This window comes from Dendropsophus ebraccatus, chromosome 4 (genome assembly GCF_027789765.1).
Source record: "Dendropsophus ebraccatus isolate aDenEbr1 chromosome 4, aDenEbr1.pat, whole genome shotgun sequence".
Classification (NCBI taxonomy): Eukaryota; Metazoa; Chordata; class Amphibia; order Anura; family Hylidae; genus Dendropsophus; species Dendropsophus ebraccatus.
In genome coordinates, this window is record NC_091457.1 from 39,781,362 (window position 1) to 39,925,540 (window position 144,179).

Below are 144,179 nucleotides of genomic sequence, written 5' to 3' on the forward strand. Positions count from 1 at the left end.
TCCTTACACTCCACCCACACCTCATATTCCAGAGGGGTATCCATACTTGTCCATAAATCACTGAGGTGGGAGCCTGGTGCTACGCATAGGGATCCGGAGGGCAGGGGAGTGTTTGTACAGGCATGGATTGAGTCAGTACAGGTGGTGCTCATTGGATTATATTTACCACCTCCCGCATCAATGCAGATTGTACATGAAGCTGCGCGTTTTGCGGCGGCATACCCACAGGCTGCATTGTTGATCCTGGGAGATTTTAACCTGACTGTTAACCCTTTGTTGGACAGACTCTGGAGGGTTGCACCGGGCCCCACTGCCACTTCTACGTCCCCATTGGGACAACTACTGCTAGAATTAGGATGGGTAGATTTATGGAGACTGCGACACCCAGACACGTTAGAATTCACCTGTCATAATGTGACCCACCAGACGCTGTCTAGGATTGATTATGCTATAGGTAACCCTAAGACTAATGCGATACTGTCTACCATACAACAGCTACCGAGAGCCATCTCAGACCACTCACCATTATTATTAGAATTGAATGTGGGAACAGCGGGACTGAGAGGGGGAATCCGGAAGATACATCCGTTTTGGCTTACCCTTATACGTGACACGGATCGTATCCCCGCCCAACTGCAGTCTTTCTTGCATCATAACCTCCCCTATGACACACACACCATGTTTTGGGATGCCCTAAAGGCATTCTGGAGAGGCTGCTTATAGACATCCATTTCTTTTGTTAAGAGAGAGACTGCTAGAGAGGAGAATGAACTGGCCTCCAGGTGTGCTCAACTAGAGCGTACATATGTCTCTGACCCATCTGACAGTAATAGATACGAGTGGTTACGAGCGGGCCGAGAATACCTACATTGTTTACAAGAAAAGAACAAACGTAAACTTTTCTTTTGTGCCCAAAAGGGATTTGAGTTGGGAAACCAATCTAGCAGTTTACTGGCACACCTTATACACCTAAATACCTCATCTCCCGCAATTTTGAAAATATCCGACACAGATGGCAGAATTCTCACATCTAGCATTGATATTCTCCAGAGGTTCTCGGGGTACTACCAGAACTTGTATGAGACCCAGCTGGAATGCACTACACAAGATATACGGACATATTTGACGGACATTCCGCTCCCTGCCCTGCAGGAGGATCTATGTACTCTTTTAGAGGCACCCATATCACTAGAGGAACTAGATATCGCATTGAGTGACTCTGCGAGGGGAAAGGCATCGGGTCCCGATGGTCTTCCACTGGAAGCCTACTTACAATACAAAGATATATAACTCCCTGCACTTCTCTCGGTCTATCACTCCTCCTTTGAACACCAGATTCTACCTGAGTCCTTTTATGCCGCAACAATTGTACTCATACTCAAGCCTGATAAAAACCCGTTAGATTGTGGATCCTACAGGCCCATATCTCTCCTTAATTCGGACTACAAGCTACTTACCAAGATAATTGCAAACCGCCTGTGCAGAGTTGTCCCTTCTCTTATACACACTGACCAGTCTGGTTTTATTCTAGGACGAAGCACCTCTGACAATATCCGTAGAGCACAAATAGCGATACAAAGGGGATCTGCGCAGAAGAAAGACTGGGCTTTGGCTGCGTTAGACGCAGCCAAGGCATTTGATTCTATAGAATGGCCGTTCCTTTTAGAAGTATTGCAAAAGTTTAAATTTAGACCCAATTTCATTAAATGGATAGAAATACTATATAAGTGCCCGACAGCAGCTATATCTTTAAATGGCTTACTATCCCCTTCTTTTCCACTAGGGAGAGGCACCCGTCAAGGATGTCCTCTATCCCCACTTCTATTTATATTGGCGGTGGAGCCGCTGGCGGCTACCCTCCGTACTGACATAATATATAAAGGACTTGAGTACACTGGTGGAGAGGATAGACTTGGACTCTTTGCGGACGACCTTCTTCTTTTCCTATCTGACCCTGATGTGTCCCTGCCCAGAGCCATACAATTGATAGATGCGTTTGGTACGCTTTCTGGTTTGGTAATGAACTGGACTAAGTCTTTTCTCCTATACATGCACTCCTCGAGATTACACCTGCTGGACACTGCTGTACACGGTCTTCGGGTGGTGTCCCAGTTTCGTTACCTTGGTATACAAATTACTACTAGGCCACCAGACATGCTATCTGCTAATGTTAACCCACTCATTGCACACTTTAGAGATAAATTTAAAATTTGGAGTACACTTCCTCTCTCTGTGGCTGGAAGAATCAACCTAGTCAAGATGGTGGTGCTCCCCAAATGCCTATATGTCCTTCAGCACATATTTGTACCAATCCCTAAAATATTCTTTAAGACACTGGATTCAGCTATTATTGGTTTTATCTGGGGGGCTTCACGATCCAAGTTACAACTAGCGAAACTGCAAAGGCCGAAAGACCTTGCAGGTTTTGCGGTCCCAGACTTATATTTCTATAACGTGGCGGGTCAGCTGAAATATTTGCAGGGCTGGATGGAGGTGGAGCCTCGGATGGGATCTGAAGCCCATCTAGTAGACTGCTCTCCTCTATCCTCATTATGGTCTATTTTGGTGTCAGATGGCGTTTCTAATTCTAACCTTCTCCCGATCTGCCGTGTGGTGAGACAGATGTGGCAAGCAGCTGCTCAGATCTCTTCCTATACAGATACCCCAGCAGAGTCCCCACTATGGTGTAATGACAGCTTTGCTCATTTGCTTACATTCCATGATGTCAGTTACTGGAAGGAAGTGGGAATTCATTACCTGGAGCAGGTCTACGAGAATGGAACCGTAGTTACTTTTGATACCCTTAAAGAGTCCTATTTTATACCTAATCGCCACTTCTATAAGTATTTGCAGTTACGTCACGTGCTCCACGCTCAGTTCGGCCCTACCGATCCCCCGATTTCTAGTTACCCCCTGATAGGAGTCATTAAATCCAAAGGACCCAGTGGTTTAATTTCATCTATCTACTCTCACCTGATACGCCTCAAAGCAACTTCCACACCTCTCCCTGCAATTGAGAGGTGGAGGGAGCACGTCCCTGCTATGTCAGATGACACTTATGCAGTTTTATTGGAATCTCACCTTCATGTCTCACCTTCCATAAATAACAAACTTACACAACTATACATCATTCATCAAAGCTACCTAACCCCTATCAGACTCCACCGCATGGGCAGAATCCCAGCCCCGACATGCCCCAAGTGCCAGATGGAACCGGCGGATTTCTGGCATATGGTTTGGGCCTGCCCCCGGCTGCAGACATTCTGGAGGGAGGTGGGCAACACTCTTACATCTATGTGTCCCATGCAGGTCCCACTGGACTCAACGGTATGCTTATTTGGGTCACTGAGTGAGGAGGTGTGGACACACTACAACATTATCCTTCTACGAGAAGCATTATTTTTAGCGAGAAAGGCTATAGCCATGAGATGGATAGATAAAAGACCACCTACAGTGGCAATGTGGATAAACATGGTTAACTCTGTAGTTTCCTATGAGAGAATAATTTATAAACACAGGGGTTGCCCTGCTAAATTTGGGAAGATTTGGGACGCCTGGTGTCGCTCCCCCTTGACGCTTATAGACGAAACCGAATTCCCTAGATAGGGATAAAGAGTAGTGCTGTGTGGGGAAACACCTTCGCTTCTTCACAATCCTGATATATGTTGCTTACAGGGATGAGACTTATTGCAGTTCTTTTGTTGGTTTTTACGTTTATTTGTCTAAAACATTCTGATACCATACTTACATGGAACAATGATGCTTATGTGAATAATGGTCTCCTTCTTTTCTTAATACTTCTGGAATGAATCTGTATTATGATACTACTGTATATTCATCCATGTACCATTTACTCTGTACTTCTTCTCAATAAAACGAGTTAAAAAAAACAAACTAGTCATGAATGTGTATCAACATACGTGTACTGTATTAGTCACAGGCAAAGTTAGTGACATCCCAATTTTCCAATGTGCTGAATTAAAAATATATGTAATGTGGTAAATTAACTTTCACTCTCTCTCTCTCTATAGTAAGTAGTGATGAACCGCACTAAAACAGAAAAATGCCGGCAGTTGTTTAGTTGTTTTAGTCCAGTTCATTAAAGAACGTTCAGACGAAGCCGAACTTTGCTTCAAAGTTCAGTGAACCTGCAGAACCAAACTTTTACAACGTTTGCTCATCTTTATTTATATTCTAAAAATATTATGCTTATTTGATATCTTCTCAATGGATCAATGGCTGGTTCAGACCCAGACTGATTAAGAAAATAAGCTGAGAAAAGTGCAGTGTCATACGCCTCTCTCCCTGTCCTCTGTCTATGGGAGAATACCAGCTGCATAGACTTACATTATGAAGTCATCTCAGTCATGTGACAGGGAGCCAGGAGAGAATGCACTAAGCAAAGACTTCTCTTGACTCTTTCTTGTGAATGCTCAGACCCTGACTGATTAAATCTTTTGATATGCTTGTATGACATATCAAATGGGAGAGCAGCCTTTTCATTGGCTGGAGCGCATGACATGGCTTCCAGCTTTCTCAGCCAATCAGAGCTGAGCAAGCTGGAAGCCATGTTATGTGCTCCAGCCAATGAAAAGGCTGCTGGTGCGTAAGTGCACCAGCAGCCTTTTCCTCTCCCATTCACTGCTTTGGAAGACAGTGAAGAGGAATAAGACCAGGTTCGCTCCCTGCTGTGACGACAACGACCTAGGATGACGCCCGGGAGAGGAGGACGAGGTCGACATTTATTTGGTATGTATACTTTATTTAACTTCCTGGGGGGAGGGAGGGGGGCAGGGAGCGAGGCCAGGCAGCTTATAAACACACATTACAAAGTTATCTAATTTTGTAATGTGTGTTTATTTAGCTTGTAAAACAAATCGCTGGAGTACTCTTTTAAGGTGGCCCATTTACCCTCCAAAACTATTAATGGATTATACTATAGTAGCTCTTTATCAGTGTATGGATTTTGAAAACCCTTATAATGGAGTGTAATTGACTTGCACAGGCTCAGTATGTTCTTCCCCTACATTGAATACATGATTCATACTACATGAAAACACAAGATTAGAATTATAACGCTGTAGGCATGTGACATATTCTGCCACCAGTTGTTTACCTCCTTGTTTGCACTCTTTTCGATGTTGCAAAAGTATATGCAAAAAAATCAAACTCATTAGAATTATATCGCTGTAGACATGTGACATATTCTACCACCAGTTGATTACCTCCTTGTTTGCACTATAACATGTTGCAAAAGTATATGCAAAAAAATCAAACTCAATATATCTTGTGTGGGATTACCAGATTTTAGTAGCTGTGTGTAAACCCTGTGTAAATCTAAATGTGGAGACCTAGTGGTTGTTTAAATGAATCCTATGTGACAAGCATTTGACCTCAGCACTGCTTCAAAAAGTACATATTATACTGGCAGCTTGTGCTGGCACATAACACAGAGTACTCACATAGCCATTCAGGTGGTTCTTAGCATACAAGACAGAGTCAACTTCTAATCGTTACATTGTTTAACTATCTGTCCCAGTTCTAAAACCACCAAAAATCCATTTGTTGTGGGGGTCATATTTTGTTACTTCCTGGTTGTACAGTACTACTCCATGCTACAATTCTTTCCCTCATCTCTAGATCACAGCCCCCCACCTTGCCTATTCTCCTCCCACAGCACTCCTGCAAGCTCCTTGCTCATGGCTGTTGTAGAATTTTTTTATTTCACTGCAGCTGTACAATCTGAAAGGTTACAGCACCTATTGCATTCACTTCTGTCTGTTCTTTCTTTAGTATCATTCCTCACAAGGCAGCATGCTGAAAACACACCTCACTCTCCCTAAATGCCTCAACAAAGATACATATGTATCTGTGAATATAAGAGGGAAATGGTGATTTTGACTGTAGAGGTTGGTCAGAGATTGTGACATCACTCAGGGTAGTGGGTCTAGAGAGCAATATCCATCTAAAGCTCTTGTGACATCAGAGCATGATGCATTTTATATGAAGAGAGGAAAAATCCAAAAATATAAGGACAATACCCAATTTGTAGTTATCTTTCAACTTCCTGAAGAGTGCAGTATATTTAAACATTTTTGTTGTTAAGGTATACCCAGTAAATAATTGTGAAGAACACAAGTTGTTTGAGGAAGATGTTATGTTTAATTTAGTGCAATAATTTAGATGTCATCCTTGAATACTAATGCATAAACTTTGTGGGGATTTTAGATTAGCATAGTGGTACAAGTTCTACAAACACAGGAATGATCACAAAAATCTAACATTGTCAGCAAAAAAGAAAAAAAAATATGCCAGCATAGAGTGCATTGTTGAACGGACAGCACAGAAATCATGTAGCCTAATCTGTAGAATCAGTACAATAATAACACAGAGACTTAAGAACAAAAAGGAAAAAAAGATTTTTTACTAAAGGAACACCATATTCCTTGAATGTCATATTTTGATAACTTGGTGACTGTGTGAATACGAGGCAATCTCTATGGTGTACAGGTTGCAGCAAAGCATTCACATTTGGTGGCAGAAGACATGGTAATTCTAATGTTGTTATTGTCCCCGGGACAAACCAAGTCAACATTTATGTTTGAGGTCTCTGTGGCTATGCAACATTCACATTTTCCTTCCATTTGCAGTGACGTCTCAGAGAACCTGTTTAGAAACAGAACAGACACAATGATCATTAAACATAGTGGGGAGATTTATGTGCAAGAAAAAAGAGCCTTATTATCTGGGCCTTATATAGTCTTGGTAATGCTAGTCTTTGTATAATTGTTGCACTTCACTCCACTCCAAAACATAGGTAAAGTCACACCAAGGCACAGGTCACATCAGGTTTAAATGTAAAAAAAATATATATATATTAAAATACACAACGCGTTTCAAAACCAGACTGGTGATTCATTACTTTTGATAAAGAAACCAGTCCGGTTTCCACAATACTGAGCAAAAATACTGTGTGGGAGCCTTAGAGGATATTAATACTTCTAGTACTCATTGCAAAAAAAACGTCAGGCAATGAATTGATTTGCCATCAGATTCCACCTTGTTTGTTTATCTGTTATCTCTCCCGCCGCTCGTCCACCCCATACACAGGAATGTTAGGCTTGACTGATTGTTCCTCTGTTCGCTAAGGGGAGAAGAGAGATAAGCTGCATTGAGAGACCTCTCACCGTGGCTTATCTCTCCCTGAACAAAGGAGTTGGGTGATTTTCCATGACAACTGATCCCTGTCACCACTGAGCTCTTCTGTCTGTGGTTGCATGGAAGAGCCCCATGCACCTTAGATTGATGGCCACACCTGCCAGGAACAGTGGGTATGGCCAACTAAAGTCTAATGTGTATGGGGACCTTTGCTCTTAAATTTAGGACACTAAATGGCATTATCTTTTTACTGAGATTATGTTCTAGTCCCTGTGATACTATAAATGACAGTGGTTTCATACACACAGTATGGAAATCTGAAATGACTACTTACTTTTTAGGACTTGGACACCAGCCATCACAGTAAGACACAGTGACATTAGCTGAACAACCATTCCTAGAAATCTCAGTTACATTTGTCTTTACTCTGCATGCTTTTGGAGCTGAAATATAGAAAGAGTTGTATAATTCATGTATATAGTATTTTTTTTGTGATGCATTTAGCTGTCAATTAAACAATACACTTGGGATGATAGCTTTCAATCAAGGGGCGGAACAATATTTGCCTTCTGAGATGCACAGATCCTGTACTGTGGCATATAGGGGGGGGGAGTATTACCAAGACTTTGCTCTTTTGAGAAGGGGATACCTTCCAGTGTTTTGGGACATGAGTACACATAAATCATGATAAATGAGGCCGCGGAGGAGGCCATTCCGCCTCCCTGCCTTGCCACGACCCCCTTGCCTGCTTCTCGGGCAGGCAGGGGTTACGACTGGCATATGCATTGAAGCAGGTAAGAATGGAGCATACCCAGGGATCACCCTTCATAAATCTCCCCTTTTGTGTTTAATGACTGATTTCTATGTTCAGGAAGTTTTGCAGTCAAATGGTTAATAATAATATTAATTAAAAAAAAAAAAAACGTAATCCAGACAAATTATTACCTTTACAAATTTTACAGCAACCATCTGGAGTTTTCTCAAGCAAGCCCTACAAAATATACCTTTACTATTAATAATTTATCATCAAGTGATGGAAAAATAGCGAGTTAATCAATGTCAGCTATTTCTCAATGTCTATATTTTTAGGTTTTTATAGGAAATTTTTGATTTTTACATACTGCATAGAGATTTAAGGCCAGACTCACGTAGGCTAGGTTCCCATTATGTAAAAATGATGTCCCTTTTTCATAACAGCCGTAATTGTGCAAATAAGGTCATTTGCACAATGGCGGCCATTATTATGAAAAATGGACCTCATTTTTATATAGTGTGAACCTAGCCATACACTTTATTTCCGGAGGAGTTTCATTTGTGGAATACGTAGTGGAATCCACATCAAAGTAGAGTACAATGTGAGTAAATGGGGTTCCAACAAACATTCTAAAATATCTGCAATATCTGTACAGTATATACTACATAAGGGTTTCAATAACAGGTTTTAGTGCAGATTTTTGTGTGAGTCTGACCACATAAGCAGTTTTGATGATTTCTATTTTCTGACATATAGAGATAAATTATCTAAACAACTCACAGACGTACACTCCTCCGCCTCTGTTGTAGGACAAACTTTTGTAAGTGAAGATGTCACAAGAGTATTTCCTTTCTGTATACAAGTGTATTGCGTGCAGTTATCGTTCAGTGGGAACTGCGATTCTCCGGGCTGAAATAAAGAATGCCAATAATTGCAAGGTTTTTTTATAGGGCATCTAAATTGCCATGGACCATAGGGATGAAGGAGCAAATTAGGTTTCTAAGGAGAAAATTTTAGATAAACAAGGATTGGTTTGCTGCTTCTCATTGAAAGTATTATCTAGCCTTAAAGCGACTCTGTACCCACAATCTGACCCCCCCAAACCGCTTGTACCTTCAGATAGCTGCTTTTAATCCAAGATCTGTCCCGGGGTCAGTTCGGCAGGGGATGCACTTATTGTCATAAAAACAACTTTTAATCCTGCAGCGCTGTGTCTAACGGCCGGGGTTTACATTTGTATATGCATTAGGCTGGCAACACCTCTTCGTCCTTCCTCCCCACCCTCCTCATCATTAGGAATGCCCCAGGCAGATTGCTTCCTATTCCCCACCTGTGTGTATAATGAACATGGGCTGGATCGTTAATACACCTGTGCAGTGCTCAAACAGCAGTAAATATTCCTGGATCATTTCTAATGATGAGGAGGGTGGGGAGGAAGGACAGAGAGGTTGCGCCAGCCTAATGCATATACAAATGTAAGCCACAGCTGTTAGAAACAGCGCTGCAGGATTAAAAGTTGTTTTTATGACAATAACTGCATCACCTGTCGAACGGACCCCAGGACAGGTCTTGGATTAAAAGCAGCTATCCGAAGGTACAAGTGGTTTGGGGGGGGGGGTTCAGATTGTGGGTACAGAGTCGCTTTAAAGGGGTTGTGTCACAAAGTTAGTAAAATCAGATGTGTACAACATACATATATGTAACTTGGAATAAATGTGCTGTTTTTAGTAAAGTAGCTTAAAGTACTCAACGGAGCATGAGTGACCAAAACTAGGCTTGGTTACTACTGCATTTTTCCATCTGTTTCACTGAATATGTTTCGGTACGTTTTATTTTAATCTACAGAAAAACATGGTCAACACCATTTTTGTGTACATTTAGAAAAAAAAAAGATCCATTTTGATCCACTTTTTTAATAATCTAAGCAAAACTGCATAACGGCATAACTGCTATACCTCAACTCCTTTGATTCTTTTTTACTATAAGAAAATAAAGATTGTGCTGAATCTCCTCTATGGACAACTATACGATAGGTACCATGTCTACTAGGGGACTGTCACCTGTATTACACTGTCAGTACCTCGCTTTGGGTCCGAGTGCTAGGTATACGTTAAACTGAAAATGTCAATGAAAAATGTTAACCCAGCCTTAATGGATGGCCAAAACCAGAAATATTACACAGCCCTAACACTTTAGTAAACAAGTGCCGGTCTGCTAGATTGATGCTCATTTGCTGAGCCTATTGTTCAACTCGATAATCATTCAGCAAGGTCTGCACGGACATACAGTAGTTAGTGATACCCATGCAGCCCTTGCCCTTAAACCGTATACATTACCTCTCCCAGTGTTCTTCTGTCCTCTGCTCGCTGTAGCTTCGGAGCAGTTCTCTGAATAGACAGGCCACTCAGCCAATCCCTGAATATACAGCGGCGGACGCGAGCAGAAGAACCCAGGGAGCGTGGACACGTATATAAACAGTTTTTTTTTTTTTTACACATTCAGACACCTGGCGGCAGATAATTTTAGGCCAGAACCAAATAATTGTCATCAACTGAATGCTGTCTCTATTACATAGAATGATAATTGACCTAATCGGCCTGATTCGGACGATTATCGTTTTGTGTAAAAGGACCCTTAGTCCATAGCTCTCAAACAATTTTAATTAATGTTAGTATGTTTGAAAAGTTTCATTTAACATAATGCCAAGAACTCTGCTTTTCCTGTATCCTTACCATATGCATTGTTTCCTGACATTTTCTTGTGTTCATTTGCCTCTGGTTCTGATTTTGTACTGCAATGCTATTCTGGTTTTAAAACTTTGGCCTGTTTTCTAGATTACCTTTTTGTGTTCTAAGTTTGCCCTTTACATACCGTTTGATATTGACCTGTATTGTCTGACTTCACTCTGCCTCCCTGTGCATGTAGGGGCCGCTGCCAAGTTGGGGGTTGCCATTTAAAGTCAACCATCCAAGTAGGTAGACACAGTAGTTAGGGTGAGAGCAGGGACACACTGTTCTCTATCTGTTCTGACACACAAACTCCTATTGTCTATATTACTCAAGCAAAACATGCCTGGTTGGGATGGCAAGGTATGACAAGTGAGACAGCCAGACTAGCCATTCAGTCCAGTTTGCTGGTGACTGCTGCCCAGTGGAAAGCAGCAGTTGGGTCAAGAAGTGCTTGGCAAACATGTTATGAGGGGTCCTTTTTCTAATTTGTTAAATAGTTTTGAAGTTATAGCAGGTTTTTCCAGGCAGATGGTACACCTTGTATTATAATGAAAAGGGTCACGTCAGCCACATCTAAGACTTTGCGAATTTATCTGCCTATTGTCTTCACATGGAAAAGACAATGAAACCATATCAAACCTTTCATATGGTTCCAACTAATAGACAACAAGTCATCCAAAAAATAAATCCTCTCTCCCTTAAAAAAAGAAAAGAAAATCAAGACTTATCTCTCTCACGTGGGTTACTTGTCCAATAATTTTACCTACCGAGAAAGTTGCTGCTTAGCATCCTTAACATCAAAATGTGTTTGTTTTTTTTTAGCCTTTAAAACTTTCAAAGAGCTCAATAAAATCTGTGTAAATTTACAGTGAAAGGCATGTGGCCAAAAAAAGAAAGAAAAAAAATATTTAAATCTATAAATGCAAACAAAAACAATGGTGATGATAGTTGATCATTAGGGATCGAGAGGAAGAAGAGCTACTTAATGGTTTCTAGTCCTGTATATACAAAAGAAGGAAGAAGGAGCCAAGGTAGGTGCGGACAGTGGTTAGGGCATGTCTTCTAATGTACTGGTTTGTGTGGATATGGTCGAAGATAAATTAAAAATTGTCAGCATACAGGCCTGACCCGATTAGACCTAGTACCTTTTGTATAGCTGTCCATGGAGGAGATTCAGCACAGTCTTTATATTCTTAGTAAAGAAAAGTCAAAGGGGTGTGGCATGTTTGTGTAGCGCTCTGGCACGCCTCACCACTCATTCTCCTCCCTCTTCTTTTTTAAATAAACATTCCATCTGAGCCTCAGTCTGTTGATATCAGGAGCTGCTTGTGTGCTGCATCCTTTTTTTTGGTGTGGGAGGAAATGGGAGTACCTGGAGGAAACCCATGCAAACAGAGGAAGAATATACAAAGTTCTTGCATTTGTTTTCCTTGGTGGGACCCAGCACTGCAAGGTTACAATACTAACCACTGATGCAGGCTCCACAGCCAGGAAGAGCGGCCCACACATGTTGAGTTTCCCAAGTAAGGCTATTGGCTTCAGCAAATCTCAATGTGTCGTATGTGCTTGAGGCATGCCAGAGCACGGCATAACTGCTATACCTCAACTCTGTTGATTCTTTTTTACTATAAGAAAATAAAGATTGTGCTGAATCTCCTCCATGGACAACTATACCATAGGTACCATGTCTACTAGGGGACTGTCACCTGTATTACACTGTCAGCACCTTGCTTCCGGTCAGAGTGCTGACAGAGTCCCTTTAAATACACTGAATGTAAGCAAAGCTCCAGGACCTGATGAGTTAAAGCCAAGAGTTCTTAGAGAACTCAGTTCTGTAATTTTTATTAGTATTATAAGTGACATTTTGTGACACAAAGAGTCAAAGAGGCTTTTCCAAGCTCCTGCATAGCTCCTCCCTTCCCTGCTTGATTGACACCTGGAAGTCCCAAGCAGGTACAGATATGGAAGGAGGGAATAAGGAAGTTTTACAGCTTTTTGCACAGCGAGAGCTTGGGAATACCGCTTTGACTCTTTTTCCTATGGAATAAAAGCATTTTTCTATGTTATGGACGCACAGATAGATATATGAAGGATACCATATGTCTTCTGGCCCAAACAGCTATCTAACAATGTCAGCTGTTTGGAATGTAGATTACAGCCAACAGATTCTCTTAAAGTGTTTCTGGTTCAAGATATGTATATTTGTGTGTATATATATATATATATATATATATATATATATATATTCATATAAGGAACTGATCAAGAAAGCAATCAGGCACTATTTTTCTGCAATAAACTACTGACATCTTGAACAATATAGTGATAACCTATGTATATCCTTTGTTTCTGACTTGGACACTAAAGGAGCGCCTAGTTATGTACAACCACGGCCATGCTTCTCAATGTATATATTTTGTATGCTGTTTTTCACCAGTTTCACATTTATATTTCACATTTATATATTTTGTATGCTGGCAATACAACTTTAGATAGGAATTATTTCTCTTGGAGGTCCAATGACATAGCTACCATAAAGGCAGACCACACCACGGCTACAGGGCGCGTGCACTAAGGGGGTCCACAGGTCCCTGGCTCTTTAACTGTTAGCATTTATGATAAACCCTCACAGTAAAACGTTTTTTAGTGTTTTTTGCTATGACCCATGACCCATGAATCCTAGCTATGCTTCTGTAGAGGTCTTTCATATTCTGCCAGTAAAGAGTCTATTGCTAATGCTTCTACAAAAAAAGAGCTACAATATGGAGGGGGGATTCCAAGGTCTTCTCTAGCACCAATGGATAGCAAGTTATCTTAAATGTCTTTTCTAAGCAGTCTAGAATGTTTGAAGGCTTTTCATGTGTCAATAATTTTTTTTCTGTGTTTCCAACAGCCTAGGCGGCAAAAACCATAAGATGAAGAAAAAAACAGAGTACCTTTAAGAAATAGCTTGATCCGTCAGTAGCTACCACAATACAAGAATCTTGGATGCATGTTCCACAGCAGCTGTTATTAGATGTTTTATAGACATAGCCCTATGGTAGAAAGTACAATAATAATGCAACACATGTGGACTTCTGGAAACAAATAACTATTTTGTTCATAGCGATTGAAAATATTATAAAACTATTTATAACTAGTGATGAGCGAACCTGCTGAACCCAAACATTTGACTCCTGCTGGTTTGAGACGTTGTATGCAGTCATAGGGAGTCCTAGAAAATTTGATTACAGCCCCCGACAAGGACGTGTTAAGGAGGTCTTAGACTGTTCAATTTTTTATTTTTATTTTTTTGTTTTGTTGGTTTCTGTTCCATGAGTGCATGAATCATGTAAGTTTGGTAATGTTTTTAACATGTTTCAGACTCACCAATGGGCATTGCACAATGCAGCGGATATGTTCACAAACAACAGCATTAAAGCCGGTCTTGGGGTCTTTGACTCCTGAACATTTACATGTCTTGCAGGATGATCCTTTTACTAAAATGGCTTGCCCTATCTGTAAGCACATAATATAGACACAAAAATCAATTAAACCTATCTGTTTTACTTTCTATTATCAGCAGTTGTTACAATTGTCTTACCTGGTAGGCAGCCCCATCTACTAGGCAAACATTCATGGGTCCTGTCATAGAGGCATGAAAAAAATTATTATTATATACCTTTTCACTTTATTATCCTGAAAGAAATAATTTTTGTTCCTATCTCTTATGTTCACTGAAAAATAGAAAGTGATTGTATATTTATGCATATTTACTTAACCCTTAGAGGACCGGGCCAATATCAATTTTTGCATTTTCGTTTTTTCCTCCTTGTGCTTAAAAGGCCATAGCACTTGCATTTTTTCACCTAGAAACCCACATGAGCCCTTATTTTTTGCGCCATAAATTGTTCTTTGCAATGATAGTCTGATTTTGTTCATAAAGTACAATTCAAAAGCAGGAAAAAAATTAAATGTGTGGTGAAATTGAAGAAAAAAAACAACAATTTTTTTATTTGGAGGCTTTTTGTTTTTACGTCATTCGCCCTGGAGTAAAACTGTCTTGTTATATATGTTCCTCAAGTCGTGTTATGATAACAACCATATGTAAGGCTAGGTTCAAATTGCGCTTTTACAATCAGTTTTTTACATCCGTTTTTTGCGAAAAACGGATGCATTTGTGTGCATCCGTTTTTCCATTGACTTCCATTATAGAAACGTGGTCGACCTCTTTTCTGTGTCCGTCAAAAAAAAAAAATCCATTTTGATCCATTTTTTTTTTATAATGGAAGTCAATGGAAAAACGGATCAAAACAGATGCACACAAATGCATCAGTTTTTTTCATCCACACGGATTTTTTCATCCACACGGATTGCAAAAACGCAGTGTAAACCTAGCCTGACATAATTGATAATTTTTATTTTATCTGATGGCTTTTAAAAAATGTAAACTATTGTTAACAAATATATGTTCCTTGAAATCGCTCTATGAGGGTATGTAAACACTGAGGATTTTAGACGGAACCTCTGTCGCGTAATCCTCAGCTCACGCCGGCTCGCGGAGTTTAGCAGACGCGCGCATCTCCAGCGGTGTCATAGACTCCATTCTATGCATGGGCGGGTTATGTCATCTGTCCAAAGAATGATCAAGTTCATTCTTTGGACAGAGGAAGGAATCCGCCCGTGGATAAAATGGAGTCTATGACACGGGTGGAGACGCGCGCGCGCTGCACTACGCGGGCAGGCGCGAGCTGAGGATTACGCAACGGAGGTTCCGTCTAAAATCCTCAGTATGCACAGGGAAGGTCATGTGAAAACCTGTGAACCAAAGAAATTGATGGAAACACAAAGGAAATAGATAGGAAACAGCAGGGGCTGCATCTATGCATGCCTCTGAGGCTGCCTAATGGCACCATTATGCCTAATTCTGTGCAACAGCCTGGTTAAAACAGAGGTAGGCATAGGACCACCCAAAAATTCAGCCTGACACAGCATGGCAGTGAAAACACAGGGAAACATTAAAACAGAGATAGGCATATGGACCACCCAAAAACTCAGCCTCACACAGCATGGCAGTGAGAACACAGGGAACAATTAAAACAGAGGTAGCATATCATGAACCAGCAAAAATTCTGGTAGCCAGTCAGCCTTCCAAAAATTATACCAGACCTAGCATGGCAGTGAGCACACAGAGAACCATTAAAAGTGAGTGAGGAAGCAAGTGAGCCTCCCCAAAATTAGGCCAGACACTGCATGGCATTGAGCACACAGAGAACTCCCGGGAGCAGCAGTAGCCAACATGGAGGCCAGGCAGGAGCAACAGTGACCAACATGGAGGCCAGGCAGGAGCAACAGTAACCAACATGGAGGCCAGGCAGGAGCAACAGTAGTCAACATGGAGGCCAGGCAGGAACAGCAGTAGCCAACATGGAGGCAAGGGCAGGCCCAGCAGTAGTCAACATGGATGCCAGTGAAGGCCCAGCAGTAGTCAACATGGATGCCAGTTAAGGCCCAGCAGTAGCCAACATGGAAGCAAGGGCAGGCACACCAGTAGTTAACATGGATGCCAGTTAAGGTCCAGCAGTAGTCAACATGGATGCAATAACATGCAATAACTGCATCACCTGCCGAACGGACCCCAGGACAGATCTTGGATTAAAAGCAGCTATCTGAAGGTACAAGCGGTTTGGGGGGTCAGATTGTGGGTACGGAGTCGCTTTAAGAACAGAATACTGACAAAGTATACCACTCGGTTTAAAAATTGTAAGAAATTCTTAAAAGAGTGAGAGAGACAAACACAGAATTAGACAGCAAAGTTTGCGTTGTTCATTGTAGCACTGTTTGGTAATAAAAGAAACACATGTTTGTGCATTTTTGAAGATCCTTCTCATATTTCATTTGGAAAGATGGGCAAGGTCAGCTTCCTTCATTTTATTTCCCCTGTTCTTGAAAGGCAATTTTCTGCCATGTTCTGCCCCTTCACAGCCAGAGGAGTATATATCTCCTCACAGTTACTGGACAGTTAAGTTACTGGACACATTATCCCCTATCCACGAGATCACCTGTTCACACTGCTGCGATTTCAATATCGGTCTACCATGAGACCCCGTGAGTCTGTGGGATACAATCCAGTAGTGACTGCACCTATACACGCTCCGTGACACCACCTTTACTCTGTGCAAGCAGTTGTGAACTTAGATAGTAGTGATGAGCGAATAGTGAGATATTCGAATATTCCATGTTCGTACGAATATCCCGTGATTATTCGAATATTCGATCCCATTAAAGTCTATGGGAACAAATATTCGATTATTGAAAAACATCTATTCGACCACTTGGAGGCACAAACTGGGAGCTAGGGGATTTGAACACTTATTGAATATTTATTGAATATTCGCAGGATATTCTTACGAATATCGAATATTCAAATATCTCACTATTCGATCGAATATCTATTCGATCGAACAATATTCGCTCATTACTATTAGATAGGCCTTGCGTATGAAATACAGAAATCAGGAAAAATACTAGAGGTCCCACTAGTTTTGGGGGGCTATAGGCTACAATCTGGTAGTGGCTGGACCTATACACACTATGTGACACCCCCTTACAATGAGCAGTGAAGTTTTATGCAGGTGTACTACAAATCCCAGCAATACAATGTAATACCCACTAGTTTTGGGGGGCTGTGCTATACAATCTGGTAGCGGCTGGACCTATACACACTCTGTGACACCCCCTTACAATGAGCAGTGACGTTCTATGCATGTGTACTACAAATCCCAGCAATACAATGTAGTACCCCTTAGTTTTGGGGGCTGTGCTATACAATCTGGTAGTGGCTGGACCTATACACACTCTGTGACACCCCCTTACAATGAGCAGTGAAGTTCTATGCAGGTGTACTACAAATCCCAGCAATACAATGTAGTACCCACTAGTTTTGGGGGGCTGTGCTATACAATCTGGTAGCGGCTGGACCTATACACACTCTGTGATACCCCCTTACAATGAGCAGTGAAGTTCTATGCAGGTGTACTACAAATCCCAGCAATACAATGTAGTGCCCATTAGTTTTAGGGGGCTGTGCTATACAATCTGGTAGTGGCTGGACCTATACACACTCTGTGCAACCCCCTCCAATGAGCAGTGAAGTTCTATGCAGGTGTACTACAAATCACAGCAATACAATCTACGACAGCAGCACCACCGGCCACAAAATCATAAAGGGTACTGAGCACTTCTTAGGGATCTGTATGCAACACCTAATGTCCCCTTTCGTGGTAGCAGCACTGCAAGTCCCAGCCAGCAGTCTGTAGTAATACTATTAAAAAACGATTTAATAGATTTGAAGCCCTGAAAAGGGCTGTTTGTTTATATCGCTAGTATATTCCCTGCCTACTGGAACGCTAAATCCTACACTGACACTCTCCCTGACCAGCAGCAGCTCTGTCCCTGATCTCTCACAGCATGCATCTGAAGCGAGCACTACCGGCTGCGCTTTTTATATGGCAGGCTCATCTGATCTGGCCAACCAATCGCTGCTATCGACATGTATGGGTCCCACGTGATGGCAGGATGTACCAAAGAGTCTCCTGCATGTTTGTTGACTGAGAAATAGGGCCCAAACTTACAGGAAATGGATGATGAGATTTTCTCGAGTATCACGAGATACTCGTCCGAGTAACGAGTACCATCGAGTACCCTAATACTCCATCGAGTACCAAGCTCGGACAAGCATGCTCGCTCATCACTAGCTTTTATCCTTTGGTCTATGGGGCTGTGTGAGGTGTCATTTTTTGCGCCATGATGTTTTTATCGCTACCTTTCTATCGCTACCTTGATTGTGCATATGCAACTTTTTGATCGCCTTTTTATTACAATTTTTCTGGATTTGATGCGACCAAAAATGCCCAATTTTGCACGATTACGCACGCGGCGACACCACACATGTTAATTTATTTATTTATTTATTTATGTTTATTTATAACATAGCAAAAGGAGGGGTGATTCAATCTTTTATTAGGGGAGGGGGATTTTTACTAATAATAAAACTTTTTTCTTTTACACTTATACTAGAAGTCCCCCTGGGGGACTTCTAGTATAAGTACACTGATCTCTTATTGAGATCTATGCAATATAGTTATGCTGCATAGATCAATGAGATCAATTGCTTTCGGCTGCGATCCCCCCACTAGACACCAGGGAATTGGCTGGAAGTAGTAATCAGATGCAGCTGTCAACTTTGACAGCTGCATCTGATTACTTAATTGGCGGGCAAGGTGCTTAGACCGTGCCCGCTAATAGCCGCGGTCCCAGGCTACAAGCGGCACCCGGGACCGCGGCCCAGCTCTGAACTCCCCTAGGCGGCCCAGGACATACCTGTATGCTCAGGGTCGTCTAGGGGTTAATGGTAGTATAGCTTATTGTTACATAGGTATTGTTCACATTGTGTTAGAGACTTACTTCACATCTATGCCCCTGTATATGCCAGATATATACGAAGGAACATACCCCCTAAAGTTAGCATTAAATGAGCACTGAGTGTCGTATTGACGCTGATCACGGCTCAGCGCTCGATTACTATGGGTTCCAGCAGCCCATAGTAATCGAGCACTGATCTCTGAGATCAATGCAGTACATATTTACTGCTTTGATCTCTATGAGAAATCAGTGCAGTGATCATAGACGTTCACCAGGGAATTCAAGTTACTGTAAAAAAAAAAAATTAAGTTTTTATTAAATAAAAAATCCCATTCCATGTTAAACTTTTAAATAACCCCACTTTCCCCATTTTATAAATAAAATGAATTTTTTTTTTTTGCTATTAGCATATCCGTAATAGTATTTATAAATTATCACATTCCTGATCTCACCGAGTAAACGGTAAACCCACCACAGTGCAAAATTGCAGATTATTGGTCACATCACATCCAGAAAAATTGTAATAAAAAATGAAAAAGACGCATAAAAAAAGTCGCATATACGCAAGCAGGCTACCAATAGAAAGTAAAGATAATGGTGCAAAAAATTAAACCTCAATTAGCCCCATAGTCATAGTTTTTTCTTTTTAACCCCTAGACGACCCATAATGTAACTGTATGTCATGGTGCCACTAGAAGAGTTCAGAGGGAGGCCGCGTGGCGATCTGCAGCCCAGGACCGCAGCAATTAACAGACACGGTCCGATCTCCGTGCCCGCTAATTAGGCATTTAGATGCAGCTGTCAAAGTTGTCAGCTGCATTTAAATGCCTGTTTTCCCCCATCTGTGGTGGTCTATGCGATTGCGGAGGAGCGGTCCCTGCTCTCTATCCGTCTGGGCGTCTGCGCCTTAATGGCGCTGATCTCAGCTTAGTAATCTATTGCTTTCATCTGCAGCAGCCGAGAGCAATAGAACACCGATCTCATTGATCTACGCAGTGTATCTAAACTGCATAGATCTCAATGAGAGATCAGTGTAGCTATACTAGTAGTCCCCCAGGGGGACTTCTAGTTAGTGTGTAAAAAATCCCCTACCCTACTAAAAATCTGAATCACCCCCCTTTCCCCATTTTATAAATAAAAATATAAACATGTTTGGTATCGCCGCGTGTGTATTCACCTGAACAATTAAATCATATTTCTGATCTTGCATGGTAAACGGCGTTAGCGCAAAAAATTTCAAAGTGCAAAATTGCGCATTTTTGGTCGCATCAAACCCAGAAAAATTGTAATAAAAAGTGATCAAAATGTTGCATATACGCAAAAAAAAATGACACTGCAACCAGCACCATAGGCCAAAAAATAAAAGCGTTATAAGCATGGTCATAAAGCAATTTTAAAGGAGAAGTCCGGCCAAAATGTATTTTTTATATGTTATTACTTATGGAAAGTTATACAATTTTCTAATGTACATTAATTATGGGAAATGCTCATATACAGCTATTTCCCTTAATTTAGTGTATCAGGAAGTGTTAGAATTCTCTCAAAACCAGTGATGTCACGACGAAGGGTGTAATTCCTATGGAGTGTCCAGCAGGGGGCGCTCTATATATAGAAGTCAATGAGTACCATTGACTTCTATATATAGTGTGCCCCTGCTGGACACTCCATTGGAATTACAATGGATGTGTGTATGTAATGTAATGTACTGTACTTTGCGATTGAATACATTTATGGAATACTTTGGGGAGCAAGTGTCCTTGCTCCCTAAAGTATCCCATAAATGTAATCAATAAATACATTTGCAGCACATCCAACAGGGAGGGAAAGAAGTGCCATCTACCTCCCCCCTCCTTGCTCGGTGCTGGGAACATATACAAAGTACTACTCCCCCATTATCTGCAGATAATGGGGGAGTAGCACCTGTGCTATCTTATCGCCGCCCGCGCCGCCGCTCACACAAGTGCCGCCCGCTCCGCCACCGCCGCTCACATAAGTGCTGCCCGCTCCACCGCCGCCGCCGCCGCTCACAGAAGTGCCCCCTCCTCCTCCGCTCCCCCTCCTCCTCAAAACACTATGGCCCCGCTGACTCCCCGCCGCCCGCGCCGCTGACTGACCGCCGCCTGCCCATGCCGCTCCTCACACTATCCGGCCGGCCACCGCTCTCTGCTCCTGCAGGCCGGCTGTGTCAGCCCTCACCCACACCGGCCGGGAGCACGGTCCTCCTGGTGCTGTCCCAGGCCGGTGTGGGTGAGGGCTGATGCGGCCGGCTGGCCTGCAGGAGCCGAGAGCGGTTGGCGGGCGGATAGTGTGAGTCAGCGGGACCATAGTGTTTCGAGGAGGAGGGGGAGCTGAGGAGGAGGGGGCACTTCTGTGAGCGGTGGCGGCGGAGCGGGTGGCACTTATGTGAGCGGCGGCGCGGGCGGCGATAAGATAGCACAGGTACTACTCCCCCATTATCTGCAGATAATCAGGGAGTAGTACTTTGTATATGTTCCCAGCACCGAGCAAGGAGGGGGGAGGTAGATGGCACCTCTCTCCCTCCCTGCTCAGTGCCCTGCAAATGTATTTATTGATTACATTTATGGGATACTTTGGGGAGCAAGGACAATTGTTCCCCAAAGTATTCCATAAATGTATTCAATCGCAAAGTACAGTACATTACATTACATACACACATCCATTGTAATTCCAATGGAGTGTCCAGCAGGGGCGCACTATATATAGAAGTCAATGGTACTCATTGACTTCTATATATAGAGCGCCCCCTGCTGGACACTCCATAGGAATTACACCCTTCGTCGTGACGTCACTGGTTCTGAGAGAATTCTAACACTTCCTGATACACTAAATTAAGGGAAATAGCAGTATATGTGCATTTCCCATAATTAATGTACATTAGAAAATTGTATAACTTTCCATAAGTAATAATATATATAAAAAAAAATGTTGGCCGGACTCCTTTATTTTTTTTAAAAAGGTTTGAATTTTTTAAAAGCCATCAAATAAAATAAAAGTTACACAAGTTAAATATCATTGTAATCATGCTGACTTGAGGAACATACTGTATATAACATGTCAGTTTTACCCTAGGGCGAATGGTGTAAACCCCCCTCCCCCCAATAAAAAGAAAATCCATATTATTATTATTATTATTATTATTATTATTATTATTATTATTATTACTTCAATTTCACCACACAGAGGACAATACAAAAGTGCCTAAACGAAAAGTGGCTGAGAAGGGAAGGGATTAAAGCCTTGATTAACCTCTTAAGGAGCCATGTCGTACCGGTACGTCATGGATCACTGTCACTTAAGGACCCATGACATACCGGTACGCGGGTCCTTTAAGAGGGCGCCGGGGCCGGCCGGGTCCCGATCGGGGGAGATAGCCTGCTATAATACATAGCAGGCCATCTCTCCCTGTCGGCATGGAGGGTTGTTAACCCCCCCCCATGCCGACGATCGCCGCTATTGGCTGATAAGCCCATAGCGGCGATCGGAACCTTTCCGGGCCATCGGTGGCCCGATGACACGGAAAAAAATGGCGGTCAGTGCTGTCCGAGGACGGCACCGACTGCCATTACTGTAAGAAGTAATGGTGGTCACGGTACCACCGTCCCGATCGCCGTGAACGGCCGGCCGGCCGTTCACGGCGATCAAAGTCCCCACAAGTAATAAATACCTGCTCCGGACCCCTCAGCTAGGTAGCTGAGGGGTCCAGAGCAGGTATTTGTACATTACTCACCTGTCCCGGGGTCCTGATCGGCGTCTTCATCTTGTCGGGTCTTCGGCTTCTTCCGTGACGTCCCGATCGTCTTTTTTCGGCTCCAGCGTCGTCTTTTTTCGTATTTTTCCGGCTCCAGCGTCGTCTTTTTTCGGATCTTGCGCTCTGCTGCCCCTTAGCGGCTGATAAGTGTAATACACGTATCAGCCACTACAGGGATGTTCAGAATGTAGTAAAAAAAAAAAAAATTTTCCCAATTTTTTTTTTCTATTTTCCGCACCCTATCGCCGCTGAGTGTTGATCAGCATCGCACGAAAGTGCGCTGCTAATCAGCAACTCCTCCTTTTTGGCGTAGGGTGTTTTTTTTTTATATCCTACTGCCACGGTCTGCTGATAAGTGCCGAACATAAGTGCGGCATTTATCAGCAACACCATTTTTGGTGTAGGTTTTTTTTTTATACTTACTGTAAAAAACACGTAAAAAAACACTACATTACACCACACTACATTGAATAAAGTTTGACACTACACCACTACATACCCCATATACCAATCTCCATATAAAAGTGGCCCCCGGCGTGTTTTCGGTATCGGACGCATACGTTATTATTGCCTCCGACACTGGAACAGCTAGTGAGGATAAATGGGGGGTCCTTCTTTCCTCCATTCATCCTCATCCTCCTCATCATCCAGTGACGTGTCTGGGGGTAGCGTAGCGTACGCTGCTTCCCAGACACGTCTTTTCCGCCAGTACCGTCCCAATAAGAGATGACGGTATGGCGTGAAATTCTACACACTCTGTGAGAGTACCCAGTAGATTTAGGGTACGTGCACACTGCGGAATGGCGAAGGATAACCCTTCGTGCATTCCGCAGCTGGCACCCGCTGGCAGACTGATGCAGGCGCGCGTCTCCACCCGTGTCATAGACTCCATGTTATGCACGGGCGGATTCCATCATCCGTCATTCCATCAACAAGTTGGACGGAGAGTGGAATCCGCCCGTGCATAGAATGGAGTCTACGACACGGACGGAGACGCGCGCCTGCATCAGTCCGCCGGTGGGTGCCAGCTGCGGAATGCACAAAGGGTTATCCTTCGCGTTTCCGCAGTGTGCACGTACCATTAGAGTGTATGAAGGAAGGGACACCAGAATCCAGCCCCCAGATGCCCCCTCCCCCCCCCCATCCTCGGAGTTAGTGGGAAGATCGTCCGGGAACTGATATTCCCACTGCTGGATAAAGGTTACCACCTGTACGGGGATAACATTTATACCAGCACCCCCTCTTCCGGTCCCTCGCTGCCCGAGCTACTGTAGCTTGCGGCACGATCCATAAATATCAGAAGCAGTAGTAGAGCCCTGATATTTAGCAGCCATGGAGCGGACCCAGCGCTTCTGGATATGAAGGACCCCGTAACGCACCAGGACAACATTTTCCAGGTGACATCCCCCACACTGGAGAAAGGGAGACCCCAGAAGAAGTGCAGAGTGTGGCGTAACAGGGGGATCAGGAAGGAGACCATTTTCCCGTGTGACACCTGTCCTGATCGCCCCGGCCTCTGCATACTGGATCGCTCCAAGGCGCACCACACGTCACTGGGGTTCTACATTTTCTAAATTCTGTCCCTTATTCCTATTTCAGGGGTCACCCTGATCCAGGGTTATTCTGATCGCCATTATGGAGTCGGGAAGGAATTTTTCCCCTGTGATGAGGCTACTGTCGTCTGCCTCACGAGGGTTTTTTGCCTTCCTCTGGATCAACACAGGTTGAATTTGATGGACACCTGTCATTTCCAACCTTATAAACTAATAATTGGCCTAATACCCCCAAATAAATTAGAATTGTCCCTTTTCCCCAGCTAAATAGGTATGGCCGCCATTCCCATTAGAGGATGCCACGATGCAATTACAAAGCCTCTGTGCGGCCAGGACAGTAGAAACCCCCCACAAGTGACCCCATTCTGGAAACTACACCCCATAAGGAATCTAACAAGTGGGGCAGCGGGGATATGGCCCCCAAGTGACGGCCACATTTGGGACGTGAAAATGAAAAAAATTGTATTTTTTATTTTCACGGCACATGTTCTACACATGTGCCCATCACTAGTGGGGTCCATATGCTCACTGCACCCCTTGTTAGATTCCTTATGGGGTGTAGTTTCTAGAATGTGGTCACTTGTGGGGGGTTTCTACTGTCCTGGCAGCACAGGAGCTTTGTAATTGCGACATGGCCTCCATCCTCCATTCCAGCCTCTAAATGGCGCTCTGTCCCTTTGGTGACTTGCCCTGTGCCCATATGGCACATTATGTCCACATGTGGGGTATTTTCTTGTAGGGGTATTTACCCTACACGTTTTGCTTTTATTTTCTTTTTTAACCCCTTGTGGAAATGGAAAAAAATCAAGGCTAGACCAACATTTAGTGTAATTTTTTTTTAATTTTTACTCTAAATCATTGATCTTGTCTTGATTTTTTAATTTTCACAAGGGGCTAAAAGATTAAAAAAAACGTAATGTGTAGAGCAATTTCCCCTGAGTACGGAAATACCCCACATGTGGACATAAATCGCCATGCGGGTGCAGGGTAAGCCTCCAAAGGGAAGGTGCGCCATTTGGTTTTTGAAGGCTGGATTTGGATGGAATGGATTTCGAGGGGCCATGTTGCATTCAAAAGGCCCCTGTGTTGCCAAGACAGTTAAACCCCCCCACAAGTGACCCTATTATGGAAACTACACCCCTCAAGGAATGTAACAAGGGGTGTAGTGAGCATATGAACCCCACTGGTGACGGGCACAAATGTGGAACAATGTGGCGTGAAAATGAAAAATTACATTTTTTACACTATAATGTTGGTCTAGCCTTGAATTTATCATTTTCACAAGGGGTTAAAAGAGAAAAAAAAACACAAAATGTGTAGAGCAATTTCCCCCGAGTCCGTAAATACCCCACATGTGGACATAAAGCGCCATGTGGGTGCAGGGCAAGCCTCCGAAGGGAAGGAGCGCCATTTGGATTTTAGAGGTTGGATTTGGCTAGAATGGATGATGAACGTCATGTCGCATTTACAGAGCCCTTGTGCTGCCAAAACACTGTAAACCCCCCACAAGTGACCCCATTCTGGAAACTACACCCCTCAAGGAATCTAACAAGGGGTGCAATGAGGATATGGACCCCTGGATGACGGGCACATTTGTGCCATGAAAGTGAAAAAATGAAAATTTTCACTTTCACGTCATATTTTTCCACATTTGTGCCCGTCACCAGTGGGGTCCATATGCTCACTGCACCCCTTGTTAGAGTCCTTGAGGGGTGTAGTTTCCAGAATGGGGTCACTTGTGGGGGGTTTCCAGTGTCTTGGCAGGACGAGGGCTCTGTAAATGCGACATGGCCCTTGAAATCCATTCCATCCAAATCCAGCTTCCAAAAGCCAATTGGCGCTCCTTCCCTTTGGAGGCTCGTTCTGCGCCCGCTTGGCACTTTATGTCCACATGTGGGGTATTTCTGTACTCGGGAGAAACTGCGCTACATGTTTTGTGTTTTTTTTTCCTTTTATCCCTTTGTGAAAATGAAAAATTGAAGGCTAGAACAACATTTTAGTGTAAAAAATACTTTAGTCTTTTTTCAAGCCATATTGTTCGGAAAATCTGTGAAGCACCTGTGGGGTCGAGATACTCACCGCACCCCTTGTTACATTCCTTGAGGGGTGTAGTTTTCTAAATGGTGTCCCTTTAGGGGTGTTTTTTAGGTTTTGGCACCCCAGAGCCTCTGCCAACCTGAAGTGGTACAGTCAAAAATGACCAAAAATAACGGAGCCATTGAAATTCACTAGGCGCTCCTTTATATCTGAGTCTTGTGGTTGCGTCAAATAGCGCAATACGGCCACATATGGGGTATTTCTATAAACTGCAGAAACGGGGCAATCAATATTGGGGTGCATTTCTCTGGTAATAAGCTTATAATTATGAAAAATATTGGATTACAATAAAATCTCTGCACAGAAAATTAAAATTTTCAAATTTCTTACACACTTAGCTTTTATTTCTGTGACTCCCCTAAAGGGTTAAAAAACTTTCTGGATGTGCTTTTGCAGAGTTTAGGGGGTGCAGTTTCTGAAATGGGGTGCTTCGTGGGGCTTTCTAACACACAGTCTCCTCAAATACACTTTAGACCTGAACAGTTCCCTAAAAATATCTGATTTTGAAATTTTACTGAAAATGTGGAAATTTGCTGCTAATGTTTTAAGCTTTCTATTGTCTATAAAAAATGAAATATAGTTTAATAAATGCAACCAACATAAAGTAGACATGTTGCTAATGCTATTTAATATATAATTTATGTGGTATAACCATTTTCTGTATAAGCAGAAATGTTTTAAAGTTGGAAAAATGCATTTTTTCACAATTTTTCACGCTATTTTGGTTTTTTTCATAAAGATTCGTTATAAGTATCGACTCCAATTTACAATAAATGTGAAGTACAATATGTCACGAGAAAACAATCTCAGAATCAGCCGGATAGGTAAAAGCATCCCGAAGTTATTAATGAATAAAGTGACACTGGTCAAATTCATAAAATTTGCTCCGGTCCTTAAGGCCATTTCAGGCCCGGTCCTTAAGGGGTTAAAGTCTTGATGCCCCTTTTTGCTCTGAAATTTCTTATTATATGTATACTTTGTTTGTCTGGTGTTACCTTCTTCATTTCCCTAGAAATTTATATACATGGCACCATGCTACTGAAACTGCCAACAAATTTGTTCAGAAACATATAGAAAGGGTTCTATTTCCCTGCAGTGCCTCCATAGGTGAAGGAAGCCTTTCACAATTCTAATCGCGCTGCCTGTGACATGCACTGTCATGCTGGGCAACTAGTATACCTCCCCAATAAATAATAAATTAAGACTTCCTTAACAGAGCATTTGAAAAGAATATGTAATTAGACTAAAGTAATTTTAGTCAATATAATGTAAACTAAGGGGCACATTTATCATTTTCTTAGCGCCTCTATTTTGGCTAATTTGGTATTTTTGTGCATGGCGTAAAATTTTAAGCAATGCTTATCAAGGCACTTGCACTATTTTTGAGCAGTTTAGACCTTTTTTTAAAAAAAATTTTGGCTCAGAGAGGGCAGGGTGGGGGTGTGGCTTTATGCTAGCTACTTTATTAGCCAGAGTTATCACGCACAATTTTTTATTTTTTGTACAAAACATTGATCAGCAATGATTAGCAATTTTAGAGAATGACAATTTTTTGTTTGTTAAACCATCGACTACATACATCCCACCATCAAAAGGACAATTTTCATTTTGTAAGATTGTTGATTTTCCTAAAATTTTATACAATTCATAATTGGTACTTACTACAACTAATATTGGCACAGCATTCTCCCTCTATAACTGCAGGAATAGTTTCATAGCCCAATGAACAGGTTTGGTACTTACAACGGGGTGGATCACATTCTAGGTTGGGAAAAGAATGACAATTGATATGACTCAAAATGCCATGACTGCCACATAACAGGTTTTTCATGATTTTCATATTCAAAAAATTAATGTTACTAGCATTATAAATATTAATACATTTATATATTTGGAAAGATGTTGTGGCTTCTAAGGAAGTGTGAACTATAGTAAATTGAGTTAAAGTTGTCTAAAACACATTGAGGGTAGCTTCACACGTATCGTATCGCTGCATTTTTATCGCGTTTTTATCGCTGCGTTTTTGGTGCGATTTTTACATGCAAGTTTTGATTTTCACATGAAAATCATGTGAAAATCAAAACGCGCATGTAAAAACGCAGAAAAAACGCAGCGATAAACGCAACAAAAACGCAGCGATAAAAACGCAGCGTTAAAAACGCAACGATACGGTACGTGTGAAGGCACCCTGAGGGTGATTTCCCAGCACTAAATTGTCAGATTTTTGTTCTTTCTCCATGTCGTTTAGTGTACCCACACATTTACTAGACTTTTTATAGACAAGGGTTGTGTATGCCAAATACATACCCCCTATATGTAAAACATTTACATCCCCTGACTGTATAATCACAACTATCACCTGATTTTCACTAACATTATTCACTACCATAATTTCTACCATAATTCACTACCAAAGTTCACACCCATCTGACTAATAGTTGATTTGTCAAACCGTAACCCCACATATCTTGGTAACAGAAGAGCACGTCAAGAATTTGTAATTGCCAGCATTACGCCGGAGTTCTAATGTGTCTTGCAGTAACTTATTATATTTTTGTCATTCTAATTTTTGCATATTTACCTTCAGGGAATCCTGGTTAAATGCTTCAGTTTCCCATTGATTTCAATGGGGTTTGTTACTTGAGTCAAGCTCTCGAGCATTGTAAAATGTCTGAGTTAAGAGCATTTTAGTACTCACTCAAAGTGACACTGTCACCTAGTTTTTGCATTCTGACATCTCTACACAGGTGTAAAGGGTAAATTTAGCGTTTTTCATACCTTATTTCATATCATACGTCATGGTGCTTGTTCAAGTAAAAAGTCATCTTTTATCAACTGCAGATTGTGTTAAGTGGGCGTGGCCTCGCTGCATTAGCGCCACTTACCCCCGCCCACAACGCCACAGTTGGCTCCGCCCCCTCACTGGCCATTGGAACAGGCTGTCCGAAAGGATTAGACCCCACCCCCTTTACGTCGGCCAACTAATGGGCGGGGCCAACGGTGCTGTTGTGGGCGGGGCTAAGCAGCGCTACTGCCACGAGGCCAGACTCACTTAATACAATCTGCAGTTGATAAAAGGACATTTTTTACTTGAACAAGCACCATGACGTATGATATGAAATAAGGTATAAAAAACGCTAAATTTACCCTTTACACCTGTGTAGAGATGTCAGAATGCACAAAGGAGGTGACAGTGTCACTTTAAAGTTTCACTGTCGTTATAACTTTTAAAATCGAAATCAACTGTAGATGTGAAATAAAGCAAGTTTGCAATATACATTCATTATATTTTTGTTGTTATCATGCTGTAAAACAAAGCTGAACTTACCAGAAATCCAGGTCCAGTCTACTGAAGACAGATTTTTTTAATTGTGCTAGTTGAAAAAAAAAAACAGACTAAACACAGGAATTCCGGTCGGAGAGTCACGGCTTAATGCGTCCATCAATCACATGACTGCCTTTTCTCTGTGAGCGCTCAGATGGCCTGGGAAACACAGGACTTCCTGTTTTCTGACTGTTTACTGTTTTTTGAGGGGGAAAAAAGTCAGAAAACAGGAAGTGCCGTGTTTTCCATGATAACTAAAAAAAAAATATGAATGTAAATTGCAAACTTGCTTATATCACATCTACTGTTGACTTATGTATTAAAAGTTATAACGACAGTGGCACTTACACATTTTTGGGGGTTAGGTATAGATCTACTTTAGAGGAACAGTGGGAAAACTGATGCACTGTCCTTTGAATATTCATGTCTTTCAACATCTCTTTGGGCCTCACATAACAGTGAGTTTTTCATTAATTGTTTTCTTTAAATGTTTTGAAATTTGAAACAAAATAAAATGTTTACATACTACATATAACTGTTTGGCAGCAGCGATCCTCTTCTGTAAATATAAGAGAGGGAATAAGCCCTGGTTTGTTACAAACATCTAAATTTGGGGCTCGACATTTCGGAGGTTTACATAAAACCTTCACTTTTATCACATTGTTTTCCGAATATTGTTCACATACACAGGAATAACACTCATCCCTCCAGGTGTCGCCAGGCTGAAAAAGGTAAATAGGAGAACAAAACAGTAAAATGATTTTCCAAAAACATAGCTTAGCTATATATTTCTATTATACTAAATAAGGAGACCGAATCTCCAGAAACTACACAGCAGTAGCGAACATGTTCGTAATTGTTCGTGTTCGCCAACCACTAACAATTTGTTTGATGATCGCAATGGTTATAACGATCATTTTCAAACATCTGCAAATGTTTACCTCGCGATGTACGCATGTGCGTAACTCTAGACCGAAAGGTAAGCAACAGCGTAATTTACGCTTTGCACCTGATAATCTGTACGCATGTGTGCAAATCTAGATGGAAACATACGCAAAGGTGTAATTTACGCTATGCACCGTATAATCAGTACGCATGTGCGTAGACTGAAACGTACGCTTCTACTGAACGTTTGTTATTTGTTCATGAATGTTTAGCGAACATGAACACGGACCGATCACAATCCTTTTTTTTTTAATGTTCGTGTTCGGGATCCGAACCGAATAACAGGATGGTTGCTCATCCCGACACAGCAGTAACCAAACAGAACAATCTAAGCAGCAGAGAAAGGGAGAGCTGAGAGAAACTACACAACTGTATCTCTGCTCCATTCATTCTTTATTGGAGCTCCTAATATTGCCATGCACTAAAACTTAGCTATGTTTGAAAGTCCCATAGACTGTGGAGCTGAGGGGGGCATGTGTGCTAAGGCTCCATTCACTTAAAGCGTAACTGCCATTTCAGGGCCATTTTTTTGAAAACATTAAATATCTACAGTTCAAGCGATTTTAAGAAACTCTGTAATAGGTTTTATAAACCAAAAGAGTTTCCTTCTGGACTGAAAAAGTCCCAGCCTCCCCCCTCCCTTCAGAAGCAGCAGGATTTCTGTGTCCATTATGTGGCTATGGAGAGGGGAGGGGATGTTAGGAGTAACTGAGCACGGAGCAGTCCTGCACAGCACAACACCCTGCAATCTTCTCTCAGTAAGTTCATAGATAAGCACTGACCTTTCTGACCTCAGAATCCTGCGGTTTAGGTGGCCAGAGAGTCTATAAACAGCTGACCTTCATGTCCCCTCTTCCTGCTCCCTCATCTCCCTCGGCCCCTCCCCCCTCAATAAGGATAGAATGGGAGAGCAGAGCCCGTCTTCACTGGCTTCTCTGTAATGAAGACGTGTTTGCCTGATAATGCACAGATAAGAAGTCAGGGGGGGAGGATGGGAGATTGCTTCTTGAGTAGCAAAACTGAGCTCAAGAACAAGAGGACACAGTGAAAGGCTAGTTGGGGGAAAGATCAGAAGCAATATAAGAAAATATTATTTTACTGAAAGAGTAGTAGATACCTGGAACAAACTTCCAGCAGAGGTGGTTGGTAAATCTAAAATAACAGAATTTAAACACGCCTGGGATAGACATATATCTATCCTAAGATAATAAGAAAGAAAATACTAAAAAGGCAGACTAGATGGACCCAGTGGTCTTTTTCTGCCGACAATCTTCTATGTTTCTATGAGTACAGAAGGAGGCTTTTTTGGCTGATAAAACCTATTACAGAGTTTCTTAAAATCGCTTATACTACTGACTTCTGCAATAAAAAAAAAATAGGACAGTTACGCTTTTAGGCTAGGTTCAGACTATGTAACTGTGCGGCTGTATTTGCGGCTGTAATTGTGCTGCGGTATTTTTGGTGGTTCATGCGTACGCTGGAAAGTATACGATATACGGCTGCACAGTGCACACTATGTATGAATATACGGCCCTATCGTAAACGGACCCGTAAAAAATGAACAAGACCATTGTTTGCGGCTGGAAATGCGGACGTGGATTGACAGGCGGTCCGTACGGAGTACTTCAAAAATAGCCGGCAATGATGCCGAATGCCGATGCCTCTAATAGTTAATATATTAAATTAATAAAACACATTTTCTTTGTAATAAAGTCCCTTTCGTTGTTCAATAATTTAATTCTAACAAATCCATCGTTTTGCAATTAAATATACTGTTAAAATAAATATATATATATAAATAAATGTATATTTATATATATATTTATTTTTTGACAGTATATTTAATTGCACAATGATGGATTTGTTAGAATTAAATTATTAAACGACTAAACTGATTTTATTTCAACGAAAATGTGTTTTATTAATTAAATATTAATTAGTACAGGAAGCTCCAGTAAGCCATTAATTCATATTGCCGGCAAAAGAGCTTTCTGTACTAGTCATCACTTTACTTTAATTAAAACATCAAATGTTTCTTCTAATTATGTTATCACAATAACATTATTAGAAGAAACATTTAGAATTATATGTGTGCTCAGCTGATTGGCTGATCGGCTGAGCGCACATATAATTAGCGGGTCCGCAGCACAGTGACTTCATTGTGCTGCGGACCAGCGAAGAGACAACATCGGGGTGAGTATACAGCTCTCCCCACCCCCTCCCCAGCACTGCACCCCTCCCAGCAAGGAAGGGGGGTCACTTAACCCCTTCCTTGCTGGGATGGGTGCAGTCTGACATCAGTCTGGCCCCCAAGGGGTTAAGGGGGATGCAATACATCCTCCCTTAACCCCTTGGGGGCCAGACTGTAAGCAGCGATCTGTAAAGAAGCTGCATACTGTAAGGTGCACAACACCGCTCACAATGATGGGTGTTGTGCTCCTGTTTGTGTGTTTTTTGAGTGTTTCTCCCTTTTTTTTTTTCAGATATCGGTATCCTGGGGATTCCGTCGGATTCCGTGGGCTACGTCGATGACCAGCGGTTGTTTGTTGTTGTTTTTTAATAAAATGGTCAATGAGGGGTGTGGGGGTGTTTTTATTTGAATAAAAAAATTTTTTAACTTGTGTCTTGTCTTTATTTCTTTACTTTATAGACTTAGTAGTGGAAGCCGTCTAATAGACAGAATCCATTACTAAGTTGGGGCCTAGTGTTAGCCGGTATAAAATGGCTAACACTAACCCCCTATTATTACCCCAGTACCCAATGCCACCAGGGGTACTGGGAAGAGCCGGGTGCCAGTGGTCCCGGAGCGTCAAAATTGGCGCTCCTGGACCGGGCGGCAGCAGGCTGGTAAGATTTAGGCTGGGGAGGGCCTAAACCAATGGGTCTTCCCACCCTGGTGTTACCAGGCTGCTGTAGTTTGGTTTTTAACCCGGCTGTTTATAAAAATAGGGGGGACCCTATGCGTTTTTTTTTAAATTATTTAAAGGACGTTTCCTCCCACTGGGGGTGGCCTGGCCCGCCTGCTGTGCTTCAGCCCCGACCTGGTACCTGTGGATAGAATGGCGCAGTACACAGTAACCGGGCCACGGTTCAAAAAACGGACCACGGTACTGGCTTCTTCATGACAGCGCTGTTCTATCCGTGGGTCTTATTCTAGAGAATGTACCTCATCCTAATTAAATTAAAACAAATTCTTCTCAATAGCGAATTGAAACTTTCCTTTTATGTCCTTTAGGCTTGCAATTTCTGATCATATTTAGTAGTCATCTGCCTCTTATCTAATCACCTATAAAGTTATAGGCAGCTGTACCTTGAGCCAATACTAATTTATCTACTGCTGTATTTCCATAGCACTACAGTCTCTCCCCATATCCCCCTTTCCTTTAGTTTCTCACCAGTCTATGAAAATGGTATTAGGCCTGTGTTGTTCAAGCAAAGCCACAATGACTGGATTAATGATGTTATACAAGTAGCATGGGCTTGTCACTTTACCATTCACAAAGTGTAGGGTAGTTCTGTACTGACTAGACCTACCTGTCTATAGTGTAACACCACCACCAGCAACAGTGGCTGATGCAGGGGCAGAACTACCACCGTAGCAGCAAAAGGGGCTGCTACAGGGCCCGTCACATCAGGGGGCTCGTGCCCTGGTTAGCCTTGCAATGTCCCTGGTTAGCCATTCAGGACTTTTGTACTGAAGCTATTTGTCGGCCACTGTGTCTGTGGAGTGTGTGCCTGTGTCAGTGGAGATGTGTCTGTGTATGTGAAGCGTGTGCCTGTGTCAGTGGAGATGTTTCTGTGTATGTGGAGCGTGTGCCTGTGTCAGTGGAGTGTGTGCCTGTGTCAGTGGAGTGTGTGCCTGTGTCTGTGGAGGTGTGCCTGTGTCTGTGGAGTGTGTGCCTGTGTCTGTGGAGTGTGTGCCTGTGTCTGTGGAGGTTTGCTTGTGTCTGTGGAGGTGTGCCTGTGTCAGTGGAGTGTGTGCCTATGTCAGTGGAGTGTGTGCCTATGTTAGTGGAGTGTGTGCCTGTGTCTGTGGAGGTGTGCCTGTGTCTGTGGAGTGTGTGCCTGTGTCTGTGGAGTGTGTGCCTGTGTCTGTGGCGGTGTGCCTGTGTCTGTGGAGTGTGTGCCTTTGGAGGTGTACCTTTGTCAGTGGAGTGTGTGCCTGTGTCAGTGGAGTGTGTGCCTGTGTATGTGGAGTGTGTGCCTGTGTCTGTGGAGTGTGTGTCTGTGTATGTGGAGTGTGTGCCTGTGTATGTGGAGTGTGTGCCTGTGTCAGTGGAGTGTGTGCCTGTGGAGCGTGTGCCTGTGTCAGTGGAGTGTGTGCCTGTGTCAGTGGAGTGTGTGCCTGTGTCTGTGGAGGTGTGCCTGTGTCTGTGGAGTGTGTGCCTGTGTCTGTGGAGTGTGTGCCTGTGTCTGTGGAGGTTTGCTTGTGTCTGTGGAGGTGTGCCTGTGTCAGTGGAGTGTGTGCCTATGTCAGTGGAGTGTGTGCCTATGTTAGTGGAGTGTGTGCCTGTGTCTGTGGAGGTGTGCCTGTGTCTGTGGAGTGTGTGCCTGTGTCTGTGGAGTGTGTGCCTGTGTCTGTGGCGGTGTGCCTGTGTCTGTGGAGTGTGTGCCTTTGGAGGTGTACCTTTGTCAGTGGAGTGTGTGCCTGTGTCAGTGGAGTGTGTGCCTGTGTATGTGGAGTGTGTGCCTGTGTCTGTGGAGTGTGTGTCTGTGTATGTGGAGTGTGTGCCTGTGTATGTGGAGTGTGTGCCTGTGTCTGTGGAGTGTGTGCCTGTGGAGGTGTGCCTGTGTCAGTGGAGTGTGTGCCTGTGTCAGTGGAGTGTGTGCCTGTGGAGGTGTGCCTGTGTCTGTGGAGTGTGTGCCTGTGTCTGTGGAGTGTGTGCCTGTGTCTGTGGAGTGTGTGCCTGTGTCTGTGGAGTGTGTGCCTGTGGAGTGTGTGCCTGTGTCTGTGGAGTGTGTGCCTGTGTCTGTGGAGTGTGTGCCTGTGTATGTGGAGTGTGTGCCTGTGTCAGTGGAGTGTTTGCCTGTGGAGGTGTGCCTGTGTCAGTGGAGTGTGTGCCTGTGTCTGTGGAGTCTATGCCTGGGTCAGTGGAGGTGTGCCTGTGTCTGTGGAGGTGTGCCTGTGTCAGTGGAGTGTGTGCCTGTGTCAGTGGAGTGTTTGCCTGTGGAGGTGTGCCTGTGTCGGTGGAGTGTGTGCCTGTGTCTGTGGAGTCTCTGCCTGGGTCAGTGGAGGTGTGCCTGTGTCTGTGGAGGTGTGCCTGTGTCAGTGGAGTGTGTGCCTGTGTCTGTGGAGGTGTGCTTGTGTCTGTGGAGGTGTGCCTGTGTCTGTGGAGTGTGTGCCTGTGTCTGTGGAGTGTGTGCTTGTGTCTGTGGAGTGTGTGCCTGTGTCTATGGAGGTGTACCTGTGCCATCTACCATCTGTCTGTGATGTGCCTTTATGTGCCTGTGATAATCTACAACATTAGCTCTGTCGTCCCTCTATTCTGCCTCCTCTTGCTGTCCTTCTGCCACATAAAGTCCACTTCCAAAGATTTTCTGCAGCAGCTGCTATTAATGCTGGATTCATTATTACTTACAAGGGTCCCCACCACACATTTAACCCCTTAAAGACAAAGGGCGTATAGGTACGCCCTATTGCCGGTAAGGGCGTTCAGAGCGGGGCCGCACGGCGACCCCGCTTTGAACCGCGGCGGTCCCGGGTGCCGCTTGTAGCCCGGGACCGTAGGTATTAGCGGGCACGGTCCGATCACCGTGCCCGCTAATACAGTAATCAGATGCAGCTGTCAAACATGACAGCTGCATCCGATTACCGGATCCAGCGTCTCCCTGGTGTCTAGTGGCGGAGATCGCTCCTCCGGGATGTTATCCCGGAGGAGCGATCTCCGTTTCTGAAGCCGGCCGGGGACCGCTCCAAGATGGCGTCGTCCCCGACTCGGCACTCGTTTACTTCCGGCTGCAGCAGCCGAAGGCAAACGAGTGCCGATCTCATGGATCTCTGCAGCATATCTATGCTGCAGAGATCTCAATGAGAGATCACAGTGTATATACTAGAAGTCCCCCAGGGGGGCTTCTAGTATAAGTGTAAAAAAAAAATATATAGTGTTGTTGTCAATAAAAAGCCCCCTCCCCTAATAAAAGTCTGAATCACCCCCCTTTTCCCAGGTTATAAATAAAAGTAAACAAATAAATAAATAAACAAACATGTTTGCTATTGCCGCGTGCGTAATCGCCCGAACTATTAATTAATCACATTCCTGATCACGTACGGTGAACGGCGTAAGCGCAAAAAAATCACAAAGTGCAAAATTGCGCATCTTTGGTCGCATCAAATCCAGAAAAATTGTAATAAAAAGCGATCAAAAAGTCGTATATGCGCAATCAAGGTACCGATAGAAAGAACACATCATGGCGCAAAGAATGACACCTGACACAGCCCCATAGACCAAAGTATAAAAGCGCTATAAGCCTGGGAATGGAGCGGTTTTAAGTGACGTATATTTGTTGACAATGGTTTGAATTTTTTACAGGCCATCCGATACAATATAAGTTATACATGTTATATATCGTTTTAATCGTAACGACTTGAGGAACATGCATAACAAGTCAATTTTACCCCAGGGCGAATGGCGTAAAAACACATTTCCCCCAAATAAACAAAATGCATTTTTTTTTTCAATTTCACCACACTTTGAATTTTTTTCTGGTTTCGCAGTGTACTTTATGCAAAAATTCAGCCTGTCATTGCAAAGTACAATTAGTGACGCAAAAAATAAGGGCTCATATGGGTTTCTAGGTGGAAAAATGCAAGTGCTATGGCCTTTAATGCACAAGGAGGAAAAAACGAAAACGCAAAAATCTAAATTGGCCCGGTCCTTAAGGGGTTAAGGTAAAAGCCAATTTTTGTTTTTGCACTTTTGCTTTTTTCACTTTATGTTTAAAAGTCCATAGCACTTGCACTTTTTCACCTAGAGACCCACATGAGCCCTTATTTTTTGCGCCACCAATTGTAATTTGCAATGACAGGCTTTATTTTCCCATAAAATATGCTGCGAAACCGGAAAAAAATCATTTGCGCTGTCAAATTGAAAAAAAAAAGGAAGTTGTTTTTATTTCAGGGAGTTTCATGTTTACGCCGTTCGCCCTGGGGTAAAACTGACTTGTTATGCATGTTCCTCAAGTCGTTACGATTACAACGATATACAACATGTATAACTTTTATTTTATTTGATGGCTTGTAAAAAATTCAAACCATTGTTAACAAATCCCAGGCTTATAGCGCTTTTATCCTGTGGTCTATGGGGCTTTGTGAGGTGTCATTTTTTGCGCCATGACATGTACTTTCTATCGGTACCTTGATTGCGCATATGCAACTTTTTGATTGCTTTTTATTACATTTTTCTGGATTTGATGCGACCAAAAATGCACAATTTTGCACTTTGGAATTTATTTGCGCTTATGCTGTTTACCGTGCGAGATCATTATGCGCGCAGCAATAATAAATATGTTTATTTATTTGTTTATTTATATTAATAAAATGGGAAAAGGGGGGTGATTTGGACTTTTATTAGGGGAGGGGATTTTTTATTAATAAAAAAACATTTTTACTTTTATATTTACTTTAACTGGAAGTGCCCCTGGGGGACTTGTATATACACAGCACTGATCTCTCATAGAGATCAATGCTGTGTATATACACAACAAAGATCCATCAGATCGGTGATACATTGCACTGGCCTGCTGCAGGCCCAGCCCGGCCAGAAGCATGGATCCGCCCCACTAGACACCAGGGACGTGCGAGCAAAGCCTCTAAATGCAGCTGTCAGGTTTGACAGCTGCATTTAGAGGCTTAATTAGCCGGCGCAGCAACCGGAATTTTTGGGAGGAAGCTAACCCCACCAAATAACACCCTCCTGTTTTCCCTCCAGCCAGAAAAGTGACATTTACACAACGAACACTCAACAGAATCTAACAAGTCTAATCATTTGCATATAATAGGCTTATTCTACTTGCTCACATGTACACATCAATAGATATACACTCCATATACAGTATACTTACCTCCAAGACATACAGTAGCAGCTTAGTGCTTAGTGTAACACTTACCTTGCCCAGATGCTGCTGCTTCTTTCATTTCTGCTCATAGCACTGTTCAAACCTAGTGCATAAGTAATCTCTTCTACCACCACATAACATATACAGCAGTGAACAAACAATTTGTAAAAAATTAGCCCAGTACAGTGCCAACTTTTTTAGTGCAATTTCTGTAGCATTATGTCATGGCATAGCAAAAAGGAGTATGTGCTGTGATTGGTCAGAGAACTAAGGTAAAGGAAGTTAGTTTGTGTATGTGTGTATGTTTGTATGCATGTATGAACTACTTGCAAAATTACCTTCTCACTGTTTGGAAGGGTTTATCTAACAAACTATGCACTGTTTGTTTGTTTTTTAATAATTTGAAACAAGTATACTTGAAGACTTAACAATGACAATAACTAATTGTAAATGGCATCATGACGATAATGCTTTGAGATAAAGCTCTAGTCTATACTTTGAAAAACCTTGAAATATTTCTGTAAGTCTCTTGATGACTTACCATCTTAGAATACTCACATTTTTTATTTCTCCTTTTGACCCAACGCAATCTGAAAATACAAATAAATACATATTAAATTTAATGCCTAGTTCAATGAAAACAGTGGTGTATAGAGACTTTCAGGCAAAGCTGCATGGGTTTAACCCCTTCTGGAGTGGGTTGATTTTTGTTTTTGCATTTTCGTTTTTTCCTCCTTGTGCTTAAAAGGCCATAGCACTTGCATTTTTACACCTACAGATCCACATGAGCCCTTATTTTTGCGCCACTTATTGTACTTTGCAATGATAGGCTAAATTTTTGCATAAAATATGCTGCGAAACCAGAAAAAAGTTATATGCGGGGTGAAATTGAAAAAAAAAAAAAAAAAACCTGCAATTAGTTTTCTTTGGGGGAGGGGGCTTTGTTTTTATGCCTTGTTGGCCTTGTTGATGGCTCGCAAAAAAAAACAACCTTTTACAGAAAGTAAATGTTCCTTGCTCTATTTCCAGGCTTATAGCGCTTTTATCCCTCGGTCTATGGGGCTGTGTGAGGTGTCATTTTGTGCGCCATGATCTGTACTTTCGGAACCTTGATTGCGAAGATGCAAAATGTTTATTTATTTACTTATTTATGTTTATTTATAAAATGGGAAAAGGGGGTGATTCAAACTTTTATTAGGGTAGGGGATTATTTATTAATAATACAACTTTTTCTTTTTTTTATACATATACTAGAAGCCCCCCTGGGGGACTTCTAGTATATGCACACTGATCTCTCATAGAGATCTATGCAGTATAGTTATAATGCATAGATCGATGAGATCAATGTTTTATTGCTTTTGGCTGCTGTATGCCGCACCCAGGACTGCGGCGGTTCAGAGCAGGGTTGCCGCGCTGCCCCGCTCTGAACTCCCCCACCGGCGCGAGGACATACAGTTAAAAAGGGGTTAAAAAGGATTAGCTCTTCTTCAGAAGAAAGAAAACTGTCTTATGTTAAATCCTCCAATAAGTTACCTATCTATAGACAGCTGTTTTGAAGTTCTTGCACTTTATTCTTAATGGGAGTCATTCCCCACTAATACTTCCGAAGGGCTCACCTGCCGGACTCATGCTTTGTAATGATGATAAACAAGAACCCCAAAACAGCTGCCTAGATAAAGGTGACATTTCTATTTGGAGGAGACTCTGGTGTGGCTAATATGAAACTAATTTGTATACTTTCAAATGGGTTTTCCTGGCAAAGTGGTCTAATAAGCTACATATAGGATAGCTCATTAGTAACTGATTCAGGGTACACCCTGATGTGGATAGCTCATCAGTCCTTTTTTCTAGCAAAACCCCATAATATCTATAAATGATTAAGGCATGTATGCATGTATTCATTTTATTTTTTTTTTACAAATGTTTACATATGTAAACAAACTAACTTTATCACTGCCTAGAAAGCACTAGGCACTTCTAACATCCAGCAGAATACAGATTCCCAGCTGTCAGGTTGGGTCTGTAGGCTTCTATAAAGAGTAGGATCTGGGTAATTCTCCTGAGTAGACTGTTAAAATAACAGTTTATCCCGAGAACCCAACTCTCACCCCTGTACTGGATGGTGATAGGCAATCATTAGAATGCTTATACTGGTTAATGCAATGCTTTTGCATAGCATTGGTTCAGTTTACATCGGTGCTCTGCTGCTAAATCAGCAGAGGCACTATGGCTGATATGGTGGTCTAGTAAAGGCCTCTGTTTTCCATAGTGATCGTAATCCCCAAACCCTGACAGGCGCAGGACCTTCCCTTTCACTCTTTCCATTTAGAATGTAAGACTGTCTCACAAAAACTTATTTAATGCTGGGTTATAGAGAAAAGAAAAAAGAAAAGGGTCCTTCTCCAACCTCTCGTTTGAGACTTAGACAGAAAGACAAGCATCAATGGAATGGATGGAAGGATCCAAACAGGAGCTTTAGAAGAACCTTGGATTTGGGGGTCTGGGGGAAAGTAAAGATATATATTTTTTGTCTGCAGTCCCAGCATTATAAAAAGTATTGTGGGACACTGTAATACCCCTTTTAAACTACACTTATAGGACCAGAAAAATGCTGGCAAACTAGGCTAGTTAAGTCTCTCATTGCTCAGCTTTGTTTGTTCCTAGTTTCTTCATTACACATGGCCCCATTAGATTCTGGTTTCCACCCTAAAGGGCCAGGGTTTGCACATAATATAACTTATTATTAGTCATAGTTATATAGAGGTACTTACATAAACACTCAAAGTGAAAGCAGCATCCATTTTGGTCATAAATCTTCACAGGTGGATTATTATTTGCACATGTAATTTCCTCAATTTTTGGACACTCCACTTTTACCTCATGAGTGGTCCCATTTTTAAGACATGTCACATTAGAGCATAGAGTGTTATAAACTGTGGTTTTAACCTAAAGGAAATCTTTATAGTTAATAATAATTCATGATTACCATTGTTCTTCTAAGCTTCTAAAGTACTAGGTGTCTTTTGCAAAAACATGACTAATGTATAATAATTTATTAATAAGCAGTGACATCCAAGCCTCAATGTTAATGCCACCTATGACAGTACCTACACTGAAATTACTCCTTGAGCTACATTGTGATGCCTCTATGAGACATTATCCTCACGTGCTTATTATTGTAGGTTGAAACAGCAGGTGTTAGACCAAATACTGTTAACACTGCTAGGCACTGGCAAGTGTGTTTGCAAATGACGTAAATGTACATCACAGGTAGGATAAAGATTCATTATTGAAGGGAAATTTTAAAGGGGTTGTCCAGCGAGCAGAAGACAGCTAAAGCCTTCTGCTTGCCAGTGATGAAGCTTTTTTTTCTCCTCCCTTCTTTCCAAGACGTGGTTGTTGGGGGAAACTATGCCTGCATGCGATGTCAAATAGCTACACAGTATATCCAATATTTAGGAGACAATGTGCAGCTATTGAACATCATGCTTGCATGTTTCGCTTGCACGCAATGACTGCAACTTAGCCCTACCCCTTATGTCTAAAGGCTAAAGCCTTCTGCTCACTGGACAAACCCTTTAAACTGTAATGGAATATAAAACCTGAAAGTAGTGCCGTAAGTACAGGGGTCACAGTGCTGCATTGCTTGTGAACAGCACCAGGATAACTGGCATAATATAGGCTGTCTGCTTTTATAGGGACCGTGGTGACAGAGGACTTGGAATTTCGATGTGTGTCTGGGGGGGGGGGTTATTATATATCAGTGCAGATTCATTTAGTGGGGTACAGCAAGGATTGTTTAAGAGTCACTGTCGTGATTTTTTATTTTATTTTTTCAGAAATCAGTAGTCCAGGCGATTTTAGGAAACTTAAGAAACAGAGGATTCCTCAGCAAGGGAGCTATTGAGAGTGCTATTCAGAGGTCAGAGAGGTCAGTGGTGACATCAGAGGAGAGAGGTGAGAGTACAGAGCAGAACATCGCATAACAGTGCACTCACACACCCCTGACCCTGCAGAACATCGCATAACAGTGCACTCACACACCCCTGACCCTGCAGAACATCGCATTACAGTGCACTCACACATCCCTGACCCTGCAGAACATTGCATAACAGTGCACCTACACACCCCTGACCTGCAGAACATCACACCCACACACCCCTGACCTGCAGAACATCTCATAACAGTGCACCCACGCACCCACGCACCCCTGACCTACAGAACATCACACCCACACACCCCTGACCTGCAGAACATCGCACCCACACACCCCTGACCTGCAGAACATCACATCCACACACCCCTGGCCTGCAGAATATCACAGCCACACACCCCTGACCTGCAGAACATCACCCCCCCACACACACACACACACGTGGAGCCCCATAAACTATACCCTAACATAGAGTCCCGCTCTAGGACCCGGTCCCACCGCCAGAAGATCACCGTCGGCAGCCCTGCGCGTGTGTTATCCTAATAACCAGAGATGAGTCCAACGTCCATAGAAAATGACTGCTCCAGCAGACACACGTGCGCCAACAGCAGAGGAGAGGAGCAGGAGCGTGGAGGGATGACCGCGGCCATTGACAGATATTGTGAAAGTTAAATGGATTAACATTTTTGGCACTGTGAAATTTTCCCTTTTTTTCTGTATCATAGCTTGTGCTGCCTTTCAAGTTATACTCTGTAATACTACCACTAATATAGCTTCAATCTTCTATTATAATGCGATTTGTTTTGGTTCAGTTGAGATGGAACCCGAACTCAAAAGTTCCCTCATTTCTACTTTTAACTATGCATTATTATGTGTTATATATGACATCAACATCAACTAATCTGCCCCAATAGTTCTCAGGATAGGAGATAATATACATGCACAACCTATTAACCATAGGGTTCAGACAAACCCCACAACCCCTACTACTAAAACATACTACTAATAAATAATACTGTACCGTCATTAAAAAAAAAAAAAAACTTTTGATAAGTAACAGAAACATATCAAAAGTTTTTATAGGATGGGACTGAGTGTTCAGACCCCAAACAATTGGTTAATAGAACCAGATGAAGGGCCCACCAAGCATGTTCTTTCCCTTATCTAAACCACATAATCACAAAATGCAAAGACAGGGAGCAGAATGAGAAACACTTCCCTAGTTATTGGTCGGGGTCTGAAAACTCCGAAACTGACCAATCAAAATGTATGACATGTCTCTAGGACTTGTCAAAAGTTTATTAAAGTGACAGGTACACCTATGTGCATTCTGCTTATCAGGCTGTGGGCTTTGAAGTGTGCTCCGCTCCGTGCCATTCCTCTCCGGGTGCTGGGAAAAAATGGATCCAATCCTGGGAAACTGGGAGAAGTTTCCCAGAACTGGATCAATCTTTTCCCAGCACCTGGGGACGAGCGGCACGGAGCTAAGCAGCGTGATGAGCAGAATGCAGATAAGTACAGCACAATTCATGATTCCTACTGTAAATTCACTTATCTCTCTTTATAATACCACAACAAGCACATGTGAGCCTACTTAAAGGGGTAGATCACCAATTTATTTTTTTTAAATCCACTGGTGCCAGAAAGTGCCAAAGATTTGTAATGAACTTTTATTAAAAAACAAAAAAATCTTAAGCCTTCCAGTACTTACAGGTTGCTGTATGCCCTGCAGGAAGCAGTTTATTATTTACAGTCTGACGCTGTGCTCTCTGTTGGCGCCTCTTTCCATGACAGGAACTTTTCAGAGCAGTAGCAAAACCCCACAGAAAACCTCTCCTGCTCTCCAAAGTTACAAATCTCTGGCACTTTGTGGCACCAGTTCATTTGAAAGAAAAATTTTTTGGGGGTGAACTACCCCTTGAAAGCATATTAAAAACATGGCCACTTTCTGCAGAGACAACACGGCTCTTGCCTCCAGTTTATGTGCAAGTTTTGCAACTCAGTTCTATTGAAGTGAATGGAGCTTAAAGTGACACTGTCACCCCCTTAGTGCCTTTTGACATCTCTACACAGGTGTACAAGGGTAAATTTAGCGTTTTTCATACCTTATTTCATATCATACGTCATGGTGTTTGTTCAAGTAAAAAGTGATCTTTTATCAACTGCAGATTGTATTAAGTGGGTGTGGCATAGTGGCATTAGCGCCACTTAGCCACGCCCACAACAGCACCGTTGGCCCCACCCCCTCGTCGACCAGCCTGTTCCAATGGCCAGCGAGGGGCGGGGCCAACGGTGCAGTTGTGGGCTGGGCTAAGTGGTGCTAATATCGCAAAGCCACGCCCATGCAGTTATCTGCAGTTGATAAAAGGACACTTTTTACTTGAACATCATGACGTATGATATGAAATAAGGTATGAAAAACGCTAAATTTACCCTTTACACCTGTGTAGAGATGTCAGAATGCAAAAACGAGGTGACATTGTCACTTTAATTACAAACCACGCCTGAATTGAGACAGGAGTTGTGTTATATCTGGAAGACAGTGGCCATGTTTTTCTAATGCCGGATAACCCCCGGGGTACTCTGGAAACTAAGTAATTCTGTATTGGCGGCCCGGCCATCCAGCCTTCCTGCACAGAGGCTCCTGACAGCTGTACCGCACACTGCACCTTCCTGTCAGCCTGCTCACTGTCTCTATACAGTAATCGTACTATAAAGAGACAGGAAAGATGGGTGACAGGGAGGTGCAAGCAGGGCCCCCTCCTCACTCCCCCGGGCCCCTCCCCCGCACACTCACTGTTTTCTCTGCGGCTTCCTGCTCTCTATGATGCCGGGACAAGAGAGGAGGAGGAGGGGGAGGGGGAGGGGCCCAGAGCCGGCTGTGAGGAGAAGAGCTGAAGCTGAGACCTCATGGACCCCCTGTAGCTTCCTGCTGTTCACAGTAAGTATATTGGTGTATACTTGTGTATGGCTGTGTGTGTGTGTGTGTGTGTGTGTGTGTGTGCTTATATCTGTGTAAAGTGTGGCTGTAAGGTATACTGCATGTGTTGGGTGTATGTAATGTATGTAATGGATACAGCATGTGTTGGGTGTATATGATGTATGTAATGTATACATGTGTATGTGTGTTGTGTGTGTGTATGATGGTTCTAATATACAGTATGTGTATACACAAGAAGGAGCAAAGGAGTGTGTTATACAAAGAGTGCACATGAAAACAGAATCAGTGTTAGGCCATGTTCACACATGGTATAACACCGGCCATTCTGTGAACCAGCTGGCTCACAGAACGCCCAGTGTTACTGAAGATCATCCCGGCCAGTAGTGCAGTACTGGCCGGATGATCTTCATTTCTGGTGAATTCGAATGCGGGCACATCAGTGTACACCCGCATCCCAATTCACGGCTTCACACAATGGAGTATGCGGCCAGAGCCTGCATATGAATAGGGGTTGCAGAAAATGTGACATGTCAGTTTTTTGTGCGGCCGGTTGGAACCCTGGCTGGAGTGTATACTGTGTGTATACGCTCCAGCCAGGATTCCATTCATTCAAGTACAACCTATTTTCTGCATAAATCAGGGCCGTTGAATTTTCTCAGTTGCCTCTAGTAATCATTTTCCAAAGAGTTTGTGAGGAATAAAAAGTGGAATCTGATTGGTTGCTAGGGGCAACTGAGCCAGGTTCACTTTACACCAGTTTGATAAATCTCTCCCTATATGTATTTTTTTAAAGGTAGTCATACATCATAAGTAACTGTGATTAGATAGATGATTGCTATCTCTCTCGCCGTTCCCAAACATATGAACGGTCAGCACAGCCTTAAAGGGAACCTGTCACCCCCGTGCCGGGGTGACAGGCTCCCGACCCCCCGTTAGAGCCCCCTATACTAACCTAATCCCGCCGGGTCCCGCTTCTGGATCCGTTCGGGTGACGGAGATCTCAGCCGCTGCAGCCCGGCGCGTGCTGAGAGATGAGTCCAACACTCATAGAGAATGACGGAGCGCCGGACTCAGTCCAAGTGTTGGACTCATCTCTTAGCGCGCGCGCCGGGCTGCGGCAGCTGAGATCTCAGTCACCTGACCATCTCCAGAAGCGGGACCCGACGGGATTAGGTGAGTATAGGGGGCTCTAACGGGGGGTTGGGAGCCTGTCACCCCGGCACGGGGGGTGACAGGTCCTCTTTAAGTAGTGCAGTGCTAAACATTTATTCACTAAATAACACACATTACAAAGTTATACAACATTGTAATGTATGTTATGTATGTGAATGGCCCCTTTTCCCGTGTTCCCCCGACCCACGCTAGACCCGGAAGTGTGGTGCATTACCGAATCACTGTCGACCCCCGGCCGCCATCTTGGCTCGATCCCATCATCTTTAGAAGGCTAGCCTGACTGCTCCAGCCTTCCTCCAATTATCAGTCCAAGGCCGGCTTCCTGCAGATGACGTGTTCAACCCAAGATTGCCGCCGGGGGTCGACACGAATCAGGTGAGTATAATGCACCACACTTCCGGGTCTAGTGTGGGTGAGGGGAACACGGGGAAGGGGGCCATTCACATACATAACATACATTACAATGTTGTATAACTTTGTAATGTGTGTTATTTAGTGAATAAATGTTTAGCACCGCACTACCCCATTAAAGGGTACCTATCACAAACTTGACGTCTTCAGGGTGGTGTGCAGATGTATATGCTGTCGGGAGATTGGGTTACCGTGTTTTTTTTTTTTTTTTTTTTAAATAATAGGGCTTGTGCATGGAAATCAGCTGGCATGGGACATGTCTAAAGCAACCCAATCTTCCAGTGGCATCTGCCTCTGAACACCGCTCCAGTGACATCAATCAAAGATATGCCTCAGATTTGTTTTTGTTAATGGGGGGCCCAGACACTTCAGCTGTATGGGGTCCCGAAATTCCTGATGGCTGCCCTGGTGGCAGCAGACGGTGCTGTGCACTAAATGAAAGTGAGTCCAACACTCATAGAGAATGACAGGAGAGTCCAGCGCTCCATCATTCTCTATGAGCGTTGGACTCATCTGAGGAGCGCGCGCGTCGGGCTTCGGGCGCCGATATCTCCGTGACCCGACCATCTCCAGAAGCAGGACCCGGCGGGATCACGTGAGTATAGGGGGCTCTAATGGTGGGTCAGGAGGTCAGTGATGTACTGTATTCCAGAAGGCTGCATATACAGAACGGTTTTATGTATTCCTACTTGAAAACACAGTCACTACTAGTGATGAGCGAATAGTGAGATATTCGATATTCGTATGAATATCCCGCAAATATTCGATCAAATATTCGACCCCATTAAAGTCTATGGGAACAAGTAAAAACATCTATTTGACCATTTGGAGGGTGAAACAGGAAGCTGGGGGATTTGAACACTTATCGAATATTTATCGAATATTCGCGGGATATTCGTACGAATATCGAGTATTCGAATATCTCACTATTCGATCGAACAGTATTCGCTCATCACTAGTCTCTTTAGTCTGCTTCAGGGTATTTTTCCTTTAGGGTGGCAGATATCCTGTGCATTTTCCAAACAAAATGTCTGCACTTAAATTTACAAGTGCAAATAAATAATATTTTAACAACTCCCATCCACGTCCGCTATTATTAAAGGACAAGTGCCATGAAAACCTTTTTCCCAGTAATTGAAGCACATTACAAAGTTATATAACTCTGTAATGTGCTTCAATCACCTATCTGCCTCCCTTCCCTGCCTTTTCCCCCCTCCTCCCCCCACCAGGAAGTGTCCTGACTCACACAGACCTGATGACTGTCCTCACTGTCACCAGGCAGCTCCTTCTTGTGAGGATGAGTCATCAGCAGGAGGGCTGCTCTAGGTCCGTTACACCAGCCTCCCCCTCCTTGTCAGGTGACTCTGCTTCCTCAGCTTATCTTCTCTAGTGACATGACATCTTCACTGAGTCCACAGCAGCAGGAGAGAGGGGATGAGGGGAGGGGGGAGCTGCCTATGTGCTGGAGTCAGTCAGAGGGAAGATAAGCAAGTGAGATGTGACAAGTGATGGCTTGCAGTTGTTCAGCCAATGGGAGCTGAGCAAGCCTGTCACCTGACAAGGCAGGGGAGGGGGGAGGCTAGTGTAACAGGGGAAGGAGCTGAGAGAAGAGCTTGGTGACGGTGACGACAGTAATTAGGTCTGTGTGAGTCAGGACACTTCCTGGTGGGGGGTGGAGGGGGGAAAAGACAGGGAAGGGAGGCAGATACAGAGTTATATAACTTTGTAATGTGCTTCAATCACTGGGAAAAAGTTTTTTATGGCACTTGTCCTTTAAGTCTACTATTTATTGTATTACTACTATAGATTACTTTTCATAATGCTAAAGGACTTATAACAACTTATGATATATTCTGTTCATTTATTAACTAGTAGCCACCCATAGGTCATTGGACTCCTCTTACAACCATATAAAATACTGAGGATCTGGCCACTTTATATATTTACTAGTCTTTGAAAGTAATCTGTTACAGTCTCTGAAAGTAATCTGTTACAGCCTTAAAGGGGTTATCCAGCGCTACAAAAACATGGCCACTTTCTTTCCGAGACAACACGACTCTTGTCTCCAGTTCAGGTGCGGTTTGCAATTAAGCTCCATTCACTTGCAGCTTGGAACTGAGCAGCAAAACCCCGCCCACGCTGGAGACAAGAGTGGGGCTGTCTCTGGAAGAAAGTGGCCATGTTTTTGTAGTGCTGGATAACCCCTTTAATGTAAAGGCGTTGTGCACTACCTGACGGCAAACCAATATTTACCATCGGCAGCATCGCCTGGGTAACGCTCCTGCTCACCTCCGCACTTCTATCCTCTGCTGAACTCCATGCTAGTCCTAGGGGTGTTTTTCGGCACTGACATCCTTGTGTCTGCTTCCTCCTTTTGGCCTGCACTGGATTTAACCTGTCTCAACCTGCTACTTCTTTCAGTCAATCCAGAGATAGCGGCACCAATTTATACCTGCTCTTTTTTGCCTGAGTGTTATTGCTTTCCTGCATGGATGTTGTCTTTCTGTCAATTTGCCGATTTTCCGTGTATCCTGACCTGTGCCTATTTCTCAATTTATAATTCATGCCTGACCCGTCTGTACCGTTTGCCAAACTTGTTGCCTGTATACCTTATAGAGCTAACATCAGACTCCCTTCCTCCAGGCTGTGCTGTCCTGCTCTGTGGTGTTTCTGTCCATAAGATGGCCGACATGGAGTAGCATGTGACCATGCCCCACCCCCCAGTGTCCACCACTGAGCCTGTATATGTCTATGGACACTGGGGGGGTGGGGCATGGTCACATGCTCCTCCATGTCAGCCATCTTACGGACAGACTGACCACATAGCAAGGCAGCACAGCCTGGAGGAAGGGAGTCTGTTTTTAGCACAGGGAGCTGCTGTCAGTATATACAGTGAGTACAGTTACTAATACTGTACACTGAACTACTTTACTATAAAGTGGCCAACCCCTTTAACGTAACCAGGGAATCCAACTTATCCATTGGGACGCCCCTAGTTATATCATGATATACTGCTGTATCGTTTATCACCTGGTAGTAGAATTATGAGAAATTATAAAGTTGACGGCTTAAAGCTATCTTGTCTGCTCTCCTCTTTTCTATCTTTTATCCTTTACTTCCTCTTATATAGTACACACACTGGGTATACCCTCTAGAGGTTTGAATAGTGACCTCATACCTCTGAAACGGTGATAGACAGTTCTTAAATCTCAAACTACCGCTATACAACAGTGCACCATAACTTAACCAGCCGTACTCTAAGGAATGACACAAACTTATCTGATGACTACAAGCCAACAGACTGAATGGCCTATACCAAGCGATATCTCCTGCCAGATGTACCCTTACCTCCACTGGATCTCCCCACTTTGCAGCTATAAGAGATCCTCCCTAGGACGGTCTCTATAGCCGGATCACAGAGTCCCGACCCCCACTGAAGTGGCCTCTCAACCCCGACTTATATCCTGGGAAGGACCTCTCACGGGACATAACCTATCTATCACCATCAGTGAACAGCACATACTTTCTTTTCATGTGGACTGTTAATTCTCTGTTATGTAGAATGTTGACCTTATACTACTAATTGTGTTGGTTCATTGTGTACAATGAAAAGCCAAAATATCATATGTAATTGCTTTAATGTTGAAAAAATAAAATACAGATTTGAAAAAAAAAAAAAGCTACCAGAAGTGCTTCTTGAACGGATTCACGGGCAGACTCCGGCCGTTCCGTGTCCCGGCCGGGGTCTCGGAACGGCCAGATGTTCACAGCGTGTGAACATACTGTAGCCTTAAGGTGCATTTGTTGTTTATTGTGCATTTATAAGGGAGGGATTAGGAAGGTCAACCAGAGATGGGGAAAAGGGAAGGCGGGTGGTAGTGTGGTGTATCATTACCAGTGTATGTGTCCCTTTAAGCCCCCCTATCCCTCACTGTTATTGGTAGTCTACTTTCTGCCCTTCTATGTAGGTCTAAACATACTCCTTACTATAGCTCTACTCAGAGGTGTGCGGTTTGCTACAGTGCCACTGAGTACTTCCAATGGCCAGCCAAGGACTGAGGAGGAACACTAATTGGTAGGCTTCTAAGCAGGGGTAGGGAAAGTATTAGAGGAAGAGTGTGGCCAGAGTGGGAGGAGGTAGAGAGTCTCTGGTGCAGCTAATGTAAAGTGGCCTTCTGTGGGTTCTACAGGTTTTAGTGACTTTGTGTGTCCTTTGTTGGTCCCTCCTCTAGACTTGTTTGCCATCTGAAAAAAGGCTGTGAATGTAGGGGGAGACATTTTAGGAGGCTCCCTAATATTTCCTAATATACCTTGTCAGGTGTTTGAGGTCCTTTTGACGATATCTCCTGAGTAATTTCTTCAAAGGAAGGTGTTGTACTCCCAACCTGTGAAAACGATATTGTTAGTATAAGTTTACATGATGCTTACTTTGCTGCATGAGCAGCACTTGATGTAATGGCAGCCCAATAAACAAATATACTGTCTTGACCAATTTCTACAAAAGGGTGAATATTACAAACCTGCCACCGAGTTTAGCCAAGAGCCTATGAAATCTAATGATGAGTATTTCACAGTGTCTCAAGTAGCGGTGATCGAAATCTTCAAGTTGGATTCAGCGAATCAGACCGTCTAAATTTATTTTGCATTTGGTTCCAAATTCGGATTTAGAATTGCCCCCATTTTCTTGAAATTGCCTATGCAGAGTATGTACAGGAGCAGATAATTCCTGCTCATGTACAGTACAATGAGCAGCTGGGCTGCAATAATTTAGTAAAATTCTAAACATATCCAATTCACGCCAAATTGCTCATCTCTAGTACCAAGAAGTTGCAGGTTATGTTGCATGAGCTTCATTGAGTGTAGCTTCTTGCTGACCAATGTGTCACATATAGAGAGGGAATGCACCACTGCTATTGGTTAAAACTCTACCAGCGGCCAAGTGCGCTGGTAAGATAAATACCATCCTATTAAAGGGAAACTATCAATTGGTCTGTCCATATGAACCTGCTGATATCTTCTTTTAGCCGACACTGCTTTTGTTAGATTTCTATGTCCTGCCATTTTTGATACATTCCCTTTGAAAGCGGCTACAGGGAGATATCAGCAAGTTCGTACAGACTTACCTGCTGATAATTTTCCTTTAAGTCAGAGAGCCATTGGCCAGGCAGGTAACTGCAATCATTGAAGCTGCAGTGAGAAATTACACTTTGTACTATAGAATAATCTCTCTTTGGGAAAAAAAAAAAAAACCTATAGGAAGATAAGGTCACTATAACCAAAGATCTGCCTCAGCGGTCCTAAGCTGTCTATATGAAATTTTTTACCCACCTACAGTACCTTAACTGCAGAGTAACCTCTTCCTTTTCTTCTTTCAACAGGTAAATTCAGGAGATAGAGGCTCCTTCCTTGTGCATGAATTATTGGAGGAGGAATAGAAAACCGTGCAAACGTAAGGCACAGCAGTGATCTTCTATTGCTAAGGCAGAAGAGTTTCTTCTTACAGGTACCAACATTTAATAACTATGGGTTATGCTGCGTTTACAGGGAACGATTATTGTGCAAATTCGCACGATAACGATCAAATTCAAACGATAATAGTACGTGTAAACGCAGCGAACATTCAAACGACGAGCGAGAAATCGTTCATTTTGATCTTTCAACAAGTTCTCATATTGTTGTTGATCATTGGCAAAAAAAATGTAGATCGTTCCGTGTGAACAGTCGTTCGCCGACAATGTGAGATAGGCTTTAAGCGATTGCAAAACAATCGCAAAACGGATTTCCGTACGATATATCGTACCGTCTAAACGTTGATCGTTATGAAAAAAAAACGTTACTCTGACTAGTGGGAACTGCTCTAGGTAGTGTAGAAGTTCAAGGTATTTTGAGAACCTGCTAGGAGGGGGGTGGAGTAAGCTAATATGCTCCACATAAAAGGCTTGCAGAGACAAGGTTTAGCTGAGACAATGTGATTAGCTGTCCAAGAGTTGAGACAAGTTTAACAGCTGTCTATGAGACAAGTTGAACTAAGAACAAGTAGAAAAGCTGCTAAACGAGGGGAACAAGAAGTAACAGTTGGAGTTTAAGCTGAGCAGCAAGGAGGACGAGGGTTGGAGGTGAGACCAAGGGAAACTAAGGTAGAGAGTTTGTCAGGTGCTCTTTAAACAGCCAGGAAAGGGCCTGCATTTCTACCGACAGTGGGAATTCTCAGTTCGGGAACCCGAGTGGATGGACTTAAGTATATTGGGTAGCAGAGTTCTCTTATGACTCTGTACTGTCTCTTTCTGAGCTTGAAGGGGAAGTTGTACAAGGAACCATGGGTACTTCTAGGAACTGCAATTAGTGATTTTTGGCTGATCCTAGATACTTAAAGCGAATGTACCATCGATACATCGCTTTTCTGATATTTACATGGATAGACTGGTGTGGGGATGCCAGTGCCGCAATCCTTTTTTGAACCAGGGCCGGTTCCCACCGGTCTATTCTCGAGCACCGGCCATTGATTCTAATGGAGCCGCATGATAGAGGGGAGGGGGTTTTCTCCCACTGTGAAGGAAAGTTCAGACTCTCCCTCAACTACACCCAGCTAATAGGACAAAGGAATAGTTTCGTGTAGATACTGGGGAATATACTTAATAGGACTAGGAAACTCATATGGTGAAGTGTATATATATATATATATATATATATATATATATGCAGATACTGAGAACCATAGATAGTAAACAATAAATTAGACACAATAGTTGCATCTGACAATTCATCTAGCAAGTTTAAATCATGGTTAATCAGGTGCAGAAGAAGGCCACGCCTCCTCCCCACCTTACCGCAACCCCCATTCCTTGCCTGCCCATCAAGAGAGCAAGCTGTACTCCAAGAAAAAGGGGCAGACATGAATGTGCAGATCCAAAGAATCCCTGGTGTGAGCTCACAAGGAGATGGCTGGGGAAAAACAGACCAAATGAAATTAATGAAAGTGGTTTCATGTCCACATTTAAGATGAAGGGTCAGATATCCAATCTTATTCCCTCTCTTTTGCCTGTACAGAATCAGCAACATGCCTTCCAACGGATCTACTTCATTGGTGATGATCAGGTAGAGGCAAATGCCCATCACAGTAAATTTCCAACTATCAAGCAGGAAACAATACTTTAAGTGTCACTGTCATTATGCCTTTCAAAGTCTGAATCAACAGTAGATGTAATATAAAGCAAGTTTGCAATTTACATTTATTATTTTTTTTTTGTTGTTATCATGCTGTAAAACAAAGCTATACTTACCAGAAATCCAGGTCCAGTCTCCTAAAGGCAGATTTTCTGACTTGCGCTGGCTGAAAAAAACAGACTTAACACGGGAATTCCGGCCAGTACAGAGAGTCACGGCTCAATGTGTCCATCAATCACATGACTACCTTCTCTCTGTGACCGCTCAGATGGCCTCTGAAACACAGGACTTCCTGTTTTTAGACTCTTTGAAAAAAAAAAAAGTCAGAACACAGGAAGTGCTTTTTTCCATGATAAAAAGAAAATGAATGTACATTGCAAACTTTATTGCTTTATTTTACATCTACTGTTGATTTAGATTTTGAAAGTTAAAACGACAGTGACACTTTAAATTACAGGACAGGCTGCATTAGCATAATCCCTATATCAATCTGTTTAATGCTGCGTTTACACGTAACAATTATCGTTCGAATTTTCGCAATAACGATCGCATTTGAGCGATAATCGTTCCATGTAAACACAGCAAACCGACGAGCGAGAAATCCTTCATTTTGATCTTTCAACATGTTCTCAAATCGTCGTTCGCTAAAAATTAGCAGATTGCTTCATGTAAACAGTCTTTCAAAAATTCACCCTATGTGAAAGATGGGCTTAAGCGATCTTAAAAACAATCGCAATAATTATTTTTCTTACAAATTTTCTAATGATTTTTCTAACGATTTATTTGTCTAAACGCTTAATGTTATAAAAACCAAATTGTTGCTTCAAAATCGTTAAATGATTGATTGGGCGAATTATCGCTTTGTGTGAACGCAGCATATGGCAGCAATTGAAAAAATGGCTTAAGATGATCATAAGGTTATTATCAAGGCAGATAAAGCACCTGCATTGTGATGGTTGGTGATAACTTTGATAAGAGAGATAGCATCTTACAAAAGCATGATAATCAGCTTCGGAGCATATCTGAATTTCATAGGTCATATAATGCACTGCAGTATCCACTGATATTGTGGGATGGATGTGATGGATATCACTTTGGAATCCCTCAGGTCCAAACTCTGTTTCAGCAATGGACTTTTATGCTTCTATGCTCATGATTGGCAGTCAACATTCTCACATCACAAATCCTTTGTTGGTATACAGAGACCTGTTTCACTAGTTTATTGTAGATATGTATGCCAAAATTGAATTTGAGCACTTCTGTTACATCAGAGCCCACCCAAAAGAGCTCAGTGTGGAGAGTTATATGCACCTACGAGATACTATTCATAATGATAGATCTGTTGAGACTTTAGGAGGGTAAGTTATTTGGCCCTCAAGCTTTGTAGGAAGTTCATGTTACATGCATGAGTATGCCAAGGATGCCATGACTTATCTTCAAAACTATAGGACAGATTTGTTTATTACTTTCACTTGCAATCCAAAGACATTACATATTTGCTCTATTAGAATCAGTCTTCAAAAGATAGGCAAGACTTGATCGCTCTAGTCTTTTGACAAAAATGAAAGAGATTGGGTCAGGTGATTAACAAAGGGCACATCTTTCTAATTATTCTGTGGATCCTGTTTTCAACAGTTATGACCCAAATCATTAATGGGCCCTGCGGTCTAGACGGATGGCCATGGGTATCTGTTATATAGAAGTAGAAGGCCAGGAATAGGCGGCTATTCATTTACAAAGAAAGTCAACACTGTTGCAGGCTGTTGATGGCAAACAGGTTTTCAAACCTAATGACTTTGAGATTGATAACTGCTTTGTGGTGCCTTACAGTCCACTACTATGCAAAATGTTTGATGCCCACATAAACGTTGAGTTTTGCCGTTCTGTTAAAGCTATCAAATACATTTGCAAATACATATATAAAGGCTCACATCAGGCTGTCATTGGCATCGCAGCTTAAAATGACTTGCAGGATGAGGTCCGGCAGTAACATACTGGACGTTACATTAGCTCTAATGTGTCAGTTTGGAGAATTTTCAGCTTTTCAATGCATGAGAGATATCCGACTGTCAACAACTCAGTATCCCAGGGCCGTCTTACCCATTGAGCATGGTAGGCGGCTGCCCGGGGGCCCTTGCGTCATAGGGGGCCCCTGCCCGCTGTGACATACCCGTATTTTTCGCTTTATGAGACGCACTCTTTTTCCTCCCAAAGTGGGAGGAAAAACTAAGTGCGTCCTATAAAGCGAAGACGGCTCCAAGCAGTGCCGAGCACCACAAGGAAGCCGTCCCGCCCGCCCCCTATTGCCGCTCACTATGCATATGCATAGTAAGTGGCCCTGAGCGACCCCATCCGCCCGCCCCTTCTATTGCCGCTCAGCTGAGCAGATAAGAAGCCCAGACGCTGCCTGTGTCCCGGATGTGTCGTGCAGCCTCTATCATTCATGATAGAAACTGCAGGACACTTCCGGCACAGGAAGTCTTTATGTACCCCGCTTCCTGTGCCCGGAGGATGACGGGAGTGTGAGCTGCCGGGAGACATCAGCTGCTGGGGCCGGCAGACGGGCGAGTAACTGGTTTGTTGTTTTTCTGTTTGGCAGGGGGGATTGGCTACTATGGGGGGCACTGGCTACTATGGGGGCACTGGCTACTATGGGGGCACTGGCTACTATGGGGGGCACTGGCTTCTATGGGGGGCACTGGCTACTATGGGGGCACTGGCTACTATGGGGGGCACTGGCTACTATGTGGGGGCACTGGCTACTATGTGGGGGCACTGGCTACTATGGGGGACACTGGCTACTATGGGGGACACTGGCTACTATGGGGGGGATTGGCTACTATGGGGGGATTGGCTACTATGGGGGGCACTATATGGGGGGATTGGCTACTATGGGGGCACTATATGGGGGCATTGGCTACTATGTGGGGCACTATATGCAAAGATGGGGGGGTTTTGATGGTGGCGGCCGTGGGGGGGGGGGAGCAATTCGCACCTCTGCCCAGTGGCCCATAATGCTGTTAAGAGGGCCCTGCAGTATCCATCTTGAAAATGGTGAGAGTGTTCTTCACAGCTGATAATTTAGCTGAAAGGGTGCAAAATGCACCCAGGACAATCCCCACAGCATTCTTTGAAGTTAGTTTGAAGATAGTTTTGCAAGGACACTGCTTTATGCACATGTTTAACGGTAAAAACAAGGCACGGTGTGTGCTTCATACCACAAGGCCTGCTTGGCCTTCTTGTAGAAGATCACCATTTACATGACTGTCTCACTGAGGCAGCAACAAGCCACTCTGCACCCAAAATAAGGGAACTGCTTGCAAAAATTCTTACTTGCTGTGCTCTTTGGATCCACATTGTCAACAGATGGCAGATGGGGTTTTATATCTGGCTCACCAAGAGGTCAATAACCCCTCACATAGTTTCACAGATGCCATATTGAACAAGGTAAAAATCATACTGGAAGACAAAGTCATTCAAATGACAATGGCAAAAAATGAAGTGAGTTTGGTATGACCTGCCCAACAAGACTTGGTGCTGCTTTCATAAGCAGTAGCTACCTTAGGGAAACAAGTTATGACAAAACACAGCTGTTGGCTGAAGTCAATTTGAAAGAGTCTTAGATGGACAAAGCTCCAGATTAGAAGCTAGTAAGGATGAGCGAAGCAATTCAGGCGAAGCAATATTCGCAGATAAATTCAACGATAAATTCGCTTTGCATTGCGTAGCGAATTTCACCCGATTCGCTTCAAAAACTCACCAAAGATGGCGGCCGCGATTGTGGCTGTTCGTGTTGGCATACAGTTATATGGTTACTCTATGGGAGAAAGGGATTATTAATAATCCCTTTCTCCCATAGAATAAGGTAAAAATCGCTATTCAGCAGCTCTGTGTAGTCCCCGCCCCTCGTACACAGTGGTCGCCTGTTGAAGCAGATGGCACTCTGGCTGGAGATAGGAGAAACAGTGCCTCCATCCCACACAGGTAGTGGGCGGAATGTGGAACGCCCATAAAAGGAGATGGTTCAGAAGTTGGCAGCATGACAAGCCAGCAGCACCATGAGTCCTAAGCTCCCGCAGCTGCCATTATCGACAAGCCAGAGGACATGCCCAGGCCGCAGCCTGTCTCCACCTCCTCTGAGCACTTGTGGCTCCCGAATCAGATTTGGCAACGCCGCTAGAGACTCAAACGCGCCAGGTCCCTGTCATCCCCTGGGAGGAAGGGGTAGTGATACAGCCCCGACTGATGGGCGGCAGGCCACCGAGCCCAGAGGGGCCTGTGATACCACAGTGGTTCTCCGGGGATGAGGATTGTCTGCAGCAGGTCCTCCAGGAGATCCACAGAGCCTGTAAGGTACAGGAGCCCCGTTCCAGAGAGCAGACCTGCACCACAGCTGACCTTAAGTATCAGCAGTCCTACAAAGAGAGGATGGACCGTGAGCGGGAGATCCGCCAGAGACTAAGTGAGCCCACTGAGAAGGATGCTCGTCCCTTGCGGCTGCAGGGGATTGTACGAGAGTTCAGCTTCAGCTTCATAGAGGACAACAATGGACCCAAATGGTACTTTGTTAACCGGGCCTCGGTGAAGCTTCGTGACCGCCCAGAGCCTCTGCATACCCTGTTCCCGGGAGAGCAGGTAGAGTTCACCCCCATGCTGGGGCCCCGAGGTTGGTGGGCAGCGGGTGTGACCAGAATACCGCCCCCACCTTACAGCGGTATGGAGGACGACTGGTCTTAGGATCCACAAAGGCCCTCCGTAGCCCTCAGCTAGACTCCACAAGGGCTGCGCTTGCTTCCGCTGCCACCCTCACGCTCTGACAGGAGAGCCTCCGTGTCCAGCACAGCTGAACCAGCGCCTCTCTCCCCTCTGGCTCCAGCTTCAGCAGCAGCTGCAGAAGCAGCTCCAATGGTTCCGGTCCCAGCAGCTCCACCAGTTCAAGCGGTTCCCGCAGCCGTTCCAGAGGCGGCCATCGAGGTACCAACCGCACCAGCAGAGGCCACCCTGGTGATTGAGAAGCCAGATACTGCAGTGTCCACTGTGTCCTGGTCCACCAACCCTCCGGGATGTCGCCACTGCCACAGTTGTGGAGGTGAATGCCACCTGGCATCTGCACCTGGCGCTGGGAGTGAAGGCGCTCAGCGGTTCTGGCACTGCCGCCAAAGTGGAGAAAGATGTGTCGACAACGCCTGCAGGGGTCTCGGCTGAGTCCTCCACCACAGCACCATGGGGAGCAGCAGAAGCGGCACGGCTTCCAGCCTTTTTACCACTCCCACCAGAAGAAGAGCGACCACCCTTGTCCAGCGCCAAGGGCAGAGCCGCCATCTTGGCTCTCTACCAGAGGCAGTTGCGCTGAGTTACTGAGATACTGTTTAACCACTTAGTGGCAGGACTACCCAAGTTATATGTGGGACTACAAGGACTACGGTGTAAAAAATGTTTACAGTACCGTTTAAGAAATGTGCCTGGCATCTGCCATGATTTTTAAGTCTGCTTTTAAAAAGTTTTATATTAATTGCAACATTTTATTTAAGTAAAAGTGCCTGGTTCTAAAACCATATAATGTGTTTATTTCGCCATATTGCATTCATTTGCTATTGTTTGGGGGTGTGACAATCTGGGGGTTACTCCCTCGCTGGGATCGCCATCTCCTGGGTCTGAGATGGTTGGCACATCACAAACTTCAGTCCAGTCAGTGCTGAATGCTTTAAACTGACCATATTCGCTTTATTTGTCAGTCTAAGAAAAAACATAAGACATAAGCAACACTTTGCAAATAAAGTAAAACCTAGGCCGTCTAGCCACTGACTGTACTACACAGCTTCCCTAGCTGTCACTTCTGAGCCCACTGCTCAACACTACCAGATCCACTGGTCTCAACAAGATTCCTTGGCTGCAGCTCCCACAGGCCTAGCACTGCCTGTGTTCTTCCACCCTGGGAGTCTTCACCTGGGAGCCATCACCTGGGAAGCTCTGCAGTCTCTAACAGAGCTCCACCAGGTGGGTTTCAGAGCCTCATCAGCTCTTAGGTTGGAGTGGAGTATAAGGACCAGGAGCTCCACCTAAACCCCTATTCCCACTCCTCAGGCACAGTACTGCCTCTTACAGCCACACCATGCCACAGGGGGTTATGTTTTGTTGGGGTTTAGTATGTTAAAAAAGACACACATCTGCCATGGACTGTAAATTCCAGTGTTCTACCTTCACCTCATTATGCATAGGTTCCTCTGCTTCTTCCCAGGACTGAAAGAACTCCTGAAGAAGAGCCAGACCGAAGTAGGGAACAGGACAAGACAGTGAGCCCTAGCCACTAGAACCCACCTTCTGTCCCTACCTACTTGCATCAACGGCCCTAAACAGCCACGGACAACCACAATGGCAGTCCCTACACTGATAAAGTGTAACACAGGACAGACAAAACAAACACAATAAGCCAGAGTAGACAATCCAAGTGAGCAACATCGGGCGGCTTAGGTACTAAAAAAAAGGTCCAAAAGAGTAGTCAAAGTCAGGCGGTAAGGTCAGGACAGGCGGCAAAACAGGGAAGTCAGGAAACAAAGTCAATGGTCAGAAATTCACAGACAATATCAGAGGTAAAAGCTTTAGCAGAGTATAACTTAAAGGAAATGAGGAGCTAGCTGATAATTATCTGGGATTAGGAGCAGCTGATTGGATCAGCCCTGATCATAGCACCCCGCTCAGCTGGACAGGCCTAAGGCTATGTTCACACTATGTATATTTCAGTCAGTATTGTGGTCCTCATATTGCAACCAAAACCAGGAGTGGATTAAAAACACAGAAAGGATCTGTTCATACAATGTTAAATTGAGTGGATGGCCGCCATATAACAGTAAATAACTGCCATTATTTCAATGCAACAGCCGTTATTTTAAAATAACAGCAAATATTTGCCATTAAATGGCGGCCATCCACTCAATTTCAACATTGTGTGGACAGAGCCTTTCTGTGTTTTCAATCCACTCCTGGTTTTCGTTGCAATATGAGGACCACAATACTGACTGAAATATACTTAGTGTGAACCCAGCCTAAAGAAGGATTAACCCCAGCACTGCCAGAGTGTAACAGGCAATGCGGGTGTGGCTAGGAAGCTAAGACCGCATTCAGACAGATACTGCAAAATGAAAAACAACCATAGGCTCAGCGCTTCCTCGGTCGCCCAGCACGGACTGAGGAGCGCAAAGTCACATTCCTGGCACCTCTAGGGCTAAGACATTGCCCCTGATGGAGCTTCCTCTTTACAATGTCCAATGCTGTCCTGTGAGAAAGACTCATTTTATGCCACTGATTCCCTGGCGTCCAATGATGCCCATGATGTCCACTATTTTAGCAATGTCCGCTGCTGTCCTGGGACAAAAATGAGTTTACGTCGCGGATCTACTGATGTCCACTGCTGTCCGTGGTGGAAATTTAATGATTGACAGACTGATTGACATTTTTAAAAAATCAACATTTTTCAACTTTTTACAAATTTGCCCTTTTTTAATAGTCCCACTATTGTAGCTACTATAGTTTAACTGTAATAAATTAAATTTGGTTATATGTAATTCGCGAATATTTGCAAATGGTGTGTGCATATTCGCGAACTTCGCAAAACGAATTTCCAAGTGATTCGCTCATCTCTAGAAAATAGCATATCACAGGCTACTTGAAATAATTGAAAATGGCTCTCAAGGTCTCTTCTTTCTTGATGCCCCAGGTGGAACTGGCAAGATATTTCTTATCAACCTGCTTCCTGCCAAAGTTAGACGTATGGGCAGTATTGTTGTTGCTGCTGCAATATCTGGAAAAGCAGCAACGCTACTGGTGGCAGAAAACAATCAAATAGAGATATAGCAGACGGCACTGCTCTCACTTACAATCATATGGCAGGTGTACCTGTTCAGACTATGTATCCAGCAGCATATGCGGTGCTCAATCCAAAAGCAGTAACAATAACCAAAGTATAAGAGGCAAAGAATGGCACTCACCAGCTGCAGCTTGAATAAAATCCGGCTTTTATTAGAACTTGAGGATAGCGGGGGGAGAACAGAGAGCAGGTACAGCTACAAAACTGCACACTCTACATTTAAAGGGGTAGTGCGGCGCTTAACAATTGTTCACTAAATAACACACATTACAAAGTTATACAACTTTGTAATGTATGTTATGTTAGTGAATGGCCCCCTTCCCCGTGTTCCCCCCCACCCACGCTAGACCCGGAAGTGTAGTGCTCTATACTCACCTGATCCGTGTCAACCCCTGTCCGCCATCTTGTGACATTGGTGTAATCTTCGGGAGGCCGGCCGGCCGGGCCGTACCAGCCCTCCTTCATGCCAGCCCCCCCTCTGCGGCGTCATCAGCTGCTCAGCCGCGATTGGCTGAGCACAGTTATGCTCAGCTAATCGCGGCTGAGCAGCTGATGATGCGGCAGAGGGGGGCCGGCACGAGGGGCGGTCAGAGAGGTTCGTCCGCCTCCCGAAGATGACATCATTGTCCCAAGATGGCAGATGGGGGTCGACTTCCAGGTCTAGCGTGGGTGGGGGAAACACGGGGAAGGGGGCCATTCACTAACATAACATACATTAGAAAGTTGTATAACTTTGTAATGTGTGTTATTTACTGTATAATTGTTTAGCGCCGCACTACCCCTTTAAATTGCCTTTTAATCTTACAAGAGATGAGGCACCAGTCTGCAACATTTTTTCAAATTCGGGAGATGCCCATCAAGTCATTGTCTGGGATGAGTGCATTGTCTGAGATGAGTGTACAGGTTTACATATGTTTATAAGGTCACCTGTGCACTCATAGAGAAGGCACTCATTTGATTGATGGACGCTTTGAGCCAGCCGTGACACTCTGTACTGGCAAGACTTCCTGCGCTTAGTTTCTTTTTTTCATCAAGACCTGGATACAAGTGAGTATAGCTTTATTTTACAGCATGATAACTAAAAAAAAAATTAATGTAAACGTGCTGTATATCACATCCCCTTAGATTTTGATCAAGTTCATTCTTTGGACAGATGAAAGAATCCGCCCCTGCATAAGATGGGGTCTATGACACGGGCAGAGACAAGCGTGCCCGTCACAGTCCACGAGCAGGCTCGAGCTAAGAATTCCGCAACGGAGTTTCCATCAAAATGACTCAGTGTGCACAAACCCTTACACAGCAATAATGCCCCCTGCTGTGTCCCCATAGTAATAATGCCCCCTGTTGTGTATAGTATTCCCACCCACAGAAATAATGCCCCTGCTATGCACCCCCACCCATAGTAATAATGCCCTCTTGTGTACAGTCCACCAACCACAGTAATAATGGCCCCTGTTCTCTACAGCCCCCAAAGTAATATTGTCCCCTGATGTACACAGCCCCCCCCCCCAACCCACATAATACCCCATGCTGTGCTCACACATAAAGAAACTAACATGTGGTACTCACCTACTGCAGGACAGCAGCAGGACCCTCCATCTTCTGGCTCAAGTCTGTGAGCTGTGGGATGAATCCTCCAGAAGGCGTAATGATGTCATATAGCTGTGACTGCTGGAGAGATCATAGGCTGCGGGCACACTGCATTGAGCGTGCTGAACAAAACAGCAGCACGGTATCCCTAGAAGCTGCGCAGCCACAGTTTCTAGGGATCCTGAAAGGGGGATGCGGCCAGGACAGAAACAGCGGGCCAGATGTTGCCTGTGGGCCTTACGCTGTCTGGGTCTGGTCTAGAGGAAAGGAGTGTAAGGGAGACATGATTGAAATATTTAAATATATTAAAGGACTGAATAAGGTTCAAGAGAGTGGGAGTGTTTTAAGAAAGAAACTAAACTCATGAACAAGAGGACACAGTAAGAGATTAGTTGGGGGAAGATCAGAAGCAATGTGAGAAAAGAATACTAAAATTTAAGTAGATGTTTAACCCTTAGAGGACCGGGCCAATTTAAATTTTTGCGTTTTCATTTTTTCCTCCTTGTGCTTAAAAGGCCATAGCACTTGCATTTTTTTAACCAAGAAACCCACATGAGCCCTTATTTTTTGCGCCACTAATTGTACTTTGCAATGACAGGCTGAATTTTTTCATAAAGTTTACTGCAAAAGCAGGAATAAAATTCAATGTGTGGTGAAACTGAAAAAAAAACAAACGCATTGCTTTTACGCCATTCGCCCTGGGGTAAAACTGACTTGTTATATATGTTCCTCAAGTTGTTACGATATACAACGATATGTATAACATATAAGTTCCTTAAAATCGCTCTATTCCCAAGCTTATAGCGCTTTTACGCTTTTATCCTTTGGTCTATGGGGCTGTGTGAGGTGTAATTTTTTGCGCCATGATGTTTACTTTCTATCGGTACCTTGATTGCGCATATGCAACTTTTTGATCGTTTTTTATAAAAAAATTTCTGGATTTGATACCATCAAAAATAAGCAATTTTGAACTTTGGGTTTTTTTGCGCTTGCGACGTTTACAGAATGTGATTAATTAATAATTCGGGCGATAACGCACACGCCGATATCAAACATGTTTATTTATTTATTTGTATTCATAACATGGGAAAAGGGGGGTGATTCACACTTTTATTAGGGGAGTTTTAATTTTTTATTTTTTATGAAGCTTTTTTTTTACTTTTACACTTATACTAGAAGCCCCCATGGGGAAATTCTAGTATATGCACATTGATCTCTCATTGAGATCTATGCTGTATAGTAATACAGCACAGATCAATGAGATAGGCACTGGATTGCTTCCGGCTGCTGCAGCCGGAAGCAATCGAGTGCCGAGCTGGGATCAGCGCCATTACAGCGCAGACCCCGGCCTGAGCCAGATGTGTGGATCGCTCCTCCGGGACAAGGAACAGCTGCAATAGGTAATCAGATGCAGCTGTCAACTTTGCGGGCACGGCGATCGGACTGTGCCCGCTAATAGCCGCGGCCCCGGGCTACATGCGGCACCCGGGACCACGGCGGTTTAGAGTGCGGCCACCGTGCGCCCCAGCTCTGAACACCCATAGGCGGCCCTGGGGGTTCCTGGGGGTCGCCTGGGGGTTAAAACAAACTTCCAGCAAATGTGGTTGGTAGATCTACAATAACATAATGTAAACATGCCTGGTAAAAAAACATATTTTTATCCTAAGATAATAGGAAAGAAAATACTAAAAGGAAAGACTAGATGGACCAAGTGGTCTTTTTCTGCCAATAATCTTCTATGCTTCTCTACCTCTATGCTTCTATGCTTTTATGGCAGTCACTAAGGGGCCTAATGGCCTTAAAGCGTAACTGTCATTTCAGGGTCATTTTTTTGAAACATTAAATATCAACAGTACAAGCGATTTTAAGAAACTCTGTAATAGGTTTTATAAACCAAAAGAGTTTCCTTCTGGACTGAAAAAGCAATCTCCCAGCCTCCCCCCTCACTGCAGAAGCAGCAGGATTTCTGTGTCCATTATGTGGCTATGGAGAGGGGAAGGGCTGTTAGGAGTGACTGAGCACAGAGCAGTCCTGCAAAGCACAACACCCTGCAATCTTCTCTCAGTAAGTTCATAGATAAGCACTGACCTTTCTGACCCCAGAATCCTGCGGTTTAGGTGCCCAGAGAGTCTACAAACAGCTGACCTTCATGTCACCTCTTCCTGCTCCCTCATCTCCCTCTGCCCCTCCCGAGGGAGATGAGAGTGGGAGAGCAGAGCCCGTCTTCACTGGCTTCTCTGTAATGAAGACGTGTTTGCCTGATAATGCACAGATAAGAAGTCGGGGAGAGGCTGGGAGATTGCTTCTTGAGTACAGAAGGAGGCTTTTTTGGCTGATAAAACCTATTACAGAGTTTCTTAAAATCGCTTACACTACTGATTTCTGCAATAAAAAAAAAATATGACAGTTACGCTTTCAGGCCAGGTTCAGACTATGTAAGTGTGCGGCTGTATTTGCGGCGGTATTTTTGGTGGTTCATGCGTACGCTGGAAAGTATAGGATATACGGCTGCACAGTGCACACTATGTATGAATCTACGGCCCGATCGTAAACGGACCCGTCAAAAATGAACAAGACCATTGTTTGCGGCTAGAAACGCGGCCGTGGATTGACAGGCGGTCCGTACGGAGTACTTCAAAAATAGCCGGCAATGATGCTGAATGCCGATGCCTCTAATAGTTAATATATTAAATTAATAAAGCACATTTTCTTTGTAATAAAGTCCCTTTCGTTGTTCAATAATTTAATTCTAACGAATCCATCATTTTGCAATTAAATATACTGTTAAAATAAATATATATATAAATAAATGTATATTTATATATATATTTATTTTTTGACAGTATATTTAATTGCACAATGATGGATTCGTTAGAATTAAATTATTGAACAACGAAACTGAATTTATTTAATCGAAAATGTGTTTTATTAATTAAATATTAATTAGTACAGGAAGCTCCATAAGCCGTTAATTCATATTGCCGGCAAAAGAGCATTCTGTACTAATCATCACTTTACTTTAATGAAAACATCAAATGTTTCTTCTAATTATGTTATCACAATAGCATTATTAGAAGAAACATTTAGAATTATATGTGCGCCCAGCTGATTGGCTGATCGGCTAAGCGCACATATAATTAGCGGGTCCGCAGCACAGTGACTTCATTGTGCTGCGGACAAGCGAAGAGGACACATCGGGGTGAGTATAGAGCTCTTCCCACCCCCTCCCCAGCACTGCACCCCTCCCAGCAAGGAAGGGGGGTCACTTAACCCCTTCCTTGCTGGGATGGGTGCAGTCTGACATCAGTCTGGCCCCCAAGGGGTTAAGGGGGATGCAATACATCCTCCCTTAACCCCTTGGGGGCCAGACTGTAAGCAGCGATCTGTAAAGATGCTGCATACTGTAAGGAGCACAACACCGCTCACAATGATGGGTGTTGTGCTCCTGTTTGTGTGTTTTTTGTGTGTTTCTCCCTTTTTGTTTTTCAGATATCGGTATCCTGGGGATTACGTCGGATTCCGTGGACTACGTCGATGACCAGTGTTTTTTTTTTGTTTTTTTTTTTAATAAAATGGTCAATGAGGGGTGTGGGGGTGTTTTTATTTGAATAAAAAAAATTTTTAACTTGTGTCTTGTCTTTATTTCTTTACTTTATAGACTTAGTAGTCCAAAAAGAAGTCAGGTCCTTAGAGGACTATAGGGCCCACAAGCGATCCTTCCAATAGCATAGCGCAGGTATTCCAGCTAGGTGATTAATAAGCCGTGTGCGGTCGGCTCCCAATGGATGTAACTCACCAAGCCAAGTCCTTACTAAAACGAATTTATTTAAAACAAGCGACGAGTTTCGGCACACTAATCTCTCAGTGCCTTTCTCAAGCTTAACAGAACACACAACACAGAGCAATACATATACCCCTGTAGTACAACAGGTCCCAGAACGGCACTTCCGGTATCGCGGACTCTCAGGTTATACCAATTACAGGCCGCCCGGTCACAACACACCATCCTGTATGCTGGCAATACATATACTAAACAGGTTATCAGAAAAATAAAAAACATAATACACTTACTGTCATCCTAGTGTCCATGTCTCTCGCATGCCGCGTCCAATATGGCTGCAGCGGAAGTGACGTAGGACTTAGTAGACAGTGTCCTCAAGTAACGTAAATGGCGTAGAACTACGCCATTTGCTTAGATGTAGTTACATATAAGCTCCACTAGATGGCGACCTTGTTTTAAAGACCTTCACTCTCTATGTGAAATCACACACGGAGGAATGTTACTTCATACTCGGGATATATAAGAGAATCATTAAATAAATCAATATATAATAACTTACATAAATAAATAATTAAATAAATACATGACCTCTCTAAACTCTCTGCACTCATACATAATAAAAAATTTTTTTTATAAAACACTATGTACACTACCTCTAGGTTTCACACAATATTATATAGTTATATATGCTCTATGACCTCATTAAGGCCAATGAGGTCATAGAGCATATATAACTATATAATAATGTGTGAAACCTAGAGGTAGTGTACATAGTGTTTTATAAAAAAAAATTTTATTATGTATGAGTGCAGAGAGTTTAGAGAGGTCATGTATTTATTTAATTATTTATTTATGTAAGTTATTATATATTGATTTATTTAATGATTCTCTTATATATCCCGAGTATGAAGTAATATTCCTCCGTGTGTGATTTCACATAGAGAGTGAAGGTCTTTAAAACAAGGTCGCCATCTAGTGGAGCTTATATGTAACTACATCTAAGCAAATGGCGTAGTTCTACGCCATTTACGTTACTTGAGGACACTGTCTACTAAGTCCTACGTCACTTCCGCCGCAGCCATATTGGACGCGGCATGCGAGAGACATGGACACTAGGATGACAGTAAGTGTATGTTTTTTATTTTTCTGATAACCTGTTTAGTATATGTATTGCCAGCATACAGGATGGTGTGTTGTGACCGGGCGGCCTGTAATTGGTATAACCTGAGAGTCCGCGATACCGGAAGTGCCGTTCTGGGACCTGTTGTACTACAGGGGTATATGTATTGCTCTGTGTTGTGTGTTCTGTTAAGCTTGAGAAAGGCACTGAGAGATTATTGTGCCGAAACGCGTCGCTTGTTTTAAATAAATTCGTTTTAGTAAGGACTTGGCTTGGTGAGTTACATCCATTGGGAGCCGACCGCACACGGCTTATTAACCACCTAGCTGGAATACCTGCGCTATGCTATTGGAAGGATCGCTTGTGGGCCCTATAGTCCTCTAAGGACCTGACTTCTTTTTGGTGTATCGACTCTACACGCTGTGTAGATGATCCTCTGCTAAGCTGCGGTATTGACATTACGCTTTGATATAGTGTTGTGCCTACTATTGCACAACCTCCAAAGGTGAGCACATTGATGTTTTTGTGCATATTTGCTATCCAGTAACTCAGATATTGCACTAGGAAGCGCCTTTTCCCCCCCTTTTTTCTTCTTTTTTACTATAGACTTAGTAGTGGAAGCCGTCTAATAGACGGAATCCATTACTAAGTTGGGGCCTAGTGTTAGCAGGTATAAAATGGCTAACACTAACCCCCTATTATTACCCCAGTACCCAATGCCACCAGGGGTACTGGGAAGAGCCGGGTGCCAGTGGTCCCGGAGCGTCAAAATTGGCGCTCCTGGACCGAGCGGCAGCAGGCTGGTAAGATTTAGGCTGGGGAGGGCCTAAACCAATGGCTCTTCCCACCCTGGTGTTACCAGGCTGCTGTCGTTTGGTTTTTAACCCGGCTGGTTATAAAAATAGGGGGGACCCTATGCGTTTTTTTTTAAATAAATAAATAATTTAAAAAAAATGCATAGGGTCCCCCCTATTTTTGTGTAAGAAATTTTAAAATTTTAATTTTCTGTGCAGAGATTTTATTGTAATCCAATATCTTTCATAATTATAAACCTATTACCAGAGAAATGCACCCCAATATTGATTGCCCCGTTTCTGCAGTTTAAAGAAATACCCCATATGTGGCCCTAATGCATTGTTTGACGGAACCATAAGCCTCAGATACAAAGGAGCGCCTAGTGAATTTTAATGCCTCCTTTATATTTGGTCATTTTTGACTGTACCACTTCAGGTTGGCAGAGGCTCTGGAGTACCAAAACCTAAAAAAAAACCTATAGGGACAACATTTAGAAAACTAAACCCCTCGAGGAATGTAACATGGGGTGCAGTGAGCATTTGGACCCCACAGGTACTTCACAGATTTTCAGAACAATGTGGCGTGAAAAAAGAAAAAAAAATTTTTTACACTAAAACGTTGTTCTAGCCTTCAATTTTTAATTTTCACAAAGGTATAAAAGGAAGGACAACCCCAAAAACGTGTAGCGCAGTTTTTCCCGAGTACAAAATACCCCACATGTGGACATAAAGTGTCAAGTGGGTGCAGGACGAGCCTCCAAAGGGAAGGAGCGCCAATTGGCTTCTGGAAGCTGGATTTCACTGGAATGGATTTCAAGGATCATGTCACATTTACAGAGCCCTCGTGCTGCCAAGACACTGGAAACCCCCCACAAGTGACCCCATTCTGAAAACTACATCCCTCAAGGAATCTAACAAGGGGTGCAGTGAGCATATGGACCCCACTGGTGATGGGCACAAATGTGGAACAGTGTGACATAAAAGTAAAAAATGTCATTTTTTCATTTTCACGGCACAAATGTGCCCGTCATCAAGGGGTCCATATCCTCATTGCAACCCTTGTTAGGTTCCTTAAGGAGTGTAGTTTCCAGAATGCGGTCACTTGTGGGGGTTTTACCTGTCTTGGCAGCACGAGGGCTCTGTAAATGCGACATGGCGTTCATCATCCATTCTGGCCAAAACCAGACTCCAAAATCCAAATGGCGTTCCTTCCCTTCGGAGGCTTGCCCTGCGCCCACATGGTGCTTTATGTCCACATGTGGGATATTTACGGACTCGGGGGAAATTGCTCTACACATTTTGAGTGTTGTTTTATCTTTTAACCCCTTGTGAAAATGAAAAAATCAAGGCTAGACCAACATTATAGTGTAAAAAAATTTAATATTTCATTTTCACGCCACATTGTTCCACATTTGTGTCTGTCACCAGTGGGGTTCATATGCTCACTGCACCCTTTGTTACATTCCTTGAGGGGTGTAGTTTCCATTATCTGGTCACTTGTGGGGGGTTTCAATTGTCTTGGCAACACAGCGGCCTTTTACATGCAACAAGGCCCTCGAAATCCATTCCAGCCTCCAAAAGCCAAATGGCGCTCCTTCCTTTTGGAGGCTTACCCTGCACCTGCTTGGTGCTATATGTCCACATGATGGGTATTTCTGAACTCAGGGGAAGTTGCTCTACACATTTTGTGTTTTTTTTTAATCTTTTAACCCCTTGTGAAAATGGAAAAATCAAGACAAGATCAATCATTTAGTGTAAAAATTATTTTTTTTTTAAATAAAATGTTGGTCTAGCCTTGATTTTTTCCATTTCCACAAAGGGGTTAAAAAAGAAAATGAATGCAAAACGTGTAGGGTAATTTCCCCTGAGTACGAAAATAACCCACATCTGGACATAATGTGCCATATCGGCACAGGGCAAACCACCAAAGGGACAGAGCGCTATTTAGAGGCTGGAATGGAGGATGGAGGCCATGTCGCAATTACAAAGCTCCTGTGCTGCCAGGACAGTAGAAACCCCCAACAAGTGACCCCATTCTGGAAACTACACCCCTCAAGGAATCTAACAAGGGGTGCAGTGAGCATATGGACCCCACTGGTGATGGGCACATATGTAGAACATGTGGTGTGAAAATAAAAAATACAATTTTTTTCATTTTCACGGCACAAATGTGCCAGTCTCCAGGGGGCCATATCCCCGCTGCCCCCCTTGTTAGATTCCTTATGGGGTGTAGTTTCCAGAATGGGGTAGCTTTTGGGGGGTTTCTACTGTCCTGGCCGCACAGAGGCTTTGTAATTGCATCATGGCTTCCTCTAATGGGAATGGCGGCCATACCTATTTAGCTGGGGAAAAAGGACAATTTAAATTTATTTGGGGGTATTAGGCCAATTATTAGTTTATAAGGTTGAAAAGGACAGAAGTCCATCAAATTCAACCTGTGTTGATCCAGAGGAAGGCAAAAAACCCTCGTGAGGCAGACGACAGTAGCCTCATCACAGGGAAAAAATGGCAATCAGAATAATCCCCGGATCAACGTGACCCCTGAAATAGGAATAAGGGACAGAATTTAGAAAATGTAGAACTCCAATGACATGTGGTACGCATTGAAGCGATCCTGTATGCAGAGGCCGGGGTGATCAGGACAGGTGTCATACTGGAAAATGGTGTCCTTCCTGATCCCCCTGTTACACCACACTCTGCACTTCTTCTGGGGTCTCCTGTGTTTCAGTGTGGGGGACGTCACCTGGAAAATATGTTGTCCTGGTGCGATACGGGGTCCTTCATATCCAGAAGCACTGGGACCGCTTCATGGCTGCTAAATATTAGGGCTTTATTACTGCTTCTGATATGTTCGGATCGTGCCGCAAGCTACAGTAGCTCGGGCAGCGAGGGACCGGAAAAGGGGGTGCTAGTATAAAAGTTATCCCCGTACAGGTGGTAACCTTTATCCAGCAGTGGGAAAATCAGTTTCAAAACGATCTTCCCACTAATTTGGAGGATGGGGGGGGGCATCTGGGGGCTGCATTCGGGTGTCCCTTCCTTCATACGTGCACACTGCGGAATGGCGAAGGATAACCCTTTGTGCATTCCGCAGCTGGCACCCGCCGGCGGACTGATAGAGGCGTACGTCTCTGCTCGTGTCACACTCCATTCTATGCACGGGAACATGTTTATTCTTTGGACAGACGACGGAATCCGCCCGTGCATAACATGGAGTCTATGACACGGGCGGAGACGTGCGCGCCTGCATCAGTCCGCCAGTGGGTGCCAGCTGCGGAATGCACAAAGGGTTATCCTTCGCCATTCTGCAGTGTTCACCTACTCTAAGGCTATGTTCACACTATGTATCTGTGCGGCTGTATTTTTTATGCGGCTGGAAATGTGCGGCTGAAACTACGGCCGTGGGAAAAAATAGACATGCGGCTGAAAACATACGGTCATTTACTTGGAAATCTGGTTCAACTAAAAATAACAAATAAAATCTCTAGAAAGTGATGCAAACACCTCTGGAATGCATCTGGGAAAGCAGGGAAACAGTTTACAGGAATCGCTATTACCGGGGTTTGCGATCCTCTGCAGTAATGCCGATGCCTCTCATGGTTAATATATTTAATTAATAAAACACATTTTCATTGTAATAAAGTCCCTTTCGTTGTTCAATAATTACATTTAAACGAATCCATCATTTTGCAATTAAATATACTGTTAAAATAAATATATATATATGTATATAAATAAATGTATATTTATATATATATATTTATTTTTTGACAGTATATTAATGGTGCTGCGGACCAGCGAAGAGGACTCATCGGGGTGAGTATAAAGCTCTCCCCACCCCCTCCCCAGCAGTGCACCCATCCCAGTAAGGAAGGGGGGTCACTTAACCCCTTCCTTGCTGGGATGGGTGCAGTCTGACATCAGTCTGGCCCCCAAGGGGTTAAGGGGGATGCATTACATCCTCCCTTAACCCCTTGGGGGCCAGACTGTAAGCAGCGATCTGTAAAGATGCTGCATACTGTAAGGAGCACAACACCGCTCACAGTGATGGGTGTTGTGCTCCTGTTTGTGTGTTTTTTGTGTGTTTCTCCCTTTTTGTTTTTCAGATATCGGTATCCAGTGGATTACGTCGGATTCGGTGGACTACGTTGATGACCAGCGATTGTTTGGTGTTTTTTTTAATAAAATGGTCAATGAGGGGTGTGGGGGTGTTTTTATTTGAATTAAAAAAAAATTTCACTTGTGTGTTGTCTTTGTTTCTTTACTTTATGGACTTAGTAGTGGAAGCCGTCTAATAGATGGAATCCATTACTAAGTCGGGGCCTAGTGTCAGCTGGTATAAAATGTCTAACACTAACCCCCATTATTACCCCAGTACCCAATGCCACCAGGGGTACTGGGAAGAGCCGGGTGCCAGTGGTCCCTGAGCGTCAAAATTGGCGCTCCTGGACTGGGGCAGCAGCAGGCTGGTAATATTTAGGCTGGGGAGGGCCTAAACCAATGGCTCTTCCCACTCTGGTGTTACCAGGCTGCTGTCGCTTGGTTTTTAACCCGGCTGGTTATAAAAATAGGGGGGACGCTATGCGTTTTTTTTAAAATAAATAAATAATTTAAAAAAACCGCATAGGGTCCCCCCTATTTTTATAACCAGCCGGGTTAAAAACCAATGATTTACCGCCCGCAATACAGCCACACAGATACATAGTGTGAACATAGCCTAAATCTGTAAGTGTACCCTGTGGTACTCTCACAGAGTTTGTAGAATTTCACGCCATACCGTCATCTCTTATTAGGATGGTACTGGAGGAAAAGACGTATCTGGGAGGCAGCATACGCTACGCTACACCCAAACACATCACTGGATGATGATGAGGATGAATGGAGGAAAAAAGGATCCCCCCATTCATCCTCACTGGCTGTTTCGGTGTAAAATTTTATTTTCTGTAATGTAGAGGTTTTTTTTATGTTTTTTTTAACATTAAGTATAAAAAAAAAACCTACGCCAAAAAAGGTGTTGCTGATAAATGCCGCACTTATGTGCGGTACTTATCAGCAGACCGTGGCGGTAGGATATAGAAAAAAACACCCTACGCCAAAAAGAAGGAGTCGCAGGTTAGCAGCGCACCTACGTGCGATGCTGATCAGCACTCAGCGGTGGTAGGGTGCGGAAAATTAAAAAAAAAATTGGGGGAAAAAAACATTTTCTATATGCTGAACATCCCTATAGCTACTGATAAGTGTATAATATACACTTATCAGGCGCTAGGGGGCAGTAGACGTAAATTCCGGAAAAAGACGAAGTTAGAAGACGAGGGACGACGAGGGAAGTTAGGCGACGAGGGTGCTGTCTCGGATTTTTCTGAATTGATCAGCCAATAGCAGTGATTGTCAGCACTGGGGGTGTTAACCACCCCCCGTGCCGACAAGCTAGGATGGCCTGCTATACATTACAGCAGGCCATCTTCCCCGATCGCTGTGTGTGTACACATAGCGATTGGGGAAACCGCGGCCTTACATTTACATCCGTTTGCGTTAAGGCACGAGCTGCCAGGGCGTAAATGTACGCCCACGGTCGTTAAGGGGTTAAACCAAAGCAAAACTTCTCATAAGAAATCTCTGAAATGCAGAGAATTGGTTCCCCACCCCAAAAATATTTCTTTTTTTCCTGAATAACATGTAAAACAAATGAAATAAAGATTTTGAAACAGCTGAATATGTCATATTATAAGTAACTGTAGAGTATAGCAATCAGAATGTGGAGTATAATGTATAGTAAGTGCATAAACCTGACAAAACAGCAGCTGTTTGTAGAAACAGGATGTAGCCGCAGATCCCCATAATGGCGAGGATGGAAAACACAAGGGCTGACAGAGACTGCAGGGAGCATGAAGGAATGAGCACGGCAGATGTGGGCACAGTATAGCAGCACTTTCTGTCCGGGGAGAGAGGAGTTACATCTATGAAGAGATTACCTCCACAGTCCTGTCCCCTGATGCAAGCCCCAGCCTGAAGTGGATCTGCTATGATTTGTAAGGTGAGGGAGACTTCCTTGGTCAGAGTACAGTGCTGTACACCTCATTATGCAGACCATCCCCTCTCCCAATCTCCCTCCAAGCCAGTACAGGGAGCTCTTTAACCAAAGCAATGCTCTTAAACAAACCAAACCAAAACACTCTTAATACAAGTTAGGGTATGTGCACACTGAGTACTTTTGACGGAAACTCAGTCGCAGAATTCTCAGCTTGCGCCTGCTCACGAACTGCAGCGGCCACGCTCGTCTCCACCCGTGTAATAGACTCTATTCTATGCACGGGTGGATTCTTTCATCCGTCCAAAGAATGATCTAGTTCATTCTTTGGACGCGAGGGGGCGCGAGCTGAGAATTCCGCAACAGATTTTCTGTCAAAATTACTCAGAGTGCACATACCCTGATTCTTAAACCAAGCTACCACTATAATGTTCCTCTCTGCCCCTGCCTGATAGAAAATTATCATTTTGGCAGATATCTCCTTTAAGCATTTTAAACCCATGGTATTAAACTTTTATAATGCTTCAGTTTACAAGTACATAGAGCTGAGCGAATTTACAGTAATAACGAAGCAGAGCATTTCGTTATCTCCGCAATCCGCTCATCAGCCTGCTACCTTTTAACTCACTGCTGCTCTTTGCCACTCCTCCCTGGCTGCTGGGAAAAGCTGGATCCAGTCCTGGGAAACTTCTCCCAGTTTCCCAGGACTGAATCAAGCTTTTCCCAGCACCCAGGAAGGAGCGGCACGGAGTGGAAGCAAGTTAAAAAGCAGCCGTCTGATAAGCATATTGCAAACGGAGCAATTTGCTTCATTATTACTGTAAATTTACTCATCTCTATGCATAGTTTATGATTTTAAAAACATAATTATGTTTCGTACACATAATGGACTATGTACCTCTTGAGTTTCAGTTATAGGTATTTGTTTTGATGTAACTCTTTTATTTGTTGGTCTTTCAGGTTCATCATGCCCTGTAATATTTTTCTCCGTAAATACTTTAGTTAACTTTGAAGTTGCAGTTGAAACCATAGATGATATAACTAAACTAGAGGAGGTCATTGTAGTTGATGATATCATGGAATGTAGAGTCCCATTAACAGTTATTTGTTGGGATGGAGGAACATGTGTTGGGATTGGTCGTCTAGGAGGTACCTCAGCCTCTGTAATCGGTGGCATATGTTTTTTAGTAACAAACTGTGTTGAATTAATGGTAGTAAAACCACTTATAGGAGTCATTATAGGAGTTGTGGGTATCTCAGGGCTTTCTGTTGTGCTGGAAACTAAAGTAAATTTTGCAGTTGTAGGTGTTGATCTTGAAGACGCTGTTGTCAAGAATGATGTAACTGCACTACTGCCAACTGTGCTTAATTTAGTTGTCTCACTTTTCCCAAGGGAGGTAGAGGAAGTCAATTTAGTTGATCGTATTGTGGATTGTAGCGCTACTGTTGACATTGTTTTTTTAGGAGTTGTGGATATTTCTGGGCTTTTTGTTGTGCTGGAAACTTTAGTAGACTTTGAAGTTGCAGTTAAAACCGTAGTTCGGGGCACTGTAGTAGTAAAACTTGTTGCCTTTAAAGTTGTTGTAGATCTTGTTGAAGATCTTGAAGATGGCAATGCTGTTGTTAAGAATGATGTAACGGCACTACTGCCAACTGTGCTAAATTTAGTTGTCTCACTTTTCCCAAGGGAGGTAGAGGAAGTCAATTTAGTTGATCGTATTGTGGATTGTAGAGCTACTGTTGACGTTGTTTTTTTAGGAGTTGTGAATGTTTCTGGGCTTTTTGTTGTGCTGGAAACTTTAGTAGACTTTGAAGTTGCAGTTGAAACCGTAGTTCGAGGCACTGTAGTAGTAGTAAAACTGGTTGCCTTTAAAGTTGTTGAAGATCTTGTTGATGACATTGAAGATGGCAATGCTGTTGTTAAGAATGATGTAACGGCACTACTGCCAACTGTGCTAAATTTAGTTGTTTCACTTTTCCCAAGGGAGGTAGAGGAAGTCCCTTTAGTTGATCGTATTGTGGATTGTAGCGCTACTGTTGACGTTTTTTTATGAGTTGTGGATGTTTCTGGGCTTTTTGTTGTGCTGGAAACTTTAGTAGACTTTGAAGTTGCAGTTGAAACAGTAGTTCGGGGCACTGTAGTAGTAGTAAAACTGGTTGCCTTTAAAGTTGTTGAAGATCTTGTTGATGATCTTGAAGATGGCAATACTGTTGTTAAGAATGATGTAACGGCACTACTGCCAACTGTGCTAAATTTAGTTGTTTCACCTTTCCCAAGGGAGGTAGAGGAAGTCAATTTAGTTGATCGTATTGTGGATTGTAGAGCTACTGTTGACGTTGTTTTTTTAGGAGTTATGGATGTTACTGGGCTTTTTGTTGTGCTGGAAACTTCAGTAGACTTTGAAGTTGCAGTTGAAACCGTAGTTCGAGGCGCTGTAGTAGTAGTAAAACTGGTTGCCTTTAAAGTTGTTGTAGATCTTGTTGATGACCTTGAAGATGGCAATGCTGTTGTTAAGAATGATGAAACAGCACTACTGCCAACTGTGCTAAATTTAGTTGTCTCACTTTTCCCAAGGGAGGTAGAAGAAGTCACTTTAGTTGATCGTATTGTGGATTGTAGCGCTACTGTTGAAGTTTTTTTAGGAGTTGTGGATGTTTCTGGGCTTTTTGTTGTGCTGGATACTTTAGTAGACTTTGAAGTTGCAGTTGAAACCGTAGTTCGAGGCACTGTAGTAGTAGTAAAACTGGTTGCCTTTAAAGTTGTTGTAGATCTTGTTGATGACCTTGAAGATGGCAGTGCTGTTGTTAAGAATGACGTAACGGCACTACTGCCAACTGTGCTAAATTTAGTTGTCTCACTTTTCCCAAGGGAGGTAGAGGAAGTCAATTTAGTTGATCGTATTGTGGATTGTAGAGCTACTGTTGACGTTGTTTTTTTAGGAGTTGTGGATGTTACTGGGCTTTTTGTTGTGCTGGAAACTTCAGTAGACTTTGAAGTTGCAGTTGAAACCGTAGTTCGAGGCACTGTAGTAGTAGTAAAACTGGTTGCCTTTAAAGTTGTTGTAGATCTTGTTGATGACCTTGAAGATGGCAATGCTGTTGTTAAGAATGATGAAACAGCACTACTGCCAACTGTGCTAAATTTAGTTGTCTCACTTTTCCCAAGGGAGGTAGAGGAAGTCACTTTAGTTGATCGTATTGTGGATTGTAGCGCTACTGTTGAAGTTTTTTTAGGAGTTGTGGATGTTTCTGGGCTTTTTGTTGTGCTGGATACTTTAGTAGACTTTGAAGTTGCAGTTGAAACCGTAGTTCGAGGCACTGTAGTAGTAGTAAAACTGGTTGCCTTTAAAGTTGTTGTAGATCTTGTTGATGACCTTGAAGATGGCAGTGCTGTTGTTAAGAATGACGTAACGGCACTACTGCCAACTGTGCTAAATTTAGTTGTCTCACTTTTCCCAAGGGAGGTAGAGGAAGTCAATTTAGTTGATCGTATTGTAGATTGTAGAGCTACTGTTGACGTTTTTTTAGGAGTTGTGGATGTTACTGGGCTTTTTGTTGTGCTGGAAACTTCAGTAGACTTTGAAGTTGCAGTTGAACCCGTAGTTCGAGGCACTGTAGTAGTAGTAAAACTGGTTGCCTTTAAAGTTGTTGTAGATCTTGTTGATGACCTTGAAGATGGCAATGCTGTTGTTAAGAATGATGTAACAGCACTACTGCCAACTGTGCTAAATTTAGTTGTCTCACTTTTCCCAAGGGAGGTAGAGGGAGTCAATTTAGTTGATCGTATTGTGGATTGTAGCGCTACTGTTGAAGTTTTTTTAGTAGTTGTGGATGTTTCTGGGCTTTTTGTTGTGCTGGATACTTTAGTAGACTTTGAAGTTGCAGTTGAAACCGTAGTTCGAGGCACTGTAGTAGTAGTAAAACTGGTTGCCTTTAAAGTTGTTGTAGATCTTGTTGATGACCTTGAAGATGGCAGTGCTGTTGTTAAGAATGACGTAACGGCACTACTGCCAACTGTGCTAAATTTAGTTGTCTCACTTTTCCCAAGGGAGGTAGAGGAAGTCAATTTAGTTGATCGTATTGTAGATTGTAGAGCTACTGTTGACGTTTTTTTAGGAGTTGTGGATGTTACTGGGCTTTTTGTTGTGCTGGAAACTTCAGTAGACTTTGAAGTTGCAGTTGAACCCGTAGTTCGAGGCACTGTAGTAGTAGTAAAACTGGTTGCCTTTAAAGTTGTTGTAGATCTTGTTGATGACCTTGAAGATGGCAATGCTGTTGTTAAGAATGATGTAACAGCACTACTGCCAACTGTGCTAAATTTAGTTGTCTCACTTTTCCCAAGGGAGGTAGAGGGAGTCAATTTAGTTGATCGTATTGTGGATTGTAGCGCTACTGTTGAAGTTTTTTTAGTAGTTGTGGATGTTTCTGGGCTTTTTGTTGTGCTGGATACTTTAGTAGACTTTGAAGTTGCAGTTGAAACCGTAGTTCGAGGCACTGTAGTAGTAGTAAAACTGGTTGCCTTTAAAGTTGTTGTAGATCTTGTTGATGACCTTGAAGATGGCAGTGCTGTTGTTAAGAATGACGTAACGGCACTACTGCCAACTGTGCTAAATTTAGTTGTCTCACTTTTCCCAAGGGAGGTAGAGGAAGTCAATTTAGTTGATCGTATTGTGGATTGTAGAGCTACTGTTGACGTTGTTTTTTTAGGAGTTGTGGATGTTTCTGGGCTTTTTGTTGTGCTGGAAACTTCAGTAGACTTTGAAGTTGCAGTTGAACCCGTAGTTCGAGGCACTGTAGTAGTAGTAAAACTGGTTGCCTTTAAAGTTATTGTAGATCTTGTTGATGACCTTGAAGATGGCAATGCTGTTGTTAAGAATGATGTAACAGCACTACTGCCAACTGTGCTAAATTTAGTTGTTTCACTTTTCCCAAGGGAGGTAGAGGAAGTCACTTTAGTTGATCGTATTGTGGATTGTAGCGCTACTGTTGAAGTTTTTTTAGGAGTTGTGGATGTTTCTGGGCTTTTTGTTGTGCTGGATACTTTAGTAGACTTTGAAGTTGCAGTTGAAACCGTAGTTCGAGGCACTGTAGTAGTAGTAAAACTGGTTGCCTTTAAAGTTGTTGTAAATCTTGTTGATGACCTTGAAGATGGCAATGCTGTTGTTAAGAATGACGTAACGGCACTACTGCCAACTGTGCTTAATTTTGTTGTCTCACTTTTCCCAAGGGAGGTAGAGGAAGTCAATTTAGTTGATCGTATTGTGGATTTTGTGGATTGTAGAGCTTCTGTTGATGTTGTTTTTTTAGGAGTTGTAGATGTTTCTGGGCTTTTTGTTGTGCTGGATACTTTAGTAGACTTTGAAGTTGTGGTTGAAACCGTAGTTCGGGCCATTGTAGTAGTAAAACTGGTTGCCTTTAAAGTTGTTAATGATCTTAGAGATGACACTGATGTTGTAACTGCACTACTGCCAACTGTGCTTGATTTAGTTGTCTCACTTTTCCCAAGGGAGGCTGAGGAAGTCATTTTAGTTGATCGTATTGTGGATTGTAGAGATCCTGTTGAGGTTGTTGTTTTTTCTGGAGTTGTGGATCTTTCAGGGGTTTTTGTTGTGCTGGATACTTTAGTAGACTTTGAAGTTGCAGTTGAAACCGTAGTTTGGGGCTTTGTTGTAGTCGTAAAACTGGTTGCTTTTAAAGTTGTAGTAGATCTTGTTGATGATCTTGAAGATGATAATGCTGTTGTTAAGAATGAAGTAACTGTACTACTTCTTACTGTGCTTGATTTAGTTGTCTCACTTTTTCCCAGAGAGGTGGAGGAAATCAATTTGGTTGATAATACTGTGGACTGTACAGTTGTGGATGTTTCAGGGCTTTTTGTTGTGCTAGATACAACTGTAGATGTTAAAGTTGAAGGTTTGGATGGAGTTTTCTCTGTGGTAGAAACAGTAGTTGTTTGTTGTGAAGGCTTTGATGTAAATGTTGACGCTTTGAGTGTGCTAGACTCTTGGATCTGTTTAGTTGTTGCTAGATTTGTTGTTGGAAAAAATCAAAATGCTTTGTTACTAGCATAAATTTTTAGTCAAAATATAAAAGATTATCTTAAAAAGTTAGTATAATGCTATTAGGATCTGTCCTAAATTTAGTATTATTAGGGACAGGGCCAATTCTAGCATTTCTGCTGCCTGAGGCGAAAACAGAAATTGTGCCATCAGAAAACTTATGTATTATGAGATTCTGCAGCAGCTCAGGTGTGTATTATGAGGTTATGCAGTAGCTGAGTTATGTAAGATGATGTTTTGTGGCAGCTGGGGTGAATTATGATGTTCTGCAGCAGCTGAGGAGTGTATGATGATGTTCTACATCAAAATACACACCTCATCTGTTGCAGAACCTCATAACACACACCTCAGCTGCTGCAGAACATCATAGTACACACCTCAGCTGCTGCAGAACATCATAAGGTTATGCAGCAGCTGAGCTGTGTAATATGATGTTCTGCAGCAGCTGAGGTGTGTATTATGAGGTTCTGCAACAGATGAGATGTATATTTTGATGTAGAACATCATCATACCCACCTCAGCTGCTGCAAAACATCATACAGTAATTCACCCCAGCTGCCACAAAACATCATCTTACATAAGTCATCTGCTGCATAACCTCATAATACACAACTGAGCTGCTGCAGAACCTCATAATAAACCTTAGCTGCTGCAGAACATCAGTGTAGTGTCCCACTAAGTGTTTTCTTTGTCTTTACACAGCCAGGTAAAAGGGTTTCTGTCAGGTGTCACAGTTAATACAGTTAATTGCTGTGCCCTACTTCAACCCCTAGGTGTCTTACTCCCCCTGTGCACAGCTGCAGTTATGTAGGATGGTCTAGTCTGCCACACACACTCTCTCTCACACCACTTTCAGGTCAATGAGTCAGTTCAGTTCCAGACAGAAAAGAGACAACACCTGTTTCCAGTGCTAGAGACTACAGCAGCTATGCACTGCTGAACTTAACCTTGAGGTAACCGGAGTTAGAGGAGTAACCCCCTTGCCTACACCGAAGATTTCCTTATCTTCAGGACAGTCAACCCTTTGAGAAGGAGACAAAATAAAAGCTGATCCGCAGTAGAGCACAGTGGAAGTTAGCTGCTCTTGACTGAACTACGCTTGACTTAGTTGGAAGGGAACTACTGGTTAGCTACCCCCAGAGACAGAAGCCTGGGCCTCGTACTACCGATCAGGGTGGTCACTGAAACTGAGAGGCAGAAGGATGTCAGATAAGCTAAAGCTATCTAAACATGAGCACAAACAGTTTGTCAAGATTTCACTTCACACACTTGCTATGTTCACACTACGTATATTTCAGTCAGTATATTTCAGTCAGTATTGCAACCAAAACCAGGAGTGGATTAAAAACACAGAAAGGCTCTGTTCACACAATGTTGAAATTGAGTGGATGGCCGACATATAACAGTAAATAACTGCCATTATTTCAATATAACAGCCGTTGTTTTAAAATAACAGCAAATATTTGCCATTAAATGGCGGCCATCCACTCAATTTCAACATTGTGTGAACAGATCCTTTCTGTGTTTTTAATCCACTCCTGGTTTTGGTTGCAATACTGACTGAAATATACTGACTGAAATATACATATACTGACTGAAATATACGTAGTGTGAACGTAGCTTACCTGCATCCCGGCAGAGTACCTACTAATTAGGCAAGGGCCTCCTGTGCTGCCCCTTTCTCCTGCTACAGTTTTCCTTACTCTACTTTAAGCTATTATTGTTGCTTCTGATTTTTCTTGCAGTACCTGAACACTGCTACCTTTTGTATTGTACTAAAGATAAGTTCAAATAAAGTTAAGCATTGTGTAAAATAGGAATACTTTGTCGTCGCACCCTGCATCTCATACCAGTTCTACCTAAGGTCCAGTTGCCCGTGTGTCTGGGGGTGGGTGTAACCACTCCTGGCCACCATGACAAGTAGCCCCAAAACACCAAAGCCCACAGGCTGGTTTAATACCAGTTTCCAGTGTCACGGGCCTCTGCATCAGCTGCTGCAGAACATCATAACACAAACCTCAGCTGCTGTAGAACCTCATAACACACACCTCAGCTGCTGTAGAACCTTATAAAACACCTAATAATACACCCCCCAGCTGCTGCAGAACACAATAATACACACCTCAACTGCTGCAGAACCTCATAATACACCTCAGCTGCTGCAGAACATCATAATACAACTCAGCTGCTGCAGAACTTCATAATACACCCCAGCTGCTGCAGAGCATAATACAACTCAGCTGCTGCAGAACATGAAAATACATCAGAAAACTCTTGTACTACAAGTTCTAGCATATAGCGCAGAGGTGCTGAGAGCTGGAGGTTGTGCACTCCATTACTACCTGCCCCCTATTCGAGACAACATCCTTCCAAATGTCCACACCTCTCCACCCTACCTTTCCCCTCTCTGATAGTCTGCAGGGCACTTGTCCAACACCTGCACCCCCAACACAACCCCCAGCCCCACTCCAGACGATCCTACTTTGGTGGCCCTCTTCGCTCCAGATGAGATCCCTTCCCCTATTATAATGTTACTTACTAAGGGGCAAGATGGCCTGGGGCAGAAGGGGGACAAGAGTTTGGCACCACTGCGAATGGCAGTGGCGCACACAGGTACCCAATTGTCAGGAAGACTGCCAGGTACTGTCACACATCACAGAGACTCAGCCCTGCAATCCAATCTCACCAAGCTCCCAGATAAGCAATGACCTTTCTGACCTCTGACGCCATAATTTTATGTGCCCAACCTCCAAACTGCAAAGCAGTTTTTTTCCTCTCCCTGCTCACTCATCCCCCTCAGCCCCTCCCCCCTCTATATGTTATAATGAACTCAGCAAACCCATCTTCACTTGCTTCTCTGAAATGAAGACAGCTTTGCCTGATAAGATAAGAAGTGAAGGGGAGAAGAGGAGGCTGCAAAACAGCTTTTACCTAATAAAATGTATTACAAGGTTTCTTAAAATCGCTGTACTATTTGTACTTACATTTTTAAATGACAGTTACTTTTTAACTAAAATGATAGCCACAGGGAAGATTCTGCCACCCCTCCTGGACCACTAAATCTTCCATCTGAGGTGGAATCCTCATTCCTTCTCATGGCAGAAGCATCTCATGTAGCCCAAGTGATGTTGCATAGCACTTTCAGGTTCAATATTGGCATGCGGATATGCCCACTCAGCCAATCAGAGATGGAGCACTGCTGTGGCCACTGATTGGCTGAGCAGACATAGTCACATTCCTGGACCAGGGCTACACGAGGACAGAGGCAACAGGGAAGCAAGGAAAGTTATTTTGCTCTGCAACCTACCTAAGCAAAATTCTTTTAAAAAATGTTCTTCCTGGATAACCTCATTGAATCAGAGAACATATGATGCATATTTAATAGCATAAATAGGCTATAACAGCCTATGAAGTTTTGAATTTGAAGACAAACATTTTACTATGTGTATTCCAATAATGCAGAAGAAATATAGAAGAAAAAGAACTTACTCAAATTTTCCAGCAGAAGTGTCAATGAGGTGGGGCCTAAAGCGTCTGTGCCCTGCTTGCAACAGGGGCCTTTCACCCACTAACTTCACATGAGACCTACCAAGTCCCTTCCCTTATAAGGATTCAATCTGGTAGGTAATATATAAATAAATCCATCCCACAATAAAAGTTTAAATAACCCCCTTTTTTTTGTTTTTAAGTAGAATATAAAAATATTAATAATAATAATAATAATAATAATAATAATAATAATAATAATAATAATAATAATACACCTATTTGGTATCGCCACATGTGGAATCAAACAAACTATTAAATTATCACATTCCTTGTACGGCAAATGGCTTAAGCACAAAAAAACACCAAAGTGCAAAAATGCAGATTTTTGGCCACATCGCAGAAAAAATTGAATAATAAATTATCAAAAAGTCACATATATGAAAATGTGGTAATAATATAAAAGTATAGATTATGGTGCAAAAAAATTGCCTCAAATAGCCCCATAGACCAAAAAAAGCATTATGAGGTTCAAAATAATAGGTATCCTTGTAATTGTACTAGTGTAAGGAATATAAGTATGTCAGTTTTACCACACAGTGAATGCAGTGTAGTATACCGGCCAGGATCCCTAGCGGCGCTAAAAACTCCAGCCATACGCTACATTGTGTGCAGTGTTGAATTGTGATGCGGGCGTGCACGGATGTGCCTACATCCCAATTTATCAGAAGTAAAGATCATCCGGCCGGTACTGCACCGTTTGGAACAGCCGGTGTCTTTACAAAGTGGGTACATGGCCTTACACATGAGGAGGAAAAAATCAAAAGTAAAAAAATAAAAATTGGCTCAGTCATTAAGGGAATAAAAACTGTAATCCGATAAAACGTCTTTATTGCTTTGGTGAAGAAAACAATCTAACACTTTGCATTATTTGAATATGCTTGTATAATATAAAAAAAAATTGATGTAACTACTGCTCTGTACCAAAGCCACATGTGTGTTGCCTTATATGTAGGTAAATCAATATAATGTAGTTTAGGAATAGTTTTAATAGTTACCTGTGCTTGTTTGTGTGGTTGTATAACATGGAGTTTCAACTGTTCCATTTAAACCACAGACCACTCTTTTGCAACGTCCAAAGCCATTGTCTATTTCTATCACTTCACCAATTTTCATTATTCGTCCTTCATATTCACAATTGCAGGCTTACAATAAAAAATAAAAATCATGAGTTACATTTTTTTTATCTTTTTTTTTTTAAGAATCCTTTTACAAACACTTATTATAGTCAGACAGGAATGCTTACTGCCGAAAATTAACCCCATGTACATGGGCCAGACAACGGCTGATGAATTTTATGTGGTCATTTAAATCATAGCTAATCAGCCATACAGACTCCCTCTTAAAGGAGGGGGGAAATTGATTACAAGTGACAACTTACCCCTCCCCGTGCAGGGGGAGTGGCCGAGTCTTTGGGGTGTCCACGTCACGCCACGTGATGGACTGGCCGCTCAGTCAGTCATTGACTCGAGAGGGACGCCGATTCAGTTACTAAATGGCTGAGTGGCCAGTTAATCAGTGATGAGTGGCTGGACCGCCCTCGGGACCCCTGCCGGAAGTCATTTATCCCCCCAAGTCGTGACGTCACGTCAACTCAGGGGGGATTACTTCCGGCAGGGGTCTGGGTTGTAACGTGTCAGGCCTGTTCAGCCAGTCAGCTGAACCAGGGATCCTCCTCAGGAACCAGAACAGAGGACAGCGGATACCAGCATCAGGAGCCAGGGAGGTATGCGTGTTTATGTTCAGCCACTACCTCCCCGCCTCTTTTAAAAAAAATAGTCTGAGCCTGTACTACTTCCTTTAACTGAATCAATAAAGAACTTTGAATGTTTGCAGGAATAGTGGTGCTGGGCATTGTTTGTATACATATAAATATGTATAATAGATAGATAGATAGATAGATAGATAGATAGATAGATAGATAGATATGTGTGTGTGTGTGTGTTTTATCTTTTTAATTTGCCAAGTCTAGTGTTCCTTTAAAGCTATTGACATTTTTAACCCTTTATCTTATGTCAAACTATGATATTGATTCTAAAATCAAAGAGGTTAAAACAAATGTACCATCGGGTATCTCACTGCTATTTTTTTACCTTAATCGATCGGCGCTGCAAGGGGATGCCAGAGGCGCGTTCCTTTTTTTGAATTGCCACTTAGTTCTTGATCGATCGATAAAGGTAAAAAAAAATAGCAGCAAAGTACCTGATGGTACATTCCCTTTAAAGAGGTTTTCCGGGCTGACAGAAAACCTTACTTACTATTTCCCTGCATTAAAATAAGCACATACTACCTCTGCTGCTCCCACTGTCAGATATTCTGGTGCTCCTTTTCTTCCAGATTCTGATTACATCCTGCTCCCCATTCAGTTGGTGGGGGAGCAGGAGATCATTAAAAAATGACAGAATGGAAGGAACAGTTGGATCAGAAGATCTGACAGTGGGAGATGTGGGGGAGCATGGGAGGTAAGTATGCACTCATCTATTGTTTTATTGCAGAGGGATGTAGCAAGGACAGTTTCTGCTTTCCTGTTAAATGTTTATTTTTGTTGTATTGATATTGTCTAATTATAGATCTCTAAAAATATGACAAATCAATTTTATATGGCTCAAAATGTTAAAGTAAATCTGAACCCCTTAAAATGCAGACTAATCCTCTGTCACTGTACTGTACATTGCACTAAACACTGTACCTGCATACTAAACACGGTATGATAGTAATGAATTTATTGATACACAGCGCTTCTACTTCCCATCATAAATGTAATAATATTAGCGATTCCTCAAAATGTTGAAGGATGCCCCATAGACTTATTTCACTGGTGCAAACTATGATGTCAAATTTAAGCCACCTTTTACTGGTAAAATTGTGAAATTATGAATTCTTTTTTTATTCTTAACCTGAAAACAACTGAAAAAATGTTTACTCTTTACTGTATATTAATAGCTTAAACTTGCAAGCAACTTACCCTGTGAATCATAATGACATATAATTCCTTTTGGTGTGCAAACACTAGAAAGAAATGCATATGTTTGATTAGGAAAACCATAACAATAAAACCAATAAAATAACAGTTATGTAAGTTCCTATTATTGTAATCATAGGACAAACGATGTAAACACTATTTTTTCCCAGTTTGGAAGCAGATTTTATGGAAAAATTAAGTCAGTCATTGCAAGAGAATTGGCGTCTCAAAAAGTAATGGCTCATACGGGTCTATAGGTGAAAAAATGCAAGCGCTATGGCCTTTTAAACATGAGGAGGAAAAAACGAAAATTTTAATTGATCTGGTCATCAAAGCGTAAAATAACAATTCCAACTAATTTACATATTATAATTTATATTATTATTTATAATGCTGCGTTTCCACTGAACGATTGTCATTCGAATTTTCACAATAACGATCGCATTTGAGCGATAATCGTTCCGTGTAAACACAGCAAACAATCAAGCGATGAGCCAGAAATCGTTCACTTTGATCTTTCAACATGTTCTCAAATTGTCCTTCGCTAAAAATTTGCAGTCTTTCAAAGATTCACCCTATGTGAAAAATGGGCTTAAGCGATCTTGAAAACGATCGCAATAATGATTTTTCTTACAAATTTTCTAACAATTTGTCTAGCGATTAATTCGTCCAAATGCTGATCGCTATAAAAAAAGAAATGTTTGCTTCAAAATCGTTAAACGATCGATCGAATTATCACTTCGTGTAAACGCAGGATTAGTCATGAAGATATCTATGAAATTTGGTAGTTTGGTAATTATGTTTGTTAGAACTACAAATGTAGCTGCCATTATAGAGATATTAAAGTGTCCCTGTCGTTATAACTTTTAAAATCTAAATCAGCAGTAGATGTGATATAAAGCAAGTTTGCAATTTACATTCCTTATTATTATTATTATTTTAGTTATCATGGAAAACATGGCACTTCCTGTTTTCTGACTGTTTTTCTTCTAAAAAAAACGGAAACGGTCAGAAAACAGGAAGTCCTGTGTTTCCCAGGCCATTTGAGCACTCACAGAGAAGGCAGTCATGTGACTGATGGACACATTGAGCCATGACTCTCTGTACTGGCCGGAATTCCTGTGTTTAATTTTTTTTTTATTTCAACCAACAGAAGTCAGAAAATTTGCCTTTAGAAGACTGGACCTGGATTTCTGGTAAGTTCAGCTTTGTTTTACAGTGTGATAACAACAAAAGAATAATGAATGTATATTGCAAATCTATTGTTGATTTAGAATTTGAAAGTTATAATGACAGTGACACTTTAACAGTTTTTTTACGGTCTGTTGCAGTGGTCATTTTTTCTTTTTCTTTTTTTTTTATCCACTCCTGGTTTTGGCTAGAAATACTGACCAAAATTCAAGCCAAAATACTATTCTATGTGTGAACGTAGGCAAAATGTTAGGGGAATAGTGTTTTTTTGACAGCAGGGCCTATCCTAGCTTTTCTGCTGCCTGAAGCAAAAATTAAAGGGGTTATCCAGCGCTACAAAAATATGGCCACTTTCCCCCTACTGTTGTCTCCAGTTTGGGTGGGGCTTTGAAACTCAGTTCCATTGTAAATGGAAATTAATTGCAAACTGCACCTGAACTGGAGACAACAGTAGGGGGAAGAGTGGCCATGTTTTTGTAGCGCTGGATAACCCCTTTAAAATGGTACCCGATCCACCCCTCTTGATGACTATTGTGTAGCATCTATTACTCTGCTACTTTAACTATCAGTTAATTTATTATTTTGTCATTGTGTATTATGAGGTTCTGCAGCAGCTGAGGAGTTTTATAATACACTTCAGCTGCTGCAGAACATCATAATACACCTCAGCTGTTGCAAAACATCAAAATACATCTCATCTGCAGCAGAACACCATAATACATCTTAGTTGCTGCAAAGCCTCATAATTAAAATAATTAAAATACATCTCAGCTGTTGCAGAAAATTGTTGTTCTACAAGTTCCAGCATATAGCACTGAGAGGCTGAGAGCGGGATCCAGACATAATGGTGAGGCTGTGTGCTATATTACTACCTGGTGTGCACATGCCCCCCTGCTCTAGATGATGCCCCCACCCCCAAACAATTATGGGGCTGCGGCTCCCAGTTAGTTATATAATTACCGGAGTTCAGCTTTCAATATGTGGGCCACACCATTCAGATGGTGTGGTGCCGCATGAATAACCATCGTTCAAACATTAAAGAGGACCTGTCACCCCACGTGCCGGGGAGAGCCTGGCAGGCCCCCCGGTGGAGACCCTTATACTTACCCCGTGCACAAAGTCCTGCTCCTTGACCCTGTCCCTTTGCCGAGATATCGCCGTCAGAAGCCCAGTGCGCGCTCATCAGAGATGAGTCCGACGCTCATAGAGAATAAATGGAGCCATCATTCTCTATGAGCGCCGGACTCATCCCTGATGAGCGCACGCTGGGCTTCCAACGGCAATATCTTGGCAACGGGAGCGGGTCCAGGAGCGGGACTTCGTGCACGGGGTAAATATAAGGGTCTCCACTGGGGGGGTCGGCCAGGCTCTGTCCCGGCACGGGGGGGGGTGACAGGTTCCCTTTAAAAAAGCATTTCTTTTACACAGCGGGTCCAAACACTTTTTTATAAAACATCAGTGTTACCCAGTAGATCTCACATTGACAGTGCTAGAGCAGATCCCAGAGGATCAATCTGACAGATACAGACAACTGATTAAAATTGTTAACTCTTATGGTACGTTTACACAAAAAGATTTATCTGACAGATTTTTGAAGCCAAAGCCAGGAACAGACTATAAACAGAGAACAGGTCATAAAGGAAAGATTGAGATTTCTCCTCTTTTCAAATCCATTACTGGCTTCGGCTTTTGACTGTATAAACACACCATTAAATTGTTCACACAGTGTCATAGAACATCCGCTTTCTGTGAAGTTCATCCTGGCCGGTACTGCAGTAATGAATGGATGAACTTCTTTTCCTTTTAATTGGAATGCGGGTGCATTCAGGAGTGCCCGCATTCCAATTAACCATAGCAGACAATGTGGAGCTGCATTTTACATTGTCTGCACTGTAAGTTTTGTGTGGCCGCGGTTCAATGAATAGCGACTGCACTTCGGAAATAATGCAATTTATTTTTTCAGTGTGGCAATCTGCTACAACGTCTGTTATTAATTGAAAAAATGTGTTGTGTTAATTTAGCCTAAGCCCATATGGATTAAATGAAACTATTGAAAGTACCAGGTAGTGATATTACTGTTGTTGTTTTTAATTATAGCAAGGATTTTAAAATGTAGTTCTATATTTAGATCATTTGTTGCATTGGGACTTTATTTATATTTGTGTATGTTACTCTTTTCTCTGGTTACTGAGAGGGGTGGGTTATAACTACCTCTCATCTGTGATTTTTTTTTGTCATGTGATGACGTCAATGTGCTGATGTGTGCTATATAAATATGTTATGTTTGTTTTGATGTAAGACACTTAAGAAAGGGATCATTGCAATTCTAAAACTTGTTGTGCAGTTTTTTTTTTTTAATTGGTGCTTTTATTTGCCTTGATTTTTTTTTACCGAGACCTGCACCCGTTGGACCTAGTTGTTAGGTGGAGGATTTTTGTTGCTGTGGCCAGTGATAGGCTGAGCAGACTGTTACTCTCCAGAAAATCATTGGGTACTGAGCTGTCCCGTCTCAGTCAGTAATTGGCTAAGGGGGCTGCAGACAAGCGAGACACAGAGGGGGACCCCGGAGCAGCATGTGCCGATTAGATTTTTTTATTTTTTTATTTTTTTAGATGTGCGGCTTATGGTGCGTTTACACAGACAGATTTATCTGACAGATTTTGGAAGCCAAAACCAGGAATGGATTTGAAAGAGGATAGATCCTAGTCTTTCCTTTATGACCTGATCCCTGTTTATAGTCTGTTCCTGGTTTTGGCTTCAAAGATCTGTCAGATAAATCTGTCTGTGTAAACGCACCATTAGTTAACTAAATAATTGTTCGCAAATTTTCATTGCAAATCCAGCTTAGCAAATTATAAGTCAAAACATTTTACCAGATTTCACAGCTATTGCAGGATTCAACCTTCTCTCCAAGGGCGTAGTAATTTTCTTCTTTGTCCAGGCAGCCACACTGGGATACACATTGCATTTCATCTTCATTAAAGTAAGGTTTATCTTCAGGACACCGGGGGTAACATCCTACAAGACAAAACATAAAATATCTAATTACAATAATAAAAGTTAAATTACTGAAGTGTAACTATCATTTAGACAAACCTCTGACATGTCATAGCGACATGTCAGAAGTTGTATGGGTGGGGGTCCAGGTGCTTAAAATACTTAGTTGATCGCTAGCATGAAGGGGCACATACACTTTGCTCTGCCCCTTCATCTCAACTATAACTGCTAATTTGAGCAGTCAATGGAATTGTAATGGAAGCCTATGAAACTTCCGGCAATTCCATATATCGCAGGTTCCATACAGTCTTATTATAACTTACACTGCTTGTATTGTGAGTTTATAAAAGAGAATATGGGTCTGAGAGCATCTTCCCCTTCGTTTAAGCGATTGGCGGAGGTCTCAGTACCTGGACCCCCCACCGATGCAAACTTCTGACATGTCGTAGTGACAAAAGTTTCTTTAAATTATGGTTACAGTTAGAGATGAGTGAACCAAGCCCCCCAAACCCAGATTAGTTACAAACTGTTCTCACCTGTCCCCCAGTGTCTTCTTGTGGCTCTCTGGTTTCATCCCGTCGTCTTCACCAGTGAAGGAAGGCTCAGCCAATCACAGGCTGTAGTGGTTGGTTGAGCGAGCTGTCACTCTTGTCTCTAGGGGGACAGCCCACTCAGTCAATCACAGGCAGTGGTGCTGCCTTCTTGGATGGCTGTCATTTTTGTGGAAAATAACAGCAGTCATTATAAAATAATAGCCATATTTGCTGTGAAAATGATGGCCATTAGAGATGAGGGAAGCGGGTTCGGGTTCGAGTCCATCCAAACCCGAACGATCAGCATTTGATTAACGGGGGCTGCTGAAGTTGGATAAAGCTCTAAGGTTGTCTGGAAAACATGGATACAGCCAATGACTATATCCATGTTTTCCACATAGCCTTAGGGCTTTATCCAAGTTCAGCAGCCACCGCTAATCAAATGCCGAAAGTTCAGGTTCGGATGGACTCGAGCATGCTCAAGGTTCGCTCATCTCTAATGGCCATCCAAAATGGTGAGCGTAAAAGACATGTTGGGAACATAGCCGTATACTGTACTTATAGTTAGGGAGTATAGAGAAAATACTGTATATACCTCAGCTACTGGAGGTTTGACAGATGCAGATGCTTAGGTTCTAGAACCCATGTGGCACATAAAATAGACAATATTTGTAAGACAAAACATTCTTCAAGGCTTTTAAAGCTAATGGTATGTTTACACTGAGTAAATGTGGCGGAATTGAATCTAGCCTGCCTGTGTGACACTGTTTCAGTGGTGGAATTCCGCTACATTTGCTCAGTGTAGCCATAAAAGTAAAAAGAATTATGTTTTAATCCTCCATATAAAAAAAAAGTTCATACAGCGTGTGTGATTTACTCTACTCAGTGCTGCCGAATCTGTTGGCGCTATACAAATAAATATTATTATTATTACTCCTCTACTTTATTCTAAAAATAGAAGACAAAATGATTACACAGATACAGAAATGTAAAAATTAAAGGATCAGCTGTGAATTCTGTGTCTTCCCCTTCCCTACATGATCATGACTAGGGATGAGCGACCCGAACCGTACTTTGAGAAAGTTCGTAATGAATCTGGTTAAAATAACAATAACAAATAAAATCACAGAATAGACAAGGATACAAGGGATTATTACTCCTATAACCCCTTGTATCCTGGTTTTCTGTGAATATCAAGATGTGAGACGTCACCCCTGTTAGGATGAGACCTTAAGTTAGTCTCCTCAGATATACCTGGGTGCTGCCTAATTAAAAATGTAATGTGACAACTGTCTGTGAGTATCAACCAAGACACATGAAAGCAACTTCAGTGTTCAAGGTGATCTACTTTATTAAGTGAAAATCTCTCCATTTACATCTTTACAAAAAAGCTTCAAAAAATAAAATCGGAGAACCCTGTTTAGCGGCAAAAAAAAAGTAAAAAAAAAAAAAAAAACTGTAAAAAATAAAAAGTCCCATCACTGTCCCATCACTGCACATTTGTGTAGAAAAATGTTGACGACTCATTAGGATTCTTGGTGTCCAAGACTGTGCACCTGAGTGCTGATGTCTGGTCCTTTAATTATGGGCAAGGGCAGTACATGTCTGTTACTGCCCATTGGGTCAACATCTTCCCAGAAGACCATCAGGAAGTTAGCCCATTCTTACCACTGTCTCCTCCCCGGTGCTTTAGGGGGCAAATTCTGCACAAGTTCTGCCTCCACCACCTTGCAACCATCCCCCGCTTTGACTGCAGTCCAACCTGCCCGGGTGTCTTACCAACGATTTTAGGCCCGATGCTATCAGGCTGTCCTCCATTTGGTGAGCCTGGGTGAACTGAGCCACAGTGGGAAGGAGCTCCTCCGGACCATCAGGGAGGAGATATATGAATGGCTGACCCCACGTCAACTAACGGTGGGAAGTGTTGTAGCCGACAATGGGGGGAACATTGTCTCTGCAGTGCAGCGGGGAAGGCTGAGTCATACACCTTTTATGGCACATGTGATAAACCTCATAGTGCACAGGTTTCTTTGAACATTTCCTGCCAATTGTTGATCCCTTTTGAGGATGTGACTCTGTTTGTGAGCAGGCATGACAATGGGATCAATGACATCATCCCACTCGTCCGTGTTCTGGAAAGTGCGCTGAACAACATTATCAGCGAGGATTCCCAGGCCACCACTCCAAGGCTGAACATCCTCCTCCGTCAATTGTCTGTTCCTAACCATACTGGCCTGTGTGCAATCAGATACTGCCTTCTTCTCCTCCTCAGATAGTCTGTTCTCAATCATACTGGCCTGGGTGCAATCAAGTGGTGCCGGCTCCTCAAATAGTCTCTTCTCAACTATACTGGGCTGGGTGCAATCAAGTGCTGCTGCCTCCTCCTCCTCCTCCTCCTCCTCTGTCAATTGTCTGTTCTCAACCATACTGGGTCCAATACAGTACTATTACTGCTTCTGTTTCTACTGTCAAATGTCTGTTTTCCACCCTATTGGGTCCAAGGAACTTTGTGTCCTATTTTCCGTGTAATCACAATTTTTTTTCACTATTTGTGCACTATGATTTTTTCCACTTTTTTCATTGTAATAGCAACTGCAACTAAACGAAACTATACCCTATCAGACTCCCACTATTGTAGCTGCAATTATTCAGCCGATATAGCAAGGTTCATTTTAGGTTCGGTTCGTACGAATCCGAACTTCACGACAGTTCGCCGGATCGAACCGAACCGAACTTTTCAAAAGTTCCCTCATCCCTAATCATGATTGTCAATATCATATGCTATTCATAAAAATTACTAATTTATAACCAGATAAAATGACTGGATATTATTATATAGAGCAGGCATGTGAAACTCTGGCCTGTGGTGCCAGAATTTTTGGCCCGCCACGGAAATCAATGGATTTCATTAAGCTGGCCCGCAGAATGTCGCAGTGGAATATAATATGGGTGGTCCGGCTGGCTGGCCAGATCGCCCATATTATAATCTTCTAGGCAGCAGGAGTTTTAAGGCTGTGGCCTAGAAGTGAATTAATTGCATCCTAACGTGGGCCAATGTAGCAACAACATCAAGTGTCCTGCGCTGGCTCATCCTGCAGCCTCAGGAGCTGCATTGTGGAAGCCAGGATAGCCAAATTCTAGGAGGGGGGAGGATGCAATCATCTGTTTTTTTCTCATACTGACATGTTCTCCAGGCTGTGGCTCTACAAATCCCATTGAGCCCTAACAGACGAAAGCTGTCCCCCTCCCCCGTACCGTTGCCCCCTAGTATTGTGCCTGCTGCCCGCTGTACTTTCCCCCCTTGTATTGTTCCTACGGCCCCATGTACTTTCGTCTCTATCTACTGTGCCTGCTGCCCCCTATATAGTATCTGCTGCCCCCATGTGTTGTGCCTGCTGTACCTCATGTATTGTGCCTGCTTTCCCCTGCAATGTATCTGCTTCCCCCCATGTACTGTTGTCCCCCATGTATTGTACCTGCTGCCCCTGTATTGTATCTACTGCCCCCATGTACTGTTGTCCCCCTTGTATTGTATCTGCTGCAGCCCTGTACTGTTGCCCCCCCCCATGTACAGTATTGAGGAAGACCACAATATGGGGGCTCCCTCACATCTACAGCCCTCCTGGTAAAAAGAGGGAGTGATTAACTGTGTGTAGGGGCACTATTGGGGGAATAACCTCTGTGTGGGGGAACTACTGGGGGAATTAACTATGTGTGGGGGCACTATTGGGGGAACTAACTATTTGAGGGGCTCTATTGTGGGAATTAACTGCTTATGGGGGCACTATTGGGGGAATTAACTTTTTGGGGCCACTGGCATCCACATCACTTTCGTAGGTGCTGACCATAATGCTGGATGCTTCCTACCATAGAACATAGAGCATAGAGCATACTAGGCCACAACCCAGTCGTCCCCCTAGGATGGCGGTATGTGTGTCATGGACGGTACATGCAGCTGTGAAGTGGATGCTTCTCTACCTAAACTTTTCTATCTTATACTTGCCCTGTCCCATCCTATCCTATCCACACACCGCTCTGACAGAGCAAGAAATGCCACCCTCCGCTTTGACAGTGCCAGGAACGCCTCACACACGCCTCACAACAGACATCAAATTTGGCCGGTGACTTTGTCCAATTTTTTTATTTTGACCCACTGTGTATTTGAGACTCCTGATACAGAGGATCTTACCTTCTAAACCTTTCAGGTTAGATGAACAAAGTCCATTGGGGTTCCTGCAGGTTTTCATGCATTGAGCACCACAGGGCTTATAGAACCATTCACACTGATTTTCTGCATTGTAGAAATCACAAAATATTGCTGATGGGGGCAAAAAATAAAGAAAACATGTAGTTAGGACAAAGTAGGTTGTTTCTTGTGACTTTTATATGATTAGGTACCCCAGGATTCCACCCCCCCCCCCCCCTTTACAAAGGTGCAGTTCTTTGTTCTCCCAGCTCCAAGCTGGGAGAACGAACGCTGAGAGACTGTGCCAGGTCAGGTATGTGTATTGGTGATGGGGGCTCTTGTGCCTGGAGTTGCAGGCTTCCTCTGGCTACAAGAGAGACTGGGAGGGCAGGAAACCAATATCTTCTTGCTTTGTCAGTCAGAATGCCACAGCATTTAACTGTGAGCATTCTTCACACATGTTCAAATTTAAAGGGCCAGGGGCTTGCAGGCCCCCTTAGGGTAAGTTCACACGGAGCAAAACTGGCGGAATTCCGCGGCGGAGAATTCAGCCAGCCTCCATGTTATACTGTCCATTTATGGGAGGGGCCTCTTCTCTCCACGCAGAAGAATGGACATGTCAATTCTTCCGAGCGAAGGCGCGAGCTTCTCATAGATGGCCAGTTTTACTTCATGTGCACTGGCCCTTAGTGTGCGAGCCCCGTGGCAGTGGCGTGGTCTGCCTTTATGGTAGCTACTCCACTACTTGGGGCATATTTACTGATAATATCTTTCTGCTCTGCTGTACTGTAATGATATATATGTTGCAGCTATTACACATTTTGTCAATACTCAATGTCACTTTTGCCTATGGTTGTCTTATTTTTCTTCATTTCTATAGAATGACAAGCCCATTTTCTTACAGCTCTACTCACGGCAGACAGTTGGAGATCTCCACTCAATACACACACAGGCTTCACTACATGCCTGGGCATAGGCCGAGACTGCAGTACAAAAGCATTCACAGTCTCCTCCCGTGTCACAAGCACATGTGTCTCTGAGACAAGCCTCATAATATTTCTCTGGGTCAACCTGTAATAGTGGAGTGAAAAAATTACTATAGGGTTAGCATAAAGTGAGCTAGTATTTTACAAATAATCTAACCTCTCAGCATTTACCTCACTGTGGCATGGTGCAAATACATGGCTAATAATAACATTGCACAGTTTGTGTGCTGAGGCTAGCCTGTATGGATGGACAACACAAGGATCCTTGGATATGTAGACTTCGGTGCAGTAAGGAGTTGCCTTCCAGCTGTCTCTAAATTCTTTCACATCTTCAACTACACACTGACTCCTCGTGGTAAAATCGTTGTTTGCATTTCCATCAAAGTTTCCACAAAGGCCACACACTTTCCCCTAAATAAAGTTTAACAGGTTAGTGTACAGAGTAAAACTACAATCTTATTTTCCCAATAGTTGATGGTTCCAGAAATGGGGATTCCATTAAACATCTTTTTTTGTTCAGCCACACATGGCATTTTAATAATTTTCCCCCATGCATTTTTTTCTATATTTTTATGGTTACTCCAATGTAGCTAAATTATATGTCCTGAACCTCCATTTGCAAAGTTATATAAGGCTATGTTCACACTATGTGAGAGACCGGCCGTTCCGTGACCCGGCCGGGTCACAGAACAGCCAGTCTCAGCAAAGATCATTCCGGCTGGTACACATCAGAACTTCACACAGCACACAATGAAGCTTGTGGCCGGAGCCACTCGTTTCATTGTGTGAACTGACAGGTCTTTCTGAGGCCGCAAAAAACTGACATGTCAGTTCTTTGCGGCGCCGTATGGAATCTCAGTGGGAGCATATACTGTACTATGTGTATACGCTCCGGCCGGCATCCCATAGCAGATAAGGCAGCGTTCCACACCGTACAAAGTACGGCTGATGGCAAGAATGGCCATACTTTGCCTGCCAGTGGCATTCCTAATGATGAAGAGAGTGGGGAGGAGGGACGGAGCGGTGGTGCAAAGTTAGGGCACAGATACTCTAGGCCACGGCGTTTGGCACAGGGCTGCAAGTTAAAAGCTGTTTTTAGGACAACAACTGCTTCACATACCGAACGGACCCCAGGACAGATCTTGGATAAACCCCTTAAGGCCATAGCACTTGCATTTTTTACTAACTTGTTATACATGTTTTTGAAGTCGTTACAATTACAACAATATGTAACATGTATAACTTTTAATTTTATCTGATGGCTTGTAAAAAATTCAAACCATTGATAACAAATATATGTTCCTTAAAATTGCTCTTTTTCCATGCTTATAGCGCTTTTATCCTTTGGTCTATGCGGCTGTGTAAGGTGTCCTTTTTTGCGCCATGATGTGTTCTTTCTATCAATACTTTAATTGCGCAAATGCGACTTTTTGATCGCTTTTTATTACAATTTTTCTGGATTTAATGCGACCACAAATGTGCAGCCACAGCTAGCACAGCTCTGGGAGTCGGGTCGTGACATCACCATTTTATCCAGGAAGTGAAGCCTTGATGCAGTAATAAGTGCAGGGAAAAAAAGCACTTCATGTGCTTTTCCCGTAATAAGTGTATATTGGTGATTTGTATAACTTTAGGGGGGGCAATACAAAACGTTTAACATTTTCATTTTTTTGGCAGATATTCCATTATAATCAATTTTTTTCCCACTAACACAGAAAATAATAACTGAGAAATGGAACTCACTATTTATTCCCATTATTCCGCTGTTTCTAGAAATCTCCCAAATGTGGCCACAGTGTGTCATCTGACTCAACCACAGGCCTCAGACATAACAGAGACATGATAAACTTTGGGGCCTTTTTTATTTCAGTTTTTTTAAGCCATTATGTCATGTCACAGAGGCCTTGTGGTGCCAAAATATTTGTGTAAGACAAAATGACGTTTCCATCGGTACCATTCTGGAGGACAAGTGACACCCTGTTCATTTTTTATTTAATTTTTTATAAGGTGGTACTAATAAAAAATACAATTTAGCAGCTGTTTCTCATAATTTTTTGTACGCTGTTTACTATATGTTACATATGACATGTTATCATTATTCTTCAGGTCGGTACGGTTACAGTGATATCCATTTTATATAGCTTTTGTTATAGTTTTTGGCATTTATACTATAAAAAACTGTGTCTTGCATATTGCAAGAGCTGTAATATTTTTATTTTTTCGCCAATAGAGTTGTGTGGGGGCTTTTTTTGCGTCATAAGCTAACATTTTTAGTGGTACACCTTTCAGGTACATGTGATGTTTTGATAGCTTTTTTCTATCTTTTTTAAGGGGGCAGGATAAACAAAAAAATGTCATTTTGGTTAGTCTTTTATTTATTTTTTTACAGCGTTAATTGGGCAGAATAATTAATATAATGGGTTAATAGACAGGGTCATTACAGACGCGACAATACCAAATATATGTATTTTATTTATAGGGGATCATTTATAAAGGGGGGAAGGGGAATGTGTATATTTATTTATTCATACTTATTTATTTATTTGGTTTATTTATTTATTTGTATGTATGTGTGTTTTTTCACTTTCACTTTTGCAGGTGTATAGTATATTACATTACCGCACATGATTAGTGCTGTAATGTATTATAGAGTGAATAAGCCGTCAGTACACTGACAGCTCATTCAAACGATCAGTGACCAGTGCAGGGGCCTGATCGTTATAATCCATAGCAGCCCAGATGCAGTGGGCAGCATCTGGGTTGCTATGGTTACCCCCCCTGAGCTGTTCGATCGATTGCATGGCTCCTGGGGGGGGGGGCTGGTTGAAGGGGGGGGGGAGGGGTCGGAGGAAGCCAATCCCATGGACCGCAGAGCCTATGGGGTTAATAGTGCAGGGGCAGCAGGAGGAAGCTGTGTGAGAAAGCCTCCTCTCGCTGCCCGATCGCCACTAGGGACAGCATGATGTTTCAGGAACGTCATGTTGCAGCAAGGGGTTAATCTTCTGTACCATATCTAAAAATTGTATCTAAAATCTAATTTTTTGGGGGCCACTTTATGTGAAGATATGTTACATGAACTTGCAATGGTCTGAGTTAGTCTTCTTTGAATAGGGAGCATTGCACACTGTTCTATCTTTCAATTTACAAATTATGTTTAAATATTACCTTAAATTCTGTGCTTAGGTGGATGTAAATACTTGTCTTTCGATCCCATACTATAACAAGTCCAATCTTGGTCTCAATGATTAGATACAAGCCCATAGTACGAGTCTTGTAAGGAATATCAACATTAATGGATCTTTCCACAACCTCTAAGCCTCCATCTGTGAGAATAAGTTTATGGGCCTGAATAAAAAGAAAGAAAACGTTAAATAATTATTTATTTGTCAACAAAGAGCTAACACATTGTAAACACCAAAACAATAGCGGTTGTTTTAAAATAATGGCAATTATTTGCCATTAAATGGCGGCCATCCACTCAAGATCAACAGTGTTTTCAATGCACTCCTGGTTTTGGTTGCAAAATACTGACCAAAATACTGAGCAAAAATACTGTGTGGGAACATAGCCTAAAGCATATAAAAGACATTAAAGTTGGGTAAGCTTCTGGTTACATAAAAATCTGAATTTCATAGAGATCTCATCTAATACTGGAAAAGCTGGATTTATTCCTGGGAAACTGGGAATCTTAGGACCGGATCTAGCTTTTCTAAGCACCCAGAGGTTCAAAGTCTGCAGGCTAATAAGTCGCCTGCCGAGCTATCAAAGTATTTTGCTTAGTTAATACTGTAAATTCAATCATCTCTACTTATAACCATAGTCATTCAAGCAATAAATTCCTTGAGCACTCATTACTCAAATCGATTATTTTTTAACACTCGAGTGCTTGATGAGATCCATTAAAAACAATGGGGGACTCAAACATTTAACCAGGTATCAACCTTTCAATAAGCTTTTATTTTTTTTTATTTTTTTTTTTAATTATTTTTTTTTTTTATTTTTTTACTTCCAAGCACTTTAGCATCAAGCATTCTTAAATAGCCCAATGCTCTAGCAAATATGCTCGGTCAACAGTACTTACAACGGTTTCAGATATGTGATATATCCATTTTTCCCTCTTTATTCAGTAGTTTTTATTAACACTTGTATCACTCATGAGATATTTTTGTTGAAGACAATACTTACTCCTAGATAGACTATAATAGCTTTTGAGCAAGATGTTCCTGTTGTCCCACATGGAATGTTTTCTGAGATAATTTTAAATGTTCCATTCGTTAAGTGATCGATATCACAGTAATCCTATGAGATGATACAGTATAGAATGTTAGATACAGAAGATACCACTATACCGCTTTAACCAGAGGGCAAAAGGTGCACATGCACCGGGCTCACTGGTTAAAGGGCCCCCCAAGCAGGCCGGCGTTTGCTATGTGCGACCAGTGCGGTCGCACAGGGCTCCAGCCACCAGCCTGTCAGGGGGGAGCGCCATGGATGGGTAATCTACTTACCCATCCATGGCGCCCCCTGCAGGCCCCACAGGCTGCACTGTACCTTTAGCAGCAGCTGCTGGCCCCCTTCCTGTCAGTTATACTTGTGGCCGCAAGTCACAAGAGGTCACAAGAGGCTGCACTCTCCCTCTGGTGTCAGCGCCCGACGTCACTGGAGCGCTGATGCCAGGGTAAGGGAAGTGCGGCCTCTTGTGACCGCTGCAGTGCAGCCACAAGAGTGAATAGAAGATAAACGCGTGGACCCAGGTGAGTAGAAGTGTTTGTTTTTTTAATCTTAAATGGGAGGGGGAGCACACGGGGGGGGCACTATATACTATTGTGGGAGCACACAGGGGGTTATGTACTATTGGGGAGCACAGGGGTCTATATACTTCTGGGGAAGCACATAGGGGGGGCCATATACTATTGGGGAGTGCAAAGTGGGGCTATTTACTACTGGGGGAGCACAGGTGGGCTATATACTATTGGGGTAGCACACAGGGGGGCTATATACTTCTTGGGAAGTGCACAGGGGGCTATATACTATTGGGGGAGCACAGGGGGCTATATTTTATTAGTGGAGAGCACGGGGGGGCTATGTGGTACTGGGGGAGCGCACGGGGGGGTTATTTACTTCTGGGGGAGCGCACAGAGAGGCTATATACTACTGAGGAGTGCACAGAGGGGCTATATACTACTGGGAAATGAACAGGCGGGCTATATACTTCTGGGGGGGCGCACAGAGGGGCTATATACTACTGGTGAGCGCACAGGAGGGCTATATACTACTGGAGAGCACACAGGGGGGCTATATACTACTGGAGAGAGCGCACAGGGGGGCTATATACTACTAATGGGGGCACATGGGGTCTATATACCACAGCAACACCTTAAAACTATGGGGGCACAGAGGGGTGTAACTACTATATAGGGGTACAAGAGACCTAACTACTGTATGTGTTGGAGCCTAAAATATTTGTCTGGCAGATTCTGGAGAGAAGATTCACAGCCAGGAGAAGACTTCAAGGTGGCCCACGCTGGACAGAATCTGATCAGAGAAGACGCCCCCAGTGAGTCACTGAATGTAATTGCACTCTGTTATAGGCTTGTAGTTATAGTGCGGTATTATGTAATGGTATTATTGGTAATATCTTTCTGTTTTGTCCAGAGCAGTTTTGATGTAATATATAATCACTGTATATTAGAAATAGTGTTATAAGGTATATTGGGGCTCTTAATACAGTGTGGGGGCACTTTCAGCACATTATACTGTGTGTGATGCTCCGATTCTGATAACGTGTGTGTGTGTGTGTGTGTGTGTGAAGGGGGGGGGGGCGCCAAAAGGGAAGGGGGGGGGGGCACTCTTATATTAAAACGGCCCTGTATTAAAAAGACCCTGCCACTAGTACAATGCTTTTGTGTTTTCTACAGGCACAGTGTGATGAAACGTGGCTCCATTAATTCTAATGGAGCCGCGTTACAGGGGGGGGGGGGGGTTGTCACACTTGGGGCCTGCCAGTGCTTCATCCCGGGCCGCTGCTCGGTAACAGACCGGCACCGGGGTGTTCATGCAAAAAAAACGCTAAATCGATGTATTAATGGTACATTCGCATTAAGTTTGTCATTGACGGTTTCTGTTGCACATCTCACACTGTACCTGAACCAAAGTATATTCACAATCTCCATTGGTTGTGTAACGCTTATTGTCAAAGGTGATGTAGTGACCTTCTCCATACACCGTACATATTCCCTTTTCTGCTTTGCCTTCACACACCCATGTCTTGTTTCTACATACACTGTTAAAAAAGGCAAATTTTTAAGATGTTGCCACAATGTTCTTTGATGCAAATGAAAATCCTAAGTAAAATATATCACTTATTGTAAAAAGTGAGATATAATAATTATAAAGCACAAGTGGATGTCAAGTACGATTCCCATTTGAAGAAAAGTATCTTGAGAATTTAGGTATGGTTCAAAAGAGCAAATGTTTATGCCCTGCAGTTTCTATATTCACCAGGTGGTAGCAGAAGACGGCATACTTCCAATACTTATATATATATATATACATACTTATACAAATGTATATATATATATATATATATATATATATATATATATATATATGACAAATAGTAGCGGCACTCCAGCTTCAGTGAAGGTAAAGGTGATTTATTTCATGAATAAAACAACACAGCAGCGACGTTTCAGTCCTATTAGTAAGGACTTTTTTCAAGCTAGTGAGAACACACCCCTCTCTGGGTTATATAACACACAACACAAGTGAAATCAATTAGATACATCACATGATCGGCAAAACTTTTAAAAAAATTGGTTTCAGTGTAATACATATCAAGTGTATAGAATATTACAAAAATAAAAATTGTATTTGCATCTTCTTCGTGTAGATACAGTGTCCTTATGGGGACCACTTCGTGTCCCAAATTTGTGCCAAAGTCCATTATTGCAAGTACTCATTTGTGCAAAAATATCCTGGAATATCCAGAGAATAATTACATAAAGAGATGGGCAACAGTGTTCACTCCATACGCGCATTTTTCTCTGCCAAAAAGAGAATCTTTTGTTCTAATGTCACTCAAAAAACGCAACTAAGTGCGTGTCTGTCTGAATGACGTTCTAAATTGCAAAATAGCCGCATGCTGATATTTTTCAGCGCAGACCCATTTTGTGTCTACATTCTCCTCTAGAAGCAAAGAGATTGGGCAGATTATAAACAAACATACAGCGCAGTTATCCACACATAAGGGAATTTCAGACCAGACCTCTATTATCATATAGAAGACCACGCAACTTAAAGGACCAATTGGTGTCCGCAGAGACAAGGAAAGGGAAAGATACACCGGATACATTCTTGGGTCCTAGAAAAGTTGGTTCATTTCCATGTCTGAATTGTGTTAACTGCCGCTACATGATCAAAGGTTGCAATTTTACACATCCACAAACGGGCAAAGTGTATGACATTAGAAGGTACCTGACATGTACATCAGATTGGGTGATCTATTTATTAATATGTCCATGTAATCTTAGGTACATAGGCGAGACCACATATGATGCAAAGACGCGATTGAACCAACACAGATATACCATAAGGAAGAAACGTCTTGATTTGCCTATATCCAAACACTTCACCGAAGCAGGACATTGCAAAAATGACGTAAAATGTATCTTACTTGATCAAGTTCCAACATTACCCCGAGGGGGAGATAGGCATACACGTCTTAAAGTAAAAGAACTAGAATGGATTTTCCGCATGAATACATTAAAGCCGAATGGCTTAAACATTGAATTTAAAATAATGCCTAAATATTGTAAATAAGTTTCCCTCTGTGATAAGAAATGTTGTGAAATGCTTTAAACTGAGTGTGAGAATAACACTAGAGCACCAATTCACACAACATGTATATACTTACCTGATTTTCTCTTATTCATAGATTATTGTCAAGCTACCTGTGGAGATGGGAGAGCAGTGATCACCCAGCGTTAAATACTCTGCCAGTACAATTATCCCCTTTACCACGATTCAAAGCTGCACAAGACCCTGGAAACACCATTACATTTACAAGACCCAGAAGAGCCCCCACAGGTTCGGAGTGAAATTTCCCGGCTGTACGTTTGGATGAGGTGGGGAATATGATCTCCACTCTGCGCATGGTGGGAGAGATCCTTACTGTACGCAGCTGTGTTAATAGGTGAGCCCTCCATAGTGGTCACGAGTCATTTCATCTTTATATGGGTCTGCGCTGAAAAGTATCAGCATGCGGCTATTTTGCAATTTAGAACGTCATTCAGACAGACACGCACTTAGTTGCCTTTTTTGAGTGACATTACAACAAAAGATTCTCTTTTTGGCAGAGAAAAATGCGCGTATGGAGTGAACACTGTTGCCCATCTCTTTATGTAATTATTCTCTGGATATTCCAGGATATTTTTGCACAAATGAGTACTTGCACTTATGGACTTTGGCACAAATTTGGGACACGAAGTGGTCCCCATAAGGACACTGTATCTACACGAAGAAGATTCAAATACAATTTTTATTTTTGTAATATTCTATACACTTGATATGTATAACACTGAAACCAATTTTTTGAAAAGTTTTGCCGATCATGTGATGTATCTAATTGATTTCACTTGTGTTGTGTGTTATATAACCCCGAGAGGGGTGTGTTCTCACTAGCTTGAAAAAAGTCCTTACTGATAGGACTGAAACGTCGCTGCTGTGTTGTTTTGTTCATGAAATAAATCACCTTTACCTTCACTGAAGCAACTGGAGTGCCGCTACTATTTGTCATATATTCAGCCAAGCACCACGGGATCCTGGTACTTTTGCTGGCACCCACCTGATTATACCGATATATACATATACACACATATATATATATATATATATATATATATATATATATATATATACATATACATACATATATACATATATATATATATATATATATATATATATATGTGTGTGTGTGTGTGTTTCTGAAACCTCTAGGTTACAATACCAGTAATAATAAATACATAATGAATACAAGCAGTTGTTACTGTATAGTGGCTTGTTTACACTGTATAAAATGTAGCGTAAATGCATAAAGTGTACACACCATTTATTGCAATGTATTGTGGCGACATCGCCCGAGTAGTAATTTGTCTTATTGTGAACGCATGGACATTCATCTTCCTTTATACAAGTTTTGTTCCCATGTAGAACTAATCCTTTTGGACATAAGCAGCCTGATACACACAGTGGGCTGTACTGTCACGGTACAGGGGTCAGCAATAGGAATATGAGGAAACAAAGAGTAATAGATTACATAAATGTTGCTAATATTCCAAACTAGATGAAAACATAGAAAATAAGAATAAATGGTTTGAAGCAGAAGTACTCTATACTCACACACTGTACAGTTGATGTATCACAGGTCCGAGAACACTCTGCTCCTTTTGCTGTTTTTCCAGCTTTATCACAATCAAAGTAAACCAAGGGAGGGGTACACTCTGAAAAATGTACGATACAGGAGTGCTTGGTAATCAATACCTGTCAATGGCTTTCTCACAGATCTCAACTATACAGAAGTATTTCCTGATAATGAACTATATTTTACTCACCTACTTAAAGCCACCATCTTGTAGTTAAAGGGAACCTGTCACGGCCCATGCCAGGGTAAAGGCTGCCCGACCCCGCCCGCTAGAGCCCCAGATACTTACCCCATCTTGTTAAGTCCCGCTCCTGGAGCTGGTCTCGGGACGGAGATATCCTAGTCGGAAGCCCGGCGCGCGCTCTGCATAGATGAGTCCAATGCCCATAGAGAATGAATGGAGCAGGACTGGGACAAAGGGTAGGCAGGAGTAAGTGATGGCCCAGGGCGCCATCTAGTGCAGAATTACAGGGGGCACAATTTTGACCTTTTTCAAATTAGATTTTACTCTGCTCCACCTGGCGCCCTCTGCGTTCACATGTCACTGGCATCCCCCAGCCGCCCCCCCTGACGGCCTCCCACCCGACCTCACCTACATCAGAAACTCTTCTCCGCTCTGCCTCCACAGTGGCTGCAGGCTCTATCCCTGCAGTAGGCACTTGCACTCATCTCTCTGCTTGGCTCCGGACCTGCAGCTATGCTTCTCACCATTGTCACATGATGTCCAGACCAAGCAGGAGAGGAGAGCCTGCACACCCCCCAGGGACGGTGCCAGTTGGATGTCATTGAGGCCGCTCTGGCTGGCATCTGTTGCTCATTGGTGGATCAGAGGGCAGGAGGAAGTTCCCACAGTTCCATAAGCTCCTCTGTGCACGGACACAGCAACCGAGAGGAAGCGCCCCTCCCCCGGCCGACCCGTCCTGACAGAGCAGAGTGTGAGTAAACCTCTTCCTCCTTTATCTTCTCTTATGCAGGGCACCATTCCTTGTACATGTGGGAGGGTCTGTGACAGGACACATGTACTCTGAGGTGGGGGCAGCAGTCCTGTCACACCCTGGGATGGGAAGGGTGGGGGGCTCCACTCACTGGCTATGGCTGTCTTCTTATCTTTATTTGTTGCAGCAGTCAGATCTTACTCTTACACTGCTGTTCTGTAGTTAATGTAATAGGGATGTCTGGAGGAAAGTATTGAAAGGGTTATGCTGGGTTTACACGTAACGATTATCGTGCGAATTTACGCAATAACGATCAAATTTGAACAATAATCGTACGTGTAAACGCAGCGAACGATCAAACGACGAACGAGAATTCGTTCATTTTGATCTTTCAACATGTTATCAAATCATCGTTCGTCGTTCGCAAAAAAATTGCCGATCGTTCTGTGTAAACAGTTGTCGCACGATAGTCCGGCCGCCCGCCGCCCGGCCCCCTGCTCTCAGCCCGGCCCCCCGCTCATCCGCAGCCCCCTGCCGCCGCTCCGATACCCCCCGCCGCGAGCATACGTTACCTGCTCCGCGTAGCAGGTCTTCCGACATCCCCGGCTCCCCTCTTCAGTGCACTGATTGGCTGAAGAGGGGAGCCGGGAATTTCAAACGGCTCCTCTTCAGCCAATCAGTGCTGCCTTGCATTGATTGGCTGAAGCGGGGAGCCGGGAATGAGCGGGGGACCGGGCTGCTAGCGGAGGGCCGGGCTGCGGGCGGGCCCGGCTGCGAGCGGAGGGCCGGGCTTCGGGCGGGGGGCGGGGCTGCGGGCGGGCCGGGCTTCGGGCGGGGGGCGGGGCTGCGGGCGGGTCGGGCTGCGAGCGGAGGGCCGGGCTGCGGGGGGGGGGCCGGGCTGCGGGCGGGCCGGGCTGCGGGCGCGCGATCGCAAAACGATTTTTCCGTACGATATATCGTAACATCTAAACGATGATCGTTATGAAAAAAAAAATCGTTACTCCAACATAATTAATCGTACGATCGGGCCGATTATCGTTTCGTGTAAACGCAGCATTAGACTTGCTGCTTTTAAGCCACAGATAAGGAGACAGGAGCAGGGAGAGAAGGGACCAAGGTCTGTACTGTGGGTCCCTAACACACAATACAACAGTGCAGAACATCATAGCTATCCATCAGTAATCCGCCACATAGGAGGTCTCCGATTCTCTAAAAAAAACAGCCTTTACATGTCACATTAAACTATGGTGTTTCTTCCCCCTTTAAAATAAAAAAAACTTGTGACCAGAATGTTGCATTTGTGCCGAATGTCGACAAAACCACACTCCCATTTCTTCACCGATAGCCATGTAATGTTGCTGGGATTGTTGGCAATATGGCACAGCTCTTGGTAAAGAAATTGTGTAGTTTCCGAAGCGTTTAAAACACATTGTGAATGTGAAGTAAAGCCATCACACAGAGCTTCCTAGACTATGCACTATGAACAATGCAGAAGTATGTGAGCATCATGTCATGAGCTATAGACAGTAAGAAACCAAGTCCGATACCAAGTGCTTTAAGGAAATGTGACCAGAAATCATCCAGTGCATAACCCCTTTAGGCTGCATGGAACACAGACATGGAAAGCCTGTAACAGACGGTTATGGTGTATGATGGTAGTGGTCAATGTGTGACAAGCTTATTTGTCCTGTGAATACTGATATTATTGGTAACATTTTTGTTTATCATAGTGGATTCAGTGACCGTATAGTGGTATTAGTCATTATGTGGTGGCAATGGTAGTGGTCATGATGTGGAGGTATTATCTGTTACCAGTATACTGGTATTATTGGTCTACTTATTGTATACTAGATTATCAGTATAGCGGTAATAATATTAGCTTTTTTTTATCCTAATGTTATTTGGTAACTATGATGGCTGTTTAGAGATATACAGTACATATATATAGTCTTTTTTATGCAGATATATAATTTTTCTTTTTCTTTTTCTTTTTTGCAGGGGGGGGGTTGGCATTTGCTTTCTCTGCCTAGGGCACCAAAACTCCTTGTCCCGGCCCTGCAATGGAGCCGTCATTCTCTATGGGCGTCGAACTCATCTATGCAGTGCGTGTGCCGGGCTTCTGACAAGGATATCTCCGTCCCGGGACCTGCTCCAGGAACGCAGGAACGGGACTTGTTGAGGTGGGGTAAGTATCCAAAGCTCTAGCGGAAGTCGTGCGGCCTTCACCCCAGCACGGAGAGTGATAGCAGTGGCGGAACTACCGCCGTAGCAATGGTAGCCGTTGCTACGGGGCCCGCCGCATCAGGGGGCCCGGGTACCGATCCTGTAATAGACCAGACCCGGGCCCCCTGATATCCTGTTTAGCACCCGGCGGCCGATCGGGCCGACCACAGTGAAGGTGCTGCTCCTTCAATGTGAGTGCTCCTGGTGAGCGCTCACAGCTGCGATGTACACAACTCCAGTGTCTGTGTAGCGCCGCCGGAGCCGGACCGCGACTGAAGGGGAGCCTTCCCGGGGATCTGGCATTCAAATACCAGATCCCTGGGCAAGCGTAACCTTTAGCTGTGCGTTCGTCTTTAAGACGCATGTATAGCTAGAGGGAACCTCGCACCAGGTGACTTCCGGGCGCTGGGAGAGGGCGCCACTGGAAGCTGCTGGGATCCGGTGAGAGGTGAGTTGGTTTTTTGTTTTTTTTTTCACTACTTTCACTGGGAGAGGGGAGGCTGTGCTACAGAGGGGAGGCTGTGCTACAGAGGGGAGCCTATGCTACAGAAGGGAAGCTGTGCTACAGAGGGGAGCCTATGCTACAGAAGGGAGGCTATGCTACAGAGGGGAGGCTATACTACATGGGGGTTATACTACAGGGAGGGGTCTATACTACAGGGAGGAGCTATACTACAGGGGGAAGCTATACTACAGGGGGAGCTATACTACAGGGGGGAGGCTATACTACATGAGGTTATACTACAGGGGGGAGCTATACTAGAGAGGGGGGCTATACTACATAGGGTTATACTACAGGGGGAGCTATACTACAAAGGGGGCTATACTACATAGGGCTATACTACAGGGGGAGGCTATACTACAGGGGGGGGACTATACTACAGGGTGGTATTTATTTCAAAGGGGGAGCTATACTACAGGGGGGCTTTATTTCAAAGAGGGGCTATACTATGGGGGGGGGCTTTATTTTTAAGGGGGTTTATACTACAGGGGGGGGCTTTATTACCAAGAGGGGGTATACTACAGGGGAGGCTTTATTACAACGAGGGGCATTATTACAAAGAGGGGCGATACTACAGGGGGCTTTATTACAAAGATGGAACTATACAGCAAAGACGGTAATATACTACACAGAGGCTGGACAAAGGGGGGGATATACTGCACAGAGGGGCCTATATTACAGAGGCTGCACAAAGGGTGGGCTAAACTTAGGACACATAGATGGACACGGAGGACCTATAGATGGGCTGCTTTGAGTGGTATATAGTTAGTACATATAGGCAAAAATGGGGCTGGCCTTACTATATGGTGACTGCATCGAGGGGCCTATTACTACATGGGAGCTGCACATGGAGGCCTAACTACTATAGAGATGCACAGAATGGGGCCAGACTACTATACAGGGGCACAGAAGGGTCTAACTACTATATGGATACAGAACTAACCACTATATGAGGGCACAGATGAGGCAGTATAAATATGAAGGATAATGATGGTGCATGAGTGAAGAGCCTAAAATTTTGCGTGGCAGATCCTACGGGGATGACTTGTGACTGAGAGAAGTCCTCATGATGGACCGGGCCGGATGAAGAGGAAGAGTCAAAGAGAGCAGCTCTGATTGGAGAAGACGCCCCCTGTGAGTCATTGACTGTAACTGCACTGCAATCACTTATGGTTTAGACCTGATATCTGCTGCTATAAGGTCACTGTATGAGGTGATATTGGTCTTTGTACAGTGGATTTAATTCAGTAGAAGTGGTGGTATTAGTCAGTATGTGGTGGTAATACTGACTAATGCGGGGGGGGGGGGGGGGGGGCAATCAAAAGTTTGCAATGGGGCTCAGCCATTTCTAGTTACGCCCCTGAGTGACAGGTTCCCTTTAACGTTGTACAATTGACAGTATGCATGTGAAATCAGGTTATGAGAACAAAATTAACAATAGGAACAATCTTCCGAAATTAGAATATATGTTTACACAATATACTTTTTATGCTCACACATACTTTTTATGTGTGAACATAGCCTTAGAATATTTCTTGGTCATTGTATTATGGTATTATTTAAATACTAGATAGTGATATTATATTTGGCATTTAAAGTGTACCTTTTTATTGCTCTTGATCAAGTACTTTATAGAGTGCACAGGTCCCCATTATCTCTAGCTCAGACCCTGATGCCACTAAAGCTACTAAATTGTCAAATTACTTTACAGTAATAGGCCATGTTCACACGCTGTATGAACATCGGCCGTTGTTTGACCCGGCCGGGTCAAACATCAGCCGATGTCTGAGATGTTCACCTGGCCGATACTGCAGCATTGGCTGGATGATTATACCTTTATTTTAATTGGATTGAGGGCACATTCGGGTGTGCCGGCGCTCCAGTTAGCCATAGAGCACAATGTAAAGTATGGCTGGGTGCCATACTTTACACTTTGAGTACAGGCTATCTTGTAAGGCTACAAAATAGACCTCTTAATTATTTTGTGCAGAGAACCAGGGTGTATACACTACAGCCGTGATTCCATAGACTGCAATTCAATGAAGCACTCTACAACAACGGCAGTTGTTTAACGCCCATATACATTGTGTGAATGAGGCCATAGGCTATTTCCATTTATCAGGCAACCGTAAGGCTGCATCCATCTTTTCCAGCCACTGGGATTCAAACAACAATTAATGAATATATTGTTGCAACGTAGAGGATGAGTCTGAAGATTTTATATTTTAATTTATAATTAATAAAGAATTTACAGATTACCTGTTATGCCTTGGTCATCACAAAGTACTTTTCCATTTGTGCAGTTGCTATTAGGAGAAAGTAAGACATTTAGCCACTTTTAAATATAATAAGCAAAACTTGAATCTAAGGCCTTATTCACACATCCCGTAATTTACGGATCCAAATTTCCGTATCAGAGTTAGTGCACATTGATGTCTATTGGGCTATTCACATCAGTAGATGAAACGGATAAAAATCAATGCCGAAAAAAAAAAGGAAATGTCCTAGTGCGGACCCAGTGCGGACCCAGATTTTTTTACGGATCCTCTCATTGAAATCAATTGTTTACAGATTGTTTACGGATTGCAACATCTTTGGCATCCGTATTTCCGTATTTCAGTAAAAAAATACGGATGACACATAGGTCACAAGGTTCTGTTTCTAAGCAACCATAGGCTGACAACCGATCATGTGACTTATTTTAGGGGTTGGGCAAACTGGAGCTATTTTTTTTTAACCTACTCAACTTTATTAACTTGTATAAAGCAGTCAGTAGTAAAAACGGATTTACGAAAATACGGATGCAATACGGATGTACTACTCATGGAAAATGGAAATTGGCTCAGACCTTAAGGGGTTAAACCTACAGTTTATGAGATTCGGCACAGGTGGGTGCAATGCACTGATGTCATCATGCCCACCTGCACCATAATGCTGACTACGCCACCACAAGCTAGAATAGGTCTGTATGCTGAGCAACTTCATTCATTGTGGGAACAGGTTTAGGTGAATATCCTTTTTTTTAACCAGTACTTACCATTGATTGTGGAATATGTCAAATAAAGTATCCAATGGTAGGATAGAGGCAACCCATAAAAGTAACACAAAACTAATTTGGAGACAGCAGTCAAAGGTAAGTAAACATATTAGATGCATATTAAGGCCGGGTTCACACTATGTATGACACCGGCCGTTCTGTCACACAGCCTTGTCACAGAAAGGCCGGTGTCAGTGAAGTTCATCCCGGCTGGCACTGCAGTAACGGCCGGATGAACTTAATTTCTTTTTAATTGGCATGGAGGAAAGATATCTACCAAAAATGTGTCTTGCAATAACATTGCCCTGCTGTCTGTCTTCTGGGTCAGCATGGACAACTCAGCTCATGCAATACATAGTACAGCAAGCACTGTGTGTGAGCAGAGTTCATCAAAAATTACATGACTACTAGCAGAGCTTTGTATGCAGTCAACCCACTGGAGGATAGTCTGGCCCTCTGGTGGGCCAGTCTGACATGGATTACAAATATCCTAAATAAATAGCAATAAATAGCTTACATTACCATATAAGTCGTCCCACATTCAAAGGTTCAGTTGCTGACACAGGGACTCCCATATAGTAGCATGGACAGTCTTCTTTTTTCACACAAACACCTCTATCATCTAGATATGTTCCATTTGGACAGACACAGCCATCAACTGCATGGAACTTGAGCTTACATACGGGGTCTGGTTCAGAAAGGGAACGGCAGGTGGGTATGCAGGTAGTCACTGCATAACTGTACACGAATGAAGGGGGACAGTGGTATATGAAGTTTCCTTAAAGGAAAAAAAATAATAGTAAAGGTTGCATCTAGAGATGGGGGAAGTTTTCAAAAGTTCAGTTTGGCAGGTTTGTAAATTGTTGGTACAAAGTTCTCGTACTTCTGAACTGAACCTTAAAGGTATTGGCCACTTTATAGTAAAATTGTTCAGTGTACAGTATTAGTAAGTAGTAAGTGCACTCACAGCACTTACTGACAGCAGCTCTCTGTGTACCTCATAGAGCTAAAGTCAGGCTTCCCTCCTCCAGGCTGTTCTGCACCGCTTTGTTGTGAGTCTGTCCATAAGATGGCCGACAAGTAGGAGCATGTGATCATGCCCCAACCTCAGTGTTCTCCATTGGCAAATACAGTTTCAGTGGTGGACACGGGGGGGCGGAGCATTGTCACATGCTTCTACATGTCAGCCATCTTATGGACAGACTCACCACAGAGCAGGGCAGCACAGCCTGCAAGAGGGGAGTCTGATTTTAGCTTTATGAGATACACAGGGAGCTGCTGTCAGTAACTATTTTACTGTAAACATGCCAGGTTTCTTTTAATGATTTTTTTGTGTGGAGTATCCCATTAATACTGTGGACTATTTTACTTTTAAACAACTTGACAACCCCTTTCATACAGTCAATTCCGTTTTCCAGTGATCAACTTATCGGGTGATCACTGATTTCCTATGAAAGCCTGGGAAATGTTTTACATGGCACCCATACTGCTTGTCTTTACTCTGGGGGATTTCCAGGTAGGCATCCCCTCCTTCTCTATTCATTTCAGCAGCTTGATGTATAATACTCTTTGGCCACCCTTTCCACATACAACGAAATCAGATTGTCAGCAGTCTCCTTCATGTAAACAAATCCGCTGTATATAACCGTATACCAGTGGGTTCTAAACTAAATGACAGGAAATGCTGGGAATTGTAGTGTATAGACATTTCTGTGAACCACAAGTGTCCCTCCAAAAAGATGGGAGATATGGAGGAAGGGCTGACTGCAAAGCATTATGGGGAAACTTGATGTTATGTGTTTTCAGTCATCATCATCATAAGCTTTACAGCAATGGAGCAGCTTTATCATACTGCTACAGACAAAACATGGTCTGATTCGCCCATAGCAACCAATCACAGCTCACCTTTCATATCTTAACAAGCTCTTATAAAATTAAAGCCGAGCTTTGATTGGTTTCTATGGGCAAGTCTAAGTTGCACATGGCAACCAATCACAGTTCAGCTTTTATTTTGCCAGAGTAATTTGAGAAACGAAAGCTCAGCTGTGATTGGTTGCTATATGCCACATCAAACCATATTATTTAGTTATCTTAGTGTGGCCTAACCATAAGCTGTTTGCTTGGTCACAAGTGTGTTTAATGACCTCTGCAGTAAAGTGCATTGCCAGTCATTAATGGGTTAATGCTTCAGATGTGTTTACCTGAAGTAACCATGGCAACCGTGCACTGTGATGACAAGCGCTTAAGTCATAAAGAAGGTTCCATAAAGCAATGCACCGCGCCCTGATCAGTGCCATCTTGGATGCGCCAGAGGACCTTGAGCTTGACCACTTTACTGCCCCATACCCTTGATGTAATTTGGAGGTTCTAGCAGGGGAAAAGGGATGGTCTACTTTAGACTGCGCCTTCATCGAGTCTACACCTAGAAGAGATACATCTGCCTGCCTAGCCATCAATAAGGAGACATATTTCAGCCAGATCTCTCTCAGATCCACTATATTATATTTATAGTATAATATTACCCTCTGGGCCCAGAGGAGGGGCAACTCTCCAGCCATGGCTCCCTCGAGGTTTCCCCCACAGGGGGGTTTTCCTCGCCTGAGTGCTGGAGGGTGACTCTTCGTGTGTCTGGGGTCTGCCATTTTCAGTGTCATGTAATTTTAAATAAAATTGGCACCCTTTGACACCTGATTACAATGTGTTGTGTCTTTATTTTTGTTTTTGGTTGAAATTCTTATTCTTGGGAGTTTGTGATCCGTCACCAGTGGTGTAGCTACCGCGGTCGCAGCGGTCACTGCTGCGACCGGGCCGCTACAAAGCGGCCCCCCTTGCCACTGCACTGCCGTCCTCCCACTCCCTCTTTTGACCGCAAGCAAAGGGTCACAAAGAGTCAGCCTACCCCCTAAATGAGGGTGTAAAGGGGCCAATAAGCGCAAGTAGCATGAGCAAGAGCATGTATGTGCGTATCCCTGGATTAAAGGGGCACTCAAATCTTGAAGAAAAAACATGCATTGCAAGGTTTATACCTATATCTGCAAGGCTGCAAGGACAAAAGGTAGCACATTATTGCAACATGGACACCACCATAAATATACATCATAGTGTATATACACAACCCAGTGTGTGGGCAGCATCAGGGGCAAGGTAAAGTATTGCACCCCCACACACATACATCCAGGTGTGGCCTTGGTAGCTCCCCCCTGCAAAATCCACAGGATACACAATGGAAAGGGCAGCTCCGGCCACACTCTGCATTGTGTGCTATGGTGAATTGGGATGCGGGCGCACTTGGATTTCACGGCATATTTTATGTAAGAAATAGGTAAAAAAAAGTAGGTGACAAAATGCAAGAGCTATGGCCTTTTAAACATGAGGAAGGTTTGGTCCTTAAGGGGTTAAGGAAGCGCTATGAGGGCACGAGGACGGGTATGTATACTTTCGTTATTATATTCCCACACACCCCTGCCTGCCTGAGATTTGTTAGTTTCATGGGACTTCTCCTTTTAAGATACTTATGTGGCACATTATGCTGTTTGCATAGAGTGAGTGACAAGTTACTAGCAGTGAGCTAGCATTGCTGCTCACATAAAGTGTCGGACTGGCCCACCAGAGGATCCTCCGGTGGGCCCCCAGCTCAGAACTTTCAGTAACACTGACTGACATGTCATTTCTCACTGGTTCTTTATTGGTGGGCCCCCAGGATAATTTTCTCTGGCAGGCCCCCAGGATAATTTCCTCTGGCAGGCCCCAGGTATCCCAGTCCAACACTGGTCACATACACAGTGCTGTGCAAGGTACCTCAGTCGAACACTGTCAATACTTATCTATCCACGTTCTCCGGTGTCCTTGATCTGTGGTCTCTGGTGTCCCACGTAGCCATAATCCCACTCAGTCAATTCTTTCCACACTTAATCCATGCAAAGTGCCAAATACATTATATGAAGTGTTATTTTCCCTTTTTAGAAACAATGCCTAGTAATGCCTGTTAATGAAAACATTTCCTCTGCCGTATGTAAATTAACTGTATAATGTCAGCTGGGTGTTACTGCTTTCAAATGCTATTCCGCCATGCTAGTAAGTGCTTAAGTGAATTTTTATTATAAGGGGAATATCTAAGCATTAAAACAATAGAAGGGTGGGTGTCAGGGTAGAAAGACCTGTATATATTGCGCCATAGTCTAGATTGGAACAGAGGAAAGAATAGTGGCTAGCAGTGTTGGACTGGGGTATTGAAATTATCCTGGGGGCCCACCAGTGAAGGACCTGAGAGAAACAACATGTCAGTCAGTGTTAGTGCAGGTTTTAAAGTTGAGGACCCACCGGAGAATCCTCTGGTTGTCTGGTGGGCCTGGTTCATAGGGTGTCATGCCTATCCTGGGAGATAAGTTAGTGAAGTGGAAAGGGTGTGTTTTGACAAAGTTAAAATGAGCACATGCCTGGGGCACCTTATTTATTAAAAACAATAACAGTGCCTATATATCACTAGTATTGGCTGACAGGTTGGGGAAATGAGCATGGATGTTTGCTTTAATTAAAATTACCAATTAATTAAATTACTTTTTCTTTAAGAATTTTTTTTTCAATTTTCTGCTTTACCTGCGTTCCTCACGCTAGCTAGGTAACAACTGATAAACTAAAAAAAAAAGACTCAACAATGTATAAAACTAAACCTTTATTTGTAAAAAATAAAATGTGCGATATTGAAAAGGATTAAACTTAATAGAAGTGTGAGGTGAAGATTAGGTGGTCAGGACCTGTATTACAGTGGTATAAGCCCAATGTGTAAGTATTCAGTGATGTTCTAGCATTGTCATCACTTTATTTTAGTTGCAGCAGTAAAGGTCTTATTGAACAATAGATGGCAGAATCGCATAACGCATTGAAGCGTCCTGCGATCATTCAAACCACAGTATCAAACTGCTAGATGGCAATACTTAGTGTCTAAGATATCGCCTGTAGGTATATATAATGCTAATAGGTAATTCCTGCTGCAAGTACGTTACAACTATATAGCGGTATCTTGCCCAGTAAACTGCACAAGAGTAAACTTCATACGCAGTTTACTCACCACAATCATTCTAAGTTCAATGACATGCGCACTGTCGACATCATTTTCTTAGTTATCAGTGGAGATCCAGCAGCACTAGGCGGTCCCTGTCGATTGGCACGATGTGTGGATGCACGCTGGAGCCCACTATCTCAGTAGGTGGGTGTATAAATAGGAATAACAAGAGAGTCCAACAGCATCCAATCTTCCAAAGAGCCTTCAGAACTTTATTACGCTCACAAGCAATACGACTTTTCGACTCATGGTGAGTCGAAACGTCGTATTGCTTGTGAGCGTAATAAAGTTCTGAAGGCTCTTTGGAAGATTGGATGCTGTTGGACTCTCTTGTTATCATTTTTTCGGCCACATGCATTTCTCTTCATGTAGAAACATTGTCTGAATCGCGTTTTCCATGGTTTTTAACTGCTCAAAAAATAAACAAATCTTCACATTGAATCAATGATTAGAGTCGTCTGCATATTGTCTGAGGGAATTCTCACCACAGGATTGGTAGATTGGTAAGTAATAGCTCCAGGTGTCGCATTTAACACAGCCACACCAGACCTGAACAATACCGCCATACTGTGACTGGATAACACCGCCACACCAGACCTGAACAATACCGCCATACTGTGACTGGATAACACTGCCATACCAGACCTGAACAATGCCGCCATACTGTTACTAGATAACACAGCCACACCAGACCTGACCAATACCGCCATACTGTGACTGGATAACACAGCCATACCAGACCTAACCAATACCACCATACTGTGATTGGATAACACTGCCATACCAGAACTGACCAATACCGCCATTCCCCCCCTCAAAAAGACACTAGAACTACTGGCAAACCTGAATGGGAGGTGGAAGACTAAAAAAATACAAACATAAAAAAGTTGTTTCTTCCCCCTGCTCCCTGGTGCTGCCCCCCTGAAAGGTGATGCCCTAGGCACTGGACCACGGGTGCCTAGTGGTAAATACAGCTCTGCTAACACATCGGGCTTATACCTCTGTAATACAGGTCCTGACCACCTAATCTCCACCTCACACCTCTATTCATTTTAATCCTTTTCAATATTGCACATTTTATTTTTTTTACAAATAAAGGTTAAGTTTTAGGTCATGATGCCATGGTACCATACCCCGGAGCTTCTTCATAAATTGAATCCCTCTATATCCCCAACATGCTGGAGGTGTGCAGGTGCCATCGGGTCTCAATACCACATTTTTTGGGCTTGCCCTTTGATCAAAGGCTATTGGAGGGATGTTTGTGAACTAGCAACGAGGGTTTTCCAGAAACCTATCCCGGTGGAGCCGGCCTTATGCCTCCTTAATCTGACACCAAAGACACTGGGTAAAAAAGAATCTAAATTACTCCTTGTTCTGCTCACTGCAGCTAAGTCCCTGATAGCTCGGTCCTGGAAGCAGGTACTTCCCCCTTCTATGGATGGTGTGATGGGTAGAATGAAGGAGTTGAGGTCCTTGGAGCTCTTGACGGCGTCTTTAAATAATAAATTGGAGACCTTTGACCTGATCTGGTCCCCCTGGGACGTTCTTTTTCCCCCTGGCGTCATCTGAGTCGGTGGATCTGTAACCCTCCCTTCCTTCCCCTTCCTTGTCAATGTGTATTTGTTTTGTTTTGTTTTTTTTGTCTGTTCTTTCATGTCTTACAGTAAATATCATATATCGCTGTAATCAGTGGCGGTCTTTGGCACCAAGCACCCCAAGCGATCGCTTGCGGCCCCCAACATCCAGGGGGGCCCCCACGTCCTGCTCTTGTGCTCAAGACCGCTGGACAGGGCCGCTGCCCCGCTCGCTGCTGCCATCTGAACTGTAACTATGAGCACTTGTAATGAGTGCTCATAGTTACATGCAGCAGCACTGACAGGGCGGGAGAGACATTGGCTCCCTTCCTGTCAGTCACTCTTGTGGCCACAGAAAGTGTTTTCCCTGCGGTCACAAGTGGCAGCCTGGTCCTTGTGGTGCCGGCGCTGCAGTGACATCACTGGAGCATCGGCGCCAGGACAAGGGGAGTGCGGCCTCTTGTGATCGCAGGGAAAACCCTTCCTGCGGCCACAAGAGTGAAGAGAAGAGGAGACGCCCGGACCCAGGTGAGTATAAGTGTTTGTTTTATTGTGTTATATACTGTATGGGAGGGGGAGCACACAGGGGTCTGTTTAACTGGGGGAGCGCACATCAGGGGTCTATATAAATGGGGGGAGCACACAGGGGGGCTATATAACAGGGGGAGCACACAGGGGGGGCTATATACTACTGGGGCAGCACACAAGGGGGGGCTATATACTACTGGGGCAGCACACAGGGGGTCTATATACTACTTGGGGCAGCAGAATGGGGTCTATATACAACTTGGAGAACACACAGGAGGTCTATATCCAAGTGGGGGAGCACATAGGGGGGCTATATACTACTGGGGGAGCACACAGGGGTCTATATACTACTGGTGGGGCACACAGGGGGTCTATATACTACTGGGGGAACATACAGGGGGTCTATATACTACTTGTGAGGCACACAGGTGGTCTATATATAACTGGGGGAGCACACAGGGGTCTACATAATACTGGTGGGCACACAGGGGGTCTATATACTACTGGGGGAACCACACAGGGGGTTTATATACTACTGGAGGAATACACAGGGGTCTATATCCAAGTGGGGGAGCACACAGGAGGTCTATATACAAGTGTGGGAGCACACAGGGGGGCTAAATTCCCCCTGAGGGAGCAAACAGGGAGCCTATATACTAGTGGGGGAGCACACAGGGGGTATATACAACTGGGGGCAGCACACAGGGGGTCTTTATACAACTGGGGCAGCACACAGTAGGTCTATATACTTCTGGGGGAGCACATGGGGGGCTATATATAACTGGGGGAACACACAGGGGTCTATATACTACTGGGGGAAGCAAACAAGGGGTATATACTACTGGGGGCAGCACACAAGGAGTATATATTACTGGCGTTAGCGCACAAGGGGTATATACTACTGGGGGGCAACACACAGCGGTCTATTGTTTTGGAACGCGTGTCGAGGGGGGGGGGCCCAGACATGACTTCGCTTGGGGCCCCAGAAATGCCAAGACCGCCCCTGGCTGTAATTAGTTGGGGTATTTGTTGTCTTGTGCTATGGCTCTTGTTCTTGGAAATCTATGTCTCTGTACTACTGATATCGTAATGCACATTAAGTTTGATTTTTTTTTTGCAATGTAACCCATTTATCCTTTTTTCTGTTTTCTAATATCAGCTGCCATATTGTTTTGTATGTCTTCATATAATTGAAAAACCTTAATAAAAATTACAATTATAAAAAAAAAAGGTTAGGTTTTATACATTGGGTCTTCACAGCACAAGGTTTTTTTTTGTTTTCCCCCCGTTGTTTATTACCAGTGGTAATTTACCACCTATATCAGGGATGTCAAACTCAAGCCCTTCAGCTGTTGCAAAACGACAAGTCCCATCATGCCTGGACAGCCAAAGCTTTAGCTTTGGCTGTCCAGGCATGATGGAAATTGTAGTTTTAAAAAAGCTGGAGATCCTGAGTTTGACACGTCTGATCTATATTAAGGGTGAAACTACCGCTGTAACAGCCATAGCAGCTGCTATGGGCCCACCGCATCAGGGGGCCCTGTGGCCCACTCCTGCAATACACTGGGCCCCCTGAGCTGTCATCATGTTCAGCACCAGGTAGCCTCCTGGGTTCTGAAAATGTCCCTTTAATTTCAATCACCTTAATGACTGCACTACACAGATTAGTGGTCAGTTGGGAGGGGCTATGCTATGGCCCAGCCATTTCTAGTTACGCCCCTAACCTATATTATCAACCTTGCAGTATTTATTTTGTCTACTAGTCCTAATATTAAGCAGCTATCTCCTATTCTATATAAATCTCTTTCCAGCAATGTTCTCCTTTTTAGCAAAGAAAGGAGAATAGTAAACAGTGACACCAGTATATAGATAACACAGACACACACAATAGCTAAGGCTTACAGCTCAGCCTCCCCCTCCCTGAAGTATGACCTCTGCACAAGTCAGGGAGCATGTCCAGAAAAAGATCCAACTTTAACAACTAGGGTCTGGGCAAGCCTGTTTTGTTTATGTCCATGGGGCTTGCTGTAAAGTATATCTCTAAACCATGGCTGCCCCATAAAAATGTACTAAAAATGTAACAAAAATTTACAATCAGAAAATGAAAACAGATCAGTAAACAATAAGGTTTAAGTACCTGGCCCTGATCATTACAAAAAAAAAAAAAAGAGAAAAATCTGGGCAATACATTTACTATAAGGGCCAGTTCACACAGAGTAAAATCGGCAGAACTCTGTGTAATACTGTTTGTGTATGGGAAGGCTCACGCGCTGTCCGCTCCAAAAATGAGATGTTCCGGAATTCTGCCGATTTTACTCTGTGTGAACTGGCCCTTATATTAATGCTATCTTTATTATGTAATTGAAGACAAATACAATAAACAGCACACATGAGCCTACACTGATAATACCAACAACATTGTGCAGTTTAAGGAGGAGAACACATTCTGAACACATATGTTGAAAACAGCCTATGAATAGCTGCCATACTAAATCTTTTTGTCCTGGTATTATTATGTTTTCTATGTGTTGATTCTACAGAATATAGAGTAGCACTTACTGCAAATATCTTCTCTCCATCCAGGTAATGTGATGCCAGCAGATGCACAGGCATATACATAGGAGGATATGGCTGCACATAGACAGTCCTCAGCTCGTTTACAGGCACATGTATCAAAGAGACAGTTCTATAAGGGAATATGAATATTACATATATGATTATTAATTATAATTTAGAAGTTGTCTGGCATCTTATTTAATAATTGCATTTATAGTAAACAATGGATTGGGCTTTAAACAGATGGGCTTTAAACTTGGGGGTTATTTAGAATTTGTGGGGTCATAGAAACACAGTGAATTGTGGGGCAACAGAGCTTGGTACCCTATGCCTACATACAGTATATTATGCAACCATATGTAAACAAATTTACCAGGCAAATGTATTTCGACCTATGTAATTGTCATCTTGAGTATAATGCAGTGCAAAATCAAGGTATGGCACTGGGAATTCTGGGAACAATTATATCATCTTCTAGTTGCTCTTCAAGGTTGTCAATTACGGCTTTTGCTATCCTGCACCACTATTCAGTCTGCATTCTCGGCTGACAGTTCTCACTACACTGCAATCTTTGCAAGTTATCTCTCGTCATGGTCAGTCAATCAGACCAAGTTGTGGGGTTTGCATAATCGTTAACGATTAACGATCTCAAACGGCCGCTATTGCGAAAGACCTGAAAACGTTCACTCATTTCCATGGAACGATAATCGTTACTTATGATCGTAATTGCAATCGTTTTTCTTCGCTATTTATTCGCTATTGCGTTCGTATCTATTGTGAACGACCGAACGATGTCTTATTCAATGCGAACGATTTGCGAACGAGCAACAATAAAAATAGGTCCAGGTCTTATAAAGCGATCAACGATTTCTCGTTCGGTCGTTAATCGTTAACTGCATTTCAACCGAACGATTATCGTTTAGATTTGAACGATTTAACGATAATCTGAACGATAATCGTCCGGTGGAATAGGGCCCTTACACATTTGAGCAGAAGAAGTCTCTTGAAGCAGTCTGTGTTATAACATCTGACATGGGCCAAACATCCTCCAATGATCTCTAGCTGGTCATACATGAACCTGAACGGGTGGGCTACAGTTGTGGGGCTGCATTAACTGGTTTCTATTGATCTATTGATTAGCGGTAGCTGCTGAACTTGGATAAAGCTCTAAGGTTGTCTGGAAAACATGGATACAGCCAATGACTATATCCATGATTTCAAGTTCAGCAGCAAGTTCAGCAGCCACCGCTAATCAAATGCCGAAAGTTTGGGTTGGGATCGACACGAGCATGCTCGAGGTTCGCTCATCTCTTCTGATAATGTCTAAATAAACTATAAATATAAAGGTTTAAACTCCATATGCCTTATATATTGATGATAAATAAAGTAGGATATCTTACCTGCTGATAAACTGCAGGGTTCACTAATGAATGACATGCAGCAAATGGCCCCTCGGTGTCAAGCAATACATCACACCAATAGTTGGCATATTTCTCTGTTAGCAGATAGAAAAAAAGCCGTTAAAACACTTGGTCTATTAACCCTTTGAGGACCAGGCCCAAAATGACCCAGTGGACAGTGCAAATTTTGATCTTTGCGCTTTCGTTTTTCCCTCCTCCCCTTCTAAGAGCTCTAGCACTTTCAGTTTTCTATCTACAGGGCCATGTAAGGGCTTATTTGTTACAGGAATAGTTGTACTTTGTAATGGCATCTTTCATTTTACCATAACATGTATGATAGAATCTCAAGTATATTATTTATGAAGATATAAATAGGTGAAATCGTAAAAAAGAATGCAATATGGTAACGTTTAGGGGGTTCCTGTGTCTACGTAATACACTATATAGTAAAACCGACATGATACTATTACTCTATAGGTCAGCCCGAACACAACCATCTGCAGGTTTACACAGATTCTCTCATGTTATATATATATATATTTTTTATGAAATCCTTTTTTTTTGGCAATTAATTATTAATACAATAGGCCTATTGTGACGCTTATAACGGTTTTATTTTTTCACCTATGGGGCTGTATAGGGTATCATTTTTTTCCACCATGATCTCTAGTTTTTATTAATACCATATTTGTGAAGATTGGACATTTTGATCACTTTTTATTAATTTTTTTTTATATATATATAATGTAACATAAAATCGGTAATCAGCGCACTTTTTTCCCTCTTTTCGTCTATGTCGTTCACTGTTCTCAATGACGCTTGTTATATTTTAATTGGACAATTATGCACGCTACGGTATGTTATATGTTTATTTATTTATTTTTATATGTTTTATTTGTGTGAACAGATCGCCGATCGGACCGCGCGGAGGCAGGTGAGAGACCTCCGGCGGTCCATTTTAACGATCGGGACCCGATCGGTAAGTGACAGGGGACTCCTCTGTCACTTACACTTAAACGACGTGGTCGCGCCGCGATCGCTGCGGCGTGTCATTAACGGTGAGGTGCCAGCTGCTGATTGCAGCCGGCCCCCACCTGCTATGAAACGTGCTCCGACCTACCCCCTTCAGTGCACCGGCCTGCCTTATCAAGCATGCCCTTTCTAATGAATATTGAGACGGTACTCTGTGGTGACTTCATTCCAGCACTTATCACTGCAGAGCATAGGATGAATATTTATTAGAAGGGCCTTGCTGGTGCACTGGGGAGGTAGTCCAACCCTCAGTGAACCAAACTACCTCATCAGTATATGGATTCAAACTTACCTTCATCCTCAGCACCCTGTGCACTATAAGGGTATAACAGAAGCTTTAATTCTGGAAAACACCCACCGTTGACCTACACTTCATTTGCCTATGTATAATGTTTAGCACTTGGTGCATCTGGGTAACTAGTAAGTAAAAATTAGATAAAATAGGTTTCATATTTAACTATTCGCTGTCTCAATTCATATTAAATGCCAAGTGTTGAAGGACAAAATTCCACCCTGACTAGATAGAGGAATATTGTTTTCCGTTTAGAATAACCAAGAATGCATTACCTACTTCCATGCCGTAAATGCAAGGGTGTTCGTGGTGAGGTGTTAAAGGTATGCATTTAAAATTGGTTTTCCATGTGTTGACAAAATCAACAACACTACTTTCTAAAGCTCCACTACTGGTCCGGAAGTCATCTTTCTGGAAGCTGTTAAAGTTGCCACATAAACCTTTATAAAAGAGATAATTCTGTAAATACTCAAATTGAATTTAGAGCATGCATAATAAGATTTACTGATAATCTAAAAATGATAGTAGTTGACCACTGATATTAGTGATGAGCGAACTTGCCGATCCCAAACAATTGGAATTTGACATCCTGCAGCTGGAGAAGTTGGATGCGTCCCTTGGGCTATGAGGAAAACGAATACAGCCATGTATTCAGCTTCATCCAATGTCTCAAAGTGACGGGAGTCAAATGCCGCCCATTTGGGTGTGAACAAACCCGAACTTTCGGCAAATTCGTGCATCATTAATTATATCGCTAACCTATTCTATATATTATGTAAAGTCAGGCTTAGCTATTGATGTGTTTAAAGTAAAAAATACTGAGAGACCTCAGTAGTTGATATGTTTGATTGGCTAACTGAAATGTGTTTTGCTACTCATGTGGTGCATGTCATGAATCCAGTCTAACCAGCCCCTGTTTGCTTAAGAAAAGAGTCCTTTTTTAATATATGTGAAGTATAAAAGAAATATAAAAGAAAAACTAAAATTGTTAAAAAGTTAAAATGGAAATCTGCAGATTGTGGCAACAGTAAGGTAGATGTGACTTTTGAAAGCTATTTCACAAACAGAGAAAATTTTCCTTACTGAGGATAAATTTGAACACTGCAGATTTGCTATGGATTTATCTAGTTACCATTAATAGGAAAATGTAATCTACAGCAAATGCACAGCCTATCTGCTAGGTGTTATATTAACCTGTCGTACATGTAAAAATTGTTACGCCTGGAGTGGTGGATCCACTGGACCGTCACTAGCGATGGCACAGACCTCACCAGGGAGCGGAGTCTAAGGGGCCGCTGGTTTTCACCAGAGCCCGCCGCAAGGCGGGATGGACTTGCTGCGGCAGGCGACCCCCAGGTCGCTACCCCTGGCTTGGTTGCTGGTGTCGGCAGGCGAGGCGTGGCAGGAGATGGCACAGGCAATGGTCTGCAGGTGAGAGCGCACGTGACAGGCTGGACACGGGAACAGGTGGAGTGACAGGGAAACAGGAACCAGGAACAGGGACTTGGGACCAGGTAACGGACAGGACTCAGGAACAGGGACTTGGGACCAGGTAACGGACAGGACTCAGGAACAGGGACTTGGGACCAGGTAACGGACAGGACTCAGGAACAGGGACTTGGGACCAGGTAACGGACAGGACACAGGAACAACAGGGAGCTGGGCCAAACGCTATGGGAAGCATGTAGAGGCTCCAACACAGGGGACAGGGCATGCTGGGATTTATAGGGGAGTGATTAGGTGCAACTACCAATTAGGAGCGCACTGCCCCTTTAAATCTGAGACAGCCGGCGCGCGCGCGCCCTAGGAGGCGGGGACGCGCGCGCCGGCCGGCACAGCGGGAGACAGGAGCGTGGAGAGGTGAGGCGCCCCCCGGGGCCGAGGTGATAGCAGCGCCGGGTCCCCGACTATGGACACCGGCTGCTGCATGGGGCAGGAAGCGGTCGCGGCGGCGGCCCGGAACGCGGGACGCCGCCGCGGCCGTGACAGTACCCCCCCCCTTTGGCCTCCCCCTCTTTCTTGCCTGCAGATGGCACAGGAAGCCACAAAGTCTTTGACATCTTGAAACAGACTAGGCCACCAGTAGTGGCGAGAGATCCGTTGGCCGGTCTTACGGACTCCAGGGTGCCCGGCCTCCAACGAGGAATGACCCCACTTCAAAATACCTCTTCGAAGCGCAGGGTGAACATGAGTCTTTCCGGGGGGTACTCTCTGAAGCGAGGAGGTGACGACTGGTGCTAGGCGATCAGGCGGTAAAACATGGCAAGGGACTGTGGGTCTGTGGACGAGGACCTTCTGTAAGTTCTCCCGGTGGTGAGAGGACACGACCTTAGTCTTGGGTACGGAGAGAGGGTACACCTCGGCAGAGAAGGCATCCGCCGAGTCTTGGTCTTCTGCCGGTAGGTCGGGTAGAGGCTTGGCTGGGACAGGAAACGACATAGTACACTTGGTCTGAGGTGACCTGAGACACTGGTTGGAACAGTCCTGACCCCAACTGAGAATCTCCCCGGTTCTCCAGTCCAGTTGAGGGGCATGTTCTTGCAGCCACGGGAGTCCCAGGAGGACCGCGGGGGAAGAATGGGGCAGGACGTAGAAGGATATCTCTTCTTGATGTAAAGGACCCACCTGGAGGACTAAAGGTGCGGTCTGGTAGTACACACGGTCGGTAAGAATTTCGCCTGTGACCGAGGAGATAGACAGGGGCCTGGCTAGTCGGGTCACGGGTAGCCGCCATCTTTGGACCAATGTTGCCGCAATAAAACTGCCTGCTGACCCAGAATCGAGGAAGGCAGTAGTCTGATGATTTCGTCCTGAGAGAGTCCGGATGGAAACTGGCATAGACAGACTTGGAATGGTGGCATTCACACCTAGGGACACCTGTCCCACCGGACCTAGGTGCGAGCATTTTCCGGATGTTTGGGGACGTAGGGGACATCCCAGCCGGAAGTGATCGGAACCACCGCAATAGAGACAGAGATTCTGCTCCAGGCGCCGGATTCTTTCATCAGGCGTCAGGTGAGCCCGTTCCACCTGCATAGGAATCTCAGGAGAGGGTTGGGACATCGAAAGGTCAGGATTCTGGAAAACCGGCGCCAGCTGGGGATGGCGACGGGAACGGGTTAGTAAATGTTCATGCCGAACCTCCTCCTCCCTCTCCGAAAAAACGAGTATCAACTCGGGTGGCCAGTAGAATGAGTTCGTTCAGGGAGGTAGGCAGGTCTCGGGCAGCGAGCACGTCTCTCACACGACTAGACAGGCCCTTCTTGAAGGTGGCCAATAGGGCGGCCTCGTTCCAGTCCAATTCGGCTGCCAGGGTGCGGAACTGGATGGCGTAGTCACCAACAGAGGAGCTGCCTTGAGAGAGGTTGAGGAGAGCAGTCTCGGCTGAAGAAGCACGGGCAGGTTCCTCAAAGACGGAGCGAAACTCGAATAGGAAGGCCCGGAGATTGGCAGCAACTGGATCATCACGGTCCCACAGTGGCGTGGCCCAGGCCAGGGCTCTACCTTCTAATAGGCTGATGATGAAAGCCACTTTAGAGCGCTCGGTGGAAAACTGACTACTCAAAAGTTCAATGTGCATGGTGCACTGAGTCAAGAATCCTCTGCACAACTTAGAGTCCCCAGAGTACTTGCTTGGGAGGGCCAGTCGGAGTGAAGAAGAAGCGTCAGGAGGTGGTGTGCGCTGGGCAGTAGTCTGCTGCTGTAAGGCGGCAGTGAGTTGCTGGATCTGCTGTGACTGCTTCTGGATTTGTTGCGCCTGCTGAGTGACCACTCTGGCGACATCACGGAGATCAGGCACCTCGCCGGGATCCATGGTTGGAGCCTACTGTTACGCCTGGAGTGGTGGATCCACTGGACCGTCACTAGCGATGGCACAGACCTCACCAGGGAGCGGAGTCTAAGGGGCCGCTGGTTTTCACCAGAGCCCGCCGCAAGGCGGGATGGACTTGCTGCGGCAGGCGACCCCCAGGTCGCTACCCCTGGCTTGGTTGCTGGTGTCGGCAGGCGAGGCGTGGCAGGAGATGGCACAGGCAATGGTCTGCAGGTGAGAGCGCACGTGACAGGCTGGACACGGGAACAGGTGGAGTGACAGGGAAACAGGAACCAGGAACAGGGACTTGGGACCAGGTAACGGACAGGACTCAGGAACAGGGACTTGGGACCAGGTAACGGACAGGACTCAGGAACAGGGACTTGGGACCAGGTAACGGACAGGACTCAGGAACAGGGACTTGGGACCAGGTAACGGACAGGACACAGGAACAACAGGGAGCTGGGCCAAACGCTATGGGAAGCATGTAGAGGCTCCAACACAGGGGACAGGGCATGCTGGGATTTATAGGGGAGTGATTAGGTGCAACTACCAATTAGGAGCGCACTGCCCCTTTAAATCTGAGACAGCCGGCGCGCGCGCGCCCTAGGAGGCGGGGACGCGCGCGCCGGCCGGCACAGCGGGAGACAGGAGCGTGGAGAGGTGAGGCGCCCCCCGGGGCCGAGGTGATAGCAGCGCCGGGTCCCCGACTATGGACACCGGCTGCTGCATGGGGCAGGAAGCGGTCGCGGCGGCGGCCCGGAACGCGGGACGCCGCCGCGGCCGTGACAAAAATGTCGTACATGTCAATTTATGTTTTGGATTTCTCAAAGATTTTCTACATTAAGATTATAGATAAGTGAAGTGAATCTGGCGATCCGTTACTAAATTCGCTAAACATGGTGGCTGCACATGTTAGCTTACAGTGCTATCACTGGGTGGGAGCAAGGAATTATCCATAATCCCTAGCACCTGTCCGTTCACCTGCAGGCCCTACTGTGATGTCAGCTACTCCCCCTCACCCTGTTTACAGGGTGATTCACTTCCTGGAGGTGGACAGTCGGCTGTGTGAAGTGGAGAGTAGGTTGCAGCAGGCAGTTAGAGCAGAGCAGGGAGAGCAATAGCGAGATATAGGGATAGAGAGGAGAGGGTGGGGGGTTGGATTGTGGGGAGATTGTAGTATCTGATCCCCCGGTGTCCAATGATGTCCATGGAAAAAGGTAAGTATACACCACTGATTCACCAACGTCTATTGCTCTCCTGGGAGACAATTAATATTACGCCAATGATCCACCAAGGTCCACTGCTGTCCATGGCGAAAATTGAATGAATGACTGGCTGATTGACAATTTTTTTATATTGTCATTTCCCAATTTTTGACACTCTAAGAACAACATCTGTTAAAAAAAACACTACTCTGTAATAGTCGCACTATTGTAGATACAATAGTTTGGCTGTTTTTCAATTTAATTAGCAAATATTTATGAATCCGAAACAAAATTTGCAATCCTCGCAAAATAAATTTTTTGCTGCTTTGCTCACCTCTAATTGAAATCAATGAAGTAACTGTTAGAAAGACCTGCACCAAACTCACTCACATTTGGATTTGCTGCAGGATTGCAATTATAATGTCTGATGTGAATTTACCATAACTAATTAAAAAAAAAAAACGTAAAAAAAGTAAATGAAACACCCAATATTACTTTGTTTCTTTTTTCCGTATTGAGTATTCTATGTTTAGAATATTTTTAGTATGTTTTTGCACCTACTTTAACAGTTTTTAATTATGGCTAAGAAAAGATGTTTGCTAAATATTGATGCCTAGAGAGCTTTGCTAAATTCATCATACCATGTGTGTTATTTTGAAATAGATATATATATATATATATATATATATATATATATATATATTACAATGTCTATCTTACAACGACATTGATATTCCTATCATTGTCCCCATTATGACAAATATGCTTCACATTTGTCACAAACCAAATTCTACAATCTTGTAATACCTTAAAGCATAACGTTTAGTATCTGCTATTTACTCTAGTCTTACTTATTCATAACTGTAATCATATTTTCTATTAAGTGCTGATCATTACCACACATTTTCCCCTTGTAGGACGGGTCTAGAACAACATACAATTGCATGACTGGCATAAGTTGCACCTGTAAATATAGCCCTTTGTTTGTATAAACAGTGAGGAAGAATGAGGATGGCCAGAAAATGCTGACACCAGCTGAAATAAAACAAGAAAAATTACGTCACAGGATAAAATTTTATTACATTCAAGTTGTCCTTGTGTGAACATAGAAATTTATCATCCTTCTATTGATATATTTAGTATAACAGGACAAAATTAATTCATATTCCAGATACCTGTGTTTATTCTTAGATTGCATGGGTTCTTCTTACCTATAGACCTGCTGTTATGTAACTGTAGCAAGTGGAGTTGCCCTTTTTAAGTATTTAGGTCTTAAGAGACTTAAGTTAGTCTGTTAGGTGCACTGAGGATGAAAACTTCCAGTGCAACAAACAGGCCAAATTACATTCTTCCTTATGATCTAAATACTCAAAAACAGCACCACGGAGAAAAAGAAAAATACAGCTCTGCTGCTACAGGTACATAACAGCAGGTTGCTGACGGTTTCCCTTCAAAGGGACTAGTTATGGCCATCTATTTTTTTTTTTACTATGTGTTTTTTTAAAGATTATTGGGGGGGGGAGAGGTTCATTGGGGTTGTACTCTAGTTTTCTGGCATACAAAAATCATAAACATTTGTGTAAGTCATGTTTTTGTACAAAACATTTAAGTCTTTATTCGGCTCCTTGCAGTAGATGGACTTTCCATAGAACTCAACTTCTACAACACGTCAAAAAGTGCAGTTTGCCGGGAGGTAACAGTTACTCCTGCACTAGTAATTTTTTTTAAATATTATTTGTAACTAAGGCCTGTTGCCCGAAGGCACCCATTTCCATCCTCTTTTTAGGACAGCATATTGACATAATATGGCTAAATGTTGGGGAATGCAATTAAAAAAATGTTCACACTAAGTAAAAAAAAAAAAAGAAGAAATTGTGTCCTTTTTTTTGTTTTTGTTTAAATGACATCTGTTATTGACACATTTTTATTGACTTCAATGGAATGCATTGAAGTTAATGGAATAGCAGCAGTCCAATGCAGACAGTGTATTAAATAATGGACGTTGTCTGCGCGGACGTCAAAATAATAATCATGACAATTATTGACAAACATCTTTTGCAAACAACAGGTGTTATATTAAATGTTTACACACAGTTTTTCTTTTTTTGTTTTACCGCCCTTTCACCTTCTTTACTAATAAGTTCAATGGACTTTTCAGTTACAGACACAGTCAAAGGCCAATTACTGTAGTCTACCTGAACTACAATAATATACCAGCAGCCACAGAACGGCCGGTGTTACTATGTGTATAGAGATTCCATTCATTCAAATACAACATATGTTTAGCGTAAATCACGGCCGTTGATGCACATTGCAACAAAGGCCGTGATTTATGCTTAACATACGTTGTGTAAACATAGCCTATAAGTGTATGGAGCTAATAGGCTACTGCATCAAAAAACAATGCAAGGTCACATAGATAGGTAGGGGTAGAATTACTAGACCTATTTCTTATTATTTTCATAAAATATAATACATTTTCAAAACACATACCTTTAGCCATAATTTCTTTGTCAAAATGTACATGAGGAAAATCACTATTGTCGTATTGTATATGGAATTCCTGAGAAGACAAGAGAAGGATGCGATATGAATTTATTTTGAATCGTTTTACCATGTTTATTTAGTACTTTAGTAGTCTAGTTAATTGAAGAAGTATTTCCCACCCTTCTTAAGCTATAATCACTATTATTTGAGGCTTGTCCTTATACTCAGAACAAAGGAAAGAAAGTTCTTTCCTCTTAACTACCCACTATGCAAAGGAACTCAGATCAAGGGAATAAGATGGTATTGCAATTCACTGAATAGTAGGGTGATATGAGCAACACAGAAAGGACTGATAGGTGAGAATAAACCAGACATTCCAGGACTTTAGAGATGAAAGGGATATTAGAGACACGTTGATAGTTGGTTGCACAGTATCGATCTAGAGAACGTTTTTTCCAGTAGTAGGGTTATTACAGAATGTTTAAAGGAGGAGGGAAAGATACCAGGGGAGAGGGAGAGGTTAAATATTTTAGTGAGGTTAGTGATGACAACAGGAGAGACTGACTGGAGGAGGTATGAGGGAGTAGGGTCACTAGAGCAGGTAGTAGGATGAGAGGAGGAGAAGAGCTTGGAGTCTTCCTCCTCTGTCACTGGATTAAAAGCTGAGAGTGATGGGGAAGTGGAAGAAGGAATAGGACCTATGGGGCTGGGAGGTGATGTCGGAGTGATGGGTGTCTGAACTCTGGGCTTAAGAAGTGAGTTAAAGGTGTCGAAGAGGTGTTTCAGATTGTTGGACAGTAAGGAGTTAAGAGAGGTGAAATAGACTTGTTTGGCAAGGGAAAGGGCAGAGCAATAGGTTTTGGGAATGAATTTTTAGTGTTCAGCAGTCCGAGAGCATCACCAAAGAAAGAGTTTTCAACGTGTGCCAGGGCTGCTGGCATGTGTGGTGGGGTGTGCGGGTGTGAGTAGGGGAACCTACAAAGTCTAGGGTTGTTTTTAGGGTGTCAAAGTAGTGTTTGGCCGCCATGTTTGGGCAGATGAGGGAGGAGATTGGGGAAGGTGAGGATTGTATGGAGTCTATGGGGGGGATTTATGAAGACAGGCGTACTCATACGCCAGTCTTAAATTAGGCCCCACCCCCTGGCTAAATCACTAAGAGGCGTTCGTCGGCTTGCTTCCTCCGCGCCATGCCAAGCCCCCCTGAGCTTTGAGATTTGTTTAGTTGTGAGAGGCCAAAAGAGGAGGTTATGGAGAGAAGCTGAGAGGCAGGAGAGGAGATTGGAATATTGATGGGGATGTTGAAATCACCCATGATATCGCCGGGGGTGGGGGTGGGGGGGTTGGTTGGGTGTTTGGAGATAGATAACAGGAACTTTGAAGGAAAGTGGGAAGGAGAGTTAGAGGGTGTGAAGGAGGGGAATGAAAGTGATGATTCAGGGAGGATGACCTGGAAAGTGCATTGTAGGAGAGGAGAACACCAACTCTGCCACCATGCCTACTCTCAGGTCTGGGGGTGTGGAAGACCACCACAGGATGGAGCAGCAGGGGAAGCAGTTTTAGATGGTTTTGAGCACAATAAATAAATCTCACAAAAAAGAACCCTGTAATACAAGATCCAAGTGTTTTACATATGCTTACATAAGATCCATGATCCAGCAACAAGATGACCTTTGTTAAACACGAGCCACTTTCACTATATGCACATTTCTTCATCTCAATATTCACTGAGAATGTACTGTCTTTACAAGGCTGAAACAATAAGAACCAGGGTTATCTTATATACTTACTTTCCATGTAGTGTTTTTTTCAAGGATTATTCACAGTACCAGTGGCACTGGGTGTTATTGCTTACTGTAATATCTGAACATTGTGAATGGAATAGCTTTTATATACAGTAGGTGACTACATATAAGCAACCTGTACTTTACACTGATATTTTTTCAATTCTCATTACCTTTGTTAACAAGTAGATACATTTGCCATGAAATGTGTATTGAGTCTGATCAAATGTGGTGATATGTGAGCCACCTTCCACAGAACATGTACTTGGGCAGGGGACCTCTTGACAGTTCCAGTGTCCCCCAAAGCATGAACTGCAAAACAACAACAAAATCATGTCTACATGTCTTGTATATGTACAAAGCATAGTCATGTACAGACAGTCTAGGATACCTTGTGGAGGTTAGGGATAGAATACAGTGCTCATAGTTACTAGCCTATAATGTGTTATCGCATTACTAATACAACCAGTGATTGGCTGTAGCAGTAGCTAGCTAACATGTCATTATTAGAATCCAATGGACAAACACTGACAGGTATTTTTAGATATGCTGGACACTCCACATACTGCATATACAATGAACAGAGTAAGACACAGATAGCAGTTTCTAGACATTGTGCAGTGGCCATACTGGGTTGCCGCAGCTCAGCCTCCATTGCAGAGAATAGGAGCTGGGTTTCAATAACCCTGAATTTTAGGCTAGCTCATACGAGGCATAGATTTTAATTTGGGGCGCACAGACAGCCACAAAGGCAACATTTATTTAAAGAGACGTGCCTTTTAATAAAATTTTTGCATCTTACTACTATAGGTATTAGACTCTTTAAGTAAATTCTCCCCAATGTATAGAGCTGCCGGCTTCAATCTACGGGTCCATTTACACAGAAAGGCCCTGTTCTCACTGTGTAAGACACCGGCCGTTCCGTTACCTGGTCTGGTCATGGAACGGCCGGTGTCAGAGAAGATCATCTTGGCAGGTACTGAAGTACCAGCCGGATGATTTTCACTGCTGCAGAATTCGGATGCGGGCGCATCAGTGTGTGCCCGCATCCGAATTCCCTGCTTGCTCCATTGTGTGCACTGACAGGTTTTTCTGCAGCCACTATTCAATGCAGAAATCTGACAGGTGCAGCACTACGCAAGTACCGTAGAAATCACAACCAAAGACTATACCTGACAGATTATCTGCCAAAGATTTGAAGCCAAAGCCAGGAATGGATTTGAAAAGAGCAAAAATCTCAGTCTTTTCTTTATGACCTGATCTCTGTTTATAGTCTGTTCCTGGCTTTGGCTTCAAATCTTGGGCAGAAAATCTGTCAGATAATCTTTCTGTGTAAAGATCTTATATTGATGATTTTTAATTAAAAAAAGGCCATCAAATAAAAGAAGCTCAAAGGAAACTCCTTTATATTTACAAGGTATCTTACTGTTTAGATAGGACAATTAGTAAAATATACTCACCATGTTCTACAGGATTCATTGTAAGATGATCCTGGTGGATAGATTTTGTTGTTGTATGTACAAGAACAATTTTCAATATGGATGCATCCCAAGTTAGTGATATCATCCAATAAAAGTCCTAAACACAAAGAGAATAAATCTTTCTGTCATTTGCAGTGTCAGGGACGTCATTGCTCTATTGTAAATACTGTGCACAGCTTTTGCAGGTAATTGTTTAATTTTACATTTAGAGGCTATGTTCACACAACATATGTTTTGTATAATTCACGGCCGTTGTTGCAATTTTCAACAACGTTCGTGATTTATCAAACCATACATTGTCTGTGAATGAATGCAATCCCGGCTGGAATGTATACACAAAGCGCATACACACATTCCATCCTGTCGCAGGAAAAAGTCACATGTCAGTTTTCTGCGGCCGCTATTCATTGAATATCGGCCGCAGAGAACTTGTCAGTTCAGACAATGGACTGTGCGGCTCCAGCTGCAAGCTCCATTGTGTGCAGCGGTGAATTCGGATGCGATCATGCGGCCGGTACTGCAGTACTGGCCTGGAAGATTTTCTGTAACACCAGCCGTTCTGTGATCCGACCGGGTCACAGAACGGCTGGTGTTATACGCCATGTGGAGACTGTAAGAGGTGAAGTAACATTAAGTCTGCTGTATAATTCTGGCTAATAAAGTGTCTTACGCACCCCATCTAAAGTGGAGTTATGCCCAGCACGATAACCAGGGGTGTAACTACCGCCATAACAGCCATAGGGTCTGCTACGGGGCCCGTCGCATCGGGGCCCTGTGAGCCAGCCTTATTTGCAGCACCTGGTGGCTGAGCGGGCCTCCTGTGTGCTGTAAATGTAAAGCAAGAACGTAGGGATGCACAGCCCAATATACAAAGTCTGGGTGCTAACCCTCTGTATGAAAAAGTTCATTTACTAACTAACACCAAGATATAGAGAAACAATGGTAAGCACACCATGACATATTAGCTAAAATTAATGTTTTATTGAGAATCACAAATACAAAAGAATACAGCAACAATACATGATGAAACCCCCCTAAAAACCAATAAAATCAACCCACATGATACAAAGGTTGTTAGCAATATAACCAACAACCCACTCCCTGGCCCATATATACAACGCAGCTCCCTGGTGTATAGTAATGTCAATTAGATATAACTGGTACTGTGCAAAACGTTCTTCCTGCCGAACCTATAAAGTGCAAGTGCATATATCATCCAAATAATATAAATAAATATACAGTGATAAAAAGACGTGTTAAATAACCAAATACGATACTACTAGCAGGCAAGAACCACAGTATATCACCAGGACCCAACAGAGACACCAGAGAGCCTCTAGACCGGGAGACCGAACCCCACGCGTTCCGTCCACTAACTGGACTTTCTCAAGGGTAACATGATGGAGGGTAAGACATGATTATATATCATATACAATTAAGTAATTGGTGTCACATGTATATAACTAGTAGAAGCACTGCGGTACTAACCGTATAGGAAGACGTCTCCATGCATACAATACTAGGCAAAGATGGCAAAGATGGCCTCGATGGCGTATAGGAAACAATTTTGCACAGTATAGGAACGTTTTGCACAGTACCAGTTATATCTAATTGACATTACTATACACCAGGGAGCTGCGTTGTATATATGGGCCAGGGAGTGGGTTGTTGGTTATATTCCTAACAACCTTTGTATCATGTGGGTTGATTTTAATGGTTTTTAGGGGGGTTTTATCATGTATTGTTGCCGTATTATTTTGTATTTGTGATTCTCAATAAAACATTAATTTTAGCTAATATGTCATGGTGTGCTGTAAATGTCCCTTTAACTGCAATAGTTCCTGACAAGCACTTGCAGTTAAATGTTAAAGGGTTTTTGGTCAGTCAAGGGGGAGGGGCAATCAAAAGTTTGCTATGGGACCAAGCCATTTTTAGTTATGCCCCTGACAATAATAATGTATGTGGCCTTACTCAGGAAGGGTGCATTCTCTCCCAGTCAAGGGGGTGGGTGATTCTTAGAATTAAAGTAGCTTTCTTACTTTTATTATTAGGGATCCATTAACAAGTACAGGATCTGCAGCAAATTTGATGGTGCAAATTTGGTGCTGCAGATATCAGTGTAACTAAATTTAACTAAAGCACAGTAAAAAAAAAAAATCCTTTCATTCTAAGCATCCCTTGATCTATAGAAATATAACAGCAGGTTTAAGTCTTCTAACAGGCTGCAAGCTGTATCAGTACAGTTGCACAAACTTTTAAACCATTTCGGAGCTCCCGACATCATAATGAATCATGATGACGGGAGCACCAAGGTCCATTCCGCAGAATACTGCCAGTGCACAGACAGTATTTTGCGGATGTGTGAGTGCTCCCTAAAGCTATGTTCACACACTGTAAAAATTATGGCCATTTTTATTTCACGGAAAATAACAGCTGTTATACAAATGACGGCTGTTAATTGTCGTTAAATAAGCGGCGTCCAATATAATCGGCTATCGTTTTTACCTAGTGGGAACATAGCCTTAAAATACTTTTCAAATATGAATTCAGTTTTAGGCTTATATGACTCGCTCCACAAGAAGACATGGCAAACTGGTATAGGAGCATGGTTGCACAAAAGAATAGCATAGCTACACCAAAATGTAGTCACAAAATATTGCCTTAGGGTGTCTTTACACCTACCGGATCCACAGCGGATCTCACTTCTGCGGATTCGAAGCGAGAACCGCTGCGGATCCGGAATCAATTCACCCCTATGATAGCACATATTCGCAGCGGGATTGAGATCCCGCTGTGAATATGTGCTTTAACTCCTTGGTGCCCGCAGCCCTGCTGTCGCATACCCGTTGCATCCCCCCCCCGCATCCCCCCCATCCCGGCCACATCCCCCCATCAGCCCAACTCCAGCCCATCAGCTGAGAGGGACCGGAGCCGTGAGCCTCACTGCAGCCGCGCCGCCGAGCAGGTAATGTATGCTCGCGGCGGTGGGCCGGAGATGGGCTGATAGGGGGATGTGGCCGGGATGGGGGGGATGTGCCGCCGCCAGGGATGGGGGATGCGACGGCGAGGCTGCGGGCACCAGGGAGTTAAAGCACATATTCACAGCGGGATGTTAATCCCGCTGCGAATATGTGCTATCATAGGGGTGAATTGATACCGGATCCGCATCGGTTCTCGCTTCGAATCCGCAGAAGTGAGATCCGCTGTGGATCCGGTAGGTGTGAAGGCACCCTTAAACTAAGCCAAATTTATCATGGAAGATGAGCCACTATGATAAATTTGGCACTATGATGCTGGAATCAAACATGGCAGTTTTTTTTTTAAACCTGGCAGGTAGGAGACATGTAAGCCCTTTCTTTAATTTACCCATTACTTGAATTCACTTCTGGTTTTGGCTCAAAAATGCAGTAATAGTTTTCCAAACAAATGTGTGAAACCAGCATAATAAGGCTGGAGACTAAAGACTTTAAGGGATTATTCACCAAACATTTTTTTCTTTCAAATCAACTGGTGCCAGAAAGTGGCAGAGATTTGTAATTTGTTTAATTAAAAAAATTAAGTATTCCAGTACGTATCAGCTGTTGTATGTCCCGCAGGAAGTGGATTTTTTTTTTATCCAGTCTGACTTAGCGCTATCTATTCCCATAGATAACCTCTCCTGCTTTCCATACTGGAAAGAATACCACTTCCTGCAGGACATTCAGCAGCTAATAACTACTGGAATACTTTTTTCAATAGATATAAATTACAAATCTCTGCCCCTTTCTTTTCTTTTTTTATTGTTTTTTTGTGGCGTTGATTACTAACAGGGAAAAAAGAAAATCAAAGACTGTGACCCTTAATATGTAAACGACGCATTATTTATGTTTCTTTGGTAAACTGACTTATAATAGACAATGGTGTAATGCAATGTTATGGAAGATGTATATGCAGTCATTGACAATAAAAAAAATTATCTGATTTAAAAAACAAATCTCTGCCACTTTCTGGCACCAGTTGATTTGAAAAAAAAAATGGTGAACAACCCAAAGTGACAAGGAGGATTTATCGATGTACAGTAAATGTGACAATTATCTGTGTAAAAAGGTCACACATTTTTAAACGAAACTTGTTTGCAACATAAATTTTCAAAGTGTTGCCCCCTTTACGCTTTGATAGCTACTTTTGGAAAAGGGGGCATGGTTTTGCTGAAAAGGAGATAGACGGCCCACTTCAATAGCTCTTCTCTACACCAGTATCTGACGTAAATTTCTAAGGCTGTCGCACAAACAGCCAAAAATGTAGCTGTGGATATATTAAGAGACTGGCGCCTTTAAAAATAAATCCAGTACAGCTGGCACAGGTGGGCTTTTATTTTAACCCCTGTATTACCAAAGGTCATTGATATAGACCAGAAGGAACAACATGCATATAACCAGGTTGCGCATAAATAAAAGCATCTCTATTCCATAACAATCCTTAAAACAAAAAATACATTGGCAGACATAAAAACAAGTTAAACATATACATGCCAGCATTAAAAACAATTGAAAAGCAAAACGCTGCCTTTCCCTGCTATGAATAAAGCAACAGGCACCCCATGTAAACTAACCCTGACCACCATGGACTATATCTGTTAAATATAGCAAATAGATCATCCAGCAATCCGGTAAAATGAATATCTTTATTCCAAATCCAAGTTAAAAAAACAGGCAATTCACACCATGATGCAGCACAGCACAGGGGTACACGTGGCACTAAATGTCACCTCCGCACACATTTATGTTTAGTTTTCTACTCCATAAATTTTTAAAGCAGCAGTAGAGCATGAATGTTCCCAAATGAAGTGAGGCACCTGATTTTTGTCAGAGTCGATTGCCTGTAATGTCATTGATATGCTCCAGTGCTCTGGTTTTTAACCTCCTGATAGAACAACCAACATATTTTTCTAGATAAAAAAAAGTAGAAAGTCCAGCCTGAAGTCCATTAAAACCTTCCTTTATTCGATAGAATCCGTAAATAGCATACAGCAATTACCTTATTGCTGTATGCTATTTACAGATTCTATCAAATAAACGAAAGTTTTAATGGACTTCAGGCTGGACTTTCTACTTTTTTTATCCATTTTGGCAACCTGATGGTCTCCAGGTGTTCCTTGCACATCCACAGAACTTACTTGCCATTTGAAGGTATGCTACAGTGTTGGGCATGATTACGGTGTAAGCAGTTTTTCCTGCTTTTTCTAACTTATTTTTCTGACACTGTTCACACTCAATGACATACACAATGTTAGTTGTAACACACAAGCTTAGAATATCACTGGCACTGCTCTTTTCACCAATAATAATAATAATAATAATAATAATATTTATTTGTATAGCGCCAACAGTATAGCACCAATCTGTAGTGTTATATGCTCTTGGACGTTAACGCACTCGGGACCACATTTGCATATACTGGAGGTGCATCTCACATATAGTCGTATAGTATAAACAGCAAGTTTAGTAAAAGCTCATGGCACTCAACAGAAAGTTGCAGTATATCTTTATTTTAACATGAAGTTCCAGATTTCAGTGATGCACATCACTATTCGGCAGACGCCAGACCACTTCCCATAGACAAACTAGCCATGACGGCAATTTTGCGCGCATGCGTGCTTCATCAGATCTGATGCGCATGCGCACGCGCACGCGCACGAAATGGCGGTCATGTCTAGTTTGTCTATGTGAAATGGTCTGGCGTCTGCTGAATAGCAATGTGCATCACTGAAGTCTGTAACTTCATGTTGAACTAAAGATATACTGCAACATTCTGGTGAGTGCCCTCAGCTTTTACTGAACTTGCTGTTTACAATGTTAGTTGTGTTACAATTTATCTGTTGTTTGATGTCAAAATTTTTTGCACTTTTACAAACTGACAAGTTCTATATGGATTTTGGCCACAACGCAAGAAAAACTTTTGCCATGTAGTGTTGCATTTTTTGTTGTCACAGTACAACAGTTTAGTTTTTAGTATATGCAAATAAGTTTTTTAAAATAGTCCTGTGTGTAAGTCATTGACAAAGCAGGTTTTATTTTATGAACCCAACACTTGTTGCTAACCATAGGATTGATTACCATTGGTTCTATCTATAGGCTATGTTCACACTACGTAAAAGTACGGCCGTTGTTGCAATTGGCAACAACGGCCGTACTTTGCACGTATATACAAATTGCCTCTCCTTCTATGGGATCCTGGCCTGAGCATATACACATGTCAGTTTTCTGCGTCCACAATTCAGTGAATTGCGGCCGTAGGAAACCCTGTCAGTTCACACAATGAAGTGAACGGCACCGGTCGCTTGCTTCATTGTGTGCTATGAGAAGTTCTGATAAAGTTCTTTATATCGTTTTTTATCACTCCAATTTCTTTTTAGATGAGTGTACTCCCCCACCGGTCTTCCCTTTACTGTATGTGAAGGATGATTAGTATTAGCCCTTAGTAGGGTGTTACCCTATAATGGTTTCCTATAGAGGACATAATACCTTTACCATCTTGGCCCCTCAACTGTAAGTCCAAGATTGTGATGGTGTTTTGATACAAATTATGTGTGAAACTGAGATTGTAATTATTACCATTAAAATATTGCAGGAACAACAGCATGGGAGACACATCTCCAGACCCAATTATATCTGTGAGCCATGTAGTTAGACACACAAAATGTCTACGTCCCACCACATGTACCAAGAAAATATGGGGTATATGGGGATAGAGGACTCCATGGGTGTGAATATAAGTGGCATGTTTTATTTAATGGACAGCAGGCGCTAAAGGGATAGT

General features: G+C 43.1%; 2 protein-coding genes across 2 annotated transcripts; both read right to left on the reverse strand.

Moving 5' to 3' along the window:
• Positions 1-6,196: 6,196 nt before the first annotated feature.
• LOC138789262 (intestinal mucin-like protein) lies at positions 6,197-14,151 on the reverse strand. The gene is made up of 6 exons (XM_069967863.1): positions 14,011-14,151; positions 13,578-13,676; positions 8,693-8,821; positions 8,104-8,149; positions 7,493-7,601; positions 6,197-6,666 (listed from the first exon to the last, which is right to left on the reverse strand). The coding sequence occupies exons 1-6, from the start codon at positions 14,149-14,151 to the stop codon at positions 6,498-6,500; spliced, it is 693 nt and encodes a 230-aa protein (XP_069823964.1). The 3' UTR covers positions 6,197-6,497.
• Positions 14,152-14,209: 58 nt separating this feature from the next.
• LOC138789263 (mucin-2-like) lies at positions 14,210-115,018 on the reverse strand. The gene is made up of 20 exons (XM_069967864.1): positions 114,692-115,018; positions 113,392-113,438; positions 107,451-107,551; positions 107,158-107,309; positions 104,193-104,331; positions 102,234-102,347; positions 101,214-101,393; positions 98,220-98,459; positions 97,977-98,133; positions 97,066-97,194; positions 92,220-92,364; positions 88,159-88,202; positions 86,192-86,338; positions 76,487-81,612; positions 51,558-51,632; positions 41,560-41,734; positions 39,347-39,378; positions 30,315-30,510; positions 28,126-28,224; positions 14,210-14,265 (listed from the first exon to the last, which is right to left on the reverse strand). The coding sequence occupies exons 1-20, from the start codon at positions 114,742-114,744 to the stop codon at positions 14,210-14,212; spliced, it is 7,407 nt and encodes a 2,468-aa protein (XP_069823965.1). The 5' UTR covers positions 114,745-115,018.
• Positions 115,019-144,179: the final 29,161 nt, after the last annotated feature.

Bases quoted from the DNA above. Each gene is read 5' to 3' on its own strand.
- LOC138789262 (XM_069967863.1), bottom strand. From the start codon at position 14,151: ATGTGCTTACAGATAGGGCAAGCCATTTTAGTAAAAGGATCATCCTGC. The intron at 13,677-14,010 runs GTGAGTCTGAAA...TTTCTACCATAG, and splicing joins GCATTGTGCAATGCCCATTG to GGCTATGTCTATAAAACATC. The intron at 8,822-13,577 runs GTACTCTGTTTT...TCTTTATTTCAG, and splicing joins GATCAAGCTATTTCTTAAAG to CCCGGAGAATCGCAGTTCCC.
- LOC138789263 (XM_069967864.1), bottom strand. From the start codon at position 114,744: ATGGGAGTCCCTGTGTCAGCAACTGAACCTTTGAATGTGGGACGACTT. The intron at 107,552-113,391 runs GTAATCTGTAAA...TACATTTTTCAG, and splicing joins TGATGACCAAGGCATAACAG to AGTGTACCCCTCCCTTGGTT. The intron at 81,613-86,191 runs GTAACTATTAAA...CAACAAATCTAG, and splicing joins AACCACACAAACAAGCACAG to CAACAACTAAACAGATCCAA.